The 113,405-nt window shown below is 52.1% G+C and overlaps 1 protein-coding gene and 2 long non-coding RNA genes across 14 annotated transcripts; 2 read left to right on the top strand and 1 right to left on the bottom strand.

Moving 5' to 3' along the window:
- The first annotated feature begins 5,487 nt into the window (after nt 1–5,487).
- On the top strand, nt 5,488–18,895 carry LOC149128799 (uncharacterized). Its single transcript, XR_016210468.1, has 3 exons — nt 5,488–5,716; nt 9,318–9,379; nt 18,381–18,895. It is a non-coding gene; the product is annotated as an uncharacterized LOC149128799 (long non-coding RNA).
- Nucleotides 13,119–57,035, bottom strand: LOC138844506 (uncharacterized). 7 transcript variants are annotated; one of them, XR_016210464.1, is made up of 5 exons: nt 49,896–50,035; nt 48,576–48,695; nt 18,906–18,994; nt 14,985–15,129; nt 13,119–13,447 (listed from the first exon to the last, which is right to left on the bottom strand). It is a non-coding gene; the product is annotated as an uncharacterized LOC138844506 (long non-coding RNA). The 7 variants fall into 7 exon arrangements; XR_011380392.2 differs by lacking the exon at nt 49,896–50,035 and adding an exon at nt 49,344–49,502; XR_016210466.1 differs by lacking the exon at nt 48,576–48,695 and having other exon boundaries at nt 49,896–50,064.
- On the top strand, nt 49,593–103,684 carry B4GALT1 (beta-1,4-galactosyltransferase 1). 6 transcript variants are annotated; one of them, XM_002708032.6, is made up of 6 exons: nt 49,593–50,190; nt 78,052–78,287; nt 94,325–94,512; nt 97,475–97,597; nt 100,564–100,668; nt 100,819–103,684. In XM_002708032.6, exons 1-6 carry the CDS (start codon nt 49,773–49,775, stop codon nt 100,949–100,951), a joined length of 1,203 nt encoding a protein of 400 aa, XP_002708078.1. In that variant the 5' UTR covers nt 49,593–49,772; the 3' UTR covers nt 100,952–103,684. The 6 variants fall into 6 exon arrangements, with proteins under 6 accessions (XP_002708078.1, XP_089155803.1, XP_008246773.4 ...); XM_008248551.5 differs by lacking the exon at nt 49,593–50,190 and adding an exon at nt 74,352–74,673; XM_089299673.1 differs by lacking the exon at nt 49,593–50,190 and adding an exon at nt 74,944–74,983.
- The last annotated feature ends 9,721 nt before the right edge of the window (nt 103,685–113,405 follow it).

The raw sequence follows: 113,405 nt of genomic DNA, 5'->3' as shown, positions 1-113,405 counted from the left end.
CGATCAGGCTGGGTCTGCGGAAGCAGCCTGGGGAAGACTCAGAGATATTCCACCCCCAGATCTGGGCCTGCGGAGTGTGACTAGACCAGGTGGGGAAGGGGTTAACTAAAGGGAAAGGAAACGGAGAACCCACAACGTCAATACCAAAACACAACACAACACAACACAACACAACACAACACACGGAGGCACTAACCCTAGCCCTCCAGCAGTGGCCCTGCTCCCGCCCCCAGGAGCAGCGTGTGTGTGGAAGGTGGCTCCCAGCAGGGGGCGCCCTCCTTGTTCTCCAGGGAGAGCCCTCGCCAGCGCCCAGAGTCCTAGCGATTCGACTGTTTCCTATTCTAACTCCTCCGAAGCGAAGTCGGGCAGGAATCTGATGGTGGGAATGGGATGGGGAGATGACAGAGGTAAGGGTCCAAAGGCAGGAGCACCCTCGCCTGAACGGGGAGGGGGTCGCATGTGGCCAGCCCGCTAGGAGTGACCTGGCCCTACTGTGCTTCCGAGGATGCCCGTCACCGAGTCCCACGTTTGCTCCGCAAGGATGGGGTAAACCCTGGCTCCACTCATCTCCCAGGGGCCCAACCTAACCCCTGTGGTGGGAAGACTATGCTTGCTTTACGTCTGCAGTGGGCGCTCAGGACAGTGCAGCCGATGCGTTGAAGCGACGCCCGTCCTATGGGAGAAAGGGTTAACTCACAGCGTCTGCCGGGCTGCCGAAAGTCACCAGGCTGAGGCCTATCTGGAGGCAGATTCCTTGGCTCAGACTTGCCAAGGTCAGTCTGCTTTGTCGTTGATAGCATGGGCAGAGCCCGATCTGTGTGCTCTCCCAAAATACAAAACAAGTTTCCCGCTACAAAGGGGAGTCATGCTCATCGTGGAAACATTGGAAAACAAAGCAAAATGCAAATCCTGTCCCTAATCCCACCCCTTAAAGGCAACCTCTTTGTACATTTTGGTGAATTTCTTGCAAATTTTTCCCTAGGCATAGCTGTTTACATATTTAATGAGATCATAATAACCACACCTTTCATAACCCTGCTTTTTGGGTTAGTAGTACTGTCGAAGCTCTTACTCATTAAAATTTGTTGTAATCATAATTAATATTCCAGCCTATGGTTCGATGAGGGGACTTCAGAAAGCTAGTGCAAATGAAATGAAAAGATAAGTTTATTTTAGTGAACTTTTAAAAAAATATTTATTTTATTTTATTTATTTGGAAGGCAGAGTCAGAGGCCAGCCTTGTAGAGTAGTGGATAAAGCCGCCACCTGTATCACCAGCATCCCATGAGGGCGCCAGTTCGAGTCCTAATCGCTCCACTTCCAATCTAGCTCCTTGCTAATGGCTTAGGAAAAGCAGCAGAAAATGGCCCAAGTGCTTGGATACCTGCATCCACATGGGAGACCCGAAGAAGCTTCTAGCTCCTTGGCTTTGGCTTGGCCCAGCCCTGGCTGTTTAGGCCATCTGGAGAATGAACAAGTAGATGGAAGATTCTTCCTTTCTCTCTCTCTCTCCCTCTCTCTCTCTCTCTCTCCCCTTGCCTCTGCCTCTGCCTCTCTGAGCAGCTGCTACCCCTAGGGCTCAGACAGAACAGGAGACAGAACCCCACCCCCACCCTGATGGCCAGCTCCAGACCTTGTTGGAGAGGATGTGGCTGTGACAAGAGAAGCAGCTCTGGTACTCGCTGAAAATCCTCCTTCTGGGATATGTCTTGGGCTGTGTCTGCCAGAGTCACTGCACAAAGCCAAGCAGAGAGTGTGCCAGGACTGAGTGTGCCAGGGGAAGCTGCCAGTCTTTGAGGATGCTCCCCGCACTGCACTCTGGACATCCATCCGTCCTGTAGGAACCGGATGCTGGAGAAGTCATGGGGCGGGCATTTGGTGCAGCTTGGAAGCTGCTGTGTGGGATGCCCACATTCCATTCTGGAGTGCCTGATTCAAGGCCCAGCTCTGCTTCTGATCCAGCTTCCTGCGGGTGCACAGTCTCCAAGGCAGTGGACGATGGCTCAAGTACTTGGCTCCCTGCCATGCACACGGGAGGCTCAGAATGAATTCCTGTCTCCTGCCTTTGACTTGGACCAGCTGTGGCTGTTGTGGGCATCTGGGGAGTGAATCAGCAGGTGGAAGATCTCTCTGCCTCTGCCTGGGTGGAAAATGGCTGCTTGCTTTGTAGAAGCTGGGTCCTGGTGAGGCTGTTTATGCTGTCGGAGCCGGGTGCTGCATGCTGCAGGGCTTGCCAAGCAGGGCGCACCAAAACAAGGAAGTAACAGCCCTTCCTCTCGCGGCGTCTCTCCTGTGCCCTCTGCTGACAAAGTTTAACACATGTCCGCTGGCAAAAGGAAAAATAAAATAGTCCGCTACAATTTTTTAAAAAATATTTATTGCGTTTATTTGAAAGGCAGAGTGACAGAGACAGAAAAGACATCTTCCAAAGAACGAATATTTAATATTCTAGAGTTTAAAAATTAAAAAAAGTAACCGCAGTAATTCGGTATGATGCATTAAAAAAAAAAGACATCTTCCCTCTGCTGGTTGGTTCATTCCCCAAATGGCCACAGCACTTGGGGCTGGGCCAGGAGATGAAGCCAGGAGCCAAGAACTCCATTTGGGTCTCCCACATGGGTGGCAGGGACTCAACTACTTCTACCATCTTCCACTGCTTTCCCGGGCACATTAGCAGGGAGCCGCTTCAGAAGCAGAGCAATTGGCGCTCCTCTATCCTCTGGGGTGCCAGCATTGCGGATGTCAGCTTACCCACTGCACCACAATGCCAGCCCCTCTGGCTACCTTTCTGTGCTAAGAATGAAGCTGTATTAGCCGAGAGAGGGCCAGACAGCATGGAAAGGCAGGTGCAGAAAAGCAAACTGATCACCAATCAGCCACTACTGTCCGGGGTAGGGACAGTTAGGTGGAGAGAGATGAGTGTTTCAGTCACTAGGGAACTTGTTTCTTTTCTAGATCAGGGACATTCCACCACACTTTGAAAAAACATTCAAGACTACTCATGTCGGAGTGGGTGTTGTGGCACAGCAGGTTAAAGGTTAAGCCGTCACTTGCAACATGGGCAGCCCACATCAGAGTGAATGCTGGTTTGAGTTCTGGCTGCTCTGTTTCCAGTCCAGCTCCCTGCTGGTGTGCCTGGGAAACCCAGAGGAGGATGGCTCAGTTGCTTGGGTCCCTGCCACCTATTTGGGAGACTCCGGTGGAGTTGCTGGCTCCTGGCTTCTGCCTGGCCTAGCCGTGGCCACTGTGGCTATTTGGGGAGTGAACTAGTGGGTGGAAGATCTTTCTCTCTCTCTCCCTCTCTCTCTGTTACTCAGCCTTTCAAATAAATATATATTTTTTAAAAAAGACTTCATTTCCTTTTATTTAAATAAGTGGCTTACCAAGCAACCTTATGATTTTTCTTCTCTGCTACCCTAACACCAGCTGAGGATAGACCCTGGGGACTGGGTGCACGTACTGTGCTATCTGGAGAGGGATGTCACCCACCATGAACTAGGAAGTCGGTCTTTGATAGCTACAGCAGCCTTGAGTGGTATTAGTGAGAGCAAGTCTTCCCCAAAGACTGCACTCATTTCTTACCCTAAGAGGCTGATTGACCAGACCTTGAACTTGAAGGTGCACTCCTGACGGACCTGGGGCTGTACTCCAGATGACACTGTTGCTAGCACATTCCCCAGGGAGGAACTCCACAAAACACATGATCAGGTATGGATAAAGAGTGTTCCTTTTTTGGGGGGAAGGCAGAGAGGGAGAGACAAAGAAATATCAACCACCTGCTAGTTCACTCCCCAAATGGTCTCAGTAGCCAAGGCTGAGCTGGGTCAAAGCCAGGAATCAGGAACTCCATCTGGGTCTCCCTTTGAGTGGCAAGGACTCAAGTACTTGAACCATCATCTACCGTTCCAGGTGCATTAGCAGAGAGCTGGATAGGAAGGAGCATAGCTGGGACTTGAACCAGCATTCTGATATGAGATGCTGGCATACCAAGTGATGTTTTCACCCACTAAGCTGTAGCACCTGCCCAAAAATGTTCTATGAATTTCTATCCAACAACCTCATATGGTTGCTGGACTTTGAAGCTGTTCCTAGGCTTTCACAACTAACATTTGTATAACATAGAAACAGTAAGCAGGCGTTTGGCAAAGTGGTTGTGTCATTTCAGAATGCCCGGCTTCAAGTCCCAGCTCCCCTTTCAGTTCCGGCTTCTTGGAAGCAGTGGGAGATGGCTCGAGTATTCGGCGTCTCTGCCACCCATGTGGAAGATCTGGGTGGAGTTTTAAGATTTTCTGCCTTTGGCCTGGCCCAGCCCTGGCTGTTGTGGGCATTTGGGGAGTGAACCAGCAGATGGGAGATCTCTCTTGTGTCTGTCTCTATCTCCATCTTTCTGTCTCTCTGCCTTCCAAATAAGTTTAAAAAAATTTTTTTTTAGAAAAAGAAATAAAGGAAAACTCACAGAGATGTACATCTATGAGACTGGTTTCTGTGACTGATGTTCTTTTTGCCCCTATTTTGTTTTTGTATTTCAAGTAATTCCTTTAGGATAAGTGATCAGAATTGGGAATCAATTGATGTCAATTCCCAGCCTCCTCTTCTTTGAAGTAAAGTATGCGCATTTCATAGACACTTGGGACCTGCCGTCCAGTGCTTTTAGAAGGGTTTTGACCAATTACAGTCCCAGTTAGAGACTATTTCAGGACATTGTGACTCACACAGAATATTACAGTGTACTCCCTTGGGTCCTGACTTCTGAGACAACAAAGAAAAGAAAGAAGAATGGTTGTGTCTGGAATGGACGTTTGCTGCATGAACTTCCAATGACACGTGCCCAAAGACAAGGCCATCAAGATGTTCATCCTTTGAAACAGAGTGGAAACCACAGGGACCAGCGACATTTCCCCAGTGAAGGTGTTGGATGCCCCCATGCCTCCTAAGCTGAGTGGGAAGCCACAGTACTGCGAGAGTTGCCGTTCACCACAAGGGAGCCTGGAGATGACCTCCTGGAGCCGGGAAGGACCAAACACTGCCAGCCGCCCCAATGTCAACCCACCGCTGCTACCCACGCGCCTCCACCCTGAGACCCATGGAAGAAGCGGAGTCCCAAGGACTCAAGGAAAACTGCCTTCTAGAAAAATAAAGCAGACATTAAAAGCTCAACTACACCAAAATGTGTGAGGTGTGTGCAGACATCCACCAGGCTCTTCAAAGAGTTCGTGGGAAACTCGCGCGTCTTTGAGTTCCGTTTTCCCCTGAACTCACTGAAGGGTTTGTGAAATCTTTATTTGCGCTTCTGTTGTTACCACTGTGGTTAGATATTCACGCCCATCACAACCGCATTTGTTAATCTCTTACCCTCTTCTGAGAAGTGTCTATTCAGGTCCTTCACAATTGAAACAGATTGTATTTCCCTCTCCAGGGAATTTCATGTCCCAGATTCTGTATTCTGCCTTTTTTGGGGGGGTTGGGTGGGGGTGGAGAGGGCTCTGCTCCCATCTCTAGATCACCAGAAATTCCCTTCTGAATCCAAGCTCCTGGGGCTGGAGCCTTTGCCACTCTTCCCAGAAGGGAGGGGTCCGGGTGGAGTCACACACACCCCGCCCCCCGCTTTTTTTTTTAACACTTCCGAGAGACCCGGCGTCCTGCGTGCTTTTCTTCTCTTCACTGGAATTCCGATTTAGTGTTTAAGTAAACTCCTGCACCTCTTACATGGCCTAAGGTGAGTACTTAGACGAGAGTAGCATTTGAAGGGTTTTTCTGAAGTCTCACGGGAGGATTTATCTTAGCAGGAATCCCCCACCACCCTCGGAGCTCTGGGCCTTCTTCGCCCCAGGGGTGGGAGAGAATCTGTCTCTGCTACCTCCGCCCCCACCCCCTCCCCCCTCCACCCACCCCCACCTCCGGTTCCCTGCTGAAAGGGACACAAAGAGCACAGCTGGCCCTGAGAACCCTGTCGCAGGTGGTTAGAAGGGGGCAAGTGTAAGGCAGGTGTGTGTGTGGAAGCCAGTGTGGTATGGCACGCAAGGGAGGACTCGGTGCCGGCAGCCCAGTCCACCAGCGTGGGTAGAAGGGGATTTGGGGAGAAGAGGTCATCGGTGGTCACCTTGAGTGACAGATACTTGGAAACACAAGGAAGGAGTCAGCTAAGTTTTTTTTTTAGATTTATTTATGTATTTGAATGACTGAGTGACAGAGAGAGACACACACAGAAAGAGAGAGGGCTTTCATCAGCTGGTTCACTTCCAACATGGCCCCAATAGCCAGGGCTGGGCCAGGCTGACGCCAAGAGTCAGGAACGCCATCCTGGTCTCCCACATGGGTGGCAGGAACTCAAGTACTTGAGCCATCAACTGCTGCTTCCCAGGCACATTAGCAAGAAGCTGGATTGGAGTGGAGTTGCTGTGACTCAAGCTACTTTGGGATACTTGTATCACGAGCAGCATTAGCAGTGTCACCTGCTGACTCACAATGCCAGCCCCAGAAGTCAGCTACTTCTTTTTTTTTTTTTTAAAGATTTATTTATTTTATTTGAGAGGCAGAGGCCGAGAGAGGAGTCTTCTATCCACTGGTTCACTCCCCAAATGGCCGCAATGGATGGAGCTGGGCTGATCTGAAGCCTGAAGCCAGAAGCCAGGAGCTTCTTCTGGGTCTCCCATGCAGGTGCAGAGGCCCAAGCACTTGGGCCATCTTCCACTGCTTTCCCAGGCCACAGCAGAGAGCTGGATTGGAAGTGGGGCAGCCGAGACTTGAACCAGTGCCCATAAGGGATGGCAGCACTGCAGGCGGTGCCATTACCCACTATGCCACTGCACCGGCCCCTACTTTTTTTTTTTTTCCCAATAATATCTACTTTTGTTTCCCCCAGGAATTCTAGTTCTCTCTGTTGCTTCTGGAACCAATGATCTAACACGCACCATCCAGGCATGCGGGTATACCTGTGTATATTTGTCTTTCAGTCACTAGCCCATCCTTCTCCCTCTCTCCATCACTCTTTCACCACCTGCACGTGCACTCTGAACAGCATGCTGAAGGCACAGACATTCCTAAGACAAAGACGAGACTCTGGAAGGGGACGTTGTAGCACAGTCTCCCATACTGGAGTGCCTGGTTCAGGCCCCGATCACTCTGCCTCCCAATCCGGCTTCATGCTCCTACACCTTGGAGGCAGCAGATGGGGACTCAGGTGCTTGGGTTCCTGCTACCCACGCCTTCCTGGCTCTTGACTTCAGCCTGACTCAGCCCCGGCTGTTGTGGGTATTTGGGGAGTGATCTGATAGATGGAAGATCTCTGTCTCTCCCTCTCTCTCTTCTGTCACTTTCCCTCTCGAATAAATAAGTCGATCTTTTTAAAAAAGTCACACAAGGTTTTAGCTTTCAAGGGACACATGGGCCTGAAGGTTATACGGACAATTTTAAAAAGAACAATACAATGTAATAAGCACATCCTATAGAAGCTTGTTTAAAGTATTCCCATAGATGTCCCTCTCCCCCAAAGGCCACTCTGAGATAAGTTCTTCTACTCTTTCTCGTGATGATCTTTGCCTTTCCTCTTAAAGCCTTCTTCACAATTTGTTACTAGATATTTAATGCTAGTTGTGTGTGCTCAGTGTGTCTCCTCCCATTGACTGGAAGCTCCATGGGGGCAGGTTTGCTTCTGCTTTGCTGTTTATTAAGTAACACGTGGTCCCTGGTGGCACATGGCAGGCCCTCGGCAGAAACTCATGCAAATAGTAAAAAAGCACTGACCTAGCCAGGCGTGCCGCATGGTAGCTAAGACTCTGGCTAAGGGGCTGGCATTGTGGTGCAGCAGGTTAAACTACTGCTTGCAACACCAGCATCCCTTGTGCGTGCTGATTTGAGACCCGACTGGTGCACTTTCAATTCAGCTCGCTGCTAATGCTCCTGGGAAAAGACTGGCAGATGGCCCAAGTACTTGGACCCCTGCACCCACAAGGGAAGACCAAGGTGAAGCTCCTGGCTTCTAGATCCATTTGTTGCAGCCATCTGGGAAGTGAACCAGCAGATGGAAGGTCTCTCTTTCTGTCTTTCTCTCTCAGTAACCCTGCTTTTCAAAAATACAAATAAATAAATCTTTTTTTTTTTTTTTTTTTGACAGGCAGAGTGGACAGTGAGAGAGAGAGACAGAGAGAAAGGTCTTCCTTTTTGCCGTTGGTTCACCCTCCAATGGCCGCCGCGGCCAGCGCGCTGCGGCCGGCGCACTGCGCTGATCCGATGGCAGGAGCCAGGAGCCAGGTGCTTTTCCTGGTCTCCCATGGGGTGCAGGGCCCAAGCACTTGGGCCATCCTCCACTGCACTCCCTGGCCACAGCAGAGAGCTGGCCTGGAAGAGGGGTACAAATAAATAAATCTTTTTTTTTTAAGACTCTGGTTAAGATGCCTGCATCCCAGACTAGAGTGCCTATGTGTGGTGCCCACCTGCAGCTTCTCACTTGTGACTCCAGCTTCCTGCCAACGAGGACTCTGGGAAGCAGTAGTGGGTTCCTTCCACACATGTGGGAGATCCTGGGTTGCCTTCCTGGCTCCCAACTTTCATCCAGCCCCACCAGGGCATTGCAGGCAATTGGGGAGTAAACCAGGGGACAGGAGCTCTTTCTGAATATCTGTATCTCTTCACTCTGTCTCTCAAATAAATAATAAATTTTAAAAATAAGCACTGACCATACCCAGGGATTAAATCAGTGGTTCTCAAAGTGTGATCCTTGTACCAACAGGATCAGCACCACCTGGGAATTTGTTAGAAGTGAAAATTCTTGGTCTCACCCCAGACCAGAATCAGAATCTGACACTCTAGGGATGGATGCCAACAATCAGTATTTTAATGGACCTTCCAGGGAGTTTTTGATACACATGAAAGTTTGAGAATACTCTATTAAATTAGTAGATGGCTATTTTATTGTACCCATGGATTTTAAACATTTAAAACTTTATTTGTATTTTACTTATGAGGTGGGGTGGGGGGAGAGAGAGGGGAGAGAAAGAGAGAGAAAGAGAGAGAGAGAAAGATCCCATTCACTAGTTCACTTACAAGATGTCTACAAAGACCAGGGCTGGACTGGGGCTGGGATCCAAGATCTAGTCCTGGTTTCCTGTACACACAGCAGAAACTTCGTTACTTGAGCCATCACTGCCCTCCCTTAAGGTTAGCTTTAGTAGGAAGCTAGAGTCAGGAGTTGGCGATGGGCATTGAACCCACCACTCTGATGGGAGCGACAGTTGTCTTAACCAGTAAGCCAAATGCCTGCTCCAGCACCCATGGGTTGTAACCCAGAGGCGAGAGTCTGAAGTAGGTAATACTTTCAGGGGAGCTTCCCATGAGACCAACAATGGAAAAGACAATTCAGGAAGAGGACTGCCTACCAAAGGTACGTCGGTGTGGATTAGCGTGGGCTTTGGAGGGATGTGTAAGCAGTTCTGTGGGAGAGTGCCACGCACTGCAGGGAATGGCTGAGAGGAAGGGGCAGAGGCAGGCGGGGATCTCCAATGCCAGGTGTTAAGCAGGGAGGTGACGTGGCGTCAGGCCTGAGTCAGGCTTCCGTTGGGCTCACTTTCCCTCTCCTTTCTCCCCCTTCCCCCTCCTCCCCCTCCTCCCGCCTCTCTCTCCTCCTTCCTTGCCCTTTGGGTGTGATACAGCCTGGCTCCTGGCCCAACTCCAGCCTCCCCCACTGCTGTTAGCTCTGCCCGGGTGTGCACAGCTTTGGGGCCAGGCCTGGCTGGGTCACGGGGCCTTCAGGGGAAAGCCCAGGACAGTGGTATGCTCAGAGGGAGCTCCCTGGGCCCGCCTAGTAGGGGGGCTTCGGAGAGGGTCTTTTCCTGTGGAGGCCTCTGGCTCTGGGAGAGAGGGCAGCAGGCCAGGCTCAGAGCTCCCCAGGACTCAGGTTTGCGTCACTCAGTGCCACGTCACCCAGGAGAGCTGACTCCTGATTGCACCCTCTCCTGGGTTACACAGCAAGACTGCTCCCCTGAGTCTCCAACCTAATTGTGCTTGGAAGTGAGGAAGGGTGATAACAGCCTTCCTAACAATGGGTCCTATTTACCCTATTTACTGATTACTTAGTGTGCTGGCTGAGTCACTTACACCTGCAGTTTTCAAGCTTGTGTGACCCAGTGGCCTTCCTTACAGGGAATATTTTGCAGTCACCATTCATAGATAGCAAAATCAAAGATAACACAGCTAACTTACATAATGGATTTTTTTTTTTTTTTTTTTGACAGGCAGAGTGGACAGTGAGAGAGAGAGACAGAGAGAAAGGTCCTCCTTTTTCTGTTGGTTCACACCCCAGTGGCTGCTGTGGCCGGGGCACCACGCTGATCCAAAGCCAGGAGCCCTAACCCTAACCCTAACCCTAACCCTAACCCTAACCCTAACCCTAACCCAGGTGCTTCTCCTGGTCTCCCATGTGGGTTCAGGGCCCAAGCACTTGGGCCATCCTCCACTGCACTCCCGGGCCACAGCAGAGAGCTGGACTGGAAGAGGAGTAACCAGGACAGAATCCGGAGCCCCAACCAGGACTAGAACCTGGTGCGCAGGTGCCGCAGGTGGAGGATTAGCCTGTTGAGCTGCGGCACCGGCCTACATTATGGATTTCTAAAATTAAACCATAAAATGTTGCAACTAATGTAAAGGGGATGTAAAAGGAATTTAAAGTGTTAGAATAATGTATATATTTTAAAGATTTATTTATTTATTTGAAAGGCAGAATTACAGAAAGAGAGACAGAGACAGATCTTTCATTTGCTGGTTCACTCCCCAAATGGCCACAACAGCCGGGGCTGGGCCAGGCCGAAGCCAGTAGCTTTATCTTGGTCTCCCAAGTGGGTGGCAGGGGACTGAGCACTTGGGCCATCTTCCACAGCTCTCCCAGGCACATTATCAGGGAGCTGGATAGGAAGTGGAACAGTCAGGACTCAAACTGGCACTCACAGGGGATGCCAGTGTTACAGGCAATGGTTTAAACCTTGCCTCAATGCTGGCTCCAGGATGTAAGTATGCCACTATGGAAGCGCTGGTTCAGACTTCTGTTAGCAGATAATGAATAGTCACGTACTTGCACTTTAGAATTCCTGGGGATGTGCAACAGTTGTCAGTGCTGACGGATACAGGTGTGTTACATTGTTGGCTCCAATCCCAGCAGTACCATTCCATTGTAGTTTCTGCAAGGGAGAGCTTTCCCGTTAAAATTTCAAATAAAACAGTACAAGAAGTATCTTCAAAAGTTCATGGCAAATGAATATTATAGAAAAACTATGATCGGATTTCAACCTTTTGGCACCAAAACAAACTCCTTTAATTCATTTTCCATGGTCTTCCTTAATTTACATGGTGTGCTGCTATCTTTTGTTTGCCCCTGCAGGTGCACACTGTTGCCTTTCTCTACTCTGCTCTTAGCCCTGGGAGCCTGACCCACTAACTGTGCCCATGCTCTCTGGTTTCTTGTTGGCTTTGGCCAATGGGAACATTGGCAGGAGATGGAGAAAGGGAGGTAAGGTAGTTGAGGTGTTTATTTCTCTGATTATCTCCTTGACAATATCCCTTAATCTAAGGTCACTGCTGCTCTCCAAGTGGTTACTGGGTGGATTGACTGGAGGCCCCACAAGAAATACCCATGTTCTAATTCCTGGAATCCATGAACATGAACTTACCTGGAGAAAGGTCTTTGCAGGTGTCAGTGAGGTTCCTGGGATGAGATCATGCTGGATAACCCATGTGGACCCCAATACAATGACACAAGTGTCACAGAGAAGGCAGAAGTGAGCACACAGAAAGGAGGAGACGAGGCAGAGATGGGAGTTATGCAGCCACGACTGACTGTAGATTAGAGATGCCCCTCAATTTAGGATGGGGTTATGGCCCCACCAACCCATTATAAACAGACACTATTCTATGTGGATCGTGTGTTCAATGCACCTAACTTGCTGAACAGCATAGCTTAGCCTAGCCTTTTTTTTTTTTTTTTTTTTTTTTTTATGTGAAAGGCAGAGAGAGACACACAGACAGATGGAGAATGCTCCCATCTGTTGATTCACTCCTGCAAATACCTGTAACAGCCAGGGCTGGGCTGGGCCTTCCCTGAGTGGAAACTAAGTCCCCACCTTATTTAGGCCATTATTGTTTCTGATATCTCTTCCTAGCACAGGAACAGAACTCTTCATTGATGGGACCCCCAAACCCTCTTAGAATTCAAATTCTCTCCACCAAACAGCCCCCCGGGCATTGAGTCAGTCATTTGTCTACTCAGTCAAACACTCTGATGGAAGGTAACTACTCTATATTTTAGGATCAGTTCAGATTATGTGGGTATAAAAAGGTCTCATAAATATACCAGAGGACTAAACTCTTATTAGATAATGCTAGTGTTTATTTTATTATGTGCAAGAGTTGATTAACAACTCTTTTTTTTTTTTTTAATTGAAAGATAGAGTTACAGAAAGAGAGAGACAGGTCTTCCTTCCATTGGTTCACCCCCCAAATGGCCACTACGGCCGGTGCTGCACCAATCCGAAGCCAGGAGCCAGGTGCTTCTTCCTGGTCTCCCATGCGGGTTCAGGGCCCAAGCACTTTGGCCATCCTCCACTGCCTTCCCGGGCCACAGCAGAGAGCTGGACTGGAAGAGGAGCAACCGGGACTAGAACCCGGCGCCCATATTGGATGCTGGTGTCGCAGGCAGAGGATTAGCCAAGTGAACCACGGCACTGGCCCCGCTAGTGTTTTTTTTTTTTAAATTTTTATTATGATTTGTTGTGATTTTCAGTGGCACAGTTAAGCAGATTAGTGTGCCATTTATAATTTACTGAGGGGAAACCCCTATTGTTGGCATGAATTACTGAAGTCCAGTGCTATTTGGTGCGAACAAAAGAAGCAAGAGCTGACCTAGAACTTGTCAAACTTTAATGTGTATGAGGAAATCTGGGGATTTCATGAAAGCACTGATTCAGATCACTGGATCCGGGGTTGTGGCCTGGGATTGAGCATTTCCAGCAAGCTCCTAGGTGACGCTGCTTGCCTTGGAGATTTGAAAAGCAGGCACCTGGGAGACCACTCCAGGTGCTGGGGCAGGAAGTGATGAGAGGGGAAAAGTAACCTGACAGCCAGAGAGGAGAGCATTTCTTGTCTTTTCTTTAAGATTTATTTATTTATTTGAAAGGCAGAGTTACAGAGAGCCAGAGGCAGAGACAGAGGGGTCTTCCATCCACTGGTTCACTCCCCAGATGGCTGCAACAGCCGGAGCTACAGGAGGCAGAGCTTCTTCCAGGTCTCCCACGCAGGTGCAGGGGCTCAAGGACTTGGGCCATCTTCTACTGCTTTCCCAGGCCATAGCAGAGAGCTGGATCGGAAGTGGAGCAGCCAGGACTCAAACCGGTTCCCAAGTGGGATGCCAGCACTGTAGGTGACAGCTTTACCCACTATGCCACAGTGCTGGCCCCAGAAATTTCTAAGAAAAGGGGAAATCAAAAACTGTTTAGAAGCCCTTTTCCCCAGCAGGTTAGCAGCTTAGTTAATGAAAGCTAGGAAGCATGCATGCATGGTTTTACTTAATTTTACACAACCTTACGTATCAGGAATGATAATCCTTATTTTACAAGGGCGAAAGTAAGTGGAAGCTTAGAGAAGCTGTACAGAAAGCCAGTGGTGGGAACTGGAGCAGGACCCGGGCTTTCAGTGGTCAGAGTGGGCATTTCTTGTAAGCCCCTTACTCCAGAGGGAAGTGTGCTCCTTTTGTTGAACTCTGCCTCCTCACCTAGGAAGCGCTGGGCTGGGGAGGAGAGTGAGCCATTCTAGGCAACAGAACCTGGTGTTGAATCTGTTGGGCTCCGCTTCTATCCACTACGAAGGTTTTCTGTGGCTGCCAAGCTTTGTTTTCAAACACTGGAAGGTGGATTTTGTTTTGTCTTTTGTTTATTTGAAAGGCAGAGAGACAGAGGTCTTCCCTCCTCTGGTTCATTCTGCAAATGCCTACAACAGCTGGGACTGGGCCACACACAACTGGGAGGACAGGACTCAGTCTGGGTCTCCCATGCGGGTAACAGGGACTTAAGTACTTGGGCCACCACCTGCTGCCTCCCAGGGTGCATTTTAGCAGTAAGCTGGAATTGGGAGCAGAGCTGGGACTTGAACCCAGGGACTCCAGTATGGGATGCCAGCATCCCAGCATCCCAAGCCATGAATGTCTTAAGCTCGCTGGGTTTTGAGGGGGGTCCAGGTGTGGGAGTAGGAGGTGTGCCGATGAGGCGTTGACAGGTGTCTTTGGACACTTTCCACTTCGTAAGCCCAATCTCCTTTCGGGAGGCAGCCGTATTCCAGAGTAGCAAGAACACAGCCTGCTGAGCAGGTTGCCCTGCCCAGGTCAGAACAAACCCTGTTCAGACTCTGGCCTGGGACCCTCCCTTCCCACTGGATGCCAGAGATCTTTGAGGGGGCTGCTATGACCTTACAATTCCACCCAGTGATTGACAAATTGGCAATAACACGCCCCCGGGAGGACCCTCACTTCCTCCCAAGACAGGGGATAAATGGGCACTTTGTGTTGCCACAAAGGGTGGGCCACTCAGGGAGGATCCTTGGTGGGGGGCTCACCTGCCAGCTCTGCTCCCCACGGAGCGCTCTCTCAGGGTGAATCTGAGCCATCGCCTTCTAGGGTTTCCCACATGTGATCAGCCTTTGTCTATTTCTACCACCTGTGGGGAGCTGGGCTGCCTCCACAATACAGCTTTGATTAGAAAGGTGGTTTTATCATTTGAAAGGAAAGAAAGTCAAAGAGACTGGTATATTGGGTGATGAGGCCAGGGACAGGGAAGGAAGGAAGGGAGGGGTCCACTCTGAGCAGGGGGTGACAGGAAAGGGCTGAGGTGGCAGGGCCGTGTGCAGAGAAGGGCAGGTGAGAAGCCAGTCGCCTGTGGCTTAACGATAGCGCAGAGAAATGTGCCATTGGGCAATTCCGTGATTGCACAAACATCATAGAGTGCATTTACAACAGGCCTGGATGGTATAGGTCAACCGCTTGACGTCGTGGCCTCCGGATGCAATCAGAGAGGTGGTGTGAGGCTGCCGCCGCCGGCACCTGGCACGCGCTCTTTCCGCCGAATTTCCTTTCTTGTAAGGATAAAAGACTGCGCTCTAAAATAACAGGGAAAAGCATAGCATAGTAAACCCATAAACCAGTAACACTCCATCATCCAAGGATTGTGTCCCGTATGGAACCGCACGTGCTGTGCTTTCATACAACAGGCAGCCCGGTGGCTTTGTTTACACCTGCGTGGCTTTGTGCCGGGGCAAGTGTTTTAGAGTGCCTGGGTTCGAGTCCTGCTCCACTCTTGATTCCAGCTTCCTGCTAATGTGCACCCTGGGAGGTGGCAGGTGATGGGTTGGGTCCCTGCCACCCGTGTGGGAAGATGGAATTCCTGGCTCCTGGCCTAAGCCTGGCCCAGTTCTGGCAATTGTGAGCATTTGGTGAGTGAACCAGTAGATGGGAGTTCTCTCTCTCTCTCTCTCTCTTTCTGCCTTTCACATAAATAAAAATTATATATTAAAAAAGAAAAAAAACACGACTAAGGTTTCACTAGGGAATAGGGGTCTATCCTGTTCCACAATAATCTGATGGGACCACCATCATGTATGCGGTATGTCTTTGGTCAAAACAGTTACACGGTGCACGTCTGTATCACAGACCCTGTGGCTCAAAACAGCAGAACTTCCTTCTTGCAGGGCAGGCTCTGTGGCCCAACAGTTACGCCACTGCGAGGGATGCCTGCATCCCATACTGGAGTGTCTGAGCCCAAGGCCTGCCTCTGCTTCTGATTCAGCTTTCTGCCAGAGAGCCTGGGAGGCAGCAGATGAGGCCCGAGCTCTCGGCTTCCTGCCACCCTCACAGAGACCTGCGTGGAATTCAGGGCTTTGGCTTTGGCCTGGGTCAGCTCTGGCTGCTGCAGCATTTGGGGTGTAAAACATTAGATAGAAGATCTCTTTGTCTCTATCTTTCTCTCTCTGTTACTTCGTCTTTCAAAAAAAAAAAAAAAAGTAAAATTTAAAAAACAAAAACACAAGGACTGGGCATTTGGTTGAGTGTCCCATTAAAATTAGAAAAGAGATTAGGCCTCTCACAGTTCTGGAGCCTGAAATTCTGAAAGCAAGTTGTTCCCCATTCCATTATAAAAAGTCAATTTTCATTTTGTTTGAAAGGCAGAGAGACAGGGAGAGAGAGAGAGAGACAGAGACAGACAGACAGATGGAGAGAGATCTTCCATCTGCTGGTTTGCTCCTCAAATATCTGCAACAGCTAGGAACTCGATCTGGGTCTCAGGAGAGTGACAGGGCCCCCAGTGCTTGAGCAACCACTGCCTCCTGCCGTGCACCTTAGCAGGAAGGGGATCAGAAGGCGAGGGAGAAAGACCCAAACCAGGCACCCTGCTAGTGACTATTAACTGTGCCAAATGCCGTCCCCTAATGCTTTTTCCTAAATTTTATTTATTTGTGTATTTACAGAGCAGAGAGGTAGAGAAATGGGGGGCAAGGGAAGAAAATTCACATCTTATAGTTCACTCCCCAAATACCTTCAATGGCTGGAGCTGGGCCAGGAAGAGGCCCAGAGGCAGGAACTCAATCCCAGGCTCCCACCTGGGTAGCAGCTACTTGAGCCATCATCATTGCCTCCCAGAGGGCACATTGGCAGGAAGCTGGCATCTGGAGCTGGAGCCGGGAATTGAACCCAGGCTGCCGGCCTCCTGAGCAGCAGTGAATATCTGCCAGGCCAAACGCCCACCCCAGGTTTGGCTCCTTTTGATGAGTGTGAGGGAGAATCTGTCCCCAGCCTCTCTCCTGGCTCTTGGTCTATGACCCCTGACATTTCTTGGCTTGTAGATGGGTTACTGCCATCTGGGCCTCTATCTGTACAGGAGGTGTCCCTGTGGATGCCTGTGTCTTTGCATAGCCAGTAAGATTAGATTAGGGGCCAGCCCTGCTCCAGGATCAACTCATCTTAACGTAAGTAATTTCATGTGTAAACACTGTATTTCCGGGGCCGGCGCTGTGGCATAACAGGTAAAACCACCGCCTGCAGTGCTGACAACCCATATGGGTGCTGGTTCAAGTCCCGGCTGCTCACTTCCCATCCAGCTCTCTGCTGTGGCCTGGGAAAGCAGTGGAAAATGGCCCAAGTCCTTGGGCCCCTGCACCCACATGGGAGACCCCGAAGAAGCTCCTGGCTCCTGGCTTTGGCCTGGCACAGCCCAGACATTGTAGCCATTTGGGGAGTGAACCAACAGATAGAAGGCCTCTTTTTCTCTGTCTCTCCCCCTCTCTATTTAACTGCCTTGCAAATGCTCTAATTATTCTTAGTTTTGTTTAGAGCTGATGACCCAGGGCCAAATTTGGCCCCTAGGCATGCTTTGTTAGGCCAGGGTCTCCACCATTCCCTATTGTTCTACACTGCCAACTTCATAAAGCTGCATCACCAGTCTGACCCTCAAAGGTATTTGCATATGTAACCCTTGGGTGAGAGCCTGCAGCCTCAGAGAGATCTTCATTGTCTTGCTGTGGTAGCCTCATGGCCACCCTGAGAGGCAGAACCAGTGCGCTCTCCTCTTGCATTGACTGGGAAACAGAGTCTCAGAAAGTGAAAGTGACCTGCAGAGATGCCGCAGTGGGAAGCAGTGGAGCCAGGGCTCCTACTCAGGTCTCCCGTGCCCCGCTCCTGGCCTTGTACACGGAGATGTGCCATCTCCGCACGGCCCCCACACTCAGAGCCCGCAGCCCCCAACCATCTCCCTGGCTAGATCTTCAAGCATGCAGCCAACACTAGCATTCTTGAGCCTTAGAGACTTCTAAAAACAGGCACATTCCAGAGGGGAAACCTCTGCAGATGTTTCTCCCAGAAAGCAGAAAGTACAATCAAAGCACGGTCTGGCTTTGAGTTTGGCTAAACTTTTCTTCTCCAAGTGTGTGCAGAGGAAGGGGGGAGAGGACCAGTGTGAACGGGACCAGATGTGGAACAACCTCCAGGGGAAGGGATTTCTTCAAAGTTGAGCCACCTTTCTATGCACCATTTGGAAAAGCGGCTGTCATAGAGGTGGTGCTTCCTAGACTTCGTTTTTGGTTGCTCTTTTGAGAGCTGGATGATTGTTCTGGATCCTATTCCTAGAAAAATGCACTTATAAATGTAAAACGATGGAAAAAAGATTACTTGGTATTTCCTTTATGCTTGGGATTCTGAAATTGGATCATAATTAATCTAGGCGGATTTTTTTGTTTGTTTGTTTATTCTTGGCATTCAGTGGACCCTTTCCATTTGAAACCCTATATATTTTTTCATCTCTAGAAAATATCCATGGTTAATGTCTGTATTTTCCCCTTCATTTCTTTGGTTCCCCTAGGAGCAGAGGCTCCTAGAGAGAGAGAGGGGAGACAGAGAGACCTCCCATCCACTGGTCTACTCCCCGATGCCCACAACAGCTGGGGCTGGGCCAGCTGAAGCCAGGAGCCCAGAACTTCATCCAGGTCTCCAAGTACTTGAGCCATCATCTGCTGCCTCCCAGGGCATGCATCAGCAGGAAGTTGGATCAGAAGCGGAGGAGCTAGGACTCCACCAAGGCACTCGCATATGGGGAGTGGACAGCCCACGCAGCCTCTGAACCACTGTGGTGAGCGCCTGCCCCTTTCCGTCTATGCTTTCGAACTGAATCACAGGAGAATTTCTCAGTCTGATCTTTCAACTCTATTACTTACCCTTCAACTACATGTATTTTGTTCTTCAGCCCATTGCATTTTTATTTGGAAAACCAAATTCTAAAGGGCTGAAATCTCTGCGTGGTTCTTTTTATCATGTGGAATATTTTTTCGCATATCTTGTGAAGATATTCATTGCATTTGCTCTAACGCCTTGTTTTGTTAGTACTTACTCTTTTTCTTAGGTTTTAGTTTCTCTGACAGTGGGAGGAAAAATAATTGTTTTCCTCAACATTAGTAAGTTCTTAGTTGGAAAAGACTCCTGTAACAAAAAAAAAAACAGATTTAAAAGAAAAATATTCAGAAACTTATTAATAGGTATATTTCATATAAACATTGGAGACACCTAGAGAATCAGTAATTTTCAAAGGTGTGGTTTTGGATCCTAGCTTATACAACAGCTCCACAAAGAACAGTGACAAGACAAAAGAAGGGATTTTGAGTCTCTTTGGCATCAAATTATGGGGGTGTAAAAATGGCAGGTATGGGCTGGCTGGTGGAGCCTGGCAGGTAATTCCTCTGGCGCTGTGTCCAACCTGCTGAGTTCTAATGTTGGCTTTGATGTTAACCTTTGCCCTCCCTGGCAGACAGCAGGAGGAAGGTACCTTTGTCTCCATAAATCTATGTCCTGCTTCTAGACAAACAGGGGAAGGCAAGCTACCTTCTTGTATTGAACTCGTCTCAGTTGCCTTCTGCTCAATAATTCTTAGGCCAAAGTTGTGTATTTGGGGGTGGTCTTGAACAGTGGATGTAAAAAACAATATTTGAAAGATCAACAAAGAGAGCGAGAGCCAGAGAGTCTGCCATCGGCCGGGTCACTCCCCAGGTATCCACAATTTTAGCCAGGGCTGGGCAAGATAAAAGCCAGAAGCCTGGAACTCCTTCTGGGTCTCTCACACAGGTGCAGGGGCCCAAAGACTTGGGTCACCAGCTGCTGCTTTCCCAGGCACATTAGTAGGGAGCAGGATGGGAAGTGGAGCAGCTGGGACTGGAACCAGCGCCCATATGGGATGTCAGCGTCACAGGCAGTGGCTTTACTTGCTATGCCTCAGCGCCGGTCCCACGTATGGTAGTTTAGTGGGAGCGTTAGCATGTGCTGGTTGGGTATGCACAGGAAACGTATGCACAGGGAACATTTATCCTGGAAAAAGAGGACAGACCTGTTTTGTTTTGGGGACGGCCATTCTCTCTCCGTGTGGGGAGTCAGCTGTGGCCTGGGGCACTCAGCAGTTTGGTCTGGAGCAAGCTCCCCCTGCAGCTGGCAGATGCCAGCCGGGGTCAGGAGGAGGAGGAGGGGAGGGCTGCCTCAGATCCTGCAGATGTAGCTGCAATTGTCCAATTATCCCCTGCCCCTTTCCCCAACTCCCAGCACACGGCCCCGGGGCCTCGGCTCCCTGTATCCATTAACTCTAACTTTCCAGTTTTTTCTTAACCTTGCTATTTATGAAGCAGTTTTCTGGCCCACGACTCCTCTGTTCTTTTGTTTGTTATTTGCTTTTTGCTGTTAAACTTAGCATGGCCTTCTGTATTCCCCCTTCTCTTTCAAAATGAATATTCGCCGCTTTTTTTTCTTATCCTATTTTTATGGTTCTATATTTCACATTCAAATCTCCAAGCCATCTGGAATTCATTCTAACGTCACCGATGACTTGGGGCTCTAACGACTTTTACCCCCCGCCTCCCGAGACGTGAGTCAGTTGCACCCACCATGCTTTCCGTGTGTGGGCTTTTTCAATGCAGCTCCGTAAAAGCTGAGGAGTTAAGAATAGAAAACCAGGGCTGTGCCTCAGTCAGCTCCTAATCCCTGCTCCATTACTGCTCCCGCCGGGACTGTGGGAGTCTCAGGGTTCCTTAGGGAGCAAGCTCTGCCCGATGATTTAAGGCTGGGAGGGCTGAGGCGGAGCGGGAGGAGGCGGAGTTGCTGCGTTTCGGGCACTGGGCACAGCCTTCTGGGAAACAGTGCCTCAGCCTTCCCAGAAGCTGCTGGAGCCCGGAAGGCCATTCTGTCTTCCCCGACGCATGTGCCTCCCTGCTGATGGCTCCAAGTCCAGCTCCAGACCAGGGAGGCTTAGATGCTCCTACTGCATTTTGTACTTTCCTCCCAGGCGGTTTGTGCGTGTGTGCTGACACGTCCTTCATGGATGAATACGTTAGTTGATCAAGTTAGGGCGCAGGAAGGCTGCTGTCTTCCAGGTGCAAAGAGCTCCAGCATCCATCAGAGACTATGAGGTTGCTGCTGCTGCTACAGAGCACCTGGCCCCTGTTGAGGCCTGGGGCGTTGGTGGCACAGCGGTTGGCACCATGCTGCAGCTGTGAGTCCGAAGCCAAGGAGTCCTCCTTCTTTCTGATTAAATGGTGCGTCCCTTTCTTCAGGGAGTCGATACCTTGGTGCCTGGGTGTGCAGAGAATCCAGAGGACAAGGGATGGAGTTGAGTTGGAGAAATCGCCCTTGTCAACAAAACAGGTGCAACAGCCCTGCATTCCCCGTGAGCTGAGTATTCAGAGGCTCTAAACACTTAGCATGGTTCGTCACATCTGTGTCTCATGGAAAATGGGGGGCATTATGGGTTCCATTTTGTAGAGGAGGAAACTGAGTCTCAGAGAGGGGAAATGACTTACCTACAATCACAAGAAGCCACAACCAGGTAATGAAGAACCTAGGCAACGGAAGGTGTTCGAAAGGAGAAGGACCTACCCTGTGGCCAGCCGAGGCTCCCTGGCCCCCTCCTGCCACCTGAAGTGGGTGGTGGTGCAACAGAATTCGTAGGGGGAGTGCTCTGTGCCTTTCCTCTTGCGGTGCCCTTTGCAGCCCTTCTCTCCGGCGAAATCTCAGCTTCTCCACGAAAGGCCAGCTCCATATCCTGTCCCTGGTACGGCCTCTTCCCCTTCTTCTCCCCATCCCAGGGCTCCAGTAACCCCTTAGACGTGGGTCCGGCCTAGCCCCTGGGTTCAAGTTCACGTCACCCCACGGCCTTGCCTTCTCCCAGGCTGTTGCTCCCTGTAGGAGGGACCAACTTGGCCCTTTTTGATAGCTCCAGGATCTAGCACTCATACTTGTTAAATAAACGTAGGAAGAAAGGCAGCGTTCCTTGTTGTTGTTGGATAATAAGTCAGTGCACTCTTCAGAGTCTATCCCTTTGAATCCTTAGCAAAGGTGAAAGGAATATGGCCAAGAACTGGAAGACTGCCCGATCCTTTGACTTGTCTTTTGCATTACTTCCATGGAAACCATCATTTTTCTTAGAAGATATTCTGCCCTTTGAAAATTAATTAATTTTGCATTTTGAAATTAATAATTAATTTCTAGGTATAGTTTTTAAAGTTGTAGTAAAATATATATAACACAAACTGTATCAGTGCTCAATTATCAATAACGCTGATGTGTCCAGTTCAGTCATGTTTAGTAGATTCACATTATAGTGCAATCAACCGCCAGAATTTTTTCATCTTGTGAAACTAAATCTCTGTCCCCATTTTCCCTACCCCTATGTGTGCGGCCACCATTCTACATCTTGTTTCTATGAGTTTGACTGCTTGTAGGACTTCATATAAATGGAATCACACAATATTGTGTCATTGTGACTGGCATATTTCGCTTACTGTGACATCCTCAAGATTCATCCATGTAGTAGCACGTGTCAGAGTTGCCTTCCTTCTGAGAGGCTGAATAATTCCATTCAGATATGGGGAGAGTTTGCCTAATTTTCCACCTTTCTATTACTTTTCACTGTCTATTTTTGCTATCATTTTTAGTTTTAGTGCATTACAATCAGAGAATGTTATCTGACTCATTCCATTTCCTAAAAAAAAAGTGTTTATTTACCTATTCATATTACTTGAAAGGCAGAGAGAGAGAGAGAGGGAGAGAGAGAGAAAGAGATCCTCATCCCACAGATCTTTTAAAAAAATATTTATCTATTTTATTTCAAAGGCAGAGTTACAGAGAGGCAGAGAGAGAGAGAGAGCCTTCCATCTAATGGTTCATTCCACAGATGGCTGGTGCTGGGTCAGGCTGAAGCCAGGAGCAGGCCACGACATCTGGGTCTCCCACACGAGAGGCAGGAACCCAAACTACCTGAGCAGTCACCTGCTGCCTCCCACAGCATGCACCAGCAGGAAGTTGAATTGGGATCAGAGTCTGGACCCAAACCCAGGAGCTCCAATATGGAATGAGGGTATCCCAGCTGCGTTTTGACAGCCAGGTCAAATGCTAGCCCCTCATTCTACTTTGTGAAATACATAGAAGTTTGCATTTGTTTTATTTTATCTGTGGCCTTACATGTGGTCATTTGTAAATATATGATCCAATTCACTTACCAAGCTAGGATATTCTAGGTTGTCAAGTATGGAGTTTGAGATCTTTCAACTCACTTGCTAATATACAAATCAAGTCCTCTATATTCTTACTTATTGTATGATTTGTTGATCAGTCATAAGCTAAGAGAGGTGAACTGAGTTTTTTTTCTATAGTATTTCCATTCATTTTCCCATGTCTTTTTGCTTCATAATTCTGATGCTATATTATTTTGTGCATAAATATTTATGACAGCTCTCCAGCCCTTATTGTAATTATTGTGATAACTTTTGTCCAATTTTGTGTTGTAGAGTTAAAATCAAAATGGAGTAAGTGTGGCTAAAAGCTAACTGCATGATTTCCCGCTTCTGTAAAGATCAGTCTTGCCTGCTTGCTTGCTAACATCTATCTTGTGAAACTGTGTGGGGCAAAGTCCAGGGACTGATGTTTGGGGCCAATTCAAGAACCGAGAAAAGGCCCAACCCCTGCCTAAGATTAGAGAAATGTGCCTCGCCACGTTTATCTTACAACTACATCCTGGGCCTGGTAACTGCATGACAAGAAGTTTCAAAATTGTGAGCCCTAGTGGACAGAATTCTATAAAATGCTGTGTTACTTGCTGTTGGGGGCCATACTCTGGTAAGGGGTGCCGATCCCGATCGGTTGCCTTGCCTCTCAAATAAATTTTAGCGTGTGACTGCCGCTAGCCTCTGTAGCATTCTGTTTCAGTGAATGAGTGGATGCAACATTGTGAGCTCAACCTTGTTCTGACGCTAACTCCTATTTTCTCCTTGCTAGTATTTGTGTGCATGGTGTTTGCTTTTGTTTTCTACTTTTTCCTACACTTTTTTCCCCCCAGCATTTCTGAGGAACACTATTTTAGATGCATCTCTCACACACAGCATTGATTGGGTCTTATTTTGTAACTCCACAAGCTGTTTCTAAAGAGTGAGATTACTCGGTCAAAGGTAAAGACAGCTTTTGTAGCTCTTGACCCATTGAGATCTAATGAATTGTTTTTCTTAGTTTGGGCCACTTAATCCTGTCACCAGCCATTTAGAACAATGCAAGCCATTTCCCCTCCCTGCTACTATGGCTATTACACTACTGCCTACATTTTTTTTTTTTTTTTAACAGGCAGAGTGGACAGTGAGAGAGAGAGAGACAGAGAGAAAGGTCTTCCTTTTTCCGTTGGTTCACCCTCCAATGGCCGCCGCGGCCGGCGCGCTGCAGCCGGCGCACCGCGCTGATCCGATGGCAGGAGCCAGGAGCCAGGTGCTTTTTCCTGGTCTCCCATGGGGTGCAGGGCCCAAGCACCTGGGCCATCCTCCACTGCACTCCCTGGCCACAGCAGAGGGCTGGCCTGGAAGAGGGGCAACCGGGACAGAATCCGGTGCCCCGACCAGGACTAGAACCCGGTGTGCCGGCGCCGCTAGGCGGAGGATTAGCCTAGTGAGCCGCGGCGCCGGCTACTGCCTACATTTTAAAAATGTTTTTAGCTTTTAATTTTTATCTGAGAGGCAGAAAAAAATATATATAAAATATACAAATATAGATATAGAGGCCAGCATTGTGGCATAGCAGGTAAAGCCACAGCCTGCAGTGCCGGCATCCCATGTGGGCACTGGTTCAAGTCCTGGCTGCTCCACTTCCAATCCAGCTCCCTGCTATGGCCTGGGAAAAGCAGTGGAAGATGGCCCAGGTCCTTGGGCCCCTGCACTTGCATGGGAAGACCCGGAGGAAGCTCCTGGCTTCAGATCTGCCCAGCTCCAGCTGTTGCGGTCATCTGGAGAGTGAACCAGCGGATGGAAGACCTCTTTCTCTCTCCCTTTCTATTTCTCTCTTCCTCTGCCTCTCCTCTGTGTAACTCTGACTTTCAAATAAATAAATCTTTTAAAAAATAAAGATATAGTTATATCTTAGAAATAGAAATACAGATACCTAGTTTGTATATCTAGCTCTACGGACATCTGTATCTATTTATCTGTCTGATAGAGAGAGAAGAGAGAGATTCTGTTTGCTGGTTCACTCCCCACTTGCCCACAGCAGCCAAGGTTCCATCCAGTCTCCCATGTGGGTGGCAGGGACCCATCACCTGCTGCATCCCAGGGTGCACATTAGCAGGAAGCTGGATCATAAATGAGGATGGGACTGTGACAGTGGCACTGTGATACAGGATGGGGGCCCTCCAGGCAGCAGCTTAACCTATGGCACCCCCACCCCCACCACTCAAATGTTTAATAGGCTAACAGGAAGCCTTAGTGTTCTTTCATTTGCTTTTTTTTTTTTTTTTTGGCTTCACCAAGTTCTAATTTAAGTAAGTTAAGGTAGAAGAAAGATGAAGTCAAAATGAAATATCTCTTTTCAGATAAACCCAGGGAGACTGATGGGTGGTAGGGATTCTTACTCCCAGTTCTCATGGTGACACTGTGTCAGTGTCAGTCCCATCCACAGAATCCCCCTGTCCAGCCCTTGGATCTTCCCGGGAGAAGTTATTTATGTCCCTTCTCCACATACACCTCGCTTCCTAACTTTCCATGTGAGTAGGCCCTGTAAGATAACAGGAAGACAGAGTCTGGAGCTACAATGAATGCATTCAAATCCTGGGTCCAACTCTGCCTACTCATTTATTAGCCAGCCGTTTATAGAATCCCAGCCATTTCTTAGCTGAGTGAGCGATGCAAGTGACTTGAATCTCTCTGCACCTTGATTTCCCTCAGTATCATTTTCAAGGGTAACACAGAGTACCTGATTGAAATAATTACCATATGCAAAGGACTCGGACTATTATTATTATTATTGGCTCTGCCTCTGGGAAGTGCCCTTGTTTCCATTTTAACTATGAGATTTTAGTGGAAGCTATTTCCCCTTTATGTAACTCTGCTTCCGTAGCTGCTGTGTTTAATCTTGGGCCAGCGGCAGGCTCCTGAGACGAGCAGAGCCAGACTCCATTCCTGGGGTCTGGGATCTCTGACACTGGGACACAGGAAAGGAAGTCTCTGGTGCCTCTCTGGCGGAGAACGCTCTCAGCAGTGAGCGCCAGGCCCCTGGCACCGTGTTTCTAGCCCATGGAGGAAGCACCTGGGAGAATGAGGTTGGGCGTAGGGAGAGAAAAGCAGAAGTTAGAGATGGAAAGAGACTTTGGCAACGTTGGAATCCCTGGTTCTGGCTGTCCCTGATTGTATCTTACGGACCAATAAAAATTCCACCAAACTCAGTCGTGTGGGGTTTCTGTTATTTGCAACCAAAAGAGAAATTTCATACACTTCCTCAGGCCCTGAGAACAGCAGAGATTGTGAAGTGTCCTGTCCTGTCCACGTCTCTCTGGGAAACCAACCGCTCTCGCAAGACACACACACACACACACACACACACACAGTGACGGCCTTTCCCACTCCTTCCAGAATGAGCTGCGGTTGGCCCGCCTGCCCTGCCTGCACACGCCTCTACTTCTGCACACACACCAGACGACAGCTGCTCCGAGGCGCAGGCCCTAGGAGCGGCACTTGCTAAGCAGGATGTTATCCTGGAAATCTGTGCCCTTCTCTGTACAGCCCTTGTCCTTTTTTCACTGCTCTATTCAGGAACTTCACAAAGACATAATGAGCACCTGCCAAGAACCCTGTCAGGCCTGGGCCCCCCGAGAGGCAGCAAACAGTCTCTGCTGTCAAGGCACCTGCAGCCTTGTGGGGCCGACAGCCGTCCAAAGACAGCTCCGCCGGAGACAGCGGGATGAGGGGTGAACAGATGTTTCTGCCATTGCGGCCAGAGCTCAGAGGAGGCTCCTTCTCTGGTTGCCGGCGACGGTTGTCTGGCTGATTGCCCCGCCTCCAGCTTCTCCCACCCCGGCACCCCGCCCCCCACTGGCTGCTGCCAGAATGTCTTCCTGCACACAGCTGTGCTGGGCCCTCTGCCCCTGCAGGCCTGAGCCCACATGCTTCAGCCTGGCAAAAATCTGATCTAGATACTGCCTCAGCCTCATGTCATCCACAGCTCCCCACTCACAAGCCTTCCCCACAAGGGGACCCAGTGCAAAAGCGTCAAGTGCGGGTGCATCTCCAGACCTTGTTGCAAGTCTCAGGTCACCCATCCTTGCTCCTCCAAGTGCAATTGACCGCTTCCTTTTCTGCACTTTGATCACGCTCTGTCTACACCTCTGTTGGAGCATGAGCAGTTCCCACCCATTTACAGGTGCATGAGTTTTTCTGTTTGAGGGGACAGATGGCATCCTGTGGAGTATGGTACAGAAAGAGATTCCAAAACTGCTTACCGTCTGGGAGGAAACCTGAAACACCATGTGACTTTCAGTGGGACAGGCGCGCAGCTCTCTGGGAGCTGGCGTCACCTGCAGCCCTTTGCCTAGGGCAGAGTCTGAGCACAGTGTTCCTGGGACTTTGTTCTTGCTCCTGGATTGATTGCCTGCATCATTATGTCTGACCCGTCATTTGTCAGCTCCTTGTGAATCTGTGACTGCAGAGGTCTCAGCTGCCAGCCTCTCTCTCTAATTCCTTTACTTAAGAAGCCAGTGGCCATGTGCCTGCTCGCTCTGTGCTTGCTGTTCCGAACACGGGGATCCCTAGCTTGGGGAGAGGACAGATGAGGCAGAGGAAGGACAGTGGCATGAGCAACAGGGCCCAGGGAGAAGGGATGTAGGGCACAAGGAGAGGTGATGCAGGCCCCATGGGAAGAGCAGTGCATGCTGGGAAGGCCCTACAGAAGGATTGGAAGAGCCCACACCCACCGGTTCCTGTTTCCCCTGGCTCCTCAGTGCCTCACAACAGAGCCCTCTGATGGTCCCAGCTGCGCACTCCACCCTCCGCTGTTCTGGGAGCTACCTGCACAGAGGGAATCAGGAAGCTTTAACATCGCCTGGCTACATCCCACCAACCCTGCCCATCCGCACGCCCCGCAAACACACAAACCTCAGCAGCTCAGTCCTGGTCACCCTCCCAGAACTGGTATGCAGATGCTACCTCCCCACTGCCATCCCTGGACTCCCTTGAGTCTCCTCTGCTGACCCCAGGTGACCCCCCAGAACTGCACAGGGGCCCTGATTTTCCTGTCCCCAGATCTGGGGTGACCACCATGGGCTGTGAACTATTGTAGTGGCTCAAGATCTGTGGGCCAATTTGCTAAGGCTGCTTTGCCCCTCTGGGCTCCTGGTCCCACCTGTGACACCTCTCCACCCTCCGAGCTTGTTCAGGCTGCCGGCCCCAGCTGCAGAGCCGAGCAGCCCTGTCGGCTGGAGAGAGATGGGCTGGAGGGGAATGCGGGGGATCACATTTCTGCAGCTCGTGCCAAATATTATTCAGACGTAGCTTCTCAGGCAGACACAAATTGCTCATCCAATAGACACAGAAGGGCTAATCCCAGGACATTTATCAAAGTGGGGAAAGATGAGAGCAAAGACAAGTCACAAGAGGCCTTTGAGAACTGGCCTGGTGTGGCTGGCCCAGGGGGAAGTGCTGAGACATCCACGCACTCCTGGGGTTTTCCTCTCAGAGGACCTGAAACCCAGCACCAGGGCTTCGGGACCCGCTGTCATCGGAACACACGAAGCCCGCGTCAGCGCACACACCTCCCTGAGTGAACAGCAATGAACTCCACACGGGCCTTTGTGGGCAAACAAACCTCACCCAGGTGACAGTGGCCTGGTGGGAGAGCTGGCTGCAGGGACTTCGCAAGCTGCCCCCAGCATGCATATGCTAAATGTGCCGTTTGCTGGGGACAGTCCCTTACCGCTGGCTGACAGGTGGAAGGGTCTGGCTGAGAAGGCAGGTTGAGGGCCAGGCTGACAGTGGCAGGGGACCAGGGACACAAGGTCCCCCACCCACACCAAGCCACCAGAAACCTTTGTTTGCCCTTTTCCTGCTAGGCCCTTCTAACTGGCCCCAGGAACTTGCCCCTGCTGAGACAGCCCAGAAATGAGAGAGACCAGGCCCTGGTCTGAGGCCTAACCTCTGGCGTCTGGGCTGGGAAGCAGAGCTGGGGGAAGTCTGAAGCAGTCTGGGCCCTCTCACTGCTCCGTCCGGGGTCTGGGCTGTGCCACTGGCACCCTGGGTTGTACTCAGGGTCCCCAGCGGGAGGATGGGGTGACGATGACCCAGTCAGGGTAAGAATATGAGAATAATCACCAACTTTGGTGCAGTTGAAATATTTTAAAAATTTAAACCAAGAGAAAAAAATTCTCTCTGGGGACCTCAGATGGCAGTAAATGAGGGACAGGATGGCCCCAGGGCTGCATGGGAACAGGTGCCCTGTGACACAGCCCATGCTGACTCGGTCAGGAAGACAGAGGGGAACTCCCAGGCGTGGTCTCCGCATCAGGAGGGAGGAGCACTACTTTTGGTATCACTTTTCAGATAAGGCCCTGAGAGGCGGATCATTCGCTCAAGGTCTCTGGGTGAACAGGCAGCCTCAGCATCTGGGTTCTTAATCTGACTCTGCCATCCTGCCTGCTGGGCTGTGCAGAGAGGTGAAAATTGCAGAACCCAGTTTCACAAACACCCAGTTGTGTGGAAATCCTCAGGAGGGTGGGTGCAGAGGTCTGGTGTCCCCATGCTGGGGATGGTACCCTCGGGCCACAACACTGGGCAGGTTTTCTTTTTGAGGACCTTGAGGCTATGTAATTAGGGTGACTCACTCCATCTTCCAGAGACTGATAGGGTCCCTGGCATGTAGGATTTTCCATTTTAAAACTGGGATGGAGCACGGAGCATTGCCATGAACTTTAGGACCCACCTGCAGCTCAGCCAAGTCTCACACCCCCAGGCTGGGAACACATGGCTAGGAAGGTGGTCACAGAAGCAGCTGGCAGCTGAGAACAACCCTCCTCTGACACTTAGGAGACTGTAGCTTCCAGTGGCAGGAAAGCAGAGACACTGGAGTCCCCATGGCTGCACAGGAACAGGTAACTCCTGGCATGGCTGGTCCTGACATAACCCAGGCAGGTGGGGGGAGTTCTTAGGTGCCGGCTGCCGGCAGGCAGGCAACACAAAGCTGATGGCCTCAAAGGAAGCCAGAAGCAGGGCCTGGCCCACTCCACCTGCAGGAAGGAGGCTTCTTTTCAGGTGCCTGAAACTCCACCGCTGTGAGGAATGGCCTGTTCATCTACCTAGCTCGGGGACTGTGCTGACCTGCATTCCTGAGGTCTCAGCCTTTTCCTGCTCTCACTTTGTCACCACCCACACAACTGGCTCTTTTCACTGGTCTCTTGGTGTGTGGATTTTAAAGACTTATCATCTATTTGAATGGCAGAGTACAGAGAGAAAGGGAGAGAGAGAGAGAGACAGAGATTGGTTTTCCATCTGTTGATCACTCCCCAAATGCCTGTAATAGCTGGGACCAGGCCAGGTCAAAGCCAAGAACAAGGAAATCCATCCAGTTTTCCATATGGGTGGCAGGACCTCAAGTACCTCCCAGGGAAGTGCAGAGTAGCCGGGACTCAAACCTCCAGTATGGGATGTGGCTTACCTTAGTGTGCCACGATGCCCGCCCTGCTGTTTTTTATTTTAATCTGAAAGGCAGAAAGAGAAAGAGATCTCCCACTCACTTGTTCATTTCCCAAGTGCCCACAATGGTCATGGCTGGGGCAGGTGGGGGTCTCCAACATGGGTGGCAGGAGCCCAAGTACTTGGGCCATCGCCTGCTGCCTTCCAGGGTGTAGCTGGAATCAGAGTGGGACTGAGACTAGGACCCAAACACTCTGCTATAGAATGTGGGCATCCCAACTGGTGTCTTTAAAAAATTATTTATTTATCTGGGCGGGCGCTGCGGCTCACTAGGCTAATCCTCCACCTTGCGGCGCCGGCACACCGGGTTCTAGTCCCGGTCGGGGTGCCAGATTCTGTCCCAGTTGCCCCTCTTCCAGGCCAGCTCTCTGCTGTGGCCAGGGAGTGCAGTAGAGGATGGCCCAAGAACTTGGGCCCTGCACCCCATGGGAGACCAGGATAAGCACCTGGCTCCTGCCATCGGATCAGTGCAGTACGCCGGTCGCAGCGGCCATTGGAGGGTGAACCAACGGCAAAGGAAGACCTTTCTCTCTGTCTCTCTCTCTCACTGTCCACTCTGCCTGTCAAAAAAAAAAAATAGTATTAACATAGAAGAGTAGACACAGAATCTAGGAAGTGCTCTTTAAAAAAATTATTTATTTATCTGAAAGGCAGAGAGAGAGAGAGAGAGAGAGAGAATCTTCCATCCACTATTTCACTCTTCAGGGGCTGGGCTGGGCTGAAGCCAGGAAGCTAGAACTCCAGCCACGTCTCTCACATGGGTGGCAGGAGCCCAAGGGCTTGTACCATCTTCCCTGCCACTTTTCCAGGTGCACTAGCAGGGAACTGTATTGGAAGCCAAGCAGCTGAGACATGGTCCCGGTGCCCATAATAGGATGCTGGCATCCCAGGTGACTTAACCTTCTGCACCACAATGCCAACCCCAACCAATGGGTGTCTTAAGTGTTGTGTCAAATGTCTGCCCTCTTTTCATTGCTATGTCCATCTCTCTGTGATCTGCTTCATTGTCTCAGCTTTTTTCTTTCTTTCTGTGCATTGGCAGAGGTGAACATTTACATCCCCTCAATTTCAGAGACTGACCGGCTGTCCTGAATTTCAAATCCAAATTCTCAGGAGTGGGGCAGTTGATGGCTCGAGTGCTAGGGTCCCTGCCACCCCTGTGGGACACCTGGATTGAGTCCCAGACTCCTGGCTTTAGCTTGGCCCAGCCCTGAATGTTGTGGGCATTTGGGGAGTGAACCAGTGGATGGAGGATTTTTCTATTGCTGTCTCTGTGTCTCTGTCTCTTTGCCTTTCAAATAAAGAAGTGAAATAAATTTATATCATTTTAAAAAAGATTTATTTTATTCACTTGAATAATACAGAGAGAGGGAGAGAGGGAATCTTCCACCACTGGTTCATTCCCCAAATGGCCACAACAGCTAGGGTTGGTCTAGACAGAAGCCAGGAGCCTGGAACTTCATCTGGATCTCCCATGAGGGCGCAGGGGCCCAAGCACTTAAGTCATTTTCTGCTGCTTCCTAGGCAAATTAGCAGGGAGCTGGATAGGAAGTGGGGCAGCCAGGACTTGAACTGGTGCCCATATGGGATGTGGGCTTACCAACTATACCACAATGCCGACCCCAGAAATCAATTTTCTCTTAAACACACACACACACACTCTCAGGAGAGACCATGTGATTGGTCAGCTTGGGTCAGATGCTCACCCCTGGACCAATCAGCTATGGCTGGTGGGAGGAGTGCAGGAATGGGTTCCAAGGGTTTTTGCTGGGAAAATGTAAGTTTCTAGAGAAAGAAGTCACCTTGAGCTGGCTGGGCATGTTCACTCTATCATTCGTTTACTGGAGCTGAGCTTACCTTCTCTTGCCAGAGTTTGTGAAAAAATGTTTGTGACTCTCTCAGTAGTTGGTTTGATACTAGTTTCACTTTGGAATATTCTAGAAATTAACTGGGGTGACTGTGGTAAGCTGCTCAACAAGCCCGTTCTTCAGCCCTGTAGCTCATCACCTCCACCTTATATGGCACCCTGTCATTTTCTCCTTTGCATTATGTTTTTATAGCCTTGCTACCCAAAATGTGACCCATGGACTGGCAGTACTGGTCTGCTGAGAGTCTGCTACTGCAGAATTCCTCCTTTACCTGCTCAGGCAGTACCAGCATTTTAACAACTGCCCAGGTAACTGACATTGAAAGTTGGCAGGTGCTTAGAAGAGGTTCCTTATTTTTCTTAGAAAGGCAAAGCAACACACACACACACACACACACACACGCACGCACACACACACACAGAGAAAGAGAGAGAGAGAGAGAGAGAGAGAGTGAGAGAGAGAGAGAAACAGACCGGCAGGTGGTTCACTCTCCAAAGGCCTGCAACTGTCAGGGCTGGGCCAGGTCAAATCCAGTAACCTGGAACTCCATCCAGGTTTTCCATGGGGGTGGGACTCAAGTACTTGGCCAGGATTTGCTGCTTCTCAGGTGCATGAGCAGGGAGCTGGACTGGAAGTGGAGGAGCCCAGACTTGAACCTGTGATCTGACAGGGGATGTGGGCATTCCAAGCAGTGCTTTATCTGCTGTACAGTAACACCTGCCCCTGGCAGGGGTTCTTATCTCTCCTACTAAATTGAAAATCCACAGGATAGAGACTCTGTTCAGCAAACCTGTGTGGTACACTCTCTATGTGCAAAGTATCTTGCTTTGTCTTTCTTGCAGGAGACTTAATTCATCAAATGCAGTTATGATGGGATTTGAAGCTCTGAACAGGAGTTGAAGAGGATAAATTAATTATATAGGAGCTGAGTGATGCTTTAAAATATTCTTGCAGGAGGTGGAGGGAAGTGTGAAAGTTGTCAGAATCAAAATGGAATTGCGGACCAGGCTCTGTGGGGCAGTGGGTTGAGCTGCTACTTGGGATGCCCGCATCTCATTTCCGGAATGTAGGGTTCAAATCTCAGCTAGCCTGCTTCCTGGGAGGCAGTAGGTGATGGCTCAAGTACTTGAGCCCCAGATGCGGCTATTGAGGGCATTTGGTGAGTTTACCAAAGGTTAGAAGATCTCTCTCTCTCTTTAACTCTGCCTTTCAAATAAATCTTTAAAAAAATACTACTGCAAAGACATCTGCTCAGCAACTGCCTGATCAAACACAGGCTGACAGCACCTTGTTATCGATCATTGTGGTCAAGGATTAGTGTTTCAAAATATCTTGAGTAATCCTCATGTTTCCCTTTAAAAACTTTTTGCATCAACCTCTTTGAGTACATTCATAGTTTATGGTGGCAAGTGAACTCTCATTATACTGCTATTCCCCAATAAATGTTATTATTCATTGGAGAATCTTTGATTTTTTAAAAAAAGTTCAATAGAAGCTAAGAGTATAGATGAAGCACACTCGCCTATGTGTTGATATTTTTTAAAGCAGGGTGATGGGTACCTGGGGAATTTACTATGTTCCCTATACATTTGTATTTTTGAAGTTTTCCATAATAAGGAGGCAAAGAGTGACACCTGAAGGCATATTAAGAGATCATCTAGTTGCTCAAAAATACATTTGTTTCCCAGCCAAAGGCAGTAAATCCAAGGCACTGAGAGAACTTGCGAAAAGAATGACTCTGTCCCCATCAGAGAATATTGGCGGCCGAGCACAGATGGGAGAAACTCTAAACGTAGGTCATGTGCAAGTGGTTTGCTAATTTTGTAAAAGGAAGGGTGGGTGCTGGGTTCTCTCTGTGACTTAAGTCAGCTTAAGGAAGAAAAGGGAGGGGGAACTGGGCAGTCCATGGCATACCAGGCCACATCCCTCTCGCTTCCTTGTTGGCTGAATTCTCAGGTAGGCTCTTTACACGCGAGACTGGAGTGGGTGGAATAGAATACCTCCAAGAGTCACACCTATCCAAAACCTCAGAGCTGACTTTATTTGGAAATAAGGTCTTTGCAAATGCAGTTAGCTAAAGCAAAAGAAGTCAGGGACTCTGTTGCGGCTCAGTGGGTTCAGTATCTCATATGAATGCCGCTGGGAGCCCTGACTGCTCCACTTCCAATTCAGCTCCCTCCTAATGTGCCTGGGAAAGCAGAGGAAGATGGCCCACGGGCTTGGGCCCCTGCACCCACGTTGGGGGCCTGGATAGAGTTCCTGGTGCCTAACTTGGCTTGGCCCAGCTCTGGCTGTTGAAACCACTTTGGGGGGGCAGAGAGAGGGGAGTGAACCAGTGGATGGAAGATCCTCTTTCTTTTGTTGTTGTTGTTGTTCTTTACTTTTTTTAAAATTTTAAAAAGGATTTATTTATTTGAGAGGTAGAGTTATAGAGAGGGAGAGGCAGAGAGAGCAAGACAAAGGTCTTCCATCTGCTGGTTCATTCTCCAAATGGCTGCAACAGCTGGAGTTGGGCTGATCCGAAGCCAGGAGCCAAGAGCTTCCTCGGGGTCTCCCACGCGGGTACAGGGGCCCAAGGACTTGGACCATCTTATTCTGGTTTCCCAGGCCATAGCAGGGAGCTAGATCAGAAGTGGAGCTTCTGGGACTCGAACCGGTACCCATATGGGATGCTGGCACTGAGGCGGCGGCTTTACCTGCTATGCCACGGTGCCAGCCCCACGATCCTCTTTCTTTTTCCCTGTTTCTGTAACTCTGCCTTTCAAGTAAATAACTAAATCTTAAAAAATAATCAAGAGTAGTCACACTGGATTATGATGGGCTCTAAATCCAGCGGTCAGTGTCCTTTCAAGGAGAGGCCACATCAACAGCAGAAAGTCACACACACCAAGGGGGCAGCTGGGGCAGGCACTTAGTGTCTAAGATACCAGTTAAGACACTCAAGCCCCATATCAGAATGCCTGGGGCCCATGCCTAGCTGTGGCTGATTCTGGCTTCCTATTTATGCAGATGCTGGGAGGCTGCAGTAATGGCCCAAGTGATTGTGTTCCTGCCACCCCCAGGGGAGACCTGGGTGGTTTGCCTAGTTCCCACTTATGGCCCAGAATGTTATGGGTTTTGGGGAGTGAGCCAGCAGATGGCTGTCTCTAGTTTTTCTTTCTCTCCCTCTCTCATTCTCAAGAAAAAAAACTTTCTTTTTTTAAACAGGAAGGTTTTTATTAAAAAAAATAGGCAGATATTAGCATGATGTAGCCACACATTGAGGGATGCTAAAGGTTGTTGGGGACCACTGGAAGCTACAAGAAGCAAGGAAGGATTCTTCCTAGCACTTTCAGGAAGAGCATGGTTGGCCGACACCTTGATTTGGACTTCTAGCCTCCAAAACTATGAATGAATTAATTTAAATATATATATATATTTATTTATTTGGAAGGCAGAGCTATAGAAAGAAGGAGAGACAGAGGATCTTTCATGTGTTGGTTCACTCCCCAAATGCTCCCAACAGTCAGGGCTGGGCCAGGAGCCAGGAACCCCATCTGGGTTTCCCACGTGCATGGCAGGGACCCAAGCACTTGGGCCATCTTCCACTACCTTTCCAGGCACATTAGCAGGGAGCTGGATTGCAGGCAGAGCAGCTGGACTCGAACTAGCACTCTAAGGCGGGATGCTGGCATTGCAAGCAGCCATTTAATCTGCCGAGCAACACAGCCTCACAGTTTTGTTTTTTTAAGCCACTGAGTCTGTGGGAATGTGTTAGGAGAGTCCTAGAGAACAGAACAATAGTCTCATTAATGCCAGTCTGGCAACTCCAGAGGGAAGGAAGAGATTTTTTTTCTCAGTATAGGCAGCAGAAGTTCTGGGGGAAGAGGGGATTCTGTTCATTAGCCCCCTCCCTGGCTTGGGCCATGTGTCCATCGGTGAACCCATCACAGGGGCCAGAGGGATGCGGTGCTGGGGCTGACCTGATGTAAGTCACCTCGTCCACCAAGAAGCCCCGATGAGCTCATCTCAGCCACGTGGGGAAGAGCGGGAGTCTCCTACCAGAGTCGGGAATTGAAGGCAGACAAAATCAGCCTCTGTCCATTACGGGGAGAAAAAGCTGATTTTGTGAACAGCACTCTTATCTGAGATTCGATTTTTAAAGACATACAGGAAGCGGAGAGTTCTCAAAATAAGCCAGGGCAAGGACAACCAAGTTTCTTTTTCTGACAGGTCCCTGGACTGACAGATCGCAGAGCTGCACTTGCTAGTCTGTTCATTAGCAAATTGGGTCTTCAGTAAGGCCATTAACAACCTCTGGCATGATATTCTTGTGGCTATAATGGAAACGATGGGATGGATGATAGTACAATTAAGAGGAAAGGCAACCTGCTAAGTGACTGGACTGAACCATTACATGAGTCCACTTAAAACACAACCTTCTATCGTTTGGAAAATTTCCCAGCATAGACGGTATGGGAGGGCTGCAGTGTCCTGGCTCCTACGATGGAAGCAGAAAGGGCAAGGCTGTTTTCTAGGCTACCTGGCAGCTAGGGCTCAAGCCTGAGAATTGGCCTCAGCCAGCCACTCCCACTGACTTCTTAGGCATTGATGCAGAGATGGGGTGGTGCAGATGTTAGTTATGGCAGTGGCGGCGGCAGCACAAACAGTCCTGAAGTGGTGGTCCTGAGTAATCACTGGCAGTGTTGTAATCAACTGTTTTGGCTGTTAAAAGCCCTGGTTGGTACAGAGACATTCTTTAAAGGATGCAAGCCTGCTTACAGGAGTGCTTCCACTGCTCCAGGACCCTGTCCTCAGCCCTACCTTTTAGTTTAACACAAACATCCAGAAGTGAATGTTGGGGTGAGAATTTGGCACAGCGATCAAGATGCCACTTGGGACGCTTGCAGCCCAAACCAGAGTGCCTGGGTTTGAGTCTTTGCTCTACTCATGATTCCAGCTTCCTGCTAACGAGCAACCTGGGAGGCAACTGATGATGGCCCAGTACTTGGGTTCCTGACATCTGTGTGGGAGACCCAGACAGAGTTCTGGGCTCCTGGTTTTGGTCTGACTCAGCCCTGGCCATTGCCAGCATTTGAAGAGTAAAACAGTGGATGGAAGATCTCTGTCTCCTCTCAGTCTTTCAAATAAAATGAAAATCAAAAAGATAGGTTACTAATACCTACAAAGGCAGAGGTTGCCTCTGGATACAGGAAGTGCCCTCTCACTGGAGGTATGCACCCGGTGCTGGGCAGACTGCCAGAGAGCACACTGCGTGTGGGATCCCTCATTGCAGGAAGGTAGAGTTGCTGGCCTTCCATGTTCTCTGTAATCCTGAAGCCTGGCCCGATCCAGAGGGCAGATTGGGAAGAGCAGATGACCGGAGGGAAAGAGACCAGAGAGTCTGCGTGTTGTGAGCTGTTCTAGAGCATAGCTCCCAGCTGCCATGCAAGCTCCAGCAACAAAATGTTACAGAGGATGGCATTCCTCCCAGGTCTTCACCACTCCCTGTATCCAGCCCCTTCGCCGTGAACTTTGAAGTCCCTCCCTCTAGCGGGAGAATGTAGTTTCCTGCCTCACTAATCTTGGGTTGGCCACACAACTTGTTTTGACTGGTGGAAAATGGGTGGAAGTGACCATTCCAATCGTGGGCCTTACAGGCATTGGATTCTTTTTGCTTGCTCATCTTGGGCTTGTGCCATCACCAGGGAAAATACCAAGCCCTTAGCAGGCATCACGGAAGAGTAGAGACACGTGGAGTAGACTCACCCAGCCAACCTATAGATTTACAGCCTTAAGCACAGGGGTCCCAGCCAACTCATGAACACATGAGAGAAAAATAAGTGCTCTGCTGTGTGGCACTTAGGTTTGCTGGTTATTTGCTTAGCAGCATTGTTATGGCAGTAATGAAGACATGGGGACTAGGCCAACAGACTTTCAGATACAGCATTCAAGGCAGTCCCCAGGCTTCTGTTGGCCTTTCTAGGATCTGGGGAGGCAGTACTTGAAGCAAAGAACTAATCCCAATGGACTGTGGACAGATGCCCCTGGGAACTGATGGCCAAGGTCAGTGAGTGTGGCCTGGACCCAGGGGTGGAAGCTTATTAGAATGTGACAGGTGTATCAATGTGTAGCTTCCAAGACTTGGCCTTAAGAAATTTCTGCTCTTGGCCAGCACCGCGGCTCACTTGGCTAATCCTCTACCTGCAGCGCTGGCACTCCGGGTTCTAGTCCTGGTTGGGGCGCCGGTTCTGTCCCGGTTACTCCTCTTCCAGTCCAGCTCTCTGCTGTGGCCCGGGAGGGCAGTGGAGGATGGCCCAAGTGCTTGGTCCCTGCACCTGCATGGGAGACCAGGAGGAAGCACCTGGCTCCTAGCTTCGGAGCGGCGCAGCGCGCCGGCTGCAGCAACCATTTAGGGAGTGAACCAACGGAAGGAAGACCTTTCTCTCTGTCTCTCTCTCTCTCTAACTCTGCCTGTCAAAAAGGAAAAAAAAAAAAAAAAAAGAGAGAAAGAAAAAGAAAAAAAAGAGAGATTTCTGCTCTTTCCCATGTGTTTAGAAGCCCAAGCGACCACATGGAGACCCACATGGAGGAGAACTGAGACACCCGGGTAACAGTTCGTGTTGAGCTCCCAGCTGGCAACCAGTACCAATTTTCAACTATGTGAGTGAGGCCACTTGCAGCTTCCAGATAGTGCACCAGCCCAGCCAGTGCTACAAAGCCAAAAACCATCTGGTTAATACACAGGATTGTAAGAAATAATAAATTATCGTTTTAAGAAACTCACTTTGGGGTGGTGTTTTTTGCATCTTGTGCTTTTTTTTTTTTTTTTTTTTTGCATAGCAATAAATCAGGAGTTAGCACATTTTTTTTCCTGCAAAAGATCAGATAGTAAATATTTCTGCTTCGTGGCCATATGGCTCTCTGTTGTATATTTTTAACTCTCCCATTAGAGCATTAAAACCATAGACAAAGCATAAACAAAAGAACATGCATTCTAGTAAATTCTGATTTATAAAAGCAGTTGTTGGGCTGGATTTGGCCAACCCCTGCAACAGGAAATTGACACAGAAATTGGCACCTGAAAGTGGGGTACTTAGATAACAAAACCCTCAAACCTATGGCACTGACCAGGAAGCTTACAGAGTTCTGAAGGACAGAGAGGAAGATTCAAGTACACTAAAGAAATTGGTATCTTTTAAAAAATATTTATTTTTACTTATTTGAAAGGCAAAATGACAGAGGGGGAGGGAGGAGAGAGGAACAGAAGGAGACATACAGACAGAATTCTTTCATCTGCTGGTTCACTCCCCAAATGGCTGCAACAACTGGGGCTGGGCGTGGCTGAAGTCATGGTCTCCCACGTGGGTGGCAGGAACCCAAGTACTTGGACCTTTTTTTGCTGCTTTTCTAGGTACAATAGTCGGGAGCTGGATTGGAAGCAGAGTATCTGGGACTCAAACCAGCACTCCAATATGGGATGCTGGCTTCACAGACAGCAGCTTAATCCACTAGGCCACATCACTGGCCCTGATGTCTTTTTTGTAAAATTTTAAAAAATTTTCATTTTAGGTGTGTGTGTGTGTGTGAGAGAGAGAGAGAGAGAGAGAAGCTTCCATCCACTGGTTCACTCCCCAGATGTCCATAACTGCCGGAGCTGGGTCAGGCTGAGGCCAAGAGCAGGGACCTCAATCTGGATCTCTCCTGTGGGTGGCAGGGGCCCCAAGCACCTGAGCTGCCTGCTGACTCCCAGCCTGTGCACTGGCAGGGGCTGGATCTGAAGTAAAGGAGGCAGGAACCGAATCACAATTCGACATGGGATTTGGGCATCCTAGGCAGCAACTCCACCCCTGCTCCAAACACCTGCCCCAAGAAATTGTTACATGTGGTTATTTGAGACCTAAGTTTCACACTGGTTAATATGCGGTTACATGGTTGAGAGAAAATGTAGCCAGTGAATTGGCGGCCTGGATGTGAAGATATCCAGGCACAATGTTCAAAGTTCCAACGGACTCCTCTTAGCTACCCTATGAAAGCAAATGGGAAGAAGACATTATTTTGTTTTGAGCAAAGTGTCCAGGACAGCCTCTGCGCCAGCAGAAGATTGTGGGGAGCAACTCGGACTATACTGTTACTGGAATTAAGACTTATTCTATGCATCTGCTCTCCCACAATATGGCACTGGGAGAGGAGCGTACAGCTTCTACCCAGCTGCCTCTCACCAACTTGACAAGCTGCAAGAGCCGCTCCTGATTGGAGGAGAGCAGCGTACTCGGCGTGTGGGCAGCCGAGTTGGGATTGGCGGAAGAGGACTATAAGGGAGGAGAGAGACAACATGCACCAGGAACACCTGAGGAACATCTGAGCAGCCCCCGAGAGAGCCGGCCGGCGGTGTGCCGCTCCCCCGCAGAAGTGGGGAATGTGGCAGGGGGAACCGCCCTTCCACAGAGGTGGAAGGGTTGGTAGCCAACCCGGGAAGAACCAGCAGCAAACCCGGGGAAGGCCGAGCAGACGAAAGAACAGCGCAGGGTCCTGTGTCGTTCCTCCACGAAGAGGGGGAGCGACAAAGATGATCAAAGTCAATTGAAACCCAGAGAGGAGAATTAATGCCAGGATGCTCCCAGTGAAACAGGGTCCAGCATGTGGCTGCAACACTCTTGGCTGAGGTCAGGCAGATTTCAAGTACTGCCTCCTTTCATCTGGAGACAAAGTGCTCCTGAGAATCTTGAGCGTTTATCCCACAGCGCCGTGACTCATCCGCTAAAGGAGGGAAGGGCGTCTCCGTCTCTTGTGATCTGGGGCTGTGGTTTTTATCTCATAGAGTAAAATGCAATAAAATTCATGGAAAATCCAGGCGCCCCCCCGCCCCGCCCCGCCCAAGAAGTAAGCAAGGACAGTTCAAGCTGCAATGGGCACACTGGGTGCCCGCTGAAGCATCCTGGACAAGTTACTAGCTGCCAACTGAAGCTGTTTCTTACAGAAAAGGAGGAATTGCTGAAAGGATGGAGCCAAGAGATTGGAGGGACAGATAAGAGCCACACAGTTCCCAGCCCTGGGAGCTGGCAGAGCTGACAAGTGCAAGATCTCTTCTCAGATTTGCTAAGTACTGTCATGTACCTTTTATTAACCACTTTTTCTATTTTCTATTTATTTCTTTTGATTTATTTGATGGGGGAGGGGAGAGAATATTCCATCTGCTTTTTCACTCCCTAGATGCCTGCCAACGGCTGGACCTGAGTCAGACCAAGGCCAGGAGCCTGCACTCTATTCAAGTTTCCCATGTGGGTAGCAGGAATCCCAGTACTTGAGCCCATAATCTGCTGCCTCCTAAGGTACACATAGCAGGAAGCTGGACCAGAGGTGGAGGCAGGACTTAATCCTGGATACTCTGATATGGGATATGGGCTTACTGCTGCGCTACAACACTCACCCCCCCATCAATATTTAATTTTGTGCTCAAAATATTCTATATCTGGCCAATGAGAGAGCCCCTTCAAACTGATTTCTATGTCCTTTTGCCATAGCTTCATCATTTTTTAAGATTTATTTATTTACTTGAAAGAGTTACAGAGAGAGATCGAGATCAAGATATTCTATCTACTGGTTCACTCTCCAAATGGCTGCAATGGCTGGAGCTGTGCCAATCTGATCTAAGCCAGGAGTCAGGAAATTCCTCTGGGTCTCCCACAGGGGTGCAGGGGCCCAAGTGCATGGACCATCTTCCGCTGCTTTCTCAGGGCATTAGCAGGGAGCTGGATCAGCAGTGGAGCAGCCAACACTTGAACCAGCGCCCATATGGGAAGCAGGCATTGCTGGCAGCAGCTTAACCACAACGTCGGCCCCAGCCTTACCATTCTTCAAGCTCTTTATTTTGTGGCACAGTTATTTTCAAGACTGACCTTACTAATACTCCTGGCCCATCCCTAGAATCATTCTTTCCCCCAAGAATCCCCAGGTCCTTTTATTGGAGAATGATGTTTAGATGCCAAGATTTGGGTGCTGGATATGTATACTGTACTGGGAACTGTCTCCTCCCAGACACGCATACAAGCAGACGCACAGAGCCACTCACATCCACTTATCCAATTATCAATCTTTACATTGAAAATGTTGAACTCACACCAATTTATAAAAGTGTCCAAAGGATCATCTCATTTTCTCCTTGTCTACATTTGTTGCACCTTTCTCTGACAGCGAGAAACATGGTTAAATCTCATTATTTGTTGACACAGGTATTTCAGAAAGCTCCTGAGCACGGTGGCTCAGAGGGTTAAGCTGCCACATGGGAGGCCCACATCCCATGCCAGAGTGCTGGTTTAGTCCCTGCGACTTCTCTTCCTATCAAGCTTCCTGTTAACGCATCCTGGCAGGCAGCAGGTGATGGCTCAAGTACCTGGGTGAGAGGCTCAGATGGAGTTCTGGGCTCCTAGTTTTGGCCTGGCAAAGACCTGGCTGTTGTGGTATGTGGGGAGTAAACCACGGAATGGAAGTTCTCTCTCTCTCTCTTTCATTTCTCCACCTTTCAAGTAAGTAAAAATAAACATTTGTTTTACATTTTAAAAAGTCTGTGGCCATGTGGAATTAGAAAATAAGTTTGGGGGCTGGCGCTGTGGTGTAGTAGGTTAAGCCTTAGCCTGTGGCACCAGCATCCCATATGGGCGCTGGTTCGGGTCCCAGATGCTTTTCTTCCAATCCAGCTTTCTGCTATGGCCTGAGAAAGCAGTGGAAGTGGGCCTAAGTGCTTGGGCCCATGCACCCATGTGGGAGACCTGAAAGAAGCCCTTGGCTCCTGGCTTGGGATCGGCCCAACTCTGGCCATTGCAGCCATTTGGGAAGTGAACCAGTGGATGGAAGACCTTTCTCTCTGTCTCTCCTTCTGCATGTCTGTAACTCTGCCTCTCAAATAAATAAATAAATAAATAAAATCTTAAAAAAAAAAAAAAAAAAAGAAAGTGAGTTTTGACTGGGTTTTAGCCTGCTGGTTTAAGTGCTTACGTCCTACATCAGAGTGCCTGGAATTGGTTCTCAGTTCTAGCTCCTGATGCCAGCTTCTAGCAATGAAGGCCCTGACAGATAGCAGCGATGGCTCATGTATTTGGCCTTTGCCACTCATATGGGAGACGTGGATTGTGCTCCTGACTCCTAGCCTCAGCCTTGGCCCAGCCTCGACCCCTATGGGCATTTGAGGAGTGAACCAATGGATGGGAGGTTTCTCTCTTTATCTCTTCGCTCTGCCTCCCAAATACACTTGCAAAAACTTTAATTTGGAGCACTAAATATTTGAAACTTGTGCTTATTTTTTTCATAATATGCACCTCCAGGAACTTTTCAAAGACCCCTCATATCATTTCTTTTTAAGCAGTCTCGTTACATTTAACATTTCCACATCCTATTTGGGCTCCACACTCTGTTCTGGGCTGTCCTACTTCCCTGAAACCCTGCTGAGGTCCTGATTCCCCACAGATGCCTTTTTTATTCCACTTGGGCTTTCACACTGCTGGGCTGCTGCCCTCCCCAACCCTCTTCCTTCTTCATCCTGGTTGGGCTTTGACCCCTGTTTGTGCCATCTGGATTCCTGCCTTGTTCAACTCTGTCTAATGGCTTTTGGACTGAATTGCTCAGGCAGAGGGAAAAGAAGGCGAGGAAGAAGGTAACTTGTTTTCCTTTTCTTTTTTTTAAAGATGTATTTATGTATTTGTTTTTTTTAATGTTTTATTTATTTATTTGAGAGGTAGAGTTACAAAGAGGGGCAGGTAGAGAGAGAGAGAGAGAGAGAGAGAAAGTCTTCTATCTGCTGGTTCACTCCCCAAATGACCCCAATGGCTGGAGCTGGGCCGATCTTAAGCCAGAAGATTTTTCTGGGTCTCCCACTTGGATGCAGAGCTCAAGCACATGGCCCTTCTTCCACTGCTTTCCCAGGCCAAAGCAGAAATCTGGATCAGGCTGCAGCTTGGCCTGCCATGCTATAATGCCAGCCCTGGTAACTTGTTTTTCTAACTCATAGGTGCTTAAACCCGGGGCGGCGGGGGGTCATACTTGGACCTGGTTCAGATGATATGGATTCTGAACTTGAAGTATTTTTTTATATTTATTTTATTTATTTGAAAGACAAGACAGTGTCATAGAGACAGGTAGAGACAGAGAGAGAGGTCTTCCATCTGCTGGCTCACTCCCCAGATGGCTGCAACGGCCAGAGCTGCGCCGATCCGAAGCCAGGAGCCAGGAGCTTCTTTCCAGTGCAGAATCCCAAGGACTTGGGCCATCCTCTACTGCCTTCCCAGGCCACAGCAGAGAGCTGGATCAGAAGTGGAGCAGCCGGGACTAGAACCGGTGCCCATATGGAATGCTGGCGCTTCAGGCGAGGGCGTTAACCCACTGCACCACTGCGCCGGCCCCTGCATCCTCCAGTTTATGAGGAAACCCAAGCAGCCCCATGAAGAAACCTTTGTGGAGGGGTCAGCATGAAACAGGAAGGTCCTACAGCCCCCTCTGAGCCAGCAGCCAGCGCCAGCTGCCAGTCATGTGAGTGAGTCCTTGGGGAACTTCCCAACTGGGAGGCAGAGCTGCCCTGTTACACAGCTGGGAGACATTGTTGTCATTTTAAGATACTAAGTTTCAGAGTGCTGTGTTGGGAAACAATTGTCTACCATGCGCCAGGCACTATCCTATGCGCTTCTGATTTCCAGGGTGACACAGAAAGGAAAAGGGGCAGGTGTGGCAGAGGGCGCCGTGAGAGGGAGGGCAAACGGCGCTGAGCCGTCAAGGGCAAGCGGAAGGAAGATGCAGAGGGTGGTGATGTTGGGCTGGCAACCGGGCAGGACAACTGCCAAGCCCGATCCCAGCTTTCAGGCTGCTGAGCCCTGCGATTTCCTCCTCCACGTTCCATCTAACAGGATTAATTTTTCACATGACAGATTTGAGAGTGGAAAAAGCTGGAGCTAGTGGGGAAACAGGTTGCCAGGGTTGACTGTCTTTCTCGAACACCTGTTCATATTGCAACAGATGGACATGGTTGCCCTGAGATTTGTGGATTTTTTTTTTTTTTGACAGGCAGAGTGGACAGTGAGAGAGAGAGACAGAGAGAAAGGTCTTCCTTTTGCCGTTGGTTCACCCTCCAATGGCTGCCGCAGCCGGCGTGCTGCAGCCGGCGCACTGCGCTGATCCAATGGCAGGAGCCAGGAGCCAGGTGCTTCCTCCTGGTCTCCCATGGGGTGCAGGGCCCAAGCACCTGGGCCATCCTCCACTGCACTCCCTGGCCACAGCAGAGAGCTGACCTGGAAGAGGGGCAACCGGGACAGAATCCAGCGCCCCAACCGGGACTAGAACCTGGTGTGCCGGTGCCGCTAGGCGGAGAATTAGCCTAGTGAGCCGTGGCACCGGCGAGATTTGTGGATTTTTTAAAAGGTTTTTATTTATTTATTTGAGAGGTAGAATTACAGACAGTGAGAGGGAGAGAGAGAGAGAGAGAAAGGTCTTCCATCCATTGGTTCACTCCCCAGATGGCGGCAATTGCCAGAGCGACACGGATCCAAAGCCAGGAGCCAGGTGCTTCTTCCAGGTCTCCCATGCTGGTGCAGGGGTCCAAGGACTTGGGCCATTTTCTACTGCTTTCCCAGGCCACAGCAGAGACCTGCATTGGAAGAGGAGCAGCCGGGACTAGAACTGGCACCCATATGGGATGCTGGCGCCACAGGTAGAGGATTCACCTACTGTGTCATGGCACCTGCCTCTTGTGGATCTTTCTAAAAAAAGAAATGTACTGCTTCTGGTTACCTCTGGATTAGGGGCTGGCAAGGCTGATGCTCAAGCCTACACAAGACACACCTGCTCCCCCCCCCCCCTTTTTTTGACAGGCAGAGTTAGACAGTGAGAGGGAGACAGAGAGAAAGGTCTTCCTTCCATCAGTTCACCCCCAAAATGGTTGTCACGGCTGGCGCGCTGCGCCAATCCGAAGCCAGGAGCCAGGTGCCTCCTCCTGGTCTTCCATGTGGGTTCAGGGCCCAAGCACTTGGGCCATCCTCCACTGCCTTCCCAGGCCACAGCAGAGAGCTGGACTGGAAGAGGAGCAACCGGGACAGAATCGGTGCCCCAACTGGGACTAGAACCCGGAGTGCTGGTGCTGCAGATAGAGGATTAGCTTAGTGAGCCGCGGCGCTGGCCACCTGTTCCCCTTTGTTCGTTTTTCAGGTGAGCGACTAACCTGACCCATTCTTACTGGCCAGGAATTTTCCTGAGGCGTTGGCTGTTGGGGTCACCTTCACCCTTATCGACTCTGCGGAGATCAAGTCTTCACATTGTGTTCAAAAACACCTTAGTGATAATTTCTCCCTTTGCTCCTGCCTGGACCAGCAAGGCACTTTTCAGTATTTACTTACCATGAACTTTAACAAATGCTGATCGCATTTAGGTAGGAGAGTATTCTACGTAAAAGTCCGAGAAGGTCTCTCTCTTAAGGTGACGTTTGAGGGACCTGAGTAAAATATGGGGAAAGAGCACTTCTGGCTATGTGATAGCAGGCACAAAGGCCCTGAGACACGGGAAAATGGCAAACAAGGACCAGCAATTAGTCCAGGTGGCTGACAGAGGTCAAGCAAACCACAGGCAGTGATAAATGCAGGTGGGCAGGGACATAGCAAACAGACTAGAAAGGACATCTATGGAATTGGTGTGTGTGTTTTTAAGGTTTATCTTTTATTTATTTGAAAGGCAGAGTTACAGAGAGATGAAAAGAGACAGAGGGAGAGAGAAAAAATCTTCCATCAGCTGGTTTAGTCCCCAAATGGCTGAATGGCGGGGCTGGGTCAGGCTGAAGCCAGGAACCTGGAGTTTCATCTGGGTCTCCCTCATGGTTGCAGGGGCCCAAGCACTTTGGGCCATCGTCCACTCTTTTCCCAGGTGCATTAGTAGGAAGCTGGATTGGAAATGGAGCAGCTGGGTGTCAAACCTGGGCCCATCTGGGATGCTGGTATAGAAAGCTTAACCTGCTATGCCACAACACTGGCTCCTTGGTGTGTTCTCCTCCTCCCCCTCCTCCTCCTCCTTCTCCTCTTTCTTCTTTTTAATAAACTATTTAGTTATTTATTTGAAAGCAGAACTACAAAGAGGAAGAGGCAGAGCTGGATCAGAAGAGGAGCAGCCGAGACTCAAAGTGGCGCCCATATGGCATTCTGACACTGCAGGTGGCGGCTTTACCCACTGCACCACAGTGCTGGCCCTGTTGTGTTCTTTAAAAGAGATTTTACTTATCCATTTTGAAAGGCAGAGTCAGAGAGAGAGAGAGAGCTTCCATCTGCTAGTTCACTTTCTAAATTCCTGCAACAGCCAGGGCCTGGCCAGGCCAAAGTCAGGAGCCTGGAACTCCATGCAGCTCTCCCATGTGGGTGGCAGGGGCTCCAGCAGGCTGGATAGGAAGTAGAGTAGCTGGGACTCAAGCTGGCACCCTGAATGGAATGTGGGCATCCCAAGTGACGGCTTAACCTGCTGCTCCACAATGCCAGCCCCAGCGTCTATGGGTTTAGATTTTGTTCTGAATAAATCCACAGGTCTGATTAAAGCATACAGAGATCTCTCTGGATGCTGGATGGAGAACAGATTGGGGAAGAGGCACAGAGAAAGGAGAAGCAGGTGACCCATTAGGGGGCCTAGACCAAGATGATGGTGGTTCGGTCCAGGATGGTAGCAACAGAGTTAGTAAAACAGGAATTGCCATGTTTTGATGACAGCACTGACAAGACCCGCTCGTGGTTTGGAAATAAGTAGGCACATCAAGGACACCTGTTAAGTTTTGGTCTTATGGCATTGCATGAATGGTATCTCTGAGTGAGGTAAGAACGGAAACAGAGTGTAAGAAGCAGGTTGTTGGCAGGATGTGTTGAATTTGAGATGCCAGTGGAACAGGCAGATGAGTAATTGAGTCTGGAGGTCAGGGAAGAGGTTTGGGCTGGAGACAAAAATTTGGAGTTCTTGGCATACCGGTAAGAGAAATGACTCCTAGAGAGTGAGTGTAGACAGAACGGAGCATCGTGGACTGCAGCCTGGGGTCTTCCCCAACAACGGAAGAGGAGACAGGAGTGCCCAATGAGAAGAGGGCCATCGGGAGGACCTTGTGGTCAGAAAGTCAAGAAAGCATCTTCTGTATGATGGCAACCAAGCGCCAACACCTGAGCCCCACTTTTTCTCATTAACACCTACTTCATGGCATATGGTAAACGCTCAACATACAGCGTAGCGATTGCTGTAATTCCCCATCTCAGAGTTGGCTGCCAGTTGTCAGCCTTTCTATCCACATAAATGACAGCATCTCCGAGGATCCTGGAGAGAAGGGTGAGGTTGCCTGAGCTCTTGAACACAAGTGGGCGAGGCCTCTGGGTCGAAGCTAGGCCAAGTGGATTGGGTGTCGCAAATCGACAAGAGGCGGCGACTCTTGGACAGGTTTCTTAACTCCCTGGCCTTAAACTCTTTAAAACGAGGACAATTTCCACGAAATAGGAATTGTCCTCGTCCAGTCCAGCGTACATGGTACAACTGGCCGCACTCCTGCGACGGGGGTCTTGGAGTCACCGAGGACCCGACTTCTGCACCCTCGCGGCGCAGTGTGTACCAAAGGCGGCGCCGCCTGCGCCCCGGACTCCCCAGACCCGGGCCACTCGACGGCGAGGCGAGAGAAGCGGCCACGCGTCCACTCTCTGGGCCACAAGGCGCTCCGCCCCTTCCCCGGGGATCCCCTGCCCCGGCCGCCGGGCTCGGGGGGAGGGGCTTTCGAACGCGGCTGAGAATCCTACAGCGCCGTCCCACCCCTCGCGGGGCGTCGAAGCCCGTTTCCCGGCAACCTTTCTCCGCCCCTCTCGCTACCAGGGCCACCGCCTGGGAAGCCAACGCCCCCGACCCCTCCGGCCAGTGCACCGCTGGCTCCCCTCTCCGCTCTCCGCTCGCCGCCGCGCTGCAGGCCCAGGCCCGTACCCCAGCCCCGCGGCACCCAGTGGGTGGCGGCGCCTCTCCAGGTCCCGCTCGGAGGAGGGCGGAGGAGTCCGAGCCGAGGACTGCCCAGCCGCGCCCGCTGCGAGCGGCCCCGCCCCCGAGGCCCGCGCCCACAGGCTCCGCCCTCCTTCCCCGTCCAGAAAACTCAGCCGAGGGCCCTCCCCTCTCCGTCGCGGCCCCGCCCCTCGCGGCCCCGCCCGCGCCTCGGGCGCCCTTCTGGTCTCTTGCAGGTCCTGCCTCGGAGTCCGCGCCAGCAGCCGCCCGCGCGTCCGCCGCGCCGCGCGCCCTCGCCCCGCCGCCGCTCGGCCCCTCCCCCAGCCGGCCGCGGTCGGGCAGCGCCTGGCCGGGGGCCCGCGGGCGGGCCGCCCTCCCCGCAGCAACCCACCCCCCTCTTAAAGCGGCGGCGGGAAGATGAGGTTTCGGGAGCCGCTCCTGGGCGGCAGCACCGCGATGCCGGGCGCGTCCCTGCAGCGGGCCTGCCGCCTGCTCGTGGCCGTCTGCGCGCTGCACCTTGGAGTCACGCTCGTCTATTACCTGGCCGGCCGTGACCTGAGCCGCCTGCCCCAGCTGGTCGGGGTCGCCACGCAGCTGCAGGGCGGCTCGAGCGGCGCCACCGCCGCCTCCAGCGGGCAGCCCTCCGGGGAGCTCCAGGCCGGAGGGGTCCGGCCCCCGCCGCCTCTGGGCACCTTCTCTGAGCCTCGCCGGGGTCACGACTCCAGCCCTGGCGCCGATTCTGGGCCCGGCCCCGCGAGCAACTTGACTTCGGTGCCAGTGCTCCCCACCACAGCGCTGTTGCTGCCTGTTTGCCCTGAGGAGTCCCCGCTGCTGGGTAAGGACTCGGGTCGGTGCCGGTCCGAGGGCTTGGGACTCCCTGGGATTTCCCCCGACGGGGTCCGCCGAGCGTTCCCTGGGCCCGCCCTCCTCCGCGACGGGCAAGCCCCCATTCCGGATCAGAGTCCCGGCTCCCAAGCAGACTCCGGGCTGGATGGGGGAGAGAAGTTGCGAGCGAGGACCCTTTGGGAGTCGCTTTGGCGGCCTGGGGGCGGTGTAGGACAGCCTGCGGGTCCCTCCGGCCCTGAAAGCGGTGAAGGCCTCGGAGACTTCCCTGCCCTGGTCTGAGCAAGGCTGAGGACATGTTGGGGCTTTGGGTCTGCCTAGGGCTCGGAGCAGCCTTGCCCTGCTAACTCTGAAGGCTGCCGAGAGCCTCGAACCCGCGTTTGGGGGTCTGAGCAGCAGGTCCCCAGTGGAGGAGGCAGCCGGTCTCACTTAGCCTCTGCCTTCCCCAGAGCCAGCGGCGTGGGCTGGCCCCTCCCGCGCCTGTGGGCGTGTGACTCACTCCTCTCCCAAGCTCTGGTTTCTCCTCTGCTCCCTGGGTGAATGGTCGGGTTCAGAGTGTTGTTTAGGATATTAGATGAAACAATGTAAATAAGGGTTTACTTAATGAGGGTCAGCTTTCAGCGCTGTTGCTATTGTGCTCATTTCCTCCTCTGTGCCTGCCCCTCCACCCCAGCTTCCTCCTCTTGTGGGTTCCCAGAACCCAAGGGAGCAAGGCCCTCTCAGGGGCAGAGGGCATGTGTGTCCTGGGAGAGCAGGAGGGCTAAAGTATAACCAGTCAGCCTGGGGTGGCCCCTTCCCTGGCCGCCTTGCCCGGATGAGCTGCACCCTGGCTTCCAGCCTGTGTTTCAAGGGGGGGGGGGAGCTTGGGGGAGGTGGGTTTGTGTGCCTTAAGGCAGGAGGAGCTGAGCCCACAGCCTGGACCTCTGGTCCTGTATCCCACAAGCCCAGGGCAGCCAAGGTTGCTGCGAGCCTTGCAGGCAGACAGGTGGCTGCTCCTGTCTCAGGCCAGCTTTTGCAGCGGGGTGTTGGGAGTGAGGGGCCCTGGCGGGCGGGCACCCTGCCAGTGGAGCTGTCGCTTCCCCGCAGAGCCCTGGCAGGGCAGGCCTTCCTCCATGCTCTTGCTCAATGTCTCCAATAATTACTTCAATATTTTCATGTCGAGTTTGGGAGGAACCTCTTGGAGTTGGTCAGACAAAAACTGTGGTAATAAGGAGGACTTTTTTTTTTTTAAAGGCAGAAACTTGAATTCCTTTGGACTTGCTGGTTGGTTTGGGAAGCTTTAGTCCCATAAAGTGAAGTGTGTCTGGTCTCAGGCATCTTAGAGAATTTCTTAGAGTCTCTCCTGTGTATCACAGAATTGGTCGTAGCTTACCTTACAGGGTGAGTTTTAGGGGTAAATGAGATTGTGCCCCTTAAACAGGTGGCACACAGTAGGTAATCAGTACACGGCAGCTAATAATAATAATACAGTAATAATACTATTTGTGTAGGGCTTCGAAGTTTCATTTTCTCAGACTGCCATGGAGATAGCGTTCAACGGCAGAGGGGAGGGAGGAACAGAGCCTCCAGACCGCAGAGAGACTGACTTTTTTTTTTCTCTTTTGTTTTTAATATTGCCTGGGCGTTGCGCAGAAAGAAAAAATAATGAGTGAATGAGGCCTCAGAGTTCATCAGGTTGATGTTTGAGGTGTGGGGTCTCCTGGTTGAAATATGACTGGTCTGGTGGTGTCCCAAGTTCTGGTTTGTTTTGTTTGGTACCGTGGTGTCCCTTGCGATGAGCTTGTCACCAGTGACTAGTGTGGCTGCCTTCTGAGAGTAACTATGCGGCAGCACTTCCCAAGAGGTGAGGACTCAGAGGCCCTGGGCTCTCTCTAGCTTGACCGCCTGCCTCCCTGTGACCTGCACGCTAGGCAGCCCCAGAAATGGTGGCTGAGGTCCCTCATTGTCATGGAGCCCTGCCCTTGGGGTGGAACGGCCAGATAGTGGTTCCCGGCTAGCAGGAGCCTTGAGAAAGCTGAAAGTGTCCTGGGGAGCATGTGGGTGGAGCGAGTGGAGCCCATCTGTTCAGCGGGGCAGGTGTTAGCTGAAGCCATTGTGGGCAGGTTTTGAGGTTGCTGGGAGAAAGCATCCGTGGGGTTTAGAGTTGTGGCCTTTTCACTACTTGCAGTTTCTTTTCCCAACTCGACTCTCTGGTGTCCAGTGGTCTGGGCGGTCCCTCCTGGTTATGGGCATGCCCTTCTCTGCAGGAGGTAAGGCCCCCAACTTGTTGCTGATTGGCTGCTGGGTTCTAAGAGCCTCAGCAGACTTCACATAGACTTGGGGTAGAACTCTGCCCCAGTCTATGCTGTTTGGAGCCTTGCTAGGCGTCACCCTGGGAGTGCCCTCTGGCTAGTGTGAGAACTCTAGTGCAGGTGGCTTGAGGAGGTGGCCTCTTCTGAGGAACCCCACGGCTTTCCCCAGGGAGCTGTGCACAGTGGCTCAGGCCTTCCCCCCAGCCCAGCCTCCAGCCCTCAGCGCCGGGCAGCATGGATTCCATGTGACGCTGGTGGCCAGGTTCCCTTTTCTGGCCACCTGGGAGTTTGCCTGAGCTGGGAGGAGCAGCAGCCTTGTGTTTCTTTCCCGGAATGTTTATCTCTGCTCAGATTTGGCGGCAGCTCAACATGGTCTGGCCTGATGTGGCATTGCCAGTCTGAGGAGGGGTGTGGTGGGAGGAGGTGGGCACACATCAGGCTGAACTGGTTAGGGGAGGCAGGACTGGCCTGGTGCCCCAGCCGGGCCGGGTGCAGTCAGTGCAGTCCTCTCGGGGTCTGGACCGCTCCCACTCCCGAGGTCCCTCTTGCCTAGCTGCTTGTTCCAAAGGGACAGCGCTGATCTGGAGGGCCAGCACGGAGCAGCTGCAGGTACCAGGGAGAGACTTGCTCAGCACTGGTTTCCCTGGCCCTTCTGGGTGCCGGCAGCTGTGCTCTTGGGAAGGTGAAGCCCAGCTGGATCTCTGCTGGGCTCAGCTCTCCCGTGTCCCTTGACCGGCACGCTGCACCCTTCTCGGACGCACACACGTGATGCAGGCATGCTGTCCAGGTCAGCGTGTACTCTAAGGCTTAGGAAAGGGCTCTGTCTTCATGGCCTTTTGGGAGTTCATCTTGGAGTCTGGTCACCTTTCTGGAGGAAGCACCGGGGGCCTCACCTGTGTCCATGGAGATCTTGATGGCCCTTGTACCAGTTTTCTCCTGGGGAAATTACTTGTTAATATCCATTCAGATGCTTCTGGCCTCATAGTCTAGGCCTGAGAAATGCCCTCCATGACCGTCTGGCTCACTTTGCTGGCCCGTGTTGGTTGCCCTTTCCCTCATGACCTGCTGGAGGGAGAAGTGATCCCTGTTTGTTGTGAGTTGTGTAGATTCTGAGCGAGCACCAGAGCCACCTCCATGTGCAGTGGGGGCCTCAGGCTGAGCCACGTGGAAGCTCCTTGGGGCTTAGGGGGCAAAAGCCAAATGCGGGATTGGACCCAAACTGCAACTTCTGGGAACCCTAGCACCGCAGGAGGCGCCTTCCTGGTTGTTGCCCTGTACAACCCTTGCAGAGGCTCGGGGAGAAGATCCTGAGGCTGTGGCTGTAGATCCCATGGGAAGACCTTGCCTGGGTGTTTGGGATGGCTAAGGTGTCTGGCCGCTGCATTCATTCAGTTCTAACAGTGTGCCCGGACAGTGCTGTAAAGACGGCCAAGTGCCTCCCCTTCAGGAACTCGCCGTTTACTCGGAAGAGGCATAATTACACCGTGCCGGTATCATTTCGGGAAATCAAAATGTGCATGTGTTTATTTAGCCCTGTCCCTCCCTCCCTCTTCTCCCTTTCTTCCTTTCTTTTTTTCTTTCAGAAATCCAGAGTTGGTTTCAAAGTTCTTCAGTCTGGGTTTTATTTGACCGTGGGAACATTTTCCTCCCCTTTCTGAAGCTACACATTAGCCCCGCTGGATAAATAACCTTAACTTGCTGCTTTATGATGATTGTAATGAGACAGCAATGGCCACACGCCTGGTGTTATGGCCCTTGAGGAGCAGCAGGGCAGGGATTTCCAGGCTGGGGCCTGCCTGGCTCCTTTATGGGTTGGGAATGATGGGGGAGGCTTTGGGAGCAGGGCCGGGAGGCTCATCCCCTTTGGGCTCAGCTGGGCTGTGGGTATGTGCGAAAGGGGCCCAGTTATTCTGTAGTCAACCTGGTGCTTCCTGCACTGCCCACTTACCCTGTGCCTCCTGGGTCTTGTTGCCCGTGCTTTGTTCCTTGCCTGTTCCTGCCAAGAAGCAGAGCCTGGAATTCTGCTTGAACCCGCATCCACCTGGAAATTCCAGTTTGCTTGAGCCAGTGGAGCCGCGGTGCAGTTGTCTCAGGACAAATGGTCTGCGCTTGCCGCTAAACCCCCCGACAGCCTGGCACCGTTTGCCTCTGGCACGGCCTGGTGTGGAGTGAGGTGACTGCATAGGCCAGCTAGCCGGACCCTAACTCCAGGGGAGATGAGAGGTGCGGGATTGGACTCAGCGGCCTCCAAGGGCCCCTTCTGTCCCTGAACTTGGTGGCAGTTGCTGGGAGCCAGACTGCTGCTGTGGTCGTAAAGATCCCTGTTGCAGGGGCCTCTGTGTTTGTCTGGGCCCGCGCGGGGTGAGGCAGGGCAGTCAGCAGCTGCAGCAGAGCTGTCACGAGCCTGTTCCGAAAGTCAGAGGTCTCTGGGTTGCAGGATTGGAGTGGCACGAGGGTGTCGGGTGAGGTCTGGCTGGAGCTGTTTCTGGGTGAACGTGGCCTAAAGGGATTTGCCCTTAGAAGGCCGAAGGGTGGGTGAGTCACTCGCTCTGTGTTTCGGGTTCCACTTCTCAGCATGTCCTGGGCCCGCCCCTTCCTTACACAAATGGAGACCAGGGGCTATATAATTGGCTGTTGCTGAATTCTTTGGCAGTGATTTTAATGTCTGGTCTGGGTGTGCTATGTAGCTGCTTCTCTATCCCCCTGCTGCTGCCTCTCCTGAGCCCCTCACAAAGCCCAAAGAGAGGGAAGAATGATTTGCCTTACAGGAATGGTGTGGGGGGGGGGTGTGGGTAATCGGGTAATTGCTTCCTTGTTTCTGTAAACAAAAACAAAAACAATGCAGACCCATTGAAAATGATTTGAAAAGTTGAAAAGGGTAGAAAAAGTACACCTGCACTCCTGACACCTAAGAGAAACGTGTTGGCATACTTCCCATTAAGGGTATAGCTTTGTAGGTGGGCAGATAGATGAATGTAGATTGTTGTAGACAGCCTGATGTTCAGCACTGTTAAGATTCCATTGTTGGCCGGCGCCGCGGCTCACTAGGCTAATCCTCCGCCTAGCGGCGCCGGCACACCGGGTTCTAGTCCCGGTCGGGGCGCCGGATTCTGTCCCGGTTGCCCCTCTTCCAGGTCAGCTCTCTGCTGTGGCCCGGGAGTGCAGTGGAGGATGGCCCAGGTGCTTGGGCCCTGCACCCCATGGGAGACCAGGAAAAAGCACCTGGCTCCTGGCTCCTGCCACCGGATCAGCGCGGTGCGCTGGCCGCAGCGCGCCAGCCACGGCGGCCATTGGAGGGTGAACCAACGGCAAAGGAAGACCTTTCTCTCTGCCTCTCTCTCTGTCCACTCTGCCTGTCAAAAAAAAAAAAAAAAAAAAAAAAAAAAAAAAAAAAGATTCCATTGTCATCTTGTTCCTGTACTTTTACAAAGCACGGGACGGTGTCCTGTCCTGCCAGGCAGATGTGCCATCGCTGTATCATTCAGCTGGTGTTAAACACACTCGTGCTGTGGATGAGGCTTGTGCATACAACTTTGGGGGTAGGAGAGTTTCTGAGAGGGAAAGAAAGGGGCAGCTGTGTTTTGAGAGGGGCTACAGTTTCCAGCCCATCTGAGGAAGGGGTAGACCCACCCCAAGTGACAGCTCGGCCTACTGCTGGCAGAGACGTGTCTCATATTGCTAAACAATCTGTCTAGAATTCTGATGAAAAAGGAAGCGAGGTACAGGAAGCGCCCGGGGGCAGCGGCAGAGGGCCAGGCTACAGAAGACGCGTTCTTAGGAGCTGCCTGAGCAGAACTCTGCCATGGACAGAATCAGTGGGGGTGATGCTTTCTCAGTACTTCTCCATTTGTTCCCTTAGCACGGCCAGCTCCTCAGGCTAAGCTGACGTGGACAGCTGTGGCCCTGGGGCCACGATTCTGGGTGAACCAATGCAGTGCTGTTGACATCACGGAGGTGTAATCCATGGGAGGGGTGTGAACTAGTCAGCCAGCGAGGTTCTGAGACGCCCAGCCCTGCTGCCCCACCTCCCCATGCTCCCGCATCCTGGAGAGGGGCCAGCTTCTCCCTTGGGGAGGAGCCGCACAGCCACCTCTCAGCTGAGGCGTGTTCCAGTGGGGGCACCCACTCAGGCCGCAGGGCAGTTGTTCCCGGCTCTTCCCAGGAAGGGCATTTGGAAGCCTCTGTGTTCGAAAGGACCTGTGTGGTGCTGGCTTCTCTTTCGAGGGTGGGGCAGTCTTGCATTCGGAACCTGCCAGGGACCATCTGGCGCAGGGCCTGGGGAGCTAGGGCCAGGCTGTTCTGAGGGAAGAGGCAGGATTGGGTCGGACCCGAGTGACCAAAACTGTGGAGTCAGGCTGCTTCCTGCCCCAGCATGTGGGGCTGCTCATGGGAGGGCCCTGGCAGGGCCTCCAACAATGGATTGGTCGCCTGACCGGGCGCATTCTAGAAATGCTTTTAACATTTTCTTTTAAAGGTTCTTCCTGTTTTGCCTCATGTCCTTTTCGCCATTGACATCCTGAAACCAAGCTGCTGTTGCAAGACATCCCAGCTTGAAAACAATAGGACAGGACAGCAAGTTAAGGGAGGGACCCAGGAAGCTGGTATGTTTGTGGGCCAGGAGCGTGGGGACTTGGCCTTGAGGTGTCGGGTAGCTGCAGGCACTCGGCTGGGCACTTTGGGCAGCCTGAGCAGAGTCCTTGCCTGGCTGAGAATGGGCAGAATGGCATCTTCAGTCCGGAAACTGGTGCAAGGCAGGGGATGAACGGAGACAAGTTGCTCATTCTGCAGACTGAACCATGACGACCGTAAGGTGTGGCACGAGAGAGGAAGCCTGCGCAATCTAAAGGGCACTGGGTGGGGGGTGGTGCAGGGTGCCAAAGCATGGTCTGGGCCAGAACCGGAGTGGAAATGAAGAGCCCTGCCCCTCCCCATCCGTCCGCATGTTGGAACGGACTCGCTCGATAGGAAGGGCAGGGCCTGTTGCTCGCAGGAGCCTGTGAGTGCCTCTAGCTGCTGACATACTGCGAGAACACTCTCGCTGAAGTCCCAGCTGTTCCATGTGGTTCCCAGCAGAGAGGAGAGCAAATGGAGGCAGAGCGAGCAAAAGGTGCTGAAAGAGAGAGGGGGTGCTTCCGCTGGAACTGTACTAGGCACCGGAAGGCCAAGGGTGGCTGGACAGCGGGAGCCAGTGGGACAGGAAGAGAGCTATGGGGGCGGCGGGGGGGGGGACTTCATGAGCTGCAGAGGGTAGGGGCCAGCTCTGAAGGCCAGGAGAGTGAGGATGCCGGGTTCCGTTCCTCATTCATTAGTGACATTCTGGGCAAGTGTTGGCTGCTTTGGTCTGAGTCGCCCTCCTGAAATGCGAGTGGGCAGGGCCCGTTGGTTTTCAGTGTCTTTGCGTCTCTACCTCCAAGATTCTAGTTTGGTGAGGAGAGTGGGGAGCAGGGTCCTGGTTCCATCTGTAAAGTACAAGGCCTCTCAACTTCCTTGTGAAGCTGAATACCTTCTACCCATTTCAGAGGTCTTGTAGAAAGGCTTCTGCTAAGTTTTGTCATCTTGGTCTAGGTGAGCATGAATAATTTTTTAAATTTATTTTTTATAAAAGATTTATTTATTTATTTGAAAGGCAGAGCTACAGAGAGAGAGAGGGAGAGACAGAAGTAGATTGGTCTTCCATGTGCCAGTTCACTCCCCAAATGGCTGCAATAGCCAGGGCTGGGTTAGGGTGAAGCCAGGAACCTGGAACTCCATCCTGGTCTCCCACGTGGGTGGCAGGCGTTCAAGCACTTAGGCCATCCTTCACGGCTTTCCCAGACGCGTTAGCAGGGAGCTGGATCAGAAGTGGAATAGCCAGTGCTTAACCTGCTGGGCCACAGCGCCAGCCCTGGGGATAAAGATTATAACAGGTGAATGGCTCTTGGAAGTGGCACAAGAAATGTGTCTGTCACTCGACTGGCTGTGTGACAAAGTCGCTGTCATCTTCGCCTCAGCGTTCTCAGCTCAAGATGGAGATAATAATAATGCCATGTACCTGGCAGATATTGTAAAGCTTAGGTAGTAGTGCTGCAAGGGCTTAAAGGATCTGAGCAGAGCGTTCTGGGTGTCTGTTAGATGATTGGTAGTGGTCATAATGCCCTCGTCTCCCCGTGTCCCGCAGAATGCGCTCTATGATGCTCTGCCGAAGCCTGAAACTGGCAAACCCTGAGTCCTATACCTGTTGAGTGTGCATCCCTGAGCTGAAGTTCAGCTTATAAATTAGGCATCGTGGGAGGTTAACGGGAACCATTAATAGAGTGATTGTAAGAATATACTGTAATGCAATTTATTTAAAACTCGTGGATTGTGTATTTCTGGGATTTTTCCCTTTAATGTTTGCAGCCCTGGCCTGAGAGCGGGTAACTCAAACCTCAGAGTGAAGCTGTGGATAAAAGGGCCTACTGTAGTTCTTCATTGTGACAACTTCGGCTTTTGCTTTGTAGGATTTCTTCCTGTTTAAGTTGAAAATACAATGTTACCACATTAAATGTTTACAGAAATCTCTGCCCACCACTGTAGCAAGCTGTGCTCCTGCCACTGTAGCCAAACTCGCTGTGACTTTCCAAATGCACACGTATTTACTGTGGCAGCTTTAGAGTCAAACCCTTCTTGGTGAATTATTTTGCCCAGCATTATCTTTACAGTTTTCCTGATTGTCTTGTTGCTGCTGTCTCGGGGCCTTGTAGCTAATCCCTTAGCATCCCCCGCCCCAGGTTTCACTGCTGTCGATAATCTTGAGATGAACAATTCTGCGACATACATAGCTGTTAGCTTCCATTGGACTGCTGTTTCCTTGGGATAAATTCCTGGAGAGGACTTTGGAGGCCAGAGGATGGCCATCCTGACACCACCAGTTCACATGACCGCACTGCTTTCCAGGAAGCTTGGAATCACTCACAGGCTCCGAATTGGACATTCTTGGTTGTTAAAGAATCCAGATTCCGAGGGAGAGTGGAATCTGTGTGGAGCCTCACGTGTATACTTCCAGTGTGTGTGTGAGGGGGAGTTCCCTGTGCAGGGGCTGTGTGGCTCCCTGGGTATGTGGCTGGCTTTTCCTGTTAAATGATTGCCTCTGACAGTTCCTGCTAAGGTTACTCAGTGTCAGGGAAGGAGCCTTATTATTGTTCTTTAATACCCTACTGCTTTTGCCTGGTTGATTTACATGAAATATGACCTTTCTTTCCTTCTTCCCTTTATATGTGGATCCAGTCCCGCAGAACAGGGACAAACCCTGAGGTTAAAGACCTGATTTAAAACTTTGTGGGTTGGTTGCTGTAAGCAGCGTGGGTAGCCATCTATAGGAGCCACGTGAGGGTCCATCAATGGGCAAGGCTGAGTGCCTGTTCATTTCACCCATGTGCGGGAACTCCTATCTGGAAACTCTGGTTTATGGGAGCCAGAAACAAGGCCCAGCCAAAGAAAGGCTTTTGAATTATATTCGTGCAAAGTGAGTTGGTCCAATAGCCCGAAGCTGGCAATTGTGGAGAGCCAGCTGTGTCCCTGTAGCCACCTCCTGAGCACATTGTTTTGTAGACTAACAGGAGCCTGCTGAATTGTCTAAATGAGAGAATGACTTCAGAGCTAGTGATTTCAGCGACCAAAAGTTTACAGATCAGCAGGCAGGGCTGCATTCCCCTTGTGACAGCCTCTTCATGTGTCAGCTGCCGAATTCACTGCAGTTTGCTCGCCACTGACTGCACTGGGCACTCTGGGTCCATTGAATTGGGGCAGAGCGGCTGCACAGCAGCAGAACAAGTTGTGTGAAATGGGGAAAGTGATTTCTTACCTCAAGAGGTAGACAAAAGGATTGAACAAGATGAGTTCAATGATATCGTAGCTTTCCGTCAATGCCTAACCCCTGGGCATAGAGGCATGCACTCAGTACTGTAAGCTGCAAGGTCAAGTTTTTTTCCAGATGGGGTGTTTTCATTTGCCTTGGGGCAGAGTCAAGAGAGGAAGCAGGCAGAGGTGTGAGGCAGTGACCACGGCTTGGGGACAGTGTATAGCCCAGAGCAGTGTCTAATGGAGACTGGTAGCCTGACCTGGGCAGAACTCCCCTGAGGCCACCCGTAGAAGCTGTCTATCCTGAATCTGTAGCACTGGGAACTTGGAGCTTGTGTTGCCATGTGTCAGGCAGGCCAGGACTTTGTGGGTGTCCAGGCTTCCCTTAGCCAGGAGGACGTTGTCAGTGTTTTGGGGAGCCAGGATTGAGTCTCGCTGGAGAAATCCATCCCCACTTGAACTTTAAGCCCTTCCAGCAATTCTAGTCTCTAAGCAGGATATCAAGTCAGGGGCTGAGCCGATAAAAGCTGATCCGTGTGGAAACCCAGTTGATAGGAGCTGCTGAAAATGCAGTGTTCCAAGCTCCAGCAAAGCCACACCAACCAGCCTCACAGCAGATGGGGCCGAGTCGGCACTTAGAACATGCCCAGCCCCAGAGAAAGACTTCATGTGCGCCACTTTCATGAACTCTCCTAGCAGCTCTTTTTCTGGCCTGATTGCCCTGGCCACCCCCTCAGTACAACATGGACTGAATGTGGTAAGAGAGGACATCCTGTCTCCTTCCTTAGGGGAGAGCATTCAGCCTCTCACTGTTAACAACGCTGTTAGCAGTGGGTTTTCACAGATGGCCGTTGTCAGCTGAAGAAGTCCCCGTCTATCCCTGGTTTGTTGAGTGTTTATCCTGAGAAGGCGATGGATTTTGTCAAGTGCTGTCTTGTATCTGTTGGGGTGATCATGTGAGAGGTTTTTTTTTTCCCATTTGTTCTATTGATAGAGTTGTACTATATACAGATTCTATCTACAGATTCTGAGATGTTTTAAGTTGGTCCTGTATACTCACAGTGCATAATCCTTTTTATGTGTTGCTGGATTTAGTTGGCTACTTTTTTGTTGAGTTTTATTCATAAGGGATTGGTCTGTAGTTTTCCCTCCTTTTGTGATATCTTTATCTGGTTTTGGTGTTAGGGTAGTACTGCCTGAAAGAATGAATAGAGACATGTTCCTTCATTCTCCATTTTTTGGGAAGACTTTGTGGTGGATTTGTATTAGTTCTTTAAATACCTGGTAGAGTTCACCAGTGAAACCATCTGGGCCTGACCCTTTCTTTGTGGGGACCTGTCACTTGCTTTTTAACTTTATTTTTGGCCATATGGAAATTGTGACTTTTTCTGAATTTAAATCTTTGTTTTCCTTTATGACTTCAGTTGTTTCCATTCTTCAGGAAGGTCTTTACCATCCCACGATTGTAACTTTTTTTCCTCTGTGTTTTCTTCTATGGGGGTTCTTTAATGCTTCAGTGCTTGGCCTTGACGGTGAAAGATGAACAGAGTCACTATTCAACCCTCATATGTGGCAAGCAGCTTTATAGCACACTGTAGGAACATGTGGAGATAGCAGGCTTCTTCCAGACCTGTCACTGATGCTCGTGACTTGGAGGAGGGATATGAAATGTTTGCCACCATATTGCTAGAGTGGTAATAATCTGTCAGCTTTGAAGTTCTCAGGAGTCGAGGAACAAGGCAAAGGAACGTTTATTGAACACATATTAGTGTTCAGCGGGTGATAAGTATGTGTATGTGTTATCTCACTACTTGAAAGGAAGACATAATTATCCCCACTCCTTGGAGGAGGAAATTGGAACTGGCTGCATTTGAAGTGGCCCTGATACCAGGGAGGTGTTTCCAGGAGCGCACAGCTGCCTGGCTGTCCAGATGGCCCAAGAGGGCAGTTGGCTCCCTGCAGCCTCAGGTCTGGTTCTAGATGGAGAAAGAAGGCTATGCCACTTGTAATCAGCATTGCAGGTCTAGAAATTACATCAGGGCTCCAGAGCGGATCGGGGGAGTCGCTGACTCAGTAATCGAATTCCCAAGGAAACTGGTGAGTCAGAGCCAGAGCGGGGAAGGGTGTCTCCCTGATGTCAGATGATGAGTTGTGGCTGATGAGTCTGGCTCCAGCGCCACAGACCTGCCTCAGGGCCCCTTCTTCCTCCACTGCCGGGAAGGACACGGCCAGCGCCATCCTCCCTCCCTTCCTTATTTGTTTCTCGCCTTCCCAACCAGCAGTCAAACTTGTTTTGTCTTTGTGACAGTGTCATCCAAATGGAATCATACAGTATGGATACATGTGTTTTTAGCATATTCTGGCATTTTATAGCTCAGTTGTTTGGTATTTTATACCTTATTTTGATTCTCTCTTTTTTTAAAAGATTTATTTATTTGAAAGTCAGAGTTTACACACAGAGAGAAGAAGAGGCAGAGAGAGAGAGAGAGAGACGGAGAGAGAGAGGTCTTCCATTCACTGGTTCACTCCTCAGTTGGCCGCAATGGCCGGAGCTGTGCCCATCCAAAGCCAGATGCCTGGAGCAGCTTCTTGGTCTCCCATGCGGGTGCAGGGGCCCAAGGACTTGGGCCATCTTCTGCTGCTTTCCCAGGCCACAGCAGAGAGCTGGATCAGAAGTGGAGCAGCTGGGACTCGAACTGGTGCCCACATGGGATGCCGGCACTGCAGGCAGCGGCTTTCCCTGCTACGTCACAGAGCCGGCCCCAATTCTCATTTTTTATTTAGTTCTTTTTTTAAAAATTTGATGTAAATTCAAGCTTATAGAAAAGTTTTTAGGCCAATACAAAGAATTTCTGGGTATCTTCTGTATCCCGAAATGTTGACATTTTACTGTATTTGCTTTTTCATTTCTCTCTGAATATGTGTATATCATATATAGATAAATGAATGTTGAACCATATCCTTTCATCCCTCAATTCAGCATATATTTCCTAAAAATAACAATATTTTAGGGGCAGGCATTTGACCTGGTAGTTAACATCCCAGTTGGGACACCTGTGGCCTGCCTTGGAATGCATGGATTTGATCCCTGGTTTTGGCTCCTGATTCCAGCTTCCTTCTGATGTAGACCCTGGGGTGGGGGTGGGGGTGAGGGGGAAGAGGATTGTCCTAGCTGTGAACCAGCAGGTGGGAGCGCCCCCAATCTGTTCCCAAATAAATAGATAAAAATTCAAAGAAAAAGTTTTTTTTGTTTGTTTTTGTTTTTTTTAAATAACCATAGTATAATTACCAGTCAGGAAATGACGTTGAAACATGTCTAATCTCATCTACAGGTCTTGTAAAGATTTTGTTCGTTGTCCCAATGTCCTTTGTAGTAGAAGATTGAAGACCAGGAGTTACAGAGTTGTCAGTGTCTCTTGATGCTTCCTAACCTGGCACAGTTCCTGGGTGCGTCTGGGAGTTTCCTGACAGTTACACTGCTGAGGAGCCCAAGGCAGATATTTTGTGGAAAGTCCCTCAGTTTGGGTCTCATGCTCCCTGTTGAGGTCCAACCTGTACACTTAGGATGGGAGTACCACTGCAATGGTGCTGAGTTAATCTCAGCACATTCTGGAAATACTTGCTGTCAATTTGTTACTTATTGTGAACTTCAATCATTTCATTAGTGGTGTATACAGTTATTGCATTATTAAGTTACCTTTTTGCCACTTAAGAAAAAGCATTTATTTATTTGAAAGGCAGAGTTACAGTGAGAAAGAGATGGAGAGACAGAGACGGAGAGATCTTCCTTCTGCTAGTTCACTCCCCAAATGGCTACAGTGGGCAAGCTGGGCCAGGCCAAAGCCACAAGATTCATCCAGGTCGCCTGTGTGGGTTCAGGGGCCCTAGAACTTGGGCCGTCCTCCACTGCTTTCCCAGATGTCTTAGCAGGGAGCAGCTGAGACACAAACTGGCACCCATATGGGATGCTACATTGCAGGTGGCAGCTTAACTTGCTATACCATGACACTGGCCCCTGTTTTGCCGTTTTTAATTAAACGTATCTTATGGGTATATACTTTGAGATTATGTTATTCCTCAAACTTTCCTCTGTTAGTTTTTTTTTTATTTTTTATTTATTTATTTATTTATTTATTTTGACAGGCAGAGTTAGACAGTGAGAGAGAGAGACAGAGAGAAAGGTCTTCCTTTTTCCATTGGTTCACCCCCAAAGTGGCCGCTACTGCTGGCGTGTTGCAGCCGGCGTGCTACGCTGATCCAAAGCTAGGAGCCAGGTGATTCCTCCTGGTCTCCCATGCGGGTGCAGGGCCCAAGGACTTGGGCCATCCTCCACTGCACTCCCGGGCCACAGCAGAGAGCTGGCCTGGAAGAGGGGCAACCGGGACAGAGTCCGGTGCCCCAACCGGGACTAGAACCCGGGGTGCCGGCACCGCAGGCAGAGGATTAGCCTAGTGAGCCGTGGCGCCAGCCCATCTGTTAGTTTTTTAGCATCTATCAATGATTCTTGTCTCAATCATTCAATATGGTAGTTGGTGATTTTTTTTTAAGATTTTTATTTATTTGAAAGGTAGCGTTACAGATAGTGAGAGGGAGAGACAGAGGGCTCGTGTGCTGGTTCTGCCAGAGAATACTCTGAGATGTTTATCCATCCAGGTTTTTCTCTCTCCCTGCCATAATGAGAGAATCCTAGACTGCTTCCAACACTGCTTTCCACAAACACTGCCGTAAGGAACATTCTTGTGCTGTCGTGTATGAGTGAGAGTGTGTGTGTGAGTGAGTGTGAGTGTGTGTGTGTGTGTGTGTTTGTTGCTTTGGGAGTGCCAGATACTAAGTAGCTCCAGAGTGGCCGCCCCAGTTTACATTTCCCTCAGCAGAGCATGACAGTTTCTGTCTTGCCGCAGATACTTGGCTTCGTATTTCTTGCCAAAATAATGACTGTGCTGGGATAGCTCTTTTTGTTTTAACTCACTTCTCCCTGATGGCTCATGAGCACGAGCCTTTCTGCATGGGCTTTGTGGCCTTCGGGATCCCTCTTTGGTAAGTCACGTCGCTGTAGCAAACCTTAGCCTGTCTGTTTCCCCCCACTGGAGCGCTTAGATTTTTCTTGATGAGATGCAGGAATTCCTTATACATCCTGCATGTTAATCTCTTGCTGGTCTCAGATATTGCCAGTATCTTTTCTGCATCTGTTACTTCTCTGACCACTTTGTGCTGTGTTTGTTTGATCAGAAGACTCTTGCTCCTGTGTCTTGGGTAGCTCTCACTAGCAGCCTTCCTTTGACATAACTACGTGGTGGGCGTCCTTTGTTCCCCCATGGCTTAGGCACACCTGCTGTCCTTAGTGGACAGTCTTTTTTTTTTTTTTTTAATTTTTCAAGATTTATTTAAACAATAAATAAATAAAGGCAGAATTACAGAGAGAAGGAGAGACAGAGAGAGAGGTCTTTTCTCTGCTGGTTCACTCCCTAAATGGCCGCAATGGCTGGAGCTGGGCTAGTCTGAAGCCAGGAGACAGGAGTTTCATCCAGATCTCCCATGCTAGTGCAGAGGTCCAAGCAATTGGGCCATCTTTCACTGCTTTCCCAGGCCATTAGCAAGGAGCTGGCTCAGAAGTGGAACAGCTGGGATTTGAACCAGCGTCCATGTGGGATGCTGACACTGCAGGTGGAGGTGTAACCTACTATGCCACAGCGCCAGCTGCAGTGGACAGTCTTGATGACACCTTAGCCTACATTGAGCTTTCTCTGTTAGGAATGACTTGTGGCTGCAAGTAGTATTCATACAGCTACTCAGCAAACATCTTGTAGGCCAGCTGTGAGTTAGATACTGTGATGTCAACAACATATGGCTTCTCAGAGGTGGGACAGTGATTTGAACCCTGCACTGTGACTTAGGTCTGTCAGATGTTCACATGTCTTCTAACAAATGGCCTAAGCAGGTGCGGAGCAAAGCATCCTCAGCATCCTGGCGTGGGGGTGGGGTCAAGGTGAGTGTAGCTCTGGAGTTCTCTGGAGGGATGTCCTGGGCTTTCTGTTGGTGTCAGACTCCAGGCTGAAGAGGGCCTAAAGAAGGCAGGGGGATGCCCCATGCTGGAGAGAGAGAGAGAGAGGGAGAGAGAGAGAGGTCTTCTATCCGCTGGTTCACTTCCCAAATGGCCGCAATGGCTGGAGCTGGACCAATCCAAAGCCAGGAGCCAGGAGCTTCTTCCAAGTCTTCCACACAGGTACTGGGGTCCAAGGGCTTGTGCCATCTTCTACTGCTTTCCCAGGCCATAGCAGAGGCTGGATCAGAAGTGGAGCAGCTGGAACTTGAACCAGCACCCATATGGGATGCCGGCGCTGCTGGCGGCAGCTTTACCTGCTACGCCACAGTGCCAACCCTGTTTTTTTTTTTAAGGTTTATTTATGTATTTGAAAGTCAGAGTTACACAGAGAGGAGAGGCAGAGAGAGAAAGAGAGAAAGAGAGAGAGAGGGGTCTTCCATCTGATGGTTCCCTCCCCAACTGTCCACCACAGCTGGAGCTGCACCGATCCAAAGCCAGGAGCCAGGAACTTCTTCTGGGTCTTCCACGTGGGTGCAGGGGCCCAAGGAGTTGGGCCATCTTCTACTGCTTTCCCAGGCCATAGCAGAGAGTTGGGATCAGAAGTGGAGCAGCTGTGTCTCGAAGTGGCACCCATATGGGATGCTGGCGCTTCAGGCCAGGGCGTTAACCCACTGTGCCACAGCACCGTCCCCCCCCTCCTTTTCTTAAAGGTTTATTTATTTGAAAGGCAGAATTACAGGGTGGGGGGATGGGGAGGCAGGAAGGATCTTCCAACTGCTGCTTCATTCCCCAAATGGCCACAGTGGCCAGGGCTGTGCCAGCTGAAGCCAGGAGCTTCATCTGTGTCTCCCAAGTAGGTGTGGGGGCTCAAGCACTGGGGCTGTCTTCTGCTTTCCTAGGTGCATTAGCAGGTAGCAGGGAGCTGGATCAGAAGTGGAGCAGACTGGACTCAAACCAGTGCCCATATGGGTGCTGGCCTCACAGGCAACTGCTTAACCTGCTGTGCCACAATGCCGGCTCTGGTATATCTCGTTTTATTGCACTTTGCAGATACTGTGTTTTCTATAGATTAAAGGTTTTGGCAGCCAAGGTAGAGTAAATCTGTTGGCACCATTTTCCCAACAGCTCAGATGATTGTTAGCATTTTCTAACAAGTATTTTTTAATTAGGAGATGTACTTGTTTTTAGACATCGTGCTATTCCATTCTTAATAGACAATACTTTTATATGTGCTGTAAAACCAAAAAAAGTTTATATGACTCCCTTTATTGCGGTACTGGCTTTATTGCAGCAGTCTGGAACTCGGCCCGCAGAGCTCCTATGTCCAAGGCACGCGTGTGCCGTCCTTGTCCTCTGCGAAGCTCAGCCCAGCCCTGCCGTCTGGAAGTGCTCTAGCTTTCAGAGGCGAGAGATGCCGCAGCGTCTTCCTGGGGCTCATGTGGGGTTTCCAGGCACGTTGGCCTCCCCAGCCTTCTCCTGGTAGTGAGAGCTGTGAGCAAGCGCAGTTTCTACAAATCCCAGCTGAGGGAGTGAGAAGGCGGCGTCTGCCTTTGGATCAGGACCAAACAAAGCAGGAATTCCTCCTGGGTCTCTACCCTGCCCCCCCCCCCCAGGCCAAGCGCCGAGGAGAGCGGGGTCGTGGGGCTTTAAAAGCTCGTGACTCCCAGGCGCTGTGTCTTGACCCCAGGACCTTGCTGCTCTGTGGCTTCCCCAGCGGTGAAGCCGTCTGCTTGGGTTAGCCCAGGACACGAGGGAAGTGTCGCGTCCCCAGTCCCAGGGGTTTCCCAGAGGTGTTCCCACGGCTTCTCCTTGCTTCTGCTGCCCCACTGAATTTGGCCGAAGCCAGAGGTGTGTATGGGGTGCACAGACGTTGGAGGAAGGTTTAGATCAGAGATGTCAAACAGCATTCACTTTTCCACTGCCTCAATCAGTTGATGGCTTCCTGGAGCCCGAGACTGGGAAGGGTTCCGAGACAGACTCGCGCTGGCACAGCGCAGGGACAGCAGAGGCCTGGTGTGCTGCAGCTCACTCTCCCCTGTGCCGGTGCGTGCAGGGACATCAGAACCCTGCGGGGTTGTTCAGGGAAAGGTAAGGACAGATTTTTTGCCAATCCAACATCTCTGGCCTTCATTTTCCTTCATGTAAAACATATTGCTTTCTTTAATTTTTTTTTTCTATTTTTGTTTATCTGAAAGAGAAGTGCGTGCACACACACAGAGACAGAGAGAAATCTTCCATTTGCTGGTTTACTCCCCACAATAAGCCATGTCTCCCATGTGGGTGGCTGGGACCCAAGCACTTTGAAGTGTCACCTCCTACCTCCCAGGGTGCACATTAGCAGGAAGCTGGAATCAGCTGGGGCTCGAACCCAGGCATTTCAATATGGGATGTTGGTGACCTGAATGGCATCTCTTTCTCTATATGGGTGCCCGCATCCCATATAGGCACTGGTTTGAGTCCTGGCTGCTCCACTTCCAATTCAGCTCTCTGCTGCAGCCTGGAAAAACAGTAGAAGATGGTCCCAAGTCCTTGGGCACCTGCACCTGTGTGGGAGACCTGGAAGAAGCTCTTGGCTCCTGACTTCAGATCAGCTCAGCTGCAGCTGTTGCAGTCATTTGGGGAGTGAACCAGTGGATGGAAGACCTCTCTATCTGTCTCTCCCTCTCTGTGTAACTCTGCCTTTCAAATAAATAAATAAATAAATCTTTAAAAATAAAGAGACCTTGCCTCAGGTTTATTTGTACAAACAGCACAGAAGGTCACTAGCCCCAAGCAGAGAGCAGCTAGCAGTCACATTATTTCTTGTCCTTGCATTGATTGACAGAGACTGTTACCATAGAGCCTTTGTGGAGGCCTGAGCTGGAACTAGATCTGCAGCTGCAAGTGCAGCCTGGGCTTAGGCCTTGATTTGAGGCCTAGCCTTGGTCCTTGGCCAGGATAGCCTAAGACCCTTGGCAGTGCTGGCCCAAGAGTGCTTCCCAAGCATGGAGTGGGCCATGTAGGCAAACTGATCAAGCTTGCAGCCGACACCCTTTGGGGCTTTAACTTCCTTGGGCTTGACAAGGGCCTTGATAGCCTCAGCATGCACACTCATAGCCTTGGCCTTGTTGGCCTACTACGTCGTCTTCAGGCCCTTCTTGTGCATCTTGGCAAATCTTGTGTTCCTCTACCCCATTGAGAGATTTATATCTTTGTGATCAGGGTTTCTTGAGACCATTTCTGTGCTATTTTTGTGAGTGGTTGTGTGTGGTGTGGTTCTTGGACTTGGCCATGTCTACACCATATCCCATGGTTCCCGAAGCCCTAAGGCGTATCTTATCTGCTGCACTCAGTGCCTACCCCAGAAACATGATTCTCAAGGCTGCTGTGGCCCTGGTGTGCTGGGATTCTTTCGGGTCTGGTGTGAAGTGGATCCTGCCCCTTTGAGGTAGCGGAGTTTTGCTTTGTTGGCTATAGGCTTGGTTCCTTTAGTGTTGGCATCCTGGGCTGAGCGCCACCCCAGGCTTCCCTGCTGTTCTCACCACCCCCGGCAGACATGCACTTTGGAGTTACTCTCTCAAGTTACCCTCTTAGGAGTTTGGCTAAGAAGATGCTGTTGGCTGTGGCAACCTGAGACTTAGCCAAGGAAACAGTATTTGCATTAGGAGGTTAGGCCATCTGTTGTTACAAAGTCTCAAATTACAGACCCAGACTAGCCTGGAGGAAAGTTTTTCTAACATTGAAGGTGGAGGGAGGTCCCTTGTCCTCCTGGATCCGGTGCTATGCCGGAAAAAACAGACACCTTTGGAGCCCAGGTGTTCATTATGTATATTTGCCCTCATGTTCATTGTAGGTGTTTAGTTAGAATAAGAATCTTAGGTTCTAAGGCATCAAGGGCAAGATGGTGCTCTACTCTGTTTGCTATTTGAAAGCCACAGTGACGAGTTGGGGTGGGGGGTAGATGGGAAGAGAGAAAGAAAGATATCTTGTATCTACTGGTTCACTCCCCAAATGGCTGCAATAGCCAGGACTGGGCCAGGCTGGAACCAGGAACCAGGAACTCCATTCTGGTCTCCGTATGGGTAACAGGGGCCCAAGTACTTACACAATGTTCTATTGTTTTCCCAGGTGTATTAGCAGGAAACTGGACTGGAAGCAGAGCAGTTGGGACTTGAACCAGTGCTCCAATATGGGATGGTGGTGTCTCAAACAGCTAGGCCGACCCCTAGCTCAGCTTCTTAACTTAGTTGAACAAGTGCTGTGTTCACTGGTTCTGCTTTGCCAGGAACTGTCCCAAGTGTGGAAAGGAATTAAGGAACACTTGTCTGCAGAGATGGTTAATGGAGGAAGCAGGTGCATGGGGTGTGAAAGGTGTCAAAAACATTCTGAACTGGCCCTGTGGACCTTGAGGGATGTTTTGAAAAGTTAAACAGGTTCTGTTATGTGATCAAAATTGTCAGAGAGGTGGGGCCGTTGTGGGGCGGCAGGTTAACCTGTTGCTAGGGTTGCCTAATCCCATATTGGAGTGCTGGTTCCTATCTTTGCTACTCTGTTTCCAATCCAGGTTCCTGCAAATGCCTCCTGGGAAGCAATAAATGATGACTCAAGTTAACTTGAATTCCTGCCACCCAGGTGGGAGACCCGGATGGAGTTCTAGATTTCTAGCTTCAGCCTGGCCAAGCAGTGACTGTTGAGTGAAACAGTAGATGGAGGGCCGGCGCTGCAGCTCACTAGGCTAATCCTCCGCCTTGCGGCGCCGGCACACCGGGTTCTAGTCCCAGTCGGGGCGCCGGATTCTGTCCTGGTTGCCCCTCTTCCAGGCCAGCTCTCTGCTGTGGCCAGGGAGTGCAGTGGAGGATGGCCCAGGTGCTTGGGCCCTGCACCCCATGGGAGACCAGGATAAGTACCTGGCTCCTGCCATTGGATCAGCGCGGTGCGCCAGCCGCGGCAGCCATTGGAGGGTGAACCAACGGCAAAGGTAGACCTTTCTCTCTGTCTCTCTCTCACTGTCCACTCTGCCTGTCAAAAAAAAAAAAAAAAGTAGATGGAAATCATCTGTCTTGCTCTTGCTGTCGTGCTGTCTCTCCTTTGTCTGTGTTGCTCTGCTTTTCAAAAAAAAAAAAATTTTGTCCTATAAAGTGATTGTCGTACACCATAATCCCAGGATGTACATTGTTTAACTTGGAACCTCAGACTTAAAGAGCTTTGCAGGGGTGAGAGGGAGGTGATGGTTAATGAGTAAACCTCTGGAGCTCTCAAAATAGAGTCTGGGCTCTTGCTTTACAGTTCCCTGAGAGTGCTTGTTAAGATGCAGATTCCTGGGCCCCGGCCCAGGCTGACCAAGTCGTTCCATCTGTTGTGTAGGACCCCGGAATCTGCAGCTTCACACGTGCCCCCAGATGTCTCTCCTTGCTCTGCACAGCTTGAGAGCTGCTGCAAAAGATGGAATACTCGCCAGCACTTTGAAAGCAAGCTCCAGTGCTTGGCCACGAAAGGTCAGGTTGGGCTTTAACGAGGGAGAGAGAGCAAGGCGTAGGAGATGGCAGTTCCACCCGAGGTGTGAGGTTGCTGGGGAGGCCACTTTTCACGTAGTTTGGAAGACTGCAGAGTGGGGCAGCTCCTGCCCAGGACAGGGCCTGCCGTGGACACAGATGGAGGAGCAGTTGGCCTCCGAGGCCCCTTGGTCCAGCTCCCCACTTGGCCACCTGGGCTCTCCTCTGTGGCCCTCCTCTAGCAGACGCCTTTGGTTTTCAAGCAAATGTGCATACTTTGTTTTTCTCTCTGTCCCCCAAGTGCAGGGTTACTGAGACCACAGATGTGTTCTGTTTCCTGTTGAAAAAGCACTTCTTCCCCCAGGGTCTAGCAGTGTCTCGGATGGTGCGTTGACAGCAGCAGCGGTGGGGTGGGCGCGGGGTTCTGTATGTGTGTGTGGCGTGCTCGAGACAGATCCTGTTAGCATTTGTGATCAATCTGTTTTTGTGACAAATCCTCTTGCTCAGTCACGTGGCCATGTTTTGAAACACTGATTTTGGAAGATCTGTATTGGGAAGGGGACTGGGTTATGTCTGAAGATATTGATTGCTCAGTTTTAAAGATATGCCCTAAGCCATGAAGGAAAACACCATGGACATCTGACGTAAGAAATAAATCATTCCCGGTACCTTTGAGTTGGGTTTTACAACTCTGTGAGAAATGGTTGACCTGGGAGCTGCGAGTCCCTTCTGGTGGTTTCTAGCCCGCGATTTCCCATCAGCTGTTCTTGTAGATTTATGGAAAGCCTTGTTGCTTGCTCCCATGGCGGAGAAGCAGGAGGGACAGTGGTGCGCTGCTCAGCCGGCTGAGACTTTTGGTGTACTCAGATTTGTGGCAGCCAAGCGGGCTTGGTGACAAAGGAACACGACTGGATGGTGAGCTCTCTGGAGAGCTTTCCCTGACTCTCTCCCCCAGCCCCTGGGGCCGATTCCCCTTCATTCATGCCAGTTCGGCTTGTTGTCACCACAGTTGCACTTGCCACCCGTTGACATCAGAAACATACCAAGTAGGCACGTGTTTCAATAGTTGTGATGCCGTGAGTATGTCTAGGAAGTGGGTGAAGACTGCAAGCCAACCTCGGGTGGTCAGGGAAGGCTTCACGAGGGAGGTGACGTCTGAGCTGAAGCCGGGCACTGTTAGATTTGGTGATGTTGAAGTCTTTGGACACCGGCAGAGCCTGTCGTCCTTCCCACAGGACAGGGGAAAAGGTGCTCCTCGTTGCTCATGTTAGGGCCCACAGCGGGCACTGGGACTCCCCGGGACCACTGCGAGCAAACCTTCCCCGAGCCCAGGAATTTGATGACAGCTCCTGATTCAGCCTCCCAGTGCTATCTGGCCTTCGGAGAATTGGATACCGAGGGAAAAGGGCCACCCACGTTTACTTACTGTAGAGAGGAGATGTGCAGTGGACTCAGACCTGACACCTGGCCCAGGAGACGTTCCAGCCTCCCGGTGTTCAGAACCATAAAGTTCTGGGTCTGCATAATTCCATGCATTCTCAGATCCTTCCCAAACATTGGGCTTTTCTTGCCTAGGAAATTTTCAAGAGTAATTTTTGGGAGCCTGACCCATGGCTGCCAGGGGATTCTTGGAAAAAATAAAAAAATAAAATCCAGCACGGAAATTCACCACTATCATTTCATGAGAGAAAAGAGATTTTAACATTTACAGACTAAGAAGGAACAGGTGTTTAGCCTCGCAGTTAGGATGTCCATGTCCCATATTGTAGTACCTGGGTTCAGTTCCTGATTGTAACCCTTGATTTCCAGCTTTTCGCTAATGCAGACCACGGGAGACAGCAGTGATGGCTCAAGTAATTGGGGCTCTGCCACCCCTGTGGGAGACCCGGATTCAGTTCCTAGCCCAGTTGTGGGCATTTGGGGACTGACCCAGAACATGGGAATGCGTGCTGTCTGTCCCTGTATCTCAAATAAATAAAATTGTTTGGACGAAGAATAACGAGCACTTACGCTTGAGAACAGCGCATTCCTATACACTGATGCTGTTTAGCTTGATGAGAAACCACCTACATGGTCTTCACGTTTATTGTTTTTTCCCAGGCTGGTAAAACATTGTCACAGTCCAGCCTCAGGCCAAGCACAAGAGTCTTAGACCTAACCGGGAGGAAAGCAGTTCCAACCTGTTTTGCTGAGTCTGGAGGATTGAACTAGTGATCTTGCCAGCATGAAAGCAAGTCTGGGCTGGGGCCCGCGTAGATTAGCAGGCTTTTGATGGAGGGGCGCGCGCGCGTGTGTGTGTGTATTTGGGTTTGCCATGCCGGGCAGGGGAGCTGTGGAATTTGAGTTGAGCTCACACATTGAAGTTATTGAGCGACTTATACGCAAGGCCGTGACCTGGACTCCCAGCCGAGAGGCCCACGTGGCGGGGCTTGAGCCGGGGGAGCCGAGGACAGCTCACATCTGCTCATCTGCTTACGTAACCCCATGTCCCAGCTCCCAGAGCCAGGAAAACACACAAGCCGGCCCAGCAGGGCCGAGGAGTGTGGTAGCACACGCCATGCGCCGCACAGCAAGGGCATCTTGGCCTGGCCTGTGGACTGTTAGGAAGTCCTCGGCCCTCTGCCGCCTCTGGCAGCCTCTCCCCATGGCCCTGGGCACTGGCTCCGAGAGCTGGCGGCAGGCTGCCCGACTGTCAGTGGGGCTGGCTGTTGCTCTCCTGGAGTCCGAGCTCTCTGGGTCTTCTCAGCGCCAGCTGTGGGGCAGAGGATTGTCTGTACCATGTGGCAGGAAGGTGCTGGGCCCTTGGGGAGGCCTCGGGCTGGCACTGGACCCAGGAAGGCATTCGGCTCCAGGTGAGGGGCTGCTGTGTGCTGTTCTGTCTCAGAGATGAGAGCTGCAGGAGTCCCAGGCTTGTGAAGGGTCCAGAGAGAAACGGGGAAGGAATTGCCAGATTGGGCAAGGCAGGCGGAACTGGAGGTCAGGGTGCTCTCAGCGTGTCCAAGCACACGGGGCTGTGGTGAGAGGGAGCAGAGGTGGGAACGGGAGAGAGAGAGAAGGCCACGCTCTGCACGGAGCCCTTGGAGGAGCAAGTCCCTGGGCCAGCCTTGACCGGGGCGACTGCACGGAGGTTCTGCCACATGCTTGGCTGGGAGCTCCTGGAAGGTAGGAACCGTCTCGTCCATTCCTCCTCCTCCATCTCAACCCACCCCTCCTTGGCTGGCACTCAGCTTGGCACAAGATAGGTACCTGGGAGGTGCTGATTGAAACAAGTGGAAAGTGGGCTTGACACCTATCACAGGGAGGGCTTGCAGTAGACACCTCTTCCAGAGTGAAGACTGTGTTGTCCTGGATAGGTCCCCATGGATCATGGATGGTCAGCGTGCTGTGCGTGTGAGTACGTGACTGCATGTGTGTGAGTGTGTGGGGTGTGAGAGACAGAGGGAGAGTTGGGGTGGAGTAAGGGACGGGAACTAGAAGAGGGACCACCTAGGTGTCCTCCCATACTGATTGGACAGCAGTGCCGGTTGCTTAGGGAACCCCGGAGGAGGTAGGTGGTTATGAATGGCATTGAATCAGAGTTCATTTGGGTTGAGTTTAAGGTGCCCATGGCATGGAAGGGGCCAGGTCCTATTGCCTGGGTGTGTGTGTGGGGGGGGGAGGGGTGAGAGAGAGATGTCAGATAGAGGCAGAGGCTTGAGAACTGTCCTGTGCTCAAACCAAAGGCCTGGATGAGAGAAGCAGGGGTCCTGGGAGAGAGGCTGAGAAAGCGTGGGTGATGAGGGAGGGGAAAGAGGGAGAGTGTATGGTGACCAGGGCTGCTTTCCACCTCTGCCACCAGGGCATCCAGTTCTTCCTGTCTCCTTGGTCAGCCAGGGCTCTCTGCAGGACAGGGAAGATGAGAGCAGGATTTTCAGAAGATCTCGGTTTGGGTCTCTGCTCTGCTTCTGGTTGGCCCAGTCTACATCAGGGCTTTCGGAGAGCTTGGTGATCATCCAGTGTGATCTCTGCAGTTTAGAGACAGGAGACCAGTATCCTCCAAGGAATGGCCTTGCGCAGATGGCATCCAACAAGCCATTGGTGGTGGATCTGGTCCAGGGCCCAGGCCACCCTGTTCTCTGCCCCAGGGCCCCTGGAGGGGCACTGCTGGCACACCCTCCAGCCTGCAGGTGTCTGGTCAGGCCACGTGTGCGCTCTGCCTTCTGGGTGGTTTCAGAAGGTGTGAGCAAGCTGCCGAGGTGGCAGCCCAGATGCTTCTTGGGTTCCCGAAAATGGGGTTATGTTTAGAAGTATCTTCAAAACCGAAGGTGGGGTGGGTGGCGTGTGGGCACTGCAGATATCACAAGGCTTCTGAAGTGGGAGTTCGGTGACAGATCTTCCTGTGTTTACTGTGCAGTGGGTCCCAGGGCTCTGTCCTGCCAGGGTTGGGGAGCTGATCAGCCCCAGCCTAGACTTTGCGGGTTAGGGTGTGCGTGGTGGGAAGCCCTGAGGACTCTGCTTATGGGGGAGCGGGGCCCAGAACCATCTGACTCCTTGTTAATCATCAACCCGGGGCCTCCCCAAAATCTGAGTTGGACTAGGTGGGGGGGGCAGGGCGGATGGCTGAACTTGTTTATCTGTAGAAATTGCCCCAGGCGATTCTGATGAGGGGGTTGGGGACACTGATCCTGGGTGACCCCTGACTCTATCCTGGTGCCCAATGCCTGCTCACCTCACATGGGGCCAGCTGGAGCTGGGACCGCAAGCAGTTTGGCGAGTGCGAAGGTTTGCCCACTAGAACGAGGGAAGGGTCCCTGTGGCAAAGGGAACCGGGTAGCCATGGGCGTGATTTATAGGGATGGGGAGGGAGACGGAGCTGAGACCAGAGGCCTTTTCACCTCAGAGTGCCTGGCGGCTTTTAGCAGGCAAGTGCTGTGATCAGAGCTGCGTCTTGGGGGAAAAGGGCCTGTGGGGAGGAGCTTCTCCCCCAGCCCCACCGCCGCCCCCAGGGCAGCCTCTTCTCAGGAGGGTGAGTGACTGAGGCCTCCATGCTGTCCCCTCTCCCCGCTCTGCCCTAGATGCCCAGATCCTCTACTTTGTTCCGCTCAGTTGCTCCTTTGCTTCTCAGGTGACCGTTCCCCAAGCAGGTTTCCTGGCAGAGCGGTTCTGAGGTCCAGGAAGTTTGGGCAGTGGTGGGTTAAATGAGGTGAGGGGTTCTTTCGATTGCACAACCTCGCAGCCCTGACGCACTTTCCAGAAGCAGGCTCCAGCAGGAGCGTTCCCTCCCTTGTTTGACCACAGGCTGTTTTTCCATGCAGCATCTTGCTGGGTCTGATATTTCCTGGAACCCATTTTGAGGAAGTCTGAAGGTCAGAGAATACGGGCAGCTGGGTTCCAGCTTGGCCCTGGGTCTGATACTCCGTGCGTACCTGGATGCAGCAAGCGTGTGTGCCGTGGGCCCGCACCTGGAGCTCAGCGCTGCTTCTCCCTTCTACTCTCACCTGCCGCTGCTCCAGAATCAGCCGCCTGTATCTCATCAGGTTTTCATCTGAGCCAAGAGCTGTTTGACCGACTTTTCTTAAAAAAAAAAAAAAAAAAAAGTTTCACTTGTTTGTTTGAAAGGCAGAGTGACAGAGAAAGAGAGATTTTCATCTGCTGGTTCTCTCCCCAAATGCCTGCAACAACTAGGGCTGGTCCAGGCCAAAGAAGGGAGCCAGGAACTCCATCCTGGTCTCCCACATGGGTTCAGGGGCCCAGGTACTTGGGCCATCATTTGCTGCATTCCCAGGTGCATTAGCTGGAAGCTGCATTGGAAGTTGAGCTGTGGCTTAACCTCCCATACCGCAACGTCCTCCCTGCAACCCCAGGATTTCTGAGAAAGTGGTTTCTAACTTATGGTCACTGATCTTAACAACCGCCCATTGGCTGGGAAGTCTGAGTGGGAGACATTTCCAGTCTTGGGGGCAGGGTCCAGGACAGGTGAGTGCTTGACAGGGTCACCAGCGCTTGGGGTTTGCCCAGCACTAAGGGGGTCCCTGGGACACAGGACTTTGGGCACTGAGGATTTACTGGGCTGGTTGGGCATCTGCATGCTGGACACGGAACCTGTGCCACGCATGAATGCCCTTTAGCTGGCCAGGCTGCCCTCAAGAGCAGACACCCTGTGTGCAGCCACGTCCTGGTTGTCCCGTGCGGCCCGTGGGGTGGCGATCCTGGGCCTGCTAACTTCTCCCTCCCTCCCTCCACCTCTCCAGTCGGCCCCATGCTGATCGAGTTTAATATCCCTGTGGACCTGGAGCTCCTGGCGAAGCAGAACCCAGAGGTGAAGGTGGGCGGGCGCTACACCCCCAAGGACTGTATCTCTCCCCACAAGGTGGCCATCATCATCCCATTCCGCAACCGGCAGGAGCACCTCAAGTACTGGCTGTACTACCTGCACCCAATCCTGCAGCGCCAGCAGCTGGACTACGGCATCTACGTCATCAACCAGGTGAGGTCTGGGGAGACGGAGGGAGGAGGAGAGGCTCTGTGGGTGCCAGGGGTAGGCCAAGGGGTCCAATCTCATAGGCACTGGGTGTTCCATTGCAGAGCCAGCTCTGCCACCGCCACCATACCCCCCCCCCCTTTTTTCTTTTTTTTTGGACAGGCAGAGTAGACAGAGAGAGAGAGAGAGAGAAAGGTCTTTCTTTTTCCGTTGGTTCACCCCCCAATGACCGCTGTGGCTGGTGCGCCTCACTGATCCAAAGCCAGGAGCCAGGTGCCTCCTCCTGGTCTTCCATGCAGGTGCAGGGCCCAAGCACTTGGGCCATCCTCCACTGCCCTCCCGGACCACAGCAGAGAGCTGGACAGGAAGAGGAGTGACCGGGACAGAATCCGGCGCCCCGACTGGGACTAGAACCCGGGGTGCCAGCACCACAGGCGGAGGATTAGCCTATTGAGCCGCAGTGCAGGCCATACCATACCCCCTTAGCCCGTGCCCACAAGCTGAACGCCCAGCAGCAGTGCGCTCCATGTTGCTCCCAACCTGAATCAGCCGAGGGAAATAGCCGGGGTGGATTTTGGTTTTCTTTCCTGTTTTTGTTTTTTTGTAAGTGGCCTTGCAGCAAAATTGAGGTGGGGTGGGGAAGACGACCCTAATTATCCGAGAGCGAAGCACTGATTAGTGCCTGTGTTTGGGTAGCCATGCATTTTCCTTGTTGCTTTTAGAAAGCAAAACCGCTCATTTCGCTGTCAGACTTTTAGGCAACTCAGGAAGTTTATCCAGTCAGACTGAGTCTTCTGGGGCGCCGCAGGAGACAGCACGCTTAACTCGAGGCCTCTGGCCGACGTGCCAGCCCCTGGCGACATGTCTGGGAAGGTCTGCTCCACCGGTCATCTGCGAGTCGAGGGGACCCTGCACTTCTAATCCATGGGTGGTTGGACATTAGCCCTGCTTAGGACACTACTGCTACAGGCACAGTAGCCGTCATCACCACAACCTGGAGAAACAGAGTGCTCTAAGAGGCGTTTCTATTGAGGTAGCTTTATTCCCTGTTTGTGTATTATTTTTTTTCCCAAGAGTATAACTTTGGTATTTCAAGTATATCCCAAATCTTCAAATTCATCCTTTTTTTTTTTTTTTTTAAAGATTTATTTACTCATTTGAAAGGCAGAGTTACAGAGAGGGAGAGAGAGAGCTTCCATCCACTGGTTCACTCTCCAAATAGCCACCATGGACAGGGTTGGGCCAGGCCAAAGCCAGGAGCCAGGAGCTTCCTCTGGATCTCCCACTTGGGTGGCAAGAGCTCAGTTTGGGTCGTCCTCCGTTGTCTCCCAGGCCATTAAGTAGAGAGCTGGATTGGAAGTGGAGCAGCTAGAACTTGAACCAGCACCCATATGGGATGCTGGCGGTGTAGGTGGCAGCTTATCTTAGTATACCACCACACCAGCCCCTCAAATTCATATCTTTTTTTTTTTTTTAAGATTTATTTTATTTGAAAGTCAGAGTTACACAGATAGAGGAGAGGCAGAGAGAGAGAGAGAGAGAGAGTTCTTCCATCCGATGACTTACTTCCCCAGTTGGCAGGAATGGCTGGAGCTGCGCCGATCTGAAGCTAGGGGCCAGGAACTTCTTCTGGGTCCCCCACGTGGGTGCAGGGGTCCAAGGACTTGGGCCATCGTCTATTGCCTTCCCAGGCCACAGCAGAGAGCTGGATTGGAAGTGGAGTAGCCAGGTCTCAAACTGGCACCCATATGGGATGCCGGCGCTTCAGGCTAGGGCATTAACCCACTGCTCCACAGCACTGGCCCCTCAAATTCATATCTTTTCCAGAGATTGGAAATGTCGAGCCTGCAGGCTGTATCAAAAATCATTTGGTCTGGCCCTGCCAAGGCAAGTACAGGCGGGACTCGATATTCGATAAATCTATAGCAGGCTGATTTTTAGGTTGATTATTTTGTGTGGCCGTGAATGATATTAGAAATATCCAGCTGGCCCTTGGCAGGGAAATGGTTCTCTACTCCCACTTTACACTGTTAGTGATAGTGACAACACAGTTAATTGAATCATTGTGCTGAATTGCACTGACACTCATCTGACGACACAGAGCATGCCTGTTTGTACAAGGCCAGTGTCCATTTCCTTTCAAGGTAAACTCTTGAGTCTGCTCAAGGTAGCAGGATTGTTATTGGTGTACAGCCCTGTCAAAGGTGAAGGGCTTTGTGTGCCTCCCTTTGGCTCACAGGGAAGCTGGAAGCAGAGCAATTTCCAAGTGCTGGGCCAGTTTCTGTGGGGAGAATCTAAAGGACACTATGTGTCCTGAAGCTTCCAATCCACTTAGAGCAAGTGGGACCTTCCAGGGAACAATTTGTTTCTAGTCTCAAATGACATCCAATTGGGGAAGGGCTGCCAGATGCCTTAGAATCTTGAAGGAGAGAGGGAGAGCATGGCCTGGAAGAGCCTGCATGTAAACTAGGTTCTAAAGATTGGGGTTGGGGTCAGAGGTCATGGTGCAGCAGGTTAAGCCACCACCCGTGATGATGGCATCCCATATGGGTGCTGATTGGAGTCCCTGTGGTCTAATTCTGACCCAGCTTCCTGGGAAAGCAGTGGAGGATGGCCCAGGTGCTTGGGCCCCTGCCACCCACATGGGAGACCTAGATGGCTCTTGGCTTCAGCCTGGCCCAGCCCCAGCTGTTGAGGTCATTTGGAGATTGAACCAGCTGGTGGAAGGTCAATCTCTCTCTCTCTCTCTCTCTCTCTCTCTCTAACTCTTCCTTTCAAATAAATAATACTTAAAAAGAGAAAAGTGTGGGTGAGAGAGATGGGCGTCTCAGCCAGGGCCAGTGACCAGGGACCTCCAGGCAGAAAGGAGACCTGCGTGTTCCAGGAGATGGAGAGGACCACAGGGTAGGAAAACACCAGAGGCTCTGGGGCCAGCTGTGAGATCTGGGTCTGTCGGAGGGAGAGCAGAACTCTGTTACAAGGAAACCAAAGCTCAAGGCGGGAGAGCAGGTGGTGGGCAAACCCCTGGAGACTGTCTGAGTCCCTGAGCCAAGTGAGGTGCAGACCAGGGCCCTTTGGAAACCTACAAGCAAGACAGCCATAGGAAGGACGTCAGAGGATGTGAGAGAGAACAGGTAAATGTCAGGTCACTTCAGTCCAGCAACTGTTTGTTCAAGAAAAGTCATGAGGTCAAGAAACACTTGTCTGGTGCCAGTAAGCATGTGCTGATCGCAGGATCCAAGGAGCCCGTTGTTAAGAGAGCCAGGGCAGTGGAACCTGGAAGAGGAAGCCACCGTCCCCGGGATCCAGCAGGGAGGGCTTTGCACAGGCCGTTACAGCTGTCTCCTTTCCCTCCTGGCTGTTACTGGAGGAGTGACGCCCTGTAAGCACGATGTTCTTGGGTTCTGTTCAGCAAGGCCTCTGATGGCCTCCCGCAGGTCTGCCTGTGCAGAAGATGGTGGACAGCTGCAGGCGTGGCCTGTAGTTAGAGCACACCACATGCTTGATAATAAATAGAGGAAAAGATAGCGATAGTGCTGAGGTGTTTTTTTTTTTTTTCTTTAAGGTTTCTTTTACTTATTCGAAAGGCAGAGTGACAGAGAGAGACAGAGTGCTCTCATTAGCTGATTCACTTCCCACATGGCTGCAATGGCCGGGGCTGGACCAGGCTGAAGCCAGGAGCTTGAAACTCCATCCAGGTTTCCTACATGGGTGTCAGGGGCCCAAGCACTAGGGCTGTCGTCACTGCGGTTCATTTGCAGGGAGCTGTCTCAGAAGCGGAGCAGCCAGGACTCGAATCAGCACTCTGCTACAAGATACCAGGATGCTGCTGGTGTTTCGTGTTCCGGCTTAACCATGGTGTCATGACACTGGCCACTGTGTGTGTTTTGTTTTGTTTTCAATTTGCGAGAATGAGAGACAGACAGACAGTGATCTTCCATCCACTCGTTTACTTCTCAATTGCCCTCAGCACCCAGAGCTGGGCCAGGCTGAAGTCAAGAGTCTGGAACTCAGTCCGGGTTCTCCCACCTGGGTGGCAGGGATGCATCCCATTGAGCCCCCACCTACTGCTTCCCAGAGTGTGCATGAGCAGGAAGCTGGACTTGGAAGTGGAGGAGCTGGGACTCAAACCAGACACTCTGATTTGGAATTGTAGGTATCCCAAGTGGAGTCTTAAACCTGTAGGCCAAGTGCCCACCCCCAGTGCTGAGTTTTTGAATTCAAGCACCTTAGATAAGAAAGGAGAGGAAGATGCTACATTGTATTTTAGGTGAATGGAGACTTTCTATTTCAGTTATGAAATCAAAACACGTATTAGACCTGCAAAATGTAGCCACCACCTTAAGTTCCTGTAACACGATTTGTATAACTGGTTCCCAGGCCTCAAACAGCAGATGCCGGAGTGTCCTGCACCAGCTCCGTGCTCCGCTGGGGCTGGCTGGCACCGGGCATGGCACACCCTGGGCACTGCTGGAGACAGTGCTTCTCCCCAGCTGTGCTTTCCAAAATGGAGCCTCCCAGGGGTTCATGGAAAATACATGTTACGAAAAGCCACACATGGGCTTCCAAATTGTCTTGCACCAAAATGAACTTGTGTTTGGGATTCCATTTTCCACACACTTTTTGAAGTAGCCTTACCCATGTAGGGGGGCACAAGGTTAACCCACGTGAGTCAGCACTCGTCCCCACAGAGCCTTCGGTACCCCGGTGTACGCTGGGCCCTCCACGAGTGTTTCCTGAGCTCGTCTAACCAGAGGACTGTCCTCCAAGAGTCGTCTGAAGTGACGAGCGTGTTGTGAGTCACACTTTGGGGAAATCAGTCACACTTCCTCCCTTGTACTTCTGAGCTTTCCCTAGGATACAGGAAATTTCCCACCTTCCTCTCTGGCCTTTCTTTTCCCACTTGCAGCTTAGCCTCAGAAATTTTTATTTTTAGTGTTTCAAAGATGGAAACATCCTTTTTCTCTAATCTTGTCAGTGTCAGATTTTCTCCCCCCCACCCCCGTAGGTATGCATGGTGTCTCATCATTTTTTTCCTTCTCTTCCAAATGTTAACTCTTTTTCTTTTAAAGATTTATTTATTTATTTGAAAGACAAGAGTTACACACAGAGAGAAGGAGAGGCAGAGAGAGAGAGGTCTTCCATCTGCTGGTTCACTCCCCATTTGGCTGCAATGGCCGGAGCTGCGCCAATCCAAAGCTGGGAGCCAGGAGCTTCCTCCAGGTCTCCTGCATGGGTGCCGGGGCCCAAGGACTTGGGCCATCTTCTACTGCCTTCCTAGGCCATAGCAGAGAGCTGGATCAGAAGTGGAGCAGCCGGATCTCAAACCGGTGCCCATATGTGATACTGGCACTGCAGGCAGCGGCTTTACCCACTACACCACAGCACCGGCCCTCCAAATGTTAACTTTCTAGCTTTTTAAATATTTATCTATTTGAAAGGTGAGTTACAGAGACAAGGGAGAAAGAAAGAGATCTTTCATTCACCAGTATACTCCTCAAATGGCTGCAGCAGCTGCAGCTGGGCCAGGCTGAAGCCAGGAACCTGGAACTCTCTCCAGGTTTCCCACATGAGTGGCAGGAGCCTAAGCACTTGGGCCATCCTCCACTGCTTTCCCAGGCACATTAGCAGGGAGTTGGATCAGAAGTGGGGCAGGCCGGCACCAGCACCCCGGGTTCTAGTACCGGTTGGGGCACCGGGTACTAGTCCCAGTTGCTCCTCTTCCAGTCCAGCTCTCTGCTGTGGCCCGGGAGGGCAGTGGAGGATGGCCCAAGTGCTTGGGTCCCTGCACCTGCATGAGAGACCGGGAGAAAGCACCCTGCTCCTGGCTTCAGATTGGTGCAGCGCCCGAGTGCCAGCTGTGGCGGCCATTAGGGGAGTGAACCAACGGAAGGAAGACCTTTCTCTCTGTCTCTCTTTCACTGTCTATAACTCTCTCTCTCTCTCTCACTGTCTAACTCTGCCTGTTAAAAAACAAACCAAAAAAAGGTGGGGCAGCTGGGATTCGAACCAGCACTCATAAGGGATGCTGGCATCATAGGCGCTGCTTTAACCTGCTGTGCCCTGCTGCTGGTCCCTAACTTTGTGTCTTAGGGAGAATCTTTTCCTTTTCCTCCTCTCCCCCAGCTAATCCTGTGTCCCTTGGTCCAACTACACCCTGATGATCTTTTTGAGAAAATATGATTGGAGTCCAGATAGCCAAGTCAAGAAGAAACTTGGAGGGTGCCCTCCCTTTCCGGTAAAGAATATTCTCTGGTCCATCAGACGGCAGCAGTAGGAAGCCTGAGCATGGGAGAGAAGGCGATGCCCTGTGTGGAGCACGCCTTGTTTATAAATCAGGAGCTTTCTGTGTTCGCTGTTTTATGGTTATATTCCATAGGAAAGGAAGAAAGGGATTTTGTAGCACTTGGCTTTGGCTGTGGTGCACTATTTGTTGAGCAAATAAAGTGTATTGGCTATTCAGCTTCATCAGAGCCTCTCAGCTTCTTCCTGCTGGTGGTCTGACTCTGTGTGAGGTTAGCAGAGACAGTGTTTAAGGTCCGAACAGCCTTTGGAACATCCAGCCCAGGGCCCGAAAATAGGTGCTTCCAGGTGGAGCCACTTCTGCCCCCTTGAAAGCTGTGTGTCTGCCGGCCTCCCTGGCGATGTTCCAAGGGGAGTGGACCATGGCCTGTCCCCGTCTCTATCTCCTTAGCTCTTCTTTCCATCTTGGCTAGGGTTTCCCCAGACCCCTGAGGCCAGACAGCCTGGAAACTTCTGCTCCACATCCCAGGTGAGGAAGCCTAGGCTCCGACAGCTACAGCAGTGTTCGTGGGAAGTCACACGCCGGGCTGCTGCTCGCTCCCCAGCGCCTGCCTCGAGATCAGGGTCCCCCCGCTGCGTCACGGGGACTCTCCTCCTGGCCTTTCAGGTGCTCCCTCCAAGTGTTCCTCAGCCCCTGGGGCGACCTCCAGGCTGGAGGCTCAGTCCTGGCTCTGCTGCTTCCCAGTCCGCGCCCTGGGCAGGCTGCAGAAGCTCAGGCCTCAGTTTCACCTTGCGGGAGGGGAAGGAGTTAGTGTGTGCCTCGGAGGGGAGTGTGAGCTATTATTCCTCTGCACCCTGTGGCTCCTCCCGCCAGGACAGCCTGTCCTGGCTCACTGCTGTGATGACAAATTATTTATGCTGTCCTTGCCCCTGCCTGCAGCGTGGGGATGCTTCCGCCCATTTGTTGAGGGTAACTTAGTGCTGTGAGTGGGGACAGAATCTCAGGGGACCTGGGAACCAGGTCGCACCCAGGAGTGAACTCTCTTTCCCTGGTTTCTCTAGCTCCTCCTCCATCCCCAGCAGGCTAGAAGCCACCCCCCTTCGGCTTAGGCCCCTCCAGTCCCCTTAACAACTGGAGTCTCAAAATAGGTGAGAGTAGTGGCTGGGAGCAGTTTTGCCACTTGAGCTGGAGTAGCAGGTGTTATGCCTCAGGGTCAAGTGTGTGAGAACGCCCTGAGGGTTCCGGCACACCCTGCTCTTGGAAAGGATGCCTGCCATGGTGTGGAGGTGCCCTTCGTGGAGATGCCGCAGCCAGCAGTGGGTGGACACTCGCTGCACCTCCCTGCACTGTGGAGCCAGGCAAGGCGAAGGGAAGGCAAGGTGCCACCGGGCAGTGCCAGCCCTGGGTGAAGCAACAAGGTGCTCTTGTGGGATTACCCATCAAAAAATGGACGTGGCAGCTGAGGAATGCAGGCCCAGCTGAGGCCCTCGGCTCCAGAGCCAGGCCCAGGGCTTGGCTCTCTGACTCCACATGGGAATCTTTGGGTGCCTCTGAGCCTTTCTGGTTCTGGCCACCTCCTTCCATTCTTGTAAAGCCTTCCATGTGTCCCACAGGCAGGAATCTAGATGGTTGGAAGCCCTGAACTGGATGTGCCAGACTGTGTGCTGTCTGGCCGTGGCCTTCCTCCAGCCACTGTCCCCTCTTCCCTCTTCACACCCTTCATGCCATAGCCACGCTGGACTCCCCACCCCACCCGACACCTCTGCTCTCCCCGCCTGTGCCCTTGCCTATGCTATGTCCTCCCTCTGCCCTGCTGCGCACTCTCGCTCGCTCTCTCTTTCTCTCTCTCTCCCTCTCCCTCTGGCCCCTTAAGCCCAGTGCACTCTCACTCACTGCATTAGCTCTGTGAAGCCCCTGGAATAGGGCTGAACCCTCCCCCCACCCAGGCCACTTGGTGCCTGCTAGCAGGCAGTGATTATCTGGCAGCCCCGCCCCAGAGCCCCAACTCCCTTCGGCTCCCTCCCCATGCAGCTCTGCATAGTCCCATACCCGGCAGTCAGGGCTGGCACCCGGAGCTTCTCCCAGTGACCCCTGCCCACTTGCTCACACCCACTCTGAGGACCCCTTGTTCCCACCCTTTGGCCAGGTCAGCATCTCTTGCAGGTGCAGCCATTCCCCCAAAGCTTCCTTCTCATTGCTGGCTATGACAACAGTCTTCCCAGGCACCTCCCTTGGCCAGAAAGTACAGAGAACCTGCCTTCGCCCTGTGGTTGTGTGAGTGGTCATGGACCCTGAGTGGTCTTTTGGACCCAAGCACCTTTGATTATGTCTTTGGATTTTGACCTCCCCAACCCCCAGTGAGGCAAATGGGGTCTGCTCATTGCTCCTGTTGAGGGCAGGCTGCAAAGGTAAGTGGGTGACAGGCAGACAGCAGCACCCGGCTCTGGACAGGGGCCAACCAGGCCTAAAGAACACCCCCACCTGGCCAGGGCCCCCCCCCCCCCAGAGCGCCCCAGGCCCTCTTGTCAACAGGGTGAGTCTTTCTGGGTCCCGAGAGGAGGGGTTGAGGTTGGCAGGTTGGCAGCGGCGGCCTCAGAACCCACTGGAAGCCTTGCCCAGTTGCACTATGGGAAGAGCCCGGACTGAAAGGCTGCGGGGAGGCTGGGGGAGGACCCAGCTCGCTGCCCAGGGGTCTTGCCTGTCTGCAGTGTTTGCCTCTTTTCATCTGTGCCCTGTTTTGTTTAGGGTGCTAAGATGGTCCCCCCCCCGGGCTGCCTGTGGGTTTGTCTGGAAACAGTCCTCATGCCTCAGAGCTGCTCCCTGTCACTGCTCCAGGCCACCGCTTCCTCCATGAGGTCAAGATCAGTTGGGGTGAAGCAGACTTGCGGGTCCATCCATTAGCTCGTGGCCACCACTGCTTTGGTTTCTGTGCGGTATCTCTGCTCGCCACCCCCCACCCCCCACCCCCATCGCAGCCCTCCGTTTCCTCCCTGAGCGGTCGACACCCACATGGATGTGTGCGGGAATAGGGCTCTGGACAGGCAGGGCACCATCCCTTGGGCACCTGAGCCTTCCGGAGCCTGCCAGGAGGCGGGGTGGGCGTGGGAAGGCGGGGGAGGGCCCGAGGGCACCAGCGTTTGAGTGCTGCTCCTTTGCCATGTCTCCTGCTGCCTGTGTGTGTCCCTGGCTGTCCTCCTGGAAGTAAGTGTGGAAGCTCCTGGTTCCATCACCGTCCAGGGCGCATGTGGCCGGTGTGTTGCCTCCCTGGACGGTGCTCCCGGAAGCACTGTTTGCTCCTCTCACCCTGGCCGTGGTGACACAGGTTCCTAGCCTGGGAACGAGGGGCCGGAAGCGGCCCCGTCCTTGGCAACCTGGGCGTTTGCTCTCACTTCCTCTCCCTTCCATCCACCCTTCTTTCTTTGTTTCTTCTCTCTTTTTTTTTTTCCTTCCCTTCTAGTGGGGGCCTTTTGCCTTTCCTTGTTAATCCTGTTTGTAGCAAAGCGAGCTGGAGGAGGAGTCCCTGTCTGGTCTGCTTCTTACTCTCCACCTACCTTCTCTTCTGTACTCTCCGCCTCCTCTAAGGAAAGAGGGAGAGAGGAACGCCGCCCTAGCCGCTGCCGCCACTGCTGTCGCCGCTGCCGCCGCCTCTGCCACCCCGGTAATGTCCACACACCCCCAAATCAGACCTCGGGCCACTCGGGGAAGCTGTGTTGATAAGCATGAGTGTCCCGTGCTCAGGCCGCAGGGTCTCCCAGCACGGTCGGGGCCTCTGTGGGCTTGCTGGGAAACGCCAAGGTTGTGCTGGGAGCCAGCCCCTTGGCACATGTCCCGGAGACTTTGCCTGCTTTAAACGAAAGCCCATTCGAGCTCTACTGTATATGTACAAACTTTTCTATCCTGCATTTTTCTTAAATTTCATTTCATCAACATCTTCCATGTTGTTTCATAGTCTTCATGTTCATGACTTTCCATGCCTTCATAGTAGTAACTGTTCATTGAGTTGTACCGTTATTAACTTAGCCCTTCCTCTATTACGTGTTTAGAGAGTTTCTACTTTTTCACTAGTGTAAATAATATCATGAACATCTTCGAGTCTGAAGCCTACTCTGTGTCGGCTGCTTCAATGTTTCCCCAGGTTAAATGTTCAGATGCAGGATTATGGGTTCAGAGATGGCTTACACATTTTTATCATTCTTAATACAAATGACTCAGTTGCTCTCTGAAAAAGAAGACATTATTTTCCTCTGGTTTGTATTTTTTTTTTTTTTAAGATTATTTTGAAAGAGGAGAGAGAGAGACAGAGAGATCTTCCATCCTCTGGTTCACTCCCTAGATGGCTGCAATGACCAGCGCTGGGCCAGGCCAGAGCCAGGAGCTTCCTCTGGGTCTCCCATGTGGGTGGCAGGGACCTAAACACTTGGACCTTCTGCTGCTGCTTTTCCCAGACCATGAGCAGGGAGCTGGATCAGAAGTGGTGCAGCCAGGACACAAACTGGCTATGCCATGATGCAGGGCCCTGTGATTTGTGTCATAGGTATCCTGGGAGAGCTTGGTGCCGCCCTCTTAATGTATTCTGCCAAAAGCCTTGTCAGTGCCCTGGGCCAGGGAGGGGGCGGCCATGGTGCTCTGGCTGCCATGGCACTGGGGCTGAACACTGCTCTGGGCCCCTTCACCCAGAGCCCCTGCTGGGCCGTTCTGGGAGCTCTGTGCTCACTGAGGGCTGTTTTGTGAGCTCTGCTCACTGACGGTAACTCCACAGCCTCTGACCTTTCTCCACGACCTCTGACCCGTTTAATGGGGTCAAGGACGTGTTGCTCCTGCGAGCCGTGACTTTGGCTGACTGAGCACCACCCCCACAGCCTGCTCCTAGACACTGAAAGGCCCATTCTTTTGACTCACTGGGTGAAGGGCTTTGTCCAGGGCCTTGTCTAAGCCCAAGGCCACCATGTTATCATGGTTAAAAACCAAAACCCAATCGCTGTGAACTCATAGGTGAGTAGATAGTAGCCCTGCACAAATCCAGCATTTGTGTAATCCCAGACTCCTCCAGGCACTCTCTGGGTATCTGCTGTTCCCAGGTGCACACTGAGGCCTGAGCTTCCTCTGCCCTCAGTCTGTCATCGCCTTCCTGTCACCCACCTGGCCCATTTCCTTTCCCTTGGTGTCTGAGCCAGCACAGAAAGGCACGCGGTGGGCGTTTCAGCCAATGTTGCCACAGCTGCAGGCCTGTCTCTGGGTCTGTGCTGTTGCGGGTGTTGTCTAGGGCTAACGATAGGCTTAGAGGTGGGGCGTGGCTTGGTGATGGGCCAGACGTGTGTGTGTGTGTGTGTGTGCACGCGCGCATGTGTGTGTGTGTGTGCACGCACAGCACCGCCCCTCCCATCACCCGACATAGAAATCCGCATTTATTCTGAGTCATAGCTGATGTGTCCGGACCTCGTTGCTGCTTTGTCTTCTGGTTGGGGAGAGGCCAGGTGGCCAGGTGTGGCCAGTCCCCAAGCCGCTGAGGTCTGAAAGTATGCTGCTGAATACACAGGGGACGCACTTCCAGAGAAAGCTGGGGGGTGGGCCCTGGAGGGCCGAGCCTTCGTGCAGGTAGCCATCTGTCCCCTGTTGCCCCCGCTCATGCCTGCCTTAACCCCAGTGAGGACTTCCTTCGCGATTGGACCAGACTTGTACTTGTCTGACCCCCATGTCCCCCAGGCAAGGGTTTGTGAGTGCAGTGCACAGACCCAGGGAGCAGGTGAGCTGTTGAAAGAGGAAGCGGAGCCTCTGCCTTGAAACCCCAGAGAGACACCTTGTCTGCACCTAACTAAGCCCGTGTCCCTCACACAGGCGGCACGATAGCTTCCTAGCTGGCCTCCCTGCCTTCACTCGGGCTGGGGCACAAATCCGTCCTTGACATGCAAAGTTTAAGGCTCCCTGTGGCCTGAATAAAAGATTAAGTATCTTAGCTAGCGTCACCCCCCGCCTCCCCCTTGTGACGTGACTTGGCCCACCTCTCAATTCAGACCTCATCGAGGCTTCTGAGGGCGTATAGGGACTGTCTGCCCAGAACAGGGCACCCAGGTATGCTGGCTATCATAAGCCAAAGAAGCCCCAGGAGCAGCAGATGCTTAAAGAGGTGTTCCTTGGATCTCCTCCCATCTGCTCACCATCTGGACCCCCACGGAAGCGAGCAGGGCTCTGTGGTGCCTTCCCTGAGCTCTTCCTGGCTAACCCACGTCTGTCTGGACAGCTGGACAGACTCGTCACACACCACCGTCCTCTGTTTCAGTCCCAAAGAGAAGCATTTACAGACCCTCATTCATCAGGAGCCACTGTGTGTTCGCCAAGCCCATCGAGTTCCCCTCAGAATTGTCCACGCCCAGTTCTCCACCTCCCCTGCAGACACAGGTGCATAAGCCTCTGGAGAACCGTGGGCCAGCGCGCAGCACTCCGGTGCCGCCCTGCCTTTTGCACGGTAGTGAGTCCCGCATGCCTCGCTTGCGTTTCATTGTCACCAGTTTTTTCCTGCGAACCTTCGGAGGGCAGAGGGGATGCTGCCCTTGCCTGCTGTCCACTCAGAGTCCTGGCCCTTCCCCCAGCGTCCTCTGCTCGCAGCCTTTGCACACACGCTGAGCCTGCAGTGCCTTTTCCTCCTGGAGAGCTGCCCCACCGCCGCCGCGGGTCCGCACGGTCTGATCCTCCCTGTTCTCTCTGGTCCCCTTCCTGCGATGGGCTCGGCCCAGGCACTTGGCAATTTTAGCTATCTTTTGCCGTTACCTCTTTTCCTCCCGTCTTCTCCCTCTGAGAGCAGCCAGTTGCGCTAGAAGGCAGGGATAACGTTCACTCTTGTCTACCAACATGAAGCTCACACCCGAAAAGCGGGATCTTCCAAGGGGACCCTGCTCCCGGTGGGCCTCTCTGAAGACCCTGCTGGCTCCCTGCTGCTGCGGGAGGCTCTGATCCTGTGAACCACAGGCTAACTTGCTGGAGCCTTAATCCTTTTAAGAAACGCCCGCCTCCATCAGAGAAGCAGGATTTAGGGGAGGAATTTGGAAGCTGATTGGAAAGGTCACACGCAGACCTTGAGAAGAGCAGGTCCCCAGTGTGGCTCCCTGGGAGGCACCGGGAAGGCTCTGACTGTCCAAAAAGGGTGAGGAAGCCAACTCCCGGAATAGCGGTGGCCTCTGACCTGGGCCGCCCAGCCGCTCACTGATGTCTCTGCATGCATCCTCTCACTTCCTACAAAGCACCTGTCATCATCCCCGTGACACCAGATGAGCAAAGTGAGGCCTGGAGGTGTGATGTGCCAAATGCCACATCGCTGGTACACCAAGAGCCTGGCAGTCGGTGTGCCACAGGCCTGGCCTGAGCAGCTGGAGTAGCAGATGCTGTGGCGGCGCTGTGAGGAGAGCAGGGTGAGGGCTGGGAGTCTTCCCTCCCGCTGGGGAGGGTGAGCACCTGTTCATGCAGAGGGGGTGGGGCGGGGGGCGGGGAGTTGCCAGGGCCTGTCTTCCCATGAAAACCGAGTACCCGGAGCACCCAGAGCTTGCTGCATTCCACCAAAAGAAGCCTAGGAAATGCATCATGTCTCTCTAATCCCAAGGGAGGAAGAAGATAACACTTTCCCTGTCTTCCATTTTGCCTGTCTGGTGTCCCCAGAGGCCTGCTGGGTAACAACTCTCACCACAGTGGACCACGTGGCTCCCTCTCCCTGGAGCACCGCGTGAGGCCGGGCTGGGAGGAGCAGGGGGCAAGTGTGCACTCCTCGGATCTAAGGCCAGACACCAGGGTGCTGTACTGCGTTGCAGGGGCTGTTGCGGCACCGGGGGGGGGGGGGGGGGGGCGCTTCCAAGTCTGCATCCCGAAATAGGGGTGGAAGCAGGTTTGCTTCTTGGACTTCGCCATTGTTCACGAGCATCAGCCTCAGAAGCGGCCGTTCATGGTTCCAGATTTCCAGTTCCCGGGAAGGGAAAATTGTTTAGCTCAATCTCAGCCGTTCATCTGCTTAGAGCAAATCATTGTGGCCAGCGGGAGCCCCTTGCCCCAGTTAGGAGGGAGCGTTCAAGGAAAGGAGCGTTGTCGTGAGCTGGGAGGCCACGCTCTGGGGTTCCTTATGCTGATGTCAAGCTCTCCTGGGACGCCTACTGAAAGTGTTCAGTAGAGATCTGTGTTTGAAAATGTCGGTCTGTGTCGATGCGAGGAGGGTTCCCAGGTTGTCAAGATGATGATGTGAAACCAGGTATCCTGGGCCAGGCGACTGATGCCCCCGATGAACGTTAGCGTATGTGGTTGTGCTAACAACCAGTTATTCCAACAACTCCATGGTTTTCACGTGAAGTTTCTAACCTTTGACCTCGTTGCCCTCTCCAGCTTCCACAGAATGAGCTGAACAGAGTTCACCTGTGGGGCGGCCAGCGCCCGGGATGCACCCCTGGGCACGGCCACCTCCGTCCACCACGCGTGGTTAGAGAGCTGTCCTGTGGGACATCTGCCTGATTGATGTGCTGTTTGTGGGGCATGTCCTGGCTGCCCGGTGCTTGGTGCTTGTATTTCTGTAAGTGCTTCACTGCCCCGCGGCCTGGCAGCTGCGGTGTGCGTGCACTCTGGACTCAAGACAGGCATACGGTGCGGTGCCCGTGTCCAGGTTGTCTTCAGCATGTGGGGAGAGACTCTGCGCACTCCGCTTTGGAGATGGTGCACCCCTTGGAGGCTTTCCCCCGGTCCTGAGGGCTCTGACGTCCTAGGTCCTGAGAGAATATGGGAAGAGCACCAAGCAGAGGCTGCATGGTCTGTGTTGGCCCTTAGCATCCTTGTGCTGGTGTCGGGAGGACTCGAGGCAGAAGGAGAGAACTGAGCATGAGGGGCGGGGCCCCTGTGCTGGGCGCGTCCTTACTGAGTTGAGACTGAGGAGCTGGTGAAAGCAGACAGCGTGTCAGAACCCTGGCTGGAGCTTACCAGAAGGGATGGCCATGTGCTGTTGTATGTTGAAACCCGTCCATCCGTTAGTCCATTCATTCATTCACTCATTCATTCATTCATCTAGTCATTCAGCAGCCATTCGGTTGAGCTCTTACCCTATGACAAGCGGTGCTCAAGGCACGGAGTGGATAAAAACAAAAGCCCAATCTTCATTGAGTTCACATTCTAATGGGGGAGGCTGAAAAATCAATGAGATAATTAAATAAAATGTGAAGTGCTGTTGCACCTGCAGGCCTAGGGTTCTGCCTCTCCCGTACACCCTGTTTTGGTCCAGGCATGTATCACACATGCGTGGTGAGCACCGTGAAAGCAGAGACTGAATTGGGTTCACTGCATTTCCCTGGTGCCTAGTTTAGTGCCATGTGGGCACTGAGCCAGAGTCAGCCAGATACAGAGGGCAGAAGGGAGTGTCCCACGGGCACCCAGCTGTCACGGGCAAGTCTATTTATAGTGTCTAGGTCTATATAACAACATGACGCATGTGTTTAAATGCCTGAACACCTTTCTGCTAGGACTTCCTTGTGTACTTTTTAACAGCTGTGGTCCATTGTGTGGCTGGGCCGTTACTTCTTTAACCAGCTCCCCAGCGACGCTTCTGTCCCTGTCCTTGTCAACTTTGGCTTTGGCGAGCCGTGTTGTTCATAGTGACTTGTGCACGTGCGACGCCTTCTGCGGGATGAACTCCTGGTGGTGGGACCGCCAGCTGGGTATTGATGCATCACGTAAGACAGACTGGTGACCACGTGCAGAGGGCAAGTCGTTGGTCCCATGAGTGTTCTGCCCGGGGCCTTCACGTGTCATGATGTGGCTTTTCCCTTTGTTTCTGTGCCAGGCAGGAGACTCCATGTTCAATCGCGCCAAGCTCCTCAACATTGGCTTTCAGGAGGCCTTGAAGGACTATGACTACAACTGCTTCGTGTTCAGTGACGTGGACCTCATTCCCATGGACGACCATAACGCCTACCGGTGCTTCTCCCAGCCGCGGCACATTTCTGTTGCGATGGATAAGTTTGGGTTTAGGTAAGAGATATGCAGCCAAAGTCGGTGCCCTATGTGTTTCTCTATCTCTCTGGTTTGTTGTGGTCGTGAGGCTCCAGGGAACAGGGCTCCTGTGAGAAATGGGTGCCTTTGAAGTCAGAAGCAGTTACTGTTTGAGAAGAGAGGAGGAATCTGGAGATGCCCAAGAACAGTTTGAACATTGGGGAGGGCTCTCGTGTTTCAGCTCCAAACAGATGCTATATTTCTTTGCTGTCTTCCCTCCACCGCCCCACTTGGTCTGGGAAGCCAGTTGGAATGCTCAAGCTCCGATACCACAGCACATGTCCCTTGGGACTTTTAAGAAGGAACATCGGGCCGGCGCCGCGGCTCACTAGGCTAATCCTCCGCCTAGCGGCGCCGGCACACCGGGTTCTAGTCCCGGTCGGGGCGCCGGATTCTGTCCCGGTTGCCCCTCTTCCAGGCCAGCCCTCTGCTGTGGCCAGGGAGTGCAGTGGAGGATGGCCCAGGTGCTTGGGCCCTGCACCCCATGGGAGACCAGGAAAAGCACCTGGCTCCTGGCTCCTGCCATCGGATCAGCGCGGTGCGCCGGCCGCAGCGCGCCAGCCGCGGCGGCCATTGGAGGGTGAACCAACGGCAAAGGAAGACCTTTCTCTCTGTCTCTCTCTCTCACTGTCCACTCTGCCTGTCAAAAAAAAAAAAAAAAAAAAAAAAGAAGGAACATCAGTTCCAGCCGAGCTTTCGACACCAAAATGCTCGTAGCGAAAGGCAGCTGGCAGCTGTCCCCAGGGGTCAGGGAATAATCCAGAGCGTATGGTCTTGGGTGGAAAAATGGTCTGGAAGTCCCTTGTTTTTATGCTAAAAAATAAGCAAGTAGATAAATTTGCATTTTTGTTCCATCATATATCCATGTTTGTATTAACGTAAAATCAATTTAAATTGCCTGTCAGTCAAACAGCATAACGTTTCCCTTCCTTGCTTCAGGTAAACCCGGGGCGGCAGGCAGGGACTCTGAGTGCTAGGCACCCTGGTTTAGGCCCAGTCCCATACCTCAGTTGGCTTTTTTTTTTTTTTTTTTTTTTGACAGAGTTAGACAGTGGGAGAGAGAGACAGAGAGAAAGGTCTTCCTTCCACTGATTCACCCCCACAATGGCTGCTACTGCCGGCACTGCACTGATCTGAAGCCAGAAGCCAGGTGCTTCCTCCTGGTCCCCATGCAGGTGCAGGTCCCAAGCACTTGGGCCATCCTCCACCGCCTTCCAGGGCCACAGCAGAGAGCTGGACTGAAAGGGGAGCAACCGGGACTAGAACCCAGCACCCATCTGGGATGCCGGCGCTGGAGGTGGAGGATTAACCAAGTGAGCCACGGCGCTGGCCTCTCCTGTTGTTTAAACACAGCTTTTTGTTCCTCTAGTCGCTCAGAGAGACGAATGGAGAACCATTTGATGAGTTTCCTCCATATCAAAGGTGTTCAGACCCTAGACTTTCTACCTTAAAGGGAGAGAGCCAGTCAGGTCTGGGGGATGGGGCAGGTACTTTCCTTTGAAGCGGCTAAGAATCTGTTTGCTTGAAAACACTGATTATCAAAAAGCTTTGTTGGTCTGGCTACCTCTCGCTGAAAGCCTCACATGTCGGGTGTGGAAAGCAGTGTGAGATCTGCCAGCAGGCGGATGACTTGGCACCCGAGCAGTGACGCCTGATTGCAAATGGATTACCTTTGACCCATTGAAGCAGGCCCCAAGGGATCTTTGCTTGTGGATACTTGCAGTCAGAATTCTAGAGTATGTTCTAAAAGAATAATTAGATCTTCATTTTCGTATGGTTTAGATAACTTCCCCCTGAAGTTAAGAGTTTTTCTTAATTTGTGTAGTGGGTTTTGGTCTCCGTGAGGTCCAGAATAAGCCCAGGTATGGTTTGGAGCTGCACTCGAGGTTGGCACAGAACTGTAGCCTTGAGAGGACCCACAGGAAGACCTTTGCATGGCCTTTGTGGCACATTTTGTTTAATGTTTCATTTATTTATTTTTGCCCAGGAGTGGCGGGGAGAGAGATTGATTGGTTGATCTTCTGCCCACTGGTTCACTCCCCTAATACCTGCAATAGCCAGGGCTGGACCAGGCCACAGGCAAGAGCCAGGCACTCTCTAGGTCTCCTACATGGTTGGCAAGGGCCCAAGCACCTGAGCCATTGTGTGCTGCCCTGCAGGATGCACCAGCAGGAAGCTGGACTGGAAGCAGAGGTGGGACTCGATCCCAGGCATCAGATCTGGGATGCACGAGTGTCCCAGGCAGCTGGACCACTGTGTCAACCGCCTGCCCTATGTCCTGGTTCTTCCTCTGTGTCCCTCGGAAGTCTGCCGCTCATAACCACTGAAACACAAAAAGCTTTAGAGGAAGGAGGGCCCAGATGCCCTCCACTTAGAAATATGTAAGAACTGACTGACCATAACGCATTTTGCTAAATCAAGATAAAGTAGAAATCTCAAAGAAATGTTTTTTTTGTGGCAGATTTTCAGAAGCGCTGCCTCGACTGTTGGGGCAGGGTTCAAGCCAGCGCGCCCTTGGAAGGTGAGAGGTAGATTGGTATGTGGGGCCAGGGGCAGCGCAGGATTGGCATGGGGGGACCGTAAGACCGCCTGGGATTCCAGGACCTCTGGGTAAGGACTTTGTTTGTAGGGGCACAGCACGTGGGAAGCAGACTTGTAGGCCTCTGTGGGTGACCCGGGCTTACACCCACTTTGTCACCAGCTGGTTTTCCTGATAAACGAAGAAGCAACACTGTGTTCTTGGAAAGAGGAAGACTCTACTTTCTGCTATCGGTGTCTTCTCTGAGACATCTGAGCCTTGGTTTAAAAGAAAACACCTGAGAACGCCATGAAAAAGTTCCAGAGAGTGAAGCATCACTTGGAAAGCGTGTGTCCTCAGCAGGCTTCCTTTGGGAAGTCAGAACCTGCTGACCACGGGTCTTCTGTTTGTGTTTTTCCCTAGCCTACCTTATGTGCAGTATTTCGGAGGTGTCTCGGCTCTGAGTAAAGACCAGTTTCTCGCCATCAACGGATTTCCTAATAATTACTGGGGCTGGGGAGGAGAAGATGATGACATTTTTAACAGGTAAGGGTCACAGCTTCCATCTGGCCTCCCCTGCCAACCTTCACTTCCAGCGTTTAAACCAGCGCTTGGTCATCCTGCATGGGTTACCCCCGAGCAGGGGACAGCCCCCATCCAGCCCCAGCTTACAGGTACTGAATTCCTGTAGGTACCAGGGAGAGGAGCGTGCTTTAGGAAAATGAGCACCTGGGGTTTTGGGTCAGCCTGGGAAGATGTAACCTGGGAGCCAAATGGGGGGCTGTGTTTCCTCTGACTTGCCGCATGCCACTTTGTAGTGAAGGAACAAGCATATGTCTTTGTCAGCATGACCTCTCTGTGTGCTTCCTTTCCGGTGTCAAATTTTCCTGGGCAGAAGCCTCACTTTCGTCACAAAGTTGTTGTGCTATATAGTTTTTGTTGTTTAAGATTGAATGATTTACTTGAAAGGCAGAGTTAGAGATCTCTGGTTCACTCCCCAAATGGCTGTAATGGCCAGGGTTGGGGCAGGCTGAAGCGAGGAGCCCAGAACTCCATCTGAGTCTCCCACTTGGGTGGCAGGGGCCCAAGCACTTGGACCTTCTTCTCTGCTGCTTTCCCAGGTAAGTTAGCAGGGAGTGATTCTGGAAACAAGAGTAGTTAGGACTTGAACTGATGCTGTGATATAGGATCCAACATCATAGGCAGCAGCTTAACCCACTGCACCCAAACACCAACCCCTGTGCTGTGCTGTTATTTTGCAGAATTTTTTTTAAAGATTTATTTATTATTTGAAAGAGTTACACACACACACACACACACACAGAGGGAGGGAGGGAGGGAGGGAGGTCTTCCATCAAATGGTTCACTCCCTAGTTGGCCACAATGGCTGGAGCTGTGCCGATCCAAAGCCAGGAGCCAGGAGTTTCTTCCAGATCTCCCATGTGGATGCAGGGGCCCAAGAACTTGGGCCATCTTCTACTGCTTTCCCAGGCCATAGCAGAGAGCTGGATCAGAAGTGGAGCAGCCAGGACTTGAACCTGCGCCCATATGGGATGCCAGCGCTTCAGGCCAGGGCGTTATCCCGCTGCGCCACAGCGCCGGCCCCTGCAGTATTTGTAATATACATAGAAGAAGGTGAAGTAGTATAATGAATGCTGAGGGCCACCTGGTCCTGACAATGTCCCACCTCATTTGCGGCCCAGAGCTGTTTCTAAGCTGGACACCCTTTATGGTGTAGGCTGTCGCCGTAGGTGGTAAACCACCCTACCCCCACCCCCCAGTGGTGTTGGAAACCACCTGCTGCTCAGGCCTCCCTGGTACAGAGGCTTGCTTCAAGCCCACCAGCCAGAGGCAGGAATCCCTTCTCCCTCTGGAAGCCATCCTGAACTCCTGAGTTTGAATCCAGAATACTCCCTGATGTACATTTCCTGAATTGAAATTAATTTGTTCAATTAACTAGACGGTATCTGTCAGAATGACACTCAAGTCATTTGAGGTTTACCTTTGTATGAAAACTTGACACAGACCCAAGTCTTAACACAGGCTTTAAGGAGAACTCGAGTTTTAAAGCACGTGGGTTCATTATCCTCTGGGGCATACAGGGCATTGTGCCACGCAAGTCCAGTGAGGGAGGGCGACTGGAGCCCGGATATAAGGGTAAGACAGAAACAAACCTGCGTCCACGGAGCCATGTCCCGGGCAAGCAGCCTGGACCAGTGTCATAGTGTGCAGGGCCCAGATGATCCCATGGAGCTGAGTGGCCAGAACAGTTCCAGGGAGGGAGGGGGCAGTGAGGACTGGAACGCAGCAGCTGAGAAGGATGGGTGAGGCGCCTTTCTCAAGAGATAAAGTCTGTAGCTCCTCCCATGCCCCTCCTGCCCCTGAGCAGGGCTCCGGGATCAGTGCTCACAGGAGCCCCAGCCCCTGCCTCGTCCAGGATCAGCCAGTCCTCCCTCTCGTGGGAGTTCCTGCTGTCCAGGCTTGCATTTTGGTCCTCACTCCTTTTCCTTGGACCATCAGAGACCCCCCTGCCTTGTGCTGGCTGCCTCTTGTTCTGTTCTCTGCCCTCTGGTCTAGAACTCCCTGCCAGAGAGATCTGGGCGTGGCCAAAGCCGCTGGGGAAACATGGCAGGCAGGCAGGCTGCTCCAGACGCTTTAGCCTTTGCCCTCCTTTTCTGCCTCAGCTCCTGCCCCTGCCTGTCCAGACCCTTTCAGGTCTCAGAAGGGCACAGAGGGGCCAGCGCTGTAGTATAGTGGGTTAAAGCCCAGGCCTGCTGTGCCAGCATCCCATATGAGCGCTGGTTCAAGTCCTGGCTGCTCCACTTCCCATCCAGTTCTCTAATAGCCTGGGAAAGCAGTAGAAGATGGCTCAAGTCCTTGGGCCCCTGCACCCATGTGGAAGACCTGGAAGAAGCTCCTGGCTTCAGATTGGCCCATCTCTAGCCGTTGAGGCCATCTGGGCAGTGAACCAACAGTTGAAAGACTGACCTCTCTCTCTGTAACTCCGCCTTTCAAATAAATAAAATAAATCTTAAAGGGGGGGGGCATGGCTGTTGCTGGAAGCCTCTATTGATCTCTGAGGTCCCCATGCTCGCTGTGTCATCTGCATTTTTTTTTTTTTTTTTTGAAAGGCAGAGTTACAGAAACAGGGAGAGACACAGAGAGGGAGGTCTTCCATCGTTGGTTCACTCCCCAAATGGCCACAACATTCAGGACTGAGCCAGGCTGGAGCTAGGAGCTCCAGTTCATTCTTACCCCGGCAGTTACTTACTTCTTCCTCTGTGCCCCCAGCCTCATCTTCCCCCTGGCCACAGAAAGCCCATGTCCTATGGTGGGAGGGGGGGCAGACAACCTCCAGTGTGGACACCACGAGCTGCAGACGCAGTCGTGAAAGGACGTGGAGCCGGGGTGGGAGGGCCGTGTGTCGGAGAACAGCGAGCGGAGCAGGGCGGGGCCCCGGGCTCCAGCGCTGGCCTCTCTGTGCTCCTGACTTGTCCCTTCACTCTTTGCAGGTTAGTTTTCAGAGGCATGTCCATATCTCGCCCAAATGCTGTAGTTGGGAGGTGTCGCATGATCCGCCACTCAAGAGACAAGAAGAATGAACCCAACCCTCAGAGGTGCAGTCTATGTCCTTTTACAAGTTCTTTCCGCCTTAGCGCTGGGCAGGCGGCGGGAGGGAAGCTCTGCGAGTGCGGCAGAGGCGGGGCCGGACAGGGGCGGGGCTTGTGTGTTGACGCCGCCCCCTCGCCCTTGTGCTCTTCCTGCAGGTTTGACCGCATCGCACACACTAAGGAGACGATGCGCTCCGACGGCTTGAACTCACTCACCTACCAGGTGCTGGACATACAGAGAAACCCGTTGTACACCAAAATCACAGTGGACATCGGGACACCAAGCTAGCGTCGTGGCACACTAATGAGAGACCTGAAGATGGCCGGAGACCACTGCTGGGTCTCTGCCATTCTCTGTTGGGCTGGCCCCTCTTGGTTTGTAGCCGTCTGAGCAACAGGTGCCCTGCGCTCAGCATCTAGAAGCCTCTCCAGATGACCAGGACCAGTGGGAAATGTTCCCCCAGTGTGGCTGGGCATGTGACTTCTTCGCTCTATCAGGTGTTTGTCAGTGTAGAAGCTGTCGGCCTTTCTGTTTTGTTTTGGAGGGGTGAGGGAGTTTGACCGACTCATGGTGTCACCGTAGAGAGGCAGAACCTTGTGCGGCCCCAAATGCGGGGACCGTGGAGCTCACTCCCAGCCGGAGGACTGCTCGGTTGTTTGGAAATGGCTGAGAATTACTGGTGGTGTGCTTCCTACTTCATCAAGAATGGCTGACTGCTGCTGAAACTGCATCGATGTGCTATTTTTTGGTTGTCCTTGTGTGTGTGTGGTTGTGGTTGTCACATTTTTAATGGAAAAACACAAAATCTGTAACATTTTCATTTGTCCCCTCCCCACCACCGTCCTTCAGTGGTGGGCAGCCATTACAGTCCCTGTGTGTGGAGTCTCTTCTCAGCAGAATTCTAAGCCTTGGACATTTGATCCTGCTCGAGTGTGAATTCCAAGGCGACTTTAGCCATCAGAGCAAAAGCCATGGCTGTTCTCAGTGGCCTATCTCCCGATGGATTTCTGAATGTAAAGACTTTTTTTTTAAGTAGCAGTTTGTAGTATTTTAAAGAAAGAACAAATCGAGTTCTGCTTGTGATCTAGTGTGATTAAGTGTTGATCCAAATCTGCCTAGGCTCTTTAGCGTTAAGTCATGACAATTTATTTTTCTGAGCATGCTATGTAAACTTGAATTTCCTATGTATTTTTATTGTGGTGTTTTAAATGTGGGGACGGGATTGAACTTTTTTTTTTAGGGGATTAAAAAAATAATTATGTTGTCATGGCCACAAATGGGCCTCTGATGCAGCTGCAGGCCAGGTTTTTTTGTGCGGAGCAAAGTCACCTTCGGGGCCCTTGACGAGCGCAAAGCCTCCCGGTCAGCACTCTTGTGCCAGACCTGGGGCAGAGAGACCTGGGAGACAGGAGCCTCTGCTTTCCCTGGCACAGCTGCCCACTTCCCCCGCCCTCCCCAGGTGGGCAGGGTGGCGGGAACCTCAGCCGCTTCCGATTGACCCCTCAGGGCCCTGGCTGTGGGCTGTAACTAACAGCTACCAGGGTGTTTCCCAACCCTCAGCGCCTGGCGCCTCCACCTCCGCTCTGGCTCCGGCGGGGGCCTCCCTGGGGCGCCTCCACTCCCACCCTTGCCCCCCCCCCCCCGCATTCCCAGTCCTCCTCCTGCCTCCCCTTTCTCTCGGGCCCTGCCTCTCTCCTTCCTCCTCCTCCCTTCACGTTCCTTTGCCTCTCACCCATGGCACTCAGGATCAAACAGACTATTCATCCTCCAGCACGAATGTGCCTTTGAATTACGATCTGGAAAAAAGTTTAGCTGAACCCACCTCCCCACCCCGTCCTGAGAACTGTAAGGGGGCCTCCCACCTCCTGTCCCCCCTGGGTTTTTCGCAGGTGCTCCCACCTCGCTGTGAGCTAACCCACAGGTGCTTCACGGAAGGCCACTTCTGCTGTGAGATGGATAGGACATCAGAGGCACTTCCTACCACTGAGCACCCAGGCCAAGGTGCCCGGGTACAGCCGCCTGCCTCCAGGGTGGCAGCCTGGACCCCCAGCCACCGCCCTGGGCCCCACTGCCCTCAGTGTGGAGGCTGAGCTGGTGCCCAGCCCCAGTCTTAACCTGTGCCTTTATTCCTTTGAGCATCTCAGATGCGAACTTTTGGTTCTGTTTCCAAAAGCCTTGGTATTGGTTGAAAATTATTTTCCACTGCAGCCGCAGCTGGGCTATGCAAAGAGTATTTCTTCTGTCAGTTTCTCGTTCCTTCATCACCGTGGTAGTAAAACTAGGAATGAGAGCGAGCTTTGGGAAATGCAAAGAGTGAAGGCCTCTCTCTCTCTGTCCCCAGACCCTGACTTTGCCAAAGTGCCTTAAAAGAAAGGGTCAGATGCCCCGAGCGGGAACTTCCTGATGACTGCCTTGACCTGTAAATCTCTACCTTTTCCTTTGTGCCTGTTGATTTTCAATCATGTCCAGTATGTGGTTCGTTTTCAGAACCAAGGAGAGTTCTGCTGCTCCTGCTGCCCTGTGTGCCAGCCTTCCAGTGCTGTCCTGGGTCTCTGCTGGGCACGTTGGCCTTGGCCAGAGGCGCTGCGGGCCATGTTTGCTCACAGGGGATTGCAGGGTCGCGGGGTCAGGAAGCGTGACCTTCACCACCACGCTGTCCCTGCTGTGCCTTTCTCTCTTTCTCCCCATCCCGGTGCAAGGTGGCCTTTGGGCAAGCGCCGAGGGCAGAGGTGGCACAGGAAGGTGAAGAATATGCCATGCTCTCTGGGCCTGGGTCTCCACCGACTTTGGAGTGGGCAGGGGGTGGCCCAGAGGACGGTATCTGTGTCCTAGAGACCTGTTGTGCTGTGTCATTTGATTTCCCACAGATGCAATGTGTGTATTTACCATTGTAAGCCCAGGGTGGGGTGGGGTGGGGAAGGGGAGGAAGGGGAGTGTCTGACCTTGGTGTTCAAAACAGAATTGTATTTTTGCCTTTAAAATCCAGTAATATAACATGAATAAATGACCCTATCTTTGTAACTGTAGGTGGTTCGTGTTTTTCTCACGCAGTGGGTTAAGGCTCTCCCGGAGCAGGAGCTGCCTGCCGGGAGATCTGTGGGAAGCAGAGATCGCCTCCCTCCAGGGGTGGGGTGTTGGGGCACCTGGGATGATGTGGTGTCTTGCCTGGCTGTGCACCACCCAGGGACAGGGCGGGCATCCCTGGAGTCGAAGCCTTGTTTTCCACATGGTATTATTCCCTTCCTACAGAAGAGCAGGGGCTTACGAGAGGTGACAGTGGCTGATCCCTCCCAGGTTCTCTCTGTCCAGTAGCCGGTGCCATTTCAAGGTAGAATTTCTACCAATACTTCTCAAGCCACGTTCTACTGCTTTCAACAGTTGGGGCCAGCACAGTTCAGATGCAAGTCTCCGAGCCAGGATGGACGTTTGGCCTAGCTGGTCATACACTGGTTAGGATGTCTGCTCATCTCATGTTGGGGTACCTAGGTTCAGTACCCACCTCCACTCCTGACCCCAGCTTCCTGCTAATGCACACTCTGGGGAGACAGTGGTGATGGCTCAGATGATTGGGTTCCTGCAACCCGTATGGAAGGCTTGAATGTCTGGCTTCCAGCGTTGGCCCAGTAAGGGCATTTTAGGGAGTAAACCAGTGGATAGGATTTCTTTCTCCTCTCCTCTCCTTTTCTCCTCTCTCCTCCTCCCCTCCCCTCTCCTTCTCTCTCCTCCTCTCCCTCCCCCCCCCTCAGCCTCCCAAATACATAGATAAATATTTTTTAAAAATTCTTTGCACAAGTTGCTCATAATGTAACTTAAATGGTATTATCTAAAATAAGTGTTCTCTGGGGCAGGCCTTGGGGCACAGCAGGTGAAGCTGCTGCTTTGGGTGCCAGCGTCCCATATTGGGGCGCCTGCCTAATGAGCCAACTTCCTGCTGATGTGCACCATGGGAGGCAGCAGGTGATGGCCCAAGTACTCGGATCCCCACCACCCACATGGGAGATCTGGAGGGAGTTCTAGGCTCCTGGCTTCAGCCTGGACTGGTTCTGACTGTTGCCAGTGTTTGGCAAGTTAAACAAGGGGATGGAAGAGATCTCTTTCTCTGTCACTCTGCCTTTCAAACAAAAATAAAATCAACTAAAGCTTCTTGTCCCAGAAATTTTTTTGTTTTTGTTGACAGGTAGAGTGGACAGTGAGAGAGAGAGACAGAGAAAAAGGTCTTCCTTTGCCGTTGGTTCACCCTCCAATGGCCGCCGCGGCCGGCACGCTGCGGCCGGCGCACCGCGCTGATCCGATGGCAGGAGCCAGGTACTTATCCTGGTCTCCCATGGGGTGCAGGGCCCAAGCACCTGGGCCATCCTCCACTGCACTCCCGGGCCACAGCAAAGGGCTGGCCTGGAAGAGGGGCAACCGGGACAGAATCCGGCGCCCCGACCGGGACTAGAACCCGGTGTGCCGGCGCCACTAGGCGGAGGATTAGCCTAGTGAGCCGCGGCGCCGGCCCTTGTCCCAGAAAATTTAATCAGATGCCCTTAAAAGGGGTCTTAGCGGTTACCCAGGTCCCTGACGCCGACCTCCCACTGCTGTGCTCCAAGGACGGGGCAGGAGGGGGCCAAGGACAGGCTCACAGGCTTGGCCATTTCTCTGGAGGTCGCCTGGGGCCCTGGCAATAAGGAAGCCCCTGGTAAAAACCCCTAGCAATAAGGAAACCACTAGGGGTGGAAGAGGCCCTCGCCAGCGGCAGCGTGCCCCAGCTGTGTGTCTCCCAGACTGCAGCCCACAACGCAGCAGTTGGTGGCTGGCTGACAGTTGGCCTGTGGTGGGTCGCAGCCCTGGGCAGCCCCTGGCTGATCTCACCCACGGCTTCCTTGCAGCCTAACGCTGCTCCCTCCCCTCTGTGTTCTGCTGCTGGTGGGTCTTCACAGTCCTTGATCCCAGCCTCAGCGGTCCCCTCCAGAGCCAGTTTCTCCAGAAATGCCATCTTTCCTTTGCTAGTTCACACAGGACCCAGATCCACGATGGAACCAGGCAGTGCTTAGGAGTTGGGAGAGTGGATTTGGTGGACCCTGATCCCCCACGTCCCACCTCTTTCTGGGGGCCAAATCAACAGGGGGGGTGGTTCCCAGGGCTGGGTGCCTGTGGAGGTGTGAGGATGGGAACCCCCCAGGCCTGCAGAGTTGGCTGCTCTGAGTGGGAGGTGCAGGATGACCACATTCCTCTGCCCAGGTTTCCAGCCGGCTCAGCTCCCTGCCTCTTAGTTCTTGCAGGAGGTGGGAGTTCAAGCATTCCTAGTTTTTCCCTAGAGCTGGAACTTCTTACCCCGGCAGAAAGGAAATGAGATCTGTTGGCTGAGCTGGTCGTGCCAGACCAGGCTCATTTCCTGCTTTGGCAGAGTCCCCGACAGGAAATGTGGCTGCTGCCTTCATCTGGGCTTCAGGCCCTGGACCCGGGCTGTGAGGCCTAGGAGTCTGCAGAACAGGGGTGATCCTGAGGCCCCAGGGTCAATGCACCAGAAACCCAAGGAACATGGCACTCCCAGGCCATTTGCACATCAGGAGGATGGGTGCCAGGGCCGCCGCCGAGAGGTAGACAGGATGTGAGGATACCGTGGTATAATATGGACAGAAAGGGTATCAGGTCACCAGACAGGGAGCCTGGGATGTCAACCGGGAGGAAGCCACACCAACAGTGGCCATAGCCCTGGCATCCTCAGCCCTCCCACTCACTGTGTGACTCTGGGTAAGTCAGTTCTCCTCTTTGGGTTGACTTTGGTCTTAGGCTCCCAGAATCCATCGTTGGTCTCCCCACACTTCTGTGCTTCTGCCTGTAGGAAGCACCATGGTCTTAGACTTTCCTCATGCCGCTGGGGCTAACCTTTCCCTGGGTCTTGCTGGAAGTCGCTTTATCTCTGGGTCTTCATTTGTGACCATCCCTCCCTGCTGTTGGTCCTCGCTCCCAGGGCTTCCCTGAGCATCACTGGGAGAGGGGCTGGGATGTTGCTGCTGATGTCCATTGCCCGTGCAGGGTCAGGGCATCATGCCCTTTCTGCCCTTGCCCACTCTGCCCTGCAGAAGCGCCTGCCTGTCTCCAGTCTTCTTCCTCTCACCTGCTGTCTCCTGGGCTTTCCTGGGCATCCTTACAAAGCTCAGCAGGCTCAAGAGTAGCCAAGGGACCTGCGGGAGAAGCACAGTGGCTGGCAGCTGGGTGGTTGAGTCTCTGCACAGCTTTTGGGAGATGGAGGAAGGCTCAAGGGTGGTGAGGAGCCACCTCCATACCCAGGTTTTTTCCAGCTGAATCATCCACCCTGCCACAAAAGGACCTGGGACTTCCTCATCTTAAGAAGTTCCCTGGGGCTGGTGCTGTGGTGTGGCAGGTAAAACTGCACCTGTGGTGCCTGCTTCCAATATGGGTGCCTGTTTGTGTCCTGGCTGCTCCACTTCCCATCCAGCTCCCTGCTAATGTGCTTGGGAAAGCAGCAGAGGATAACCCAAGTGCTAGGGCCCCTGAATCCATGTGGGAGACCTGTAAGAAGCTCGTGGCTTTGGTCTGCCCCAGCCCTTGCTATGGAGACCATTTGAGGAGTAAACCAATGGATGGAAAATTCTCTCCCCCCCCCCCCCGCCTGTAACTGTGCCTTGCAAATAAAAAATTATAATAAAAGAAATACGTCTTTAGGAGAAAAAGAAGTCTCCCAGTAAAAAGGCAAAAATCTCAAACAGACTCATTAAAATTGTCTATTTTAACTTTTAAAAAGTGTATTTGAGAGGCAGAGAGAAAGAGAAAGCACAAGAGGCCAAAGCCAGAAACCAGGAACACAATTCCAGTCTCCCACATGGGTGTCAGGAACTGAGCTACTTGAGCCTTCGCCACTGCCTCCCAGGGTCTGCATTCACAGGAAGCTGCAGTCAGGAGCCAGAGCCCAGTGTCAGACTCCGGTAATCTGATGTGAAATGTGGACACCTTAGCTACCAGGCTGAATGTCTGTGCTGGTGTTGTTTTAAAATGAATAAGTAGGGGGCCGGCGCTGTGGCACAGCAGGTTAAATCCCTGGCCTGAAGCGCCAGCATCCCATATAAGTGCCGGTTCCCGGCTGCTCCACTTCCGATCCAGCTGTCTACTATAGCCTGGGAAAGCAGAAGAAGATGGCCCAAGTCCTTGGGCCCCTGCACTCATATGGGAGACCTGGAGGAAGCTCCTGGCTCCTGGCTTCGGATCAGCTCAGCTCCGGCTGTTGTGGCCATCTGGGGAGTGAACCAGCAGATGGAAGACCTCTCTCTTTCTCTGTCTCTATCTCTTTCTGTAATTCTTTCAAATAAATAAAATAAATCTTAAAAAAAATAAAATGAATAAATGATGACAGTGATGTGCAGGAATTGGAATCTTGAGAGCTTGTTTGGAGGTTCTAGCAGGGGAGCGCAGCTACTCGTATACCCTTGACCGAAGACCGGTCCTCCTCTAGCGGGGAAGGTCGTCCTCTTCGTCCGAGTGTGCAGCTTCGGGAGGGATGCACATGGAGTGGTGAGGGAGGAAGGGGACACCCGCCTAGCCAGCCAGATCAGCCGAATCAACCCTGGTGATCAATGGGGTGACAAATGTCGCAGCCAGATCGCCTTCACATCCAGGAATTGGAATCTTATGCATTGCTGGTGGGAATATAAAATGATGCAGCCCTTGTGGAAAATGGTATGGTAATTTCTCAAAAAAATGAACAGAGAATTACCATGTGTTCCAACAATTCCAGTTCCAGGTGTACGCCCCAAAGAAATTACAGTAGGGAGTTGGGGCAGGTGTTGTGGTGCAGCAGGTTAAGCCCCACCTGTGACATGAGCATCCCTTATCTGAGTGCTGGCTGCTCTGCTTCCAATCCAGCTCCCTGCTAATGTGCCTGGGAAGGCAGCAAATGATGTCTCAAATACTTGGGCTCCTGTCCCTCTTTCTTTGCCATTCTGTCTTTCAAATAAATAAACAAATCTTTAAAAAAAAAAAAAAAGGAATTTCTGACATTCATTACAGCATGAATGAACCTTGAAGATGTGATGCCAAGTGAGATATGCCGATAAAAAAGGACATGTATTACAAGACTGCATTGATATGAATTATCTACAATAGTCAAACTCCTAGAAGCAAGCAAGCAAACAAAAAGACAAGCAAACTAAAATAACTCCAATGGCAAAGGGAAGGGAAAAATGGGAAGTGTTAAAAGTTCTAGAGATGATTTAAAATGATTAACATGACCGATTTTATGTGTATTTTACTCGATTCAGAAAAGTAAAGTAGGAAGGCTCCCTATGTAAAGACTTCACCTCTTGTGCCCTCGGGAGGTGGCAGAGGGTGGCGGGCAGTGCCACATCAACCTGGGAATTTGAGAGCCAGTGGGCTGGCCGTGTGGGACCTGCCACTGGAGCACTGGCATGCTGTGGCATGCAGCCTGGTTGCCAACCCAACAAGGCACCCCGCCCCGAAGGTTTTTTGGTCGCTCCCTCTCCCAAGACAAACGTGGTCCTTTTTTAGGGGGCCAGGCACAACCGTCCCTTAGCCACGTGGGGCTCGGGGGGAAAGGTGAAGCCTGGACTCAGCCAGGCTCCAGGTGCCCACCTGGTGTCCCACTTACTCTCGGCAGAGAGTCGGGGTGGAGCTGGAAGCCTTTGAAGGGGGAAGAAAGGAAGAAAGAAGGCTCTATCTGGGGTCAGATAGAGGCCCTGGGAGAGGTTTTGTCTGGATAAGGAGGAGACCACTCCCCCAGGCTCAGGAGGGAAAACCTGAGAGGGTGAGACCCCGGACTTTGGAGGCCAAGTGGGACCCTCTGGAGAGGTGGGACTATGAGTTGGCCTTGGCAAGGGTGCTGCCACACGGCCCTTCCAGTTGTGGACTGAAGCCAAGTCCTAAAAGTGGACCTGTTCTTTGGTCCCACAACTCAGCCCTCAGGAATTTAGTCTAAGGAAACCATCAGAAAAACCCCACAATGTGCGTAACCCTGGGAAATGAGACGCCACCTCCGACAGGGCACTGTGCTGAGTAAGATGGGGTACGTGCAAACAATGACGTCCCACACCACCACTGGGAGTGCAGTGGATCTGTGTGCTTGCCTTGGCAAGAGGTCTCAGCGCAGAAGCAAGTGGTGGGCTGGCATTTCCCTACATGGCAAGCCAGGGTGTGACTGATTTAGAGCAGGACTGGCTCTGTAATTGTAGGAGCAGAGGCATGAGCCAAACATGGGAGATGATGGGGGCCAGGCCCTGTGCAGGGGGGCTCAGGAGAAGTGACAGACTCGTGCTTCAGGGATGCCTGAGGCTTGTTATGAGTTGGTGTAGTGAGGAGAAGAAGCGTAAGTGGGGCTGTCCCCTAGGGAAGGGAGCTGGGGGCTTCCTCTCATGGGGGGATGGTGGAGGCCCAAAGCCTGTTCACAGGAGGTGGGATGTGGCCTGGCCGTGGGAAACCGATGAGGAGTCAACGTGGGCCAGGGCACTCCTAGCAATTCCCTCCAATATAGAAAAATGCACGTAGGACATTTCTTGCCACTCTTTGCTGAGTGCAACTGAGCATTCGTGTCTGTTATACTTGTATAATAAAAACACTACAGACAGAGAGAATGGGGTGGGAGGGAACGCTCTACCCTGTTTCTACAGGGGGATGCTTGGCCTGAAGTCTCTTCTTAGGGCCCTGGGAGGAATGGAGCCCAAGAGGGAGCGAGGGGGACCCACCGCCAGTGGATCTTTGGCCTCAGAACCCAGGAGCCCTGGATTTGGCCCAGGAGGTCCTGACATCTGGATTTTGACACAGACCAGAGCCTGATGCTGTTGGAGACTCATTTCCGGGCCAGATGTTAAGGCTGGATGATTGGCCTTCACTTCTGGCCCTGGGCCCTGCCTGGGAGGCTGTGCCAGGCCGTGGCCAGCAGGAGTGTATGCCTCCATCCTTGAGTCCTATTTGATGGGGTGCCAAGGGCTGTGTGCCTGGCCTGCCCCACCTTGCTCAGTTCCATGGATTTCGGCCAGCTGGAGCTTTCTGCACGGAGAGCCTTGGACAGGGTGAGACACCAGAGGCTACTCAGCCAGGGCCATGGGCCATTGTGGGGGCCTTCAGCCTGTTGCCTGCCTGCGTCCGTTGCTGTGGCCACAGTGACTTTGCTCTCCTCTGGTGACAGCAGCATAGGCGACAGCCCAGCTCTCTGGTTCCTGGCTTTGACCCAAGGCGGGCTGGGAGGGAAGAAGGATGGGCACAAGGGTGCTCAGTGCATGTCATGCAATTCTCACGGGTTCAGCCCTGCTGCGCATCCTCAGCACAGTGGTCCCCAGCATGGCTCAGGGAGGGGCCAGGACCTGTGCAAGGTCCTACAGAATCCATGTCCGACCACGACCTCCTGTGTCCCCGTCCCAGGTCTGACCACTGACCCAGCTCTTGATCCAGCCTCATGAGCCCTCTGCATGCAGCCTGGCCGGGAAGCTGGAGAATGGAGGCTGGACCCTCCCTAGGCCAGGGCCGTCTGTTGACTCTGGGAGACACCTGGGTGTGGTTGATGCTGAAATGACCCAGGAGGGAGCAAGAGGCCTGAGGTGGGGGGAAGAAGGGGAAGGGAGTTCCCTGGGGGCTGAGAACCCAGGTGGATCTGAAGAAACCTCCGGAAGCATCACTCTGGGCAGCATCAATGGGTCCCTGGCTCACCCAGAGAAACGCGCCTTCATCTTCCTGGACCGACCTGTGCCCTGGGCTCGCACTCGGGGGCCAGGAGATCTCAGCACGTTCGTTCCAAGGCTGCAGGGACCAAGAGGTGTCGTTCCAAGGCTGCAGGGACCAAGAGGTGTGTGTGTGTGGGGGGGGGGGGGTCCTGGGGCCTGGACCCCTGCTCAGAGCTGTCTCTCTTCCAGGCTCCTCTCCTCCCCAGCCACATGCCCTCTTTTCCCTTAAGGAGGGCAGTCTGCCACCCAAAGGCCCAGACGCCTTCCCAGCCAAAGGCATTTTCCGAAGTGAAGCCCAGGGCTGGGGCTTGTTTTGATGACTCAGGATTTTTCGACGGGCTGAACCAAGGGCTGTACAAAGCAGGCTGGTGGGTTTAGCTTCAGACTCAGGGATCTGTGCTTCATGTGGTTGGCTCTGGAGAGATGCTGGCCTTGCTGCATCTCCCCTGTGGAATGGGGAGAGAAGACCTGCACGCTGAGCACAGGCGAAATTCCTCCGGAAGAGCAGCTGCCTGCGTGCTCTCCACACCCACCTCGAGCCCTGGGCTTGTCCCCGGAGTCCAGCTGATGGAGCTTGGCCCTGCCGCCTCTACGCCTCCACGCACACCCTCCCGCCTGGGACCTGCCCCGTCTTGCAGGTTCACTGCCCACAACCTCCCGGAGACTTCTTGAGGGCTTTCTTCTTCATGGGAAACGGGGCCTGCCAGGTCCTTCCCTGGCCCCCTCCAGCCCTGAGGTGAACACAGACACATTGCCGCACACTGCGGGGGGTTGTGGCCAGGAGAGGGAACTGAGGAAGCCCGGGCCTGGGGGACCACGATTGACTTTTGGGTGACAACGGCCAGATCGTCTTTTTCTCGTCCCCATGGAGAGACTGGGTGGGGCGGGGGGACGCCGTGAGGCTCCTTCAGAAAGGCCAGCTTGTGGTTCTGAGAAAACTCATCCGGGATATTTTTGACCTTTTATGCCCCTGGCCTCCAGCCAGTTGAAGGTGGGAGGCAGAGCTCCTGGGGCAGGACTCCTGGCCTCCCCCCAGGGCCTCCAGGCCAGAAAGAAAGGTGCTCCTTATCTGTCCAGGAAACCAGGGAAGGGAAGGAGGAAGGACAGCCCCTGGCAGTTCCCAGGGGGCCCTCAAGGGCAGGGCCTAGAGCCTAAAGGGAGCAAGGCCACGGGTAGGTTTCCTGGAAGGCCCTATTGTTTCTGCCTCACCTACTGGACTAGCACCACAAACACACAAAGTTCAGCTTACAAAGTGAAACGCAGACCTTGTCCCAAGGGTCTCTGGTGGCCACCTCCTGCTTGCCCACAGCACCAGCCCCTTGCCAACAGGAAGTCCTCCTCCCCCAAGAGATGCGGGGTGCAGGTACAAGCTGCACTTTAGGGCCATAGGCCAAGGCCACCCTGCTTTCTTGGAAGGCAGTAATCCCGGCCACTGCTTCCCCCTAGGCACTCGGAGCACTTCCTGGGTCACAAAGCTCCTCATGACAGCTGTGGGAGGCGACAGGCAGTTGACAGAGTGTAGAAGTATATGAACTTCAAAGTGGTTTGAACACCTGGTTTCATCAGCAGCCATTATGAGACTTTGGGTAAATTGTTTTTCTCCATATGGACCATTTATGGAAAAGGCTGTCACCCTTTCCCCACTGTTCTGCACTGTCATCTTTGTCATAAAGCAAGGAGGCTCTGTTCTGTTCATTGCTCTACTGTTCTTGTGTCACTTCCGTGCTGTATTAACTAGTGTAACTTTTAAAAAATTATTTATTTATTTGAAAGGCAGAGTTACAGAGAGAGGCAGAGCCAGAGAGAGAGCGAGCGAGCAAGCGAATCTTCCATCCCCTGCTTCACTCCCCATATGGTCAGAGCAGGCAGTGTTAGCACAGGCCAAAGCCAGATCTCCCAACATGATGGCAGGAACTCAGGTATTCGGCCCTCCATCTGCTGCTTTCCTAGGCACACTAGCAGGAAGCTGGATCAGAATTACAGAGTAGCCAGGACTCAAACCAGGCAGTCCAGCGTGAGATGCGGGCATCCTAAGTGGCTGTTCAACCTGCTGTGCTACAAGATGTTGA

The sequence above is a fragment of the Oryctolagus cuniculus genome, chromosome 1, assembly GCF_051225735.1.
Source record: "Oryctolagus cuniculus isolate XC-2025 breed Fujian yellow rabbit chromosome 1, ASM5122573v1, whole genome shotgun sequence".
In the NCBI taxonomy this organism is placed as follows: Eukaryota; Metazoa; Chordata; class Mammalia; order Lagomorpha; family Leporidae; genus Oryctolagus; species Oryctolagus cuniculus.
The sequence above is the reverse complement of the archived record's forward strand: the minus strand, read 5'-3'. Positions and strand labels throughout refer to the sequence as shown.

Excerpts from the sequence above, each read along its gene's own strand:
- B4GALT1 (XM_002708032.6), top strand. The coding sequence starts at position 49,773 with ATGAGGTTTCGGGAGCCGCTCCTGGGCGGCAGCACCGCGATGCCGGGC. Across the intron at positions 78,288-94,324 it reads GCATCTACGTCATCAACCAG|GCAGGAGACTCCATGTTCAA; the intron begins GTGAGGTCTGGG and ends TTTCTGTGCCAG. Across the intron at positions 94,513-97,474 it reads ATGGATAAGTTTGGGTTTAG|CCTACCTTATGTGCAGTATT; the intron begins GTAAGAGATATG and ends GTTTTTCCCTAG.